The sequence below is a fragment of the Maylandia zebra genome, linkage group LG23 (assembly GCF_041146795.1).
Source record: "Maylandia zebra isolate NMK-2024a linkage group LG23, Mzebra_GT3a, whole genome shotgun sequence".
Taxonomy (NCBI): Eukaryota; Metazoa; Chordata; class Actinopteri; order Cichliformes; family Cichlidae; genus Maylandia; species Maylandia zebra.
In genome coordinates this window covers 11,456,074-11,577,969 of record NC_135188.1, presented here as the reverse complement: position 1 = coordinate 11,577,969, position 121,896 = coordinate 11,456,074, and the positions used below count along the sequence as shown (strand labels likewise).

At 41.9% G+C, this 121,896-nt stretch overlaps 10 protein-coding genes across 13 annotated transcripts; 7 read left to right on the top strand and 3 right to left on the bottom strand.

Moving 5' to 3' along the window:
- The first annotated feature begins 3,008 nt into the window (after window positions 1–3,008).
- rorca (RAR-related orphan receptor C a) lies at window positions 3,009–14,743 on the top strand. Of its 2 annotated transcripts, none has more exons than XM_004552700.3 (10): window positions 3,009–3,305; window positions 8,084–8,169; window positions 8,277–8,418; window positions 8,536–8,976; window positions 9,083–9,204; window positions 9,869–10,001; window positions 10,330–10,437; window positions 10,608–10,718; window positions 11,458–11,570; window positions 11,693–14,743. In XM_004552700.3, the coding sequence occupies exons 1-10, from the start codon at window positions 3,299–3,301 to the stop codon at window positions 11,852–11,854; spliced, it is 1,425 nt and encodes a 474-aa protein (XP_004552757.2). In that variant the 5' UTR covers window positions 3,009–3,298; the 3' UTR covers window positions 11,855–14,743. The 2 variants fall into 2 exon arrangements, with proteins under 2 accessions (XP_004552757.2, XP_076736042.1); XM_076879927.1 differs by lacking the exon at window positions 3,009–3,305 and adding an exon at window positions 4,103–4,288.
- A 1,725-nt stretch (window positions 14,744–16,468) lies between these two features.
- Window positions 16,469–32,879, top strand: sh3gl1b (SH3-domain GRB2-like 1b). Of its 2 annotated transcripts, none has more exons than XM_004552699.5 (9): window positions 16,469–16,854; window positions 22,849–22,917; window positions 26,543–26,615; window positions 26,700–26,843; window positions 27,040–27,173; window positions 27,369–27,527; window positions 28,156–28,259; window positions 28,360–28,493; window positions 29,031–30,449. In XM_004552699.5, exons 1-9 carry the CDS (start codon window positions 16,810–16,812, stop codon window positions 29,147–29,149), a joined length of 981 nt encoding a protein of 326 aa, XP_004552756.1. In that variant the 5' UTR covers window positions 16,469–16,809; the 3' UTR covers window positions 29,150–30,449. The 2 variants fall into 2 exon arrangements, with proteins under 2 accessions (XP_004552756.1, XP_004552755.2); XM_004552698.5 differs by lacking the exon at window positions 29,031–30,449 and adding an exon at window positions 30,469–32,879 and having other exon boundaries at window positions 16,474–16,854.
- A 977-nt stretch (window positions 32,880–33,856) lies between these two features.
- On the bottom strand, window positions 33,857–43,219 carry mpnd (MPN domain containing). Its single transcript, XM_004552697.3, has 13 exons — window positions 42,790–43,219; window positions 42,235–42,437; window positions 41,914–42,135; window positions 38,898–38,997; window positions 38,742–38,820; window positions 38,564–38,660; window positions 38,407–38,479; window positions 38,238–38,314; window positions 35,988–36,156; window positions 35,455–35,525; window positions 35,023–35,112; window positions 34,839–34,931; window positions 33,857–34,768 (listed from the first exon to the last, which is right to left on the bottom strand). Exons 1-13 carry the CDS (start codon window positions 42,791–42,793, stop codon window positions 34,682–34,684), a joined length of 1,365 nt encoding a protein of 454 aa, XP_004552754.1. The 5' UTR covers window positions 42,794–43,219; the 3' UTR covers window positions 33,857–34,681.
- An 885-nt stretch (window positions 43,220–44,104) lies between these two features.
- LOC101465271 (galectin-3-binding protein B) lies at window positions 44,105–48,394 on the bottom strand. 2 transcript variants are annotated; one of them, XM_076880449.1, is made up of 6 exons: window positions 48,309–48,394; window positions 47,940–48,012; window positions 46,804–46,995; window positions 46,587–46,718; window positions 46,204–46,474; window positions 44,105–46,131 (listed from the first exon to the last, which is right to left on the bottom strand). In XM_076880449.1, exons 2-6 carry the CDS (start codon window positions 47,995–47,997, stop codon window positions 45,108–45,110), a joined length of 1,677 nt encoding a protein of 558 aa, XP_076736564.1. In that variant the 5' UTR covers window positions 47,998–48,012; window positions 48,309–48,394; the 3' UTR covers window positions 44,105–45,107. The 2 variants fall into 2 exon arrangements, with proteins under 2 accessions (XP_076736564.1, XP_004552753.2); XM_004552696.4 differs by lacking the exon at window positions 48,309–48,394 and having other exon boundaries at window positions 47,940–48,298.
- Window positions 48,395–56,388: 7,994 nt separating this feature from the next.
- LOC101482818 (granzyme B(G,H)-like) lies at window positions 56,389–57,967 on the top strand. Its single transcript, XM_024798632.2, has 4 exons — window positions 56,389–56,880; window positions 56,981–57,110; window positions 57,306–57,560; window positions 57,662–57,967. The coding sequence occupies exons 1-4, from the start codon at window positions 56,777–56,779 to the stop codon at window positions 57,827–57,829; spliced, it is 657 nt and encodes a 218-aa protein (XP_024654400.2). The 5' UTR covers window positions 56,389–56,776; the 3' UTR covers window positions 57,830–57,967.
- Window positions 57,968–66,015: 8,048 nt separating this feature from the next.
- LOC101482529 (uncharacterized) lies at window positions 66,016–82,457 on the top strand. Its single transcript, XM_004552953.5, has 10 exons — window positions 66,016–66,160; window positions 66,249–66,399; window positions 66,491–66,623; window positions 66,782–67,036; window positions 67,143–67,263; window positions 80,980–81,105; window positions 81,193–81,343; window positions 81,439–81,571; window positions 81,730–81,984; window positions 82,091–82,457. The coding sequence occupies exons 1-10, from the start codon at window positions 66,103–66,105 to the stop codon at window positions 82,283–82,285; spliced, it is 1,578 nt and encodes a 525-aa protein (XP_004553010.5). The 5' UTR covers window positions 66,016–66,102; the 3' UTR covers window positions 82,286–82,457.
- A 2,873-nt stretch (window positions 82,458–85,330) lies between these two features.
- On the top strand, window positions 85,331–86,623 carry LOC101464412 (trypsin). Its single transcript, XM_004552693.3, has 5 exons — window positions 85,331–85,419; window positions 85,504–85,654; window positions 85,750–85,882; window positions 86,011–86,268; window positions 86,365–86,623. Exons 1-5 carry the CDS (start codon window positions 85,362–85,364, stop codon window positions 86,530–86,532), a joined length of 768 nt encoding a protein of 255 aa, XP_004552750.3. The 5' UTR covers window positions 85,331–85,361; the 3' UTR covers window positions 86,533–86,623.
- Window positions 86,624–102,431: 15,808 nt separating this feature from the next.
- On the bottom strand, window positions 102,432–104,806 carry LOC101464703 (granzyme A). Its single transcript, XM_004552694.4, has 5 exons — window positions 104,717–104,806; window positions 104,442–104,583; window positions 103,688–103,826; window positions 103,164–103,433; window positions 102,432–103,051 (listed from the first exon to the last, which is right to left on the bottom strand). Exons 1-5 carry the CDS (start codon window positions 104,778–104,780, stop codon window positions 102,902–102,904), a joined length of 765 nt encoding a protein of 254 aa, XP_004552751.2. The 5' UTR covers window positions 104,781–104,806; the 3' UTR covers window positions 102,432–102,901.
- Window positions 104,807–107,722: 2,916 nt separating this feature from the next.
- Window positions 107,723–109,088, top strand: LOC143415079 (mast cell protease 1A-like). The gene is made up of 5 exons (XM_076880463.1): window positions 107,723–107,780; window positions 107,869–108,019; window positions 108,119–108,251; window positions 108,376–108,633; window positions 108,740–109,088. Exons 1-5 carry the CDS (start codon window positions 107,723–107,725, stop codon window positions 108,902–108,904), a joined length of 765 nt encoding a protein of 254 aa, XP_076736578.1. The 3' UTR covers window positions 108,905–109,088.
- An 8,619-nt stretch (window positions 109,089–117,707) lies between these two features.
- LOC143415211 (mast cell protease 2-like) lies at window positions 117,708–119,041 on the top strand. Its single transcript, XM_076880788.1, has 4 exons — window positions 117,708–117,850; window positions 117,944–118,076; window positions 118,193–118,447; window positions 118,544–119,041. The coding sequence occupies exons 1-4, from the start codon at window positions 117,759–117,761 to the stop codon at window positions 118,718–118,720; spliced, it is 657 nt and encodes a 218-aa protein (XP_076736903.1). The 5' UTR covers window positions 117,708–117,758; the 3' UTR covers window positions 118,721–119,041.
- Window positions 119,042–121,896: the final 2,855 nt, after the last annotated feature.

The following is a 121,896-nucleotide window of genomic DNA, read 5'->3' as shown; positions in this document are numbered from 1 at the left end:
AAGCGCCCCCTTCTTTCCATGGGCAGTGTTCTAATTTGGGTATTGCCATGGTTATATAAGATTCAGGGTCAGGAGGTCGGTGACGTTGGCGGCGAACACCAGATAGATGTGTGACTACTTCATGGCGACATGATATAATCCGAAAAAGATAGCAGATGAGGATGAGGAAGGAAACATACTGAATGCTGGGGAAGAAGAGGAAGTTTACATTTGCAGAACAAAATAAAGCTGAACGTTCCTCCAGCGTTTCCCAGCACTGTATTCTTAAACAAGGACAATCAATACACTGTGGCTCTGCATTTAAGTTTAAATGTTTTGCTTTCCTTTTTGTTTCAAAGATGTGTGGGAGAAGTCGTACAACGAGAATAGCAAAGGCGCGCAGTGTACACAAACCTCCGACAAACAATGAGCACAAATATAAAGCATGCATAGGTGGAGATGAGAGACTGATATGATTCAGGAGAAAAGTATTCACTGTGGAAAAAGACAAGAGGAGACTCACCACGCATGCACAGCAGAAAAACCAGAGAAGGAGGGGCGTAAAAGCTCTGCGTTGCTCCACTAACCTACTTACCATAATCCCTCTCTTCTCCCTATTTCATAACTGTGCCTACGTTACATGATACACTCGTCATCTCGCCCACGCCTGCAAATCAGTTATTTACATCAGAGCTGTTATTAATCGTTTTGGTGTGCTGTACGGTGCCGGGGTGTTTCTGCTGCGCTGTACACACACCTACTTCAACAAACACAAAAGGGAATCACAACAGGAATGAAAATGCATGTCATGCACAGAAGCACAGCTAAGCACACCCTACATCCCTCGCTTTCCCTCCTGATGTCTTTCTTTCTTTTATAACTACACTACACAAACACTGTGGTCAGTTCATTAGTCTGTATTTTATGGTTAAAAGATTTGCTCTCAGCTGCTTCCCAAGTCCAACATTTAGCCCGGATTTCCCCATATCAGGAAACGGAAAACAAAACAAAATGCAGCACAACAACCTGTGCTCACACTTAATTCCTCTAGCCAGATTAGTGTTTGTTAATCCTGTGATGTAATTAAGCTCTCTTGCAATGTATCCAAGTAAAAGGTAAGCTGAGCACAATCTTCATGTATATAAACATATCTATATATCTATATCTATATATATATATGGGTGTTTAGTTTGCAAATGGAGTACCACATTCTTTCAGCTAGAACATACTAAAGTAAATGGAGTGTTGTTTGTGTGACTATTCTTACTGACTTCTGTATTTACACAAGAAGTGTTTACCATTTAACACATTTTCATTCATAGAATTTATAACTATGCTAAAAACAGTTTTAACATGCATGCAGATGTCACAGCGCTGCAGTATATTTAAAGACAAAATGTTTTTCAGCCTATTATGGGTCACTTTAACAGCCATGAAGAATAAATAGATTTTCAATGTCACATGTCATCATCTCTGCTGTCAGGATCTTTACATCTCGCCTGTATGTAAGGTTTTTATGGAGGTCTAGCTTGTAGGTACAATTTTAGGCTGGACAGACTTTGCCAGTTTGTTCTTAATGATGTGATGTGTGATCATTATTTTGTATTTTGGCTTTCATTAGTGGTTTTTAAAAATACAAATGATTTGGGGACACCAGCCTGGAGCAAAAGCAAAAACTTCTGTGAAAAAATAGTCCAATTTGGACTATTTTTTCACTTAATGCTTTCCATTGATGCTGAATTAAAGTAACACACAGTATGTGGGGGTTGGGGCTGAGGCTGCTCTGTCAGCCAGCGCTGCCTTCTTCATCAGGATGGGGAACTTCACAGACTGGAATATCATAAAGGAGACTTCACTACTAGCTGACTAGAAGACCAGCATTCCCCAAGCATCACATGAGGCAAACTGGCTTCTGTGTGTCCAGCCTGGGCATTTCTGGTCCCTGTACATCTGTAGAGAGGCCTTGGTTTGCAATGCCAGCAGTACGTAAGAATGAGCTTCTTCTGAAGGGTATCTGCCCTCTCCCATAGAGGCAGGGTGAGGAGCTTGGTGGTCTGAGGTACCAGAGTAGAGCTGCTACTCCTCCACATCCAGAGGAGCCAGCTGAGGTCATATGGGAATTTAAATGGAAAGGGACTGGTTCTTATCTAGTGCTTTCCTCAGAGCCCTATGCAACATGCCTCCTTCATAAAGGCACTTCCCATATGGAAAAGAAATAGTAAAAACATATATGATTTACTCATGAAAGTGGCCAATTTCTCATTACTTTCATATATCTTTTTAGTATGTATACAAAACATACAAGTTTCATTATATAATTTGTATAGTTTTCACTCTTGTATGCTTTTCATACAAGTTTCATACAAGACAGATAAAAACTTTATAAGATTTATATATATCTTTTCCATATGGGTTGGACTGGAACAAACGACCAACCTTCCAATTAGTGGATGACTGACTCTGCCTCCTGGGTTACAGCCATCTGACCAGGATCACCCCTGAACACCTCCCAGGAGAAGTGTTTGGGTCATGTCCTTCCAGGAAGAGGCCCCAGGACAGACCCAGGATTACATCGCTCCAGCATATCCTGCATGGATGGCTGGTTATGCTGCTTTACTTTAAATTACGACTGAAAACTATATTAAAAAATAAATATATGTATATGTGTATATATATATATATGTGTGTGTGTGTGTGTGTGTGTGTGTGTGTGTGTGTGTGTGTGTGTGTGTGTGTGTGTCATTATTTATATACCTAATAAAGCTGTGATAGTTTGAGTTTTTGTGTTTGCTGCTCTCTGAGTGTTCTCACACTCAATGATGGGGGGGTCTTGGGGGTCTCGGGGCCTCCCTGGCAGTCTGCGCGTGCCGCAGGTCTGCAGGAGGAGAGTAAACAGTTCCCACGCTGGTCTGCTGCCGGTCTGAAGTGACACACTGCCACACTTTCCCACGCACGCGAGAGCCTCCTTAAAGCGCGAGGGGGAGGGGGAGCGCGCGTCAGCTCTCTGGGCACGAGGCGGGCGGGCCGCGGGATGAGGATCATGTGTAGTCCACGCGCCGAAACTAGGTTAGAGCGAACCGCGCAGCAGAGAGGAGCAGAGCGCAGAGCAGGCCTGGAGTTTCCCGCAAACAGAACGCACATAGCGGAGGCGTGCTGTCACACACTTGCGGGTTACGGATCCATATGAGGAGTCGTTGTTGTGACGGTTTCCAGCGGCTCCGGTGTGGAGCGAGTAAGTGCGCGTTGCTGTCACAGTTCCTTGGCTTCATTTCCACGCGGACATTTATGACCCCAACAGTCGGTTAGACCCACGGCAGACATGAGAGGTGAGGTTTCTTTTCTTACTGTGGAAAACGTGACTTTTGGGTGTATTTGCGTGTTTGTTCGTGCGCTAGCGGCCGCAGAAAGTTTCCGACTACGCGCAGCTGATCGGACGTGAAGTTACCAGCTGTCACTTCAAAGACTGCCAGGCTCGTTTGCACACTTTTGACACAAAGAGTGAAAAATATAATTTTAAAAAGAGGGTCGTGTTAAACATAGATTATGGCCGTGAGCGCGGATCCGAGCAGGGATTCGTGATTAGAGGAAATCTAATCGGCGAGCGGCTCCGGTTATGTAAGAGGCAGGGAGGAGGAGGAGAGCGGAGTGATTCGTGGCTGCACAAAAACCTGCAGCCAGGATTGTTTACGTTATTTCCAGCATCAGCTCTCAGTGATTATTAACCTTCCTACTGTTTATACTTACAGACACGCTTTAGAAGTAGTTTTACTGTTAACATGTTAGAGCTGCCTGCTGTGTGATACAGTTTACTACTACTACTAATAATAATAATGATAATAATATGGAGGTTGTTTGAGTTTCTCTTTTGTCCCAGTGTTTCCTATAATTCATAAATCAGAGAGTTTTGTGTTTTCAGACTCGGTTTTTCTGTGAAAGAGAGAGAGGAGGTGCTCCATTGACCTAGTTCTGTCATTGAGGATTACGGCGCGTGCGTGAGTGCGCGTGCATGTACACCGATACTGTTGTCAGACTAATAAAACACAGTCGATCATTTCCTTCAGGGATGTTTTCATCGGATGGGAGCTGAGCTGGGACAGCCTGCTGTCTTTAAAGATTCAGTTTTCTTCAAAGTTGCAGATAAAATAATGGGACACAAACGCGTCTCCTCCTCTCATGTGCGTGTTGTGTTTGGAGTTGACTTTGCCCGTTTCAAATGGCTTTTGCGATGCTGGACCATCATGCACACCGCTGTGACAGGCAGGATATGGACACAGCAGGGTTACAAGACACAGCCACTCACAACACAAATGTAAGCTAGATCTTAAAGTGCACTTGAATTTGGCCTTTTCCAGAGTCATGAGTGTAACTGAGTTTGAGGCGGGTGGGTGCAGAGAGTTTCATACTCGGTGCCGCTGCATTTGAGCTCAGTTACCCGCCCCCCAATCAAAGGCACGGTGGCAGTAAAGAGGGACGCCGTCTCTGCTGTCCAAGGACACTGCTGTGCTGAGCTCAGCATCAAAGCCACTATCTGTGGGCTGTGCAGCCTTGGGGAAGTTCACAGCAAGTTACTGTATGTGTCAAGGTGCCCTTTGTGTCTGACAACTGCATGCTAAGATTCCAGTCCTCTTATCTAAAGCTTTAACTCTTCGTGTAACCTGCAGGCTGCTGTGTGAGCACAGTGTGACAGCTCTGTGTGTGTTATGACTGCACTTCATTCTGCAGTCACTGTGTTAAAAATATCATTTTGTTCTCTTTAACATTTGTTTAGAGTAAAAAGTATCATAATCCATTATCATTTGATAGGTGTGCTAATACACGATAAGCATTTCTGTGAAAGCAGATAACAGACATGCGAACAGACGTAAAGAGATTTTAATTCAAGGTGACTGTGATTGTTTCTGCACAGTCCTGAATTTGTTCCTGCTGTTTGCAGCAGCGAGCGCGATTACATGCTGGGAAGCGAATTCCTCAGTCCGTCTTTGCTTGTGTTGCACAGGCCCACTTGGGTTTGAGCTTGGAGTAGCGCGCACACACACACACACACAGCCAGCTGAATGCACTTTATCTTTTCTGATCAATGGTGCGGGATTACAGAGACCCGCTTTCTCGGCAGACGCAGCACTGTGCTCAGCATATAATTATTTAATACAAGGCAAACAAAAAAGTAGAATGAAGGCGTGCAAATATTTATATTAAGGCAATCACTTTAAATGTTTAATTGTTAGCAGTGTAATACAGCCAGTGTAAAAACGTGAAGAGAAACACCCTTTTAATCTGGCGAGGCTGACGTGTGCAGACAGGCTTGTGTACGGCACATTGTGTATATGCACTGACGTGGCTGGCTTCCAGTGATAGGCTGGTTATACTTCTCATTACATTTGTCTGAAAATCTGAGATAATTAGAAGAAAAAGTGTACTGTGGGAGTGTGACATCCTCTGTGTGCAATAAAATGTTTCATTTCACCGCAGATCAATCTATTACGCTTGCAGCACATTTTTAAAATGTTCGGGGTTAGTGTCAGGCCACACTGTGCTCCATAGGTAGGTCAGTGGGAGGAGAAGAAGAGAAAAGGCAATCATTACTCCTCATCTACCGGAGCTGTACAGAAAACAGGTGGCCACTGGGGCCCTCAATGGGAAACCTGTAGAAAGTGGGTAATTGAATAACCTGGCTGCAGCAAGCTCTTCAATGGCAACCAGTCCTCATGCTATGTTGCACAAAACCATATGCCGTGCTATACCACGCATGCCCCGGATACCCGTTCGATTATGGGTTAAGTGTACAATATGTCAGGTAAATGTAAAGTCTAGGGCAAATAGGACCTTGGACGGTATTTGATTAGCTGGGATAAGAGGGCAAAGTCTGCCTCGCTCACTGTTTACAGCGCTGACAAAGAAAGAAGTGTTGAGTAACTGGCACAAAAGAGACTTTTACATGAAAACCTCTTTGAATTGGAAGGTTTCAAAGGCCGTAAACCTGATGGAAGAATAATTCTTTTTGAATTGGAGGTTCCAACAGGTAGCACAGCCACAGGTAGCACAGCCTGTGAGGTAAAAGTTTACATATTTGAGCTCGATCAAGCTTCACTTATACAGCTGGTGTCAGTTAGTACTGAAGCCACTGATCACTGAGCTAATATTAGGTTCTAATGTGACTGTGTCTAAAAACACACAGATTTCTGGGCTTAAACATACAATCTGGCATTGAAACAAAGAGGAGTTTCTTTGTTTGGTCCTGGAACAAAAATGAATGCTGAGAAATAAACAGGGCGAGAATAAAGACGCTCTTGTTCAGACCCGTCCTGCACAGCAACATGTTTACGAATCACAGCAGCGTGTGTTAGCCTTTAGGGCTCGGCATGATTAATCTACAGGCTGGTATTTACACAAAATCAAGTGTACTTATGTGCAGCATTTTAGTTTATGCAACATTTATTGGTTTATTTGGCAAAGAGCCCCTGAGAGCAGGGGAAATCTCTGCACAGCCACTCTGCACCAGGGTAAAAATAGATTTATGGCGGAGCTCAAAGTCAGATGCGATTTCACTCAAACACCTGACATGCTGTAACAAGTTAAGACCTACTATTTGCTGCGTCTGCCTGCGTTTTACTGTACGACATGCTGCTGGAAATAAGTTGGATATTTGTGTCTTCAGTCTAGTCTCCTTCTATAATCAAATGTTACACCCTTGTCTTTCTAAACCAGAAGCAGGAATCCACCCCGCCTGTACTTAAAGACCGAGTCAGATCTGATTCCACCTTAAAACCTGCCAGAAGCAGGATTGTGTTCCTTGCAGGCTGCCAGCGCAGGCGCCTCCCCTCCACTGAATGGGAAACTGTGTCAGTGGAGCAGCTCTTGTTTGCTGAGCTTGGCTGTGCCGCTCAGCTGACTGGCAGGTGAGGCTGCGACTCACAGGCCTGACTTCTCCCTCGAAAGCCAATAGGAGCGCAGGAGGGTGTGGGACTTTCGTCACACTGTTGCCGGGACAACCACCTTTGAATGAGTTCGTTCGTGGAATGCAGCCAGATGCAGTTATATAACAGGCTGAAGGGCGGGGTAAGGCTCTGAGGGGGGAGCGATAAAGGGAGCAGTGGAGAATGGGACTTTTTTTTTTCCATTGCCTTTTATTTATTTATATCCCACACTTACGTTTCAGTGTCTAGCTCGTTCTAGATAAACCAGATCCTTAAAGATATGTCACCTGTGCTGCACACAAAACTTCTCTATAAGGCAAAAATAAGGGGAAATTAATGAGGCAATAAGTCAAGATTTGCAGGATGTCAGTCACCGATCCGTCTAATTTAGCCTCAGTGTGTGACGCAGGTCTCTCCCCACGCAGAGTGACTCATGAAATTTATTGGTTGTGAGTGGTTTAAATCAGCCCCTTCAGAAAACAGCAATTTTCTCAAAAGCTCTGAAGACCAGTTAAATCCTTTTGTGTGATTTACCGGTTACCTAATGCCCCTTGTGACCCAGCAAAGGTGGTTTAGTGGAGTTTTTGGTGCGGCTGAGAGCCCTAGAAAAATGGGATTTTGCACACAGCATACACGGCGACAGTCAGCGTGGCAGTAATAGCTGCTGTTTACCCGCTAACATTGTGTTCAACCTGGAGGAAAAGCTACAGAGCAAGAAAGAGCTGTGAAACTTTATAACCCAGGGCCTCAGCTAATGCAATTGACCTGCTATTCTGGGCTCGAAGGAGGCCCGGCTACTTAGATAAACAACATAATGAAAAGAACAGCCTGTTCCTCGGTAAGAAGGCTCAGGCTTTCAGTGAACTCCACGGGTGTACTGTGTACGTTTCTTTTGTGTTCCTTCTCCTCCTAACATAATCACAAATGTGTCTCATCTTCATCCGCTGCATTTCAAATATCGTGCCGCAAAGATGATGCAATGCCAGTTTCTGTGAGGAAAAGTGCGCCAAAAAGTCTCCTATGCACGGCCGCCACTCGATCTCAAAAAGCTGAGCGTTATGTCAGCCTGGAGTAAAGGCCTGACAATACCTGCATTCAGCATGACTGCCCTAAAAAGCAGACTCTGTTCTGGGTTTTCTGAATGTGGATTTCATAGTTTCTCGTTTTTCTGCACTTGTCTCTCTCTGCAGCTCAAATAGAAGTCATTCCCTGTAAAATCTGTGGGGACAAATCATCAGGGATTCACTATGGTGTCATCACCTGTGAAGGCTGCAAGGTGAGCAACATTCATCAGCAGTTGGTTTAAAAACAGGAAGAGCTGATCTTTAGAAAGTGTCGATGCGTTTTGTCAGATGCGCCCCTCACGTCTGCTTTTGTTTGCAGGGTTTCTTTCGGCGCAGCCAGCAGAACAATGCCATGTACTCGTGCTCGCGACAGAGGAACTGCCTAATCGACCGGACCAACCGTAACCGCTGTCAACACTGCAGGCTGCAGAAGTGTCTCGCTCTGGGCATGAGCCGCGATGGTGAGTTCGCTTACAAGATCTGTATTTAATTCACTCCAGTTTTCGCCCATCACAGTGGTGAGACGCTAACGCTTGTTTTACCAAGACCTTTAAATGTTTCGTTTTTCCCCACTGCAGCTGTAAAGTTTGGTCGAATGTCCAAAAAGCAGCGTGACAGCCTGTACGCAGAGGTCCAGAAGCACCAGCAGTCCCAGGAGTGCAGAGGGATTGGTTCCCGCGAGGAGAAGAGCGACACGGCTGACCATGGCCGTACCTACAGGAGAGGCTCCAGCGCCACGCTCAGCGATCTGGACGACATCACAACGCTGCCGGAGGGGCTGCTTTTTGACCTGCCGCTGACCCCGGACGATGGCGGAGGAGACTACTGTAACCTGGATATGATGGGAGGAAGTGCAGGCAGCGGCTCCTCCTCGCAGAGCTCCCCAGAGCAGACCAGCTTGGACTTTGGTGACGGAAACCACAGCATCAAGCATGAGTACCAGCTGCTGCATGACTCTGGACTCTTCTCACACGCCATCTTCAACCCGCTGCCTGACGGCTGCTCCCTGCTCGAGATAGGTCAGCATCAAACCCTCTAATAAGACGTTCATGAATATTAGAAACCTCTCGAATGCTCTTGCAAATCTAAAAACAGAAACTAAAGTAAGACTTTCTTTTGGTTCAGAGCGCGTTGCCCAGAATGTGGTCAAGTCCCACATCGAGACGAACCAGTACACCTCGGAGGAGCTCAAGAGAATGGCGTGGACCTTGTACAGCCCAGAAGAGACCCGCTCATACCAGACCAAGGTAAACTTTAGACAGATTATTGCTGACAAATTTGCTGCTGACCTAAACGAGTGCAGAGTCATTTTTGAGGGTTTTTTGTTGCTGCTGCGAGTCCAACTGTAAACTTGCAGAAGTTGGTGAAACTGTAAAACAGAGTAACACAACACAGCTGGTATCGTGCGCACCATTTCAGCCGCCGTTGTGCGTTTACATTGTTTTCCCTGGAAATCAGTCACACGGCCTCCGTGCAAATTGTGAAAGTCAGCGAGCGACTGTTTGTTGAGAAACAGTGAGACTTTATGACTTTATAATTAGCTAATCTGACACAGTGGGACAAAAATGATGTGCAGCGTGATTCCAGCTTGTTAATCCTACTCTGTAAACTCACACTGTCCTTTACAAGGTTATCAAAGGAATGCTTTCAGTTTTTACAAAGCGCAGAAATCAGAGGTACGACTTGTTGGAATGTTCCTTTCTTCGTTGTCGCTTTAATCTGAACATTCGTACAGGAAGGCCACAGATGGACACTGCAGATTCACACGAGATGCGTGAAATACTTTAAACCACACTGTACGACCGAAACCCCCCCCCCCCCAAAAAACTGTAACCATGCCAAACAACTTGTTTAATGTCTCATGTGTTGCTTTAATCCGATGGCCTTCCTGTGTTTGTCTTTCTCTTGCAGTCAGCTGAGGCGATTTGGCAACAGTGTGCCGTTCACATCACCAATGCAATCCAGTATGTGGTGGAGTTTGCTAAGCGCATCTCTGGCTTCATGGACCTCTGTCAGAATGATCAGATTATCCTCCTCAAAGCAGGTCAGTACATGACACACACAAACACAAACGCTTTATTTTAGCTCTCTCAGATCAGAACATCGCAGCTCAAAGTGGTCCCATTGCATTTTAAATCAATATAATTTATGTGTAGTTTTGTGTAAATCTAAATCTTCGCCTTTGTGTATTGTTGTAGTAGAGCATCTTTACTGGAAATGTTGTTGTTGTTATTAATGTGTCAGTCACATGTGGGATTATTTGAAAAATGAAATAAACCGAACATGTGACTGTGGTAACTGGTTTTATCGTGTTTGAGCTCTGCTCAGTATGAATGTGTTTATCCTGAATGGCTTTTTGTTTGTGTCAATAGGCTGCATGGACGTCCTGCTCATCCGCATGTGTCGGGCCTACAACCCCATCAATAATACAATGCTCTTTGATGGAAAATTCTCCACTCCTCAGCTTTTCAAAGCTCTTGGTGAGTCCACACGTTTACGGTCTCTTCCTGGCTTGCTAGTTTTCTCTCCAAACAACTTTTATGAAGGGAAGAGCGGAGGATTTTAGGTCATTTTTAAATTGTTTACCGTTCTCATCACAGCCACTAGATTTTTGTTCTGATGCCATTTTTTTCCCTCTCTGTCCCCGAAGGCTGTGACGACCTTGTGAATGCGGTGTTTGACTTGGCTAAAAGCCTGAGCCGTATACAGATGTCTGACGAGGAGATTGCTCTTTTCAGTGCTGCTGTGCTGCTCTCGCCAGGTGAGATGACAGGAAATCACCCACTCACACATGCTAAACTGGTGTAACTGATATTCGGTGCGTCCGAGTACCACCTTGATGCTCTGGTTTTGTTTTTCTAATGCACGTAGAAGGGTCAGTACAGGTTTTCTGCCTGGGATCTGTAAACTTATAAACCTTTTTGTTGGGGATTGATTGCTTGATTGATTGAAGCTTCCCTGTTTTGTTTTTTTTACCTTAAAAATGAATGAACCTGTCCGGATGTCCTACAAATGTAGCATAAGAACTGTGTCTGCATGCTGGGTTTGAACAGGTTTCAATGCAGTTCAAATTTACCTCACAGTACTAGCGCTCACAAGATATTTATAAACCCCATAATTTGCTAAATGTTCTGGCACAAGCTGAAAACTACTGTTGGCCTTTTACCAAAGCATACTATTGATGAATGAATGATTCATCTTCACCCCTACCTTGCAGCCCGCCTACATCATCATTGTATCATAGTATAAAAGTGAAACTGAAACCATGGCGACTGTGGTTAAATTGTGGATGTTTAACAGTCAATAAAAGCTCACGTTTTGGAAAAAGGTGTGCAGTCCTGTAAAACACAGACAGTTATATATATACTTTTTTTTTTATAGCAAAACAATATAAAACTACTTGTAAAAAGCTTCATGTTTTGTTTATATGTAGTTACACATTTAAAACTTACTGGGTTCAGATCCAAACAATGACCCGATGTGACTGCCTTCTCTTTCAGACCGACCCTGGCTGACGGATGTTCAGAAGATCCAGAAGTTGCAGGAGAAGGTTTACGTGGCTCTGCAGCGCTGCTTACAGCGACAGGGAACATCAGAGGAGAAACTGGCTAAGGTACAAAGCCTGCTGCAGCTCCTGTACCACCATTATTTTGGCTAAAACACCCTAATATTTTAACATTTACTGGAAGTTGTGTCCACTTTAAATCCTTAATCTTTTCTACATTTCTCTTCTAGATGGTGTCTAAGCTTCCCACGATGAGGTCCATTTGCAACCTTCACATTGACAAACTGGAGTTTTTCCGTCTGGTTCACCCAGAGACGGCGTATACGTTCCCTCCTCTGTATAGGGAGGTTTTTGGCAGTGAACTCACGTTCCCAGACTCCACAGAGGGCTAGGGCTATTTAGCTAAGTGCTGTGAGTCATATAGTGACACTGAGGTGCAGGGAGAGGAAGATTCAAATGTGGCAACCAGCTGAAGGAACACCAGCCAGCAGCTCAATGACAATCCTGCATGCTACGCTTTAGCGCACACTCCTCTCACCTCTGGCTCTCACTGCTCTGCGAGCCAGTCCTTTAAACCTAACACGACAGGAAGTGCTGCTGGGTAATCCATGCACTTTACCTCCTTTTAGGGAGTTAAAGGAACTATTCAAAAGTAGCCTACGCTCTTTGTATTCTCAAAATTATTTTTCTATAAGACCTTAAACCTCTCGTTAGGTTGAGTTCTTTTCTAATAAATTGGACTCTCGCCGCTCTCACAGTTCCTGTAAGCTATTGTTGAATGTACCCCCCGTTCCCTGAACCATTCAGCACAGCCCTGCGCTTGATATAGAATGTACATACCTAAAATCCTCACCTACTTTGTGGAGATTTGCAGTAACGATGCCTGTTTCCATCGTCAGTCTAGTAACTGTTAATTGTTTCTTTAAGTATTTTTGGTAGCACCCATATTTTTTCAGTTTTCTAACATATGAACAAACTGTTTAAAGGGACCATGATCAAACTCTCGAGCAGACAGAGTTTTTAAACTGTGTGGGTCATGGGCGAACATTTAGCGTCTCTGTTGCCAAGCACTTGGAAAGTCTTGCACACGGAGTACAAAACTTAGCGTTTACGCTGAAAATGTCGTAGGTATTTTTATGAGCACACCCTCAGACACTGACGTAAGTGATCTCTCTATTTTTTTTTTAATCTAATCAGTGACCTCAGTCCTATTACCTTTTCCCTTTGCGAATGCCACTTAGAGAGACGCACACAGAGCTATTGTGGGTCTTTCGGAGAGAGACAGGCTGTTGCTGAGATGTAAAAATGTAAACTAGCACTTACGAGTCCTCCTTAGAATCAAAAAATGACCTCTGGGCACGAGATGTTACGGGTTCGCGCTCATGCTAAACCAGTGAGAAACACTAAATAAACCCTCCCGCTGCCCAGAGTCCAGCCCCCGAGAGGTTATCGTGCCCCCCGGAGGATCCCCTCCTTACCGTCGCCACCCACAGGTTCAAAAGACTCGGGATTAAAGAAAGCTCTTGAATGTGACAGTTAGTGTATCACCACCAGTATGGTTGGAGGTAGGTGGATGGTGGTGTTAGAAGATTTCCTTTCTGCTCAGGTCCTCGCCGCTGTGGGGTCAGGCAGGCGTTCTGATCAGAGAATTCACCCTTCTGTTTCTTGTTCTCCACTCCTTTACTACCTCACCCTTTTCAAACACTACATGGCACAGCAAAGGGTTGACAGAGCCATCAGCTACCCCCCTGAGTTATTATTTCTGCTTCGTATTAGAAATCAGCAATTAGTGCTAAAATCTGAACACCAGTGCTAACTGTTTCAAAATGTACTGTGTTTTTGCTTAAAACTGGACAGGAAATGAGTGCAAATGACCTGCTGGATGTGCTTGCCCTGAGGACATCCTCTCCGATTGTCAGAGCAACTCATGCCCTTAGGTCCAGGAAGCCCGGGATAGATACAGATCTATCTTGAATCCTGGAGACGCACTCTGCAGACAGAGGGTGCGTCTTCATAGCTGGGGAATGTATTGGACTTGTGTAGAAACAAAGGAGCATCCATTCTGCCAATATCCTAAAAAGGCTGTGAAGAAATTGTAATTCTAAGTTCTATTTCGAGCATTTTTTAAGACAATCACGCGACAGATGTTGGATGTCTGCTTTTGTGTAAAAATGTAAGCCAGGTTTGCTCTGCACTGCTGGGACAGTGCTCTTCACCATACACTATATTTTGTCAGCTAGTATGAAGGGGGTGTTACTGTTGTCTTGGTACTTAAGACAGAGGCATTGTGGGATTGTGCAATGTTGTCTTTCCCATCGTTCTCAGTACATTGAGCTGTTTTTTTGCCGTGTACTATAGCTAATATTTTCATAAGCACTTTGACTAAGTTGACCTTGCGGCACAGCAAGTAACGCTATTTATAATGTAATGTACCAAATACACAGCCACCTTCTTTTCAGATCGGCTGAAAATGGCCGAACGGCATTTAGAGATTGTAACAAAGTGCAATACTTTGTGCGTCGAGCCTGAAAACGCTAGACGCGCTAACTTCATAAGATTGAGTATATTTTGTGAGGTTGCAGGCCTAAAGTCTGTCCGGGGGGCAGTAGTTACGCTCTGCACTCGCATTTCTGTTTAGAGTCACTCAGGGAGATAGCTGGGCTCTCTGTCCTACAGTGTCTGCAGTCAGTCTAGCTAGCAAGACACCTTGCACCAACATAGAAGACCTTTAAACCTTGATCACTGTGTACAGTACATGTTCTTGTGAATGTTTGATTACAGAAGTATCAAAGATTTTACCCCTGTCTAATATCATTATTGCAAAATGGTTTTTTTTGAGTTGTAGATTAAATAGGATATATATAAATATATATATCTACATATAAATATAAAAGATGGATTATAATCTCGGATTCTTGTGTTGGTTTTGTTGTGATCTTTCATTTCTAAATTTTTATCCTTTTATGTGCTTGTTTCTCATCGGTTTAGTGTCCTTTTGTCTTGGAGAGATGTAATTCTATTTTTTTTAAAGAGCGTTTTTAAACATGTCGCCCTAAACTTTCTCTTTGTCATGATCCTTCTGTTTATATTTTCACTCTATTTTAAGATTATAACTATGAAATCAATATAGATTTTAATATGGAATAATTTATGACATGTCATGAATATAAAGCCCTTTAGGGTTTAACACAGTGAAGTGTTATTGCACAATGGTGATACTATATGTGGATTTAAGAATGTAATAAAAGTGTTTTTGCAATTAAAAAGAAAGTTTGTTGTGATTTTGTGTTTTGGTGACAAGCTGCTGGTAAGAAAATTGCTTCTTTGTTAAGTTTTTGGTTGGGTTGGTTGTTGGGTGGCTTAACAAACTAAACATTCTTCTGAAAATGCTCAGGTCCAAGGACTGGGCTCAAAGTAGCTGATGTGGAAAGAGAAGCTTTGAAAGCCGTGCAGGGGGCTGGAGAACTACAGCTGAAGACCAGTTTAAAAACTTTTAAAAAAGAAAGTCAACCTCCTTAGAAGCAAAATAGAAAGCAAAGTGCAATAATGTTTAAGAGGCATCTCCTCAGCTGTGTTTCATGAGCTGGAAGATGTTTACACTGTTCTGTATTTTGTAGAGTAGGTGATGGAAAAATGTGCACCACAAACAAAGAACTGATATAATACAGAGCTTTACATAATGACCCAGGGTTTAATGTAGGCTGTAGGTCAAAGGGCACGACCAACGCACCAAACGTGCAGCAGAGAAATCATTAACAATTCCAACTTCCCAGTTATCCATGTTTAGATTTTGGCACGTCTTAATTCCTGTAACTCTCTGTCAGTCAACCCTGCCCATATGGAAAAGATATATATAAATCTTATAGAGTTTGTATCTGTCTTGTGTGAAACTTGTATGAAAAGCATATAAGTGTGAAAACAGATATAAGACCCCTTGAAAAATTATATAATGAAACTTGTGTCCCACCTGCAACTTGTCCGAAATTCAGCTATAAGGCTCCTGACGGTTACCAGAGAGAGTATTACTCGGATACTTGCATCTTTACATTGGCTGCCAGTTAAGTACAGAGTCGATTTCAAGGTTCTGTTATTTGTTTTTAAAGCTCTCCAACGCTTGGCTCCGGGTTACATTTCAGATCTCTTAGCCCGCATTAACCACTCGAACTCTGCGGCCTTCCGGTCAGATGATTTTACTGGTCCCACGCTCCCAAATAAAATCTAAAGGTGACAGTTTCTTCGCCGCCGCTCCCCCGAGACTCTGGAACAGACTTGCCTCCTATTTGGAAATCTTTAAATCAAACCTCCTTGTTTTCACAGGCTTCAGATCACTTTGAAATCGGCTGCTGGTCTATTCTGTCTTTGATGGATGATGGATGCATGTGTATATGTATATATGTATTCATGTCCATGTGTGGTCCTGTGTGTGTGTATATGTATGTGCACATATATGCATGTATAGATGTAAAAAAAATAATAATTTTTTATCTCATTTATTTTAATTCTTTCTTTTATTTTGACTACATTGTCCCTCTGTTCAGCACTTTGGACAAGTAAAGCTGACTTGACTTGAATAGAATGCATCCCAGTACAAGCATGGAAATGTACAGCAAATCAGAAATACTTGTGTTTGAATCATAAACAAGTGCACTGTCTAAATTTAATATAATAATAAATGTTTTTGAGATTTGGTAGTAGCGTTGTAAACTTACTGCTTATCAGACACATTATTTTTTCCTCATTTGGTTTTATAAATATTTTATATCCCACTGAATGTAAAATTCTTCAGAGCGTCTTTAGTACATTTTGAAACTCCTGGTTTATTTCCTAATCTCAGGTTCTACCACGAGGAAATTGTAGTTTTTAGACATAAATATATAGAATTTACTTAAAATTGTGTGTATGTGATCAAATTACACCCGACCAGAGCACTAGCAGCCTGCGTTTTCCTGTTCCATCCAGCAGGGGGCAGTGTTCGCCAACAAAACATCCGCACTCTCGGAAACTGATTATTTCTTTGAAAAAGAGCCGTGCGGCTTTGGCGTTCTGTGTAAGGCGGGCTGGCAGTATTGAGTCACAACGTTTGTGGGTTTTCTCAGCTCGGAGAGTGCTGATCCCGCTGTCTGTGGCTCCGTGGGCCCCGTTATCTGCCGTGACAGCGCGAAGAGTCTCTCGACGTGGACGTGGTCAGTTGGCGTGTCCCGACTTGGAGTGACGGCTGTGCGGTCCTATGATTTTCCCGACACGCTCTTCGCATTGGCCCATTTTCTGAAAAACTATATCGCCAACTTCACGTATACCGCAACCTTTTTCACCTCGGTTGGAAGCTGAAGACAAGACGGGCTTCAAGATGTCTGTAGCGGGCTTGAAGAAGCAGTTTTACAAAGCCAGCCAGGTTTGCAAAACTTTTCTTGCCGTTAGCGGCTAGCCTCGTTAGCATGTGCTAACGGTTTGCGGTGAGCTAATGTTTGTAAGAGTTTGTTGTGTTAGTTTGTGGTGACAGCAGCAGACTGTCCGTGTCAGCGTGAACTGTTTCTGTGGGTTTAACACTTAGCTTGTGTCTGTCTACTTTTATTAAACCATCCTAACTAACTAACTTTGGCCGATGTGAGGTTAACTGTAAGACCGCTTGCATGGTCCGCAGGTATCACAGACTCTCAGGGAGTCTGTCTTCTGTAGCTTCTGACTCGGTATCCTGTGGTAAACATTAGCTGTGCCGCAGGGACTCTCCGGGTGAGTCAGAGCTCTCACTTAAAACAAAAGTGTTGGAACTCAGTCCGAGTTTGCAGAATGCACTGAAACCACTTCATCTCCATCGGTGTAACCTGCAGAACGTCTGCTTTCAGCACAGCTGTCTCTTTTCCAGCGGTGATTTTTAGGCTGGGCTCGGATCGGTATTTAGGGCAGCTGAGAGGAGTAAAAAACACAGCACTACATACCACTGTGATAAAAATGCCCCTACTCGCACTAGAAATGTAAAAGTCATGATTCTGGCGTCTGAGCCTCGGTGTGAATGTTTTTAATTTAGGCCATCTCTCAGTGATGGGAGGGGACGGTTTGAGAGGGTTTTTTGGAGGCGCTTTTCTTCCTACCCTGCTGATCTAAGCAGGAAAGACATTTGGGTTCTGCCCCAGCTTCCTGTCAGGAACAGACACAGATCCCTGTTGGTTTGCGTTTAACGGGGAAAATAAGATGATTTAGAAGCTTCGTGTCGAGGTTAGCAGCTCTTACTCTACTGAAAATCATCAGGAGAAGAGATTAAGTGGATTGGTGCGTTAGCAAGTGACCCCAGAAATGAGGTGGAAAGAGTGCGCTTTCCCTTTATTTGACTGCATTGCAGCTGCTCCTGTTGCCAAAACTCCATGAGAGTCAATAACAGTCACATAGCTCAGATTTTCTACACTGGAGGCATGCAGGAAGTTGGCTGTGGAAATGATATCTGTGCCTCGCTCCTCTCATCTGCTTGTTTTTCTCTTTTAACGTCTCTCTTTCACTTGTACTTGTTTTACGAGATAAAATCTTCAAGCCTGGGATGTTCTCGTACAAATTCTGGGTGGGACGAGTTTTTAGTACTGAATGAATACTTAGATACTTAGAAAGCAAAGTACTTTCATGTGAGAGTAACTCTGAATACATCAGCCTTCACGTGATTTAATGGTTGACAAGAGGCAAATATCAGACACCTTTTGCATCGTTTATTTTGTTAGTTTAATAAAACAAAACTTGGCTGATTCTAGTGTGCAGTTAGGAGGAATTATGAGTGAGTAGTCATAGGAGAAAGTCTTGATATGCAGTGTTTATTATTATCTGTCATCTTAAAAATGTTTCTATAAAAACATTTTGTTGGACCACAGCGCAGGCTTAGAAACATCAGCCAACGTTATTCTTTTTAGCTCATGATACTGGGTATTAATAATAATAATAATAATAATAATAGATACTTTATTGATCCCCATGGGGAAATTACTTGTTTTTCTCTGCATTTGACCCATTCACTCAGTGAAGCAGTGGGCAGCCCACTAAGCAGGCGCCCGGGGAGCAGTGTGTAGGGACGGTACCTTGCTCAGGGGTACCTCAGGTAGCCGTTAAGTGGATTCGAACCGCCTAACGGCTACCCTGAGGTATTAAGACGCTGCATTCAGAAAAGGATTAGATTACTGGTGAAAGGAGATTACATTTTGATGCAGACTTCATCTGGGATTAAAACCATTTATAGGAGCGATATTTCATCTGCCGTATAATCCCAGAGCTGCTTTTTATCACTCAGAGTCAATTTTTGGTAAAGTGTGCCGGTGAAAGGATGCTGGCATTGGTGTTTAAATAAATAGACAGCGTCCTTTATTTTTGCCTGTGTGTGCATGATGTTCTTACTGCTGAAAGGCACAGAAAAGACTCCCTTCTACAGCTAGTCCATCTAAGAATTATTATCATTAGATAAACCATTGTTTTAATAGCGAATGTCTGTGACGTGAAGTAACAGAAACAACCATTCGCATCCTTTGTATTTGCTGGAGAAAACTTGAAAATGTGGGATAGCTGGTGGCTACTCGGGACAAGTCATAGTATATGACAAGGCCTCCCTTATACCTTCACTTTGATAGCAGGCTCATCTCTTAGCCATCATTTCATTCTGTGCCAAAATAAATTTCAAGTATAGTCGTACTTTAATGCTTACAAATAAAAAGAAACCGGAGTGTTCTTGGATGATTGGTTGGGATTTTTCCCACATTTGACTTGTTTTGTACAAAATTACATAAATGTGATTTGGATAAACGTGACTCGTGATGATGATATTATGAAATCATATTTTTGATAAGAGTTGAGCATTAAGTTGGGAATCACTGAGTAAGACTACTTTTAGCAGCTTCTGATTTTTGTACAAGTTTGACACCAGTGTGATAAAGTACTCTGATTCATCATCGGCTTAATTTGCTGCTTTAGTCGGCAGTACAGTCTTTGGAACAATAGATCGGGGGGTTTGAATCCTGACCAGGGCCAAAGGAGGAGAGAAGCCACTGACATCAAGCGTATTATCATGCATGAAGGGTTTCACCCTGAGACTGTACGCTAAGCAAAAGGCAGGAGGCCGAGGACAGAGTGTCAGAATGATTATCCAGGACAAGACAAAGATCCATGAGTACGTGAAACTTCAGGAAGATAGCCTCAAACGATCATGTGCTCAGCAGCCACATAAAGCTGGTTCAGACGGCCTGATGGCTTCAGGGCAGCTGCTGCAGAGTCTGGCTGCTACTGTCTCACATAAGCGACTTCTAAGTCAGAAGACGTTTGTTGGATGATTGAAGGCGGTCACTGCTTAAATAGGCCTCAGTAAGATCGGTAACCTGGCCGTGCAGAGCTTCATATACAGCTGATACATAAGAAAGCGGCTCCCTCTTTCACAGCAAGTAGATCTGTTTGTATTTGATTTGGCAGTTTTACGCCGGATGCCCTTCGTGATGCTGGCCTCGAGAGATTTGTCTCCGTCTGAACTTGAACCTGGATTCTTTCTGCTTGCAGTTAGCCAATATGCAGCTGATTGTGATAAAGGTTTAAAATCTGAAATTCACTGGAAGCTAATTTAAGGAAGGAAGAGTGCCGTGCATCTGCCAGCTAGCTTCTGTTAGAGGACGTAAAGGCTCCTGATCAAGCCTGTTACCATGAGTATTATATCCGTGTTACCCACCAGCAGAGCCAGCAGGCTGTTGTATGCATTAGGTGTGAAATTATTAACCAGGTATAACCTGGAGGGAGCTGGAGTTTAAATTTTAAATAGAGAAGGATGTAAAAATAATTAAAAGCACAAACCTTAGAAGTTTTTTACTTAGAGTAAAAATGACGTAAGACATCATCCGACTTCTGACTTTTAACTCCATAACAGTTCGTTGTGTCTGAGTTTCAACTACCTGAGAATCATAACTTTTTTCCACCAACTGTCTCTTTAACTGCAAACCAGACTTTTGGGATTTGCCATCTTGATGTAATCTTAAGCCAAACAAGAGCTTGAACCTTGTGATAATGTGCAGGTATATAACTAACACCGAGTCATTGTGAAGAACATGATACGTTGCACAGGCTGATCCCTCTGTGTAGCACTGTGAGCTGTTTATACCAAAACCTAGCTGTGATAGGGTTTTTCTGTGGATGCTGTTTAGCTTCTTCTCTTTATGTTTGTGTGCATGTAAATAATGATGTTACACTCACAGTAAAGACAATGCTTGGATCAGGAGAAGAGCTGAGGTGTTGTTTAGTGGCCAATCAATGTTGCCAACAGAGCTGCAAAGGAATAAGATTTGGCGACGTAATAAAAATAGCCGAGTTCCCCATTATGAATTTAATTCTTTACTAAAGTAGGGCCGTGCAGTGCTGTGTAGGTCCTGAGTTGAGGCTGTATCTATACTTGTGACCTCAGAGTCCCTGGTCATGTGATCTCTGCATACAGAAGTAAAGCCTGAGGATACCAGACTGCTGTTAGAGCTACAGCTGAGATGCGGACGTGTTGCAGTGGTTATTCTGTGTGTGTTGAAACCTGATAACCTCAGTGAAACAGATGAAAGACAAAGTTTGTCATGGACACGAGGAAGTTTCTGTGATTCCAGTTATCACATAAAGATTACAAACAGCAGTTTTGAGTCATGTAGGAAATGACTTCAAACAGCTGCTGATGGTTTCATGACCAGCTTAGGGAAGAGCAGGTTGCTGTGTGCAGTGTTTTTCATCTATCCCCGGGGTGATCGTGGCTCAAGAGTTGGGAGTTCGCCTTGTAATCGGAAGGTTGCCGGTTCGAGCCCCAGCTTGGACAGTCTCGGTCGTTGTGTCCTTGGGCAAGACACTTCACCTGGTGGCGCCAGTGTCCGGCAGCCTCGCCTCTGTCAGTGCGCCCCAGGGTGGCTGTGGCTACAATGTAGCTTACCATCACCAGTGTGTGAATGTGTGTGTGAATGGGTGGATGACTGGATATGTAAAGCGCTTTGGGGTCCTTAGGGACTAGAAAAGCGCTACATAAATACAGGCCATTTACCATTTACCATTTATCCCCGCTAAAACCAGCCAGAGTGTTTCCAGCTGAGGCAGACTGTCTCCCGCTGGGTGCTACATGTGGGAGGGTCACTGTGGACAGTGTCCCGACCAGAGTTCATGTGCCAAAGAGGCTTAAGGTCAGGAACACTGTATGTCTCTGAGTAGATCACCGTGGGAAAGGGTTGACTGATCAGCCTTTAATGGAGTGAGGGCTGTTTTAATAATATACATGGATACATAGCATAGACTGGATCCACTGTGTGCATATGGGTCTTTAGCGTTATCATCTACTGTACCTTATCAAAAAGGTTTAAAAGATATTTCTGAAATGTCAGCAGACTGCACGGACGCCGGCTATGAAGGCCTCATGACTCATTAACTCATTACCTTAATTATCCTGCTGACCTTTTGTACTTAATCCACTCCCTAAAAGGGTGCTCTGAGTTGGGGGGTGGCTGAAAATGAGATCCAGGTCATACATGTGTACCGGTAGCTAAAATCACGTATTCTTTGCTTGTGATGTTTCCTGTGTTTCATTAACTGTGCAGACGGTATAAATGTCTCCCTCTGTTATTACTGCATGGTGAAATATTTAACAATTAACAGAGAGCTTGTTGCAGCTTTCCTCAGAACTTCAGCAAACAAGAGCAAAGCAGATTCTTCACATCCAGGTTTTATTGCTCTCACAGTTTTATTGCTGTTGACTGGAATCATAGCAGAACCACAAACAGAGCACAAATTAGTCATTGTGGCTGGCTTTCGTCTTTGCACAACAGGGCTTCCGGGTGATATTAGGCCTCGTTTTGCTCCCTGTTCGTTTGAAAAGCTTCAATATGGTATCATGTAGCCTGTGGGTTATTATCTTGAAGTCGCTCCAGCGCAGACTCATTAAAGAGACAGAATTAGCACTTTCGTTGAATTCAGCCTCCTCAGAAATGTAGATTATTAGAAAACAGAATGTACAGCAGTACTTGCACAGTAACGTTGTTCCTTCATTTCTTAGCATGATCAGAGGCCACAGGCAAAAATCCAAGTGAGCTCTCTAAGATAGTTGCATGCTGTCAACATCAACAAGATCTACTTTGAAATAGCATAACATTGCATTTTTCATGCATTTGTGAGATTTCTGTGGTATTACTGCAAGCTTCTCTGTTGTTCTGAGTCACCCGAGGTTAAGGTTAGGACCGGGCATATAGCACGCCATGCTAGCGGGCACCGACCCGTCTTCCTGGGTGTATGATCACAGAGCAGGCAGTGATAAATTAAAGATGTGCTTCAGCTTGTTTATCTTCTCAAATGAAAACCTTATGAGCAACATTAATGAATTTGCGCTCTTGTTTTCTCAATCCTCTCCCTCCCTTCCTCCCTCTAGATGGTGAGTGAGAAAGTTGGAGGTGCAGAAGGAACCAAACTAGATGATGACTTCAGAGACTTGGAACGGGTAAGAGAGCCATCCTTGTGTAGTCTAACAGAGAAACATGCTGAAGCTGAAGGCCTGTGTGGTTTCACCGAGTACACAGGCAGCATTATTGTGTTATTTTTGTTTGACTTGAATTTACATCCCATGGAAAGCGTTATGTGATCCTATCATACAGGGTCAACAGTTTATCTGCTATATGTTGCACACATCTCAGAAAAAAGAAAAAGTAAAAGTAAATCCTTATAAACGGATCCTGATTGAGAACCGGCGCTGAAAAATACCATTTGGACCCACTTTAGGCACAAATGGCAAAGAAATGTCACTGGTGGAAGCTTCCCAGGTTTACTGATGTCCTTGGGTTTCAAACTGTTGTGCAGACAAAACAAGTGAAAGACGTCTCTTTGGGAATGTTTTTTAACCTTTATCTGAAATGTTTCAGGGCAAAACTTTCATCATGAATAAATCCAGTGGAAAGTGCATAGAGCAGCATGTGTAGATGCATCTCAGTACAATATAATATACCGATCAAACTTTTTCCAGGTCTGAGATACCTTTACTTGCAGTATCTGACAAACCCATCTCATACCAGTGCTAAATTAATAAAGTGTAACTGTGGAAGAGCCTGGGAGTCATTCTTTTATGCATGACCTTTAAACACAGTTTTCCTGTGAGTGTTTTAAACTAGCGTGACATAGAGCTGGGCGATAGAACGATAACGATATGTATCGCGATATAACTTTTACTCGATAGAGAAATTAAGCTATCGCGATAGACCTCGCCGCTCTTGTCCTCTTAAAATAAAAATAAAAAAATTAAAAAAAAGGTCAGCCAATCCAAACTAAGTAGCGCAGAGCCGAACCAATCACAGCCGCAGCGTCACGTCGCGTGACTTGTTACGTACAGCACAAGTGCCAAGCCGCACGTGTGCTTGTTTGGGAAGCAGCCAGCGGGTAATGGAGCCAGCGGGTAATGGAGGAAATGAGTGTGCCGACTAGAAAAATCAACCGAGCGTGACCGAAGAGAAAACCGATGATGGTTCCAATGCCGGAGAGATTGTCGAACGGAAGAGCCATAGAAGTTCCGTAGTGTGAAGGTATTTCGGCTATTTCAAGTCTGACAAAAAACAGAGTAGCGTGCACTGTAAATTGTGCCGAAAGCAAGTCTGGAAATACAATAAACTGCTGCATGCGTCACACTGTGCGCCACGTTATTGTTTCGGTGAAATGAATTTCTACAATACTGTTAATTCTACTCTCTGCAGTGTTTAAATGCTTACATATACACACAGTTACTGTCCGTCCACACATACGACTCGGTTCTGCTTCTATGCCCCAGCTTTGTTTACTTTTTCCCACCGAGGCTTCTAGACTTCTGATTGGCCAACATTTCTGCACGGTTAGGAATCTAGCGCCACCTGCTGCTTTGGCATGTTCATAGCAGCATTTTCCTTCATTTCTGCCTTTATGTGTGGACGGGATTATTTTTTAAAACGAAAACGGAAAATCTCCGTTTTCAAAAATACCCGTGTACGTGTGGACGTAGCCTCAGTCTCTGACTGGAAGCGCTAATTCGTCATTCGGCTTTTGTCAGACTAAAGTAACTGTTACAACTGTTTGAAAAGCTCAGCTATACAACAAGGAGAGATTGAGAATTTCCTTTTAGTTCTCAGTTTATTTGATATTGACAAAAGTTAGTCAGTTTTGTCTGTTCTTCTGTAACACAAACTAAGATTTATTTTTAGAATTAATATTTTGTTTCTAAGTGGAATTGACAATTTAGTCGTCTGTTTCGTTTGTTCTATTTTGAAACTTAAACGCTTTAGCGGCTGCCTTTTGTGTAGTTTGCAATATTTGCCTTTATTTATCTGAAAAAGTCTCATGTTCCTTAAGTACATCTACCCTGTTGAACTTATTATGGGAAATAAATATTTAAATAAAAACAAGCTGCTGATTATTTCACATTTTACTTGTGAGCAACGGCACATTTAAATCTTACAAATATAGTTATTTGGCTTATATCGTGATAGATATCGTTATCGCCTGAAATGAAAAAAACATATCGTGATATGAAAAAATCTCATATCGCCCAGCTCTAGCGTGACATGAACACACAGTGAAGGTTGTTGCTGTAGCTGGAGTGAATTTCTTTCTTTCTCTTTTTTGCATATTTATCCCACTGACATGTTTCAGATCATCAAACAAATTTTAATATTAGACAAAAATAACTTGAGTAAATACAAAATGCAGTTTTTAGATGATTATTTCCCTTTCTCATACAGGTCGCCTGGACTTATTCAGTAATTTTGGCTGTAAAATTACAAAATAATTCAATTTTTTCTGAAACTGTTTGAATTTTGTCTGGAGCACAAACTGTAACTGAGTTACGTTATTTAAGGTTATCTAAAGAGGGCTTATAAAATGGGCCTGTTGCAGGGCTAGTAATGTTTTTAAATGGTTAAGGGGAAAAAAACATCCAGAACACGTGGGAATAAAAATCATAAATTAACTTTGTTAACCACATTTCTCAATTCTAAATTTAATTTCACTGCCACACCCAGGCCTGATCACTGTCGGACCTGTTGAATCACTTAAATAGAAGCTGTCTAACAAAGTGAAGTCAGGCTAAAGGATCTAAAGAAACAGCCGAGAAACAAAGTCACTGACATCCATCAGTCTGAAAAAGTTTAGAGACATTTCTGAGGCTCTGGGACTCCAGTGAACCAGAGAGATCCATTATTCACACATGGAGAAACTGGGAAAGGTGCTGAACCTTCACAGGAGTGACCGGCCTACCAAAATTCACCCAGGAGGTCACAGAAGAACTAGAACAACTCGGGCAGCAGGACCATGACAAGTCCACCTCTGATTGGCTCAGAAAGGCTAAATAAATGTTTTGGAGTGTCCGAGTCAAAGTCTGGACTTAAATCAGACTGTACTGCTTCAGCGGGACCTTAAACAGGCGTTCATGCTGGAAAACCCTCCAATGTGTCTGAATTAAAGCATTTCTGCAAAGAAGAGTGGGCTAAAGTTCCTCCACAGTGACGTGAAAGACGCACTGAAGGCATCACAAATGCCTGGTGGTGGAATAGCCAGTTATCAGGTTTAGGGGCTGTTACTTTTGCACAAAGGACAGGTAGGTTTACATAACCTTTTTCTCTTAATAAATGAAATTATCCTTTAAAAACTGCATTTTATATTTGCTTGAGTTATCTTTGTCTAATATCAAAATTTGTTTGATCTGAAACATGTAAGTGTGACAAACGTGGAAAAACCAAGGTAATAAAGGAAGGGCCAAATACATTTCCACGGTACTGTACTTCCAAAGTTGTTTGGCTTTAATGTTAGCTTCCTGCGTGCTACGTTAGGTGTCACAGTGAACTGATAGATGCGTGCTGGATGGACTACACACGGCTGAGCGGTTTGGATCTGCCCTGGGCAGCTTGGTGTCTTATCCAGGCTTTCCAGTCGGGATTCATTGGCCGTATATTGGATTTATGCAAACTTATAATATTTATCTTGTTACTGTGACAAAAGTCTGTTTGAAAACACGAACAAATTAGCACACCTACTCTTTCTCTCTGTGCTGTTTAAGTTCTCTGACCTGGGGCTCTGATGCAAATGTATGACGAGAGTGTGTGTTTCTGCAGAAAGTGGACGTGACCAGTAAAGCAGTGGTAGAGGTGATCTCCAAAACATCAGAGTACCTTCAGCCCAACCCAGGTGAGGAGAAGACCGGTTTCCCTGCAGCTGCTTAGATTATTTAAACTCTGGTTAGTTTCACCTCCATTTCCTTTATTTTCACAGCATCGCGAGCCAAACTGTCCATGCTGAACACCATGTCCAAGATTCGCGGTCAGGTGAACAACCCGGGCTATCCTCAGGCTGAAGGGCTGCTGGGAGAGTGCATGGCCAAGTACGGGCGGGAGCTTGGAGAGGACACTAACTTTGGTAAGATGTGTGTCTGTATTCTGGTTTACTGTCATATTTTCATGTCAGAGTAGCACTTCTGTGAGTCATTAGGGGTTTTGATGTGTGTGGTTGTGGTGCTTTTGGGTGTGATAAATTTAAGCTTACCCAGAGTGTGCTGAAACGCTTCGGCTCTAAAGTCACATCTCCGCTTTCAATGTCTCTGTGTGTGGTTAAGGTGGCGCTCTGGTCGATGTAGGAGAGGCCATGAAGAGGCTGGCTGAAGTCAAAGACTCTCTAGACATTGATGTCAAACAGAACTTTATTGATCCACTGCAAGGGCTTTGTGACAAGGACCTGAGAGAAATCCAGGTATCATACACTGGAAATGTCTTTTATTAAATATCTTCTTCAAGTTTGAAGAAGCAGCACGATTGCTGTTTCTGTAAAATATTCAATGAAATACCTAAAGCGTCCATCTGAAACTCCCTGACTGCTAACGTTAGCATTTTAAATGACAAAAGTCAGTGGGGCCAGTTTCATAACTAAACAGTACATTTTCTGCAGCACTATCTGAAGAAACTGGAAGGGCGTCGCCTGGACTACGACTACAAGAAAAAGCGTCAGGGAAAGATCCCAGACGAAGAGGTTCGACAGGCTCTGGAGAAGTTTCACGAGTCAAAGGAAGTGGCTGAGATGAGCATGTACAACCTGCTGGAGACTGACGTAAGGATTTATTAAACGTGTTTGGCACGTGAGCTTAAGCCTGATCCTTAATCCTGTTCCTGAATCCACTTATTTCTGTCTCTAATAGAGACATGTTTCAAAAATATAACTGTGGACATTTTCAGCCTGGTGGTTCTTTAGATCTGATGCTGATATTACTGTATTATACAAAACTGTAGTGCTCCGTGACCTGGTCAAATGCAACCCACCCACAGAACAAACACGCGTTCCAGTAGCTGGACCTGTAAAAACTGATAAAGCACAGCCATTCAGCGCAACACTGAAGACAGCCTGCTAACGCCTGCAGTTTATCAGTCACGACCTTTGATCCCTTTATGGTTCAGTACTTCTTATTCATAATAATCAAACTAATAATGCATCACTGCAAGATAAGGATTCATTTTAGTAATGAAGGCTGGTCGACGGGGATGAGTAGGCTACTTGGGATGAAGTCTGCCAGTTTCATATTTCCTTGTTATTTCTCTGGTGTCCTCCGATCTGTGGCGTGCGTCTGTAATTTTGGACGTTGGAAACTAGCAGTTGGTGGAAAGTTGAATTGTTTCACAGTAAAAATCAGTTCATAATAAACAAAAGAGGTGAAACTCAAAGATGAACTCTGTGTGTGTAGATCGAGCAGGTGAGCCAGCTGTCGTCTCTGGTGGAGTCCCAGCTGCAGTACCACAGACAGGCCGTGCAGGTGTTGGAGGAGCTTTCAGGCAAACTCGGAGACAGGTGCAGTAATGAAACCCGATGATTTAGCGCAGCTGTGCAGGTTTCTGCGTATGTCTTTCAACGTGCTGTGGAAGATGCATTTGTTCATGTTTTTGAACAGGATGAATGAAGCTCAGTCTCGAACAAGACGTGAATACACACCCAAACCCAAACCCGTGTTTGACTTTGGAGACAACAACCATTCAAATGGAGGCTACTCGACCCCCATGGCTCCTCCCCCGTCACGCATCTCGGGTAAGAAACCTTTTAAGAGGACTTAAAAAAAGGTTCAGTGTGAACAAGTTGCCATGTTACAGTGAACAGAGTAACAAAAGATGGCATCTTGGCAAAAGAAAAAGCAGTACTGTCTATTGTTTTGTGTTCATGCTTCCAGCTACAAAGCTGCATTAAAGCACCAAAAATGAGCCGCCCCGGCAGAATTTTAACAGCTAACCCTGCATCTGTTTGTGCCGACACAGCAGATGGGCTAAACCGAAGCAGTGTGCCCGAATAAATTTCAGTCCTTACAAATCTGACACAAAGTCAACTGAAAGTTCTTGGCATTGCCAACAGGATTGCTCAACAAACAAGCGCCACTGAGTCCAGTGAGCATCTCCGTTTGTCTGCTGTGTGAGTGAGGTTTTTTAAAAAATGATGGCACTGAGTTGGTGATCGTGTGTGTGTGTGTGTGTGTGTGTGTGTGTGTGTGTGTGTGTGTGTGTGTGTGTGTGTGTGTCATCTTTCCGGCCTTTCTCCAACCGACCTTGTTCCTCTTCCTTGTGACATCATCAGAGGCGACTTTTCACTTGACCAGGCCACAAGGATTGTGTGAGTCACCGGTTATGTGTGTGGTGCTGTTTCTCAATTGTTTTAAACTGGTGTGTGTGCGTTTGCGCTCACTTCTGGGGTGAAATGTAGGAAGTGGACCAAAAGCTGCTTTTCATTGGTTTAACAGATAGTGGTTTATGCATAAAACTGCAGCGAGTATGTGGTTTTGTTTAAAATGACTGACTTCCTGAACCTGCAAATGTTTTGTTTTTTTTTGCTGTATCTGTATTGTAATGACATTTCAGTTAGGTTTTAGAGGTGAACACAGAAGCACGAGTACACGTAAACCTTCAAACATGTAACCCAGATACAGACACTTTGGTCTCTGCATGGAAAAACTACATCATAACTGGTTTGTAAAACTATAGTTATGTTGGCCCTCGTTCGTTGTATGTGATATTTAATTTGTGCACAGCGAAGCGTCCTGTTTCCATGTTTTAATTTGCATGTCATGGAAGCATAAAACACAAATAACTGACAGGGTTTGTTGTGGCCCTGAAAAGGCCTGTGGGTGTGGCTTTGACTGTTTATGTGTGACCTTTTTAATAAATAATAATGTCTGTCCCCATGTAACTTAACCAGTTAACATTACAGGACAACACATCTGATTGAATGAAGGATTGTTTTTATTTGTGAATCGGTACTAAATCAGCCGTGTTCGGCACAGTTTTAGAGTCTCAGCAGTGTGTTCAGTGTTAGATATTTTTTTTTTTGCAACTTTTTTTTTGACATTTGTCTTCATTTACTCTTGTTTTTTTTTCCATTCATCATTGTTTTTGCACAGTGCAGCGAGCATCATTTATCATCTGTGTGTCCGTGTGTGAACGCTTTACTGTAAACACGTGAGCTCAGATAGTTGTGAAAGAATTTCATGCTTGAATCACAAAAAGAAAAAAGTATGACGGTGAAGGAGAGTTCATCTGATCTGATTCTCTAGATATCAGCACCTTTTTTTTGGGTTGTAAATATAAGAAGCAGTTGGTCCTTTTCCATTTATAGTTTGTGTTGCTGCTCTTGTAAACAGATGAAGACCAGAGAATGGCTGACCAAATCTTTTCCCATCTCTAGCCGTCCCAGCAGTCTGCGGGTTGAGCCAGATACAATGAGAAAATTGTGTGGCAGAGAAAAAGCCCAGTTTGTCTGTGCATGGAGCCTCCTCGCTGCTGCTGATCTCAGTGAGGTCACAGAGAGCGAGAGGGAGGATCTGGTCTTGGAAAGCTGCTGTCAGAGGAAGTTCTTTATGCTTTAGTCTGTTCAGAACGTCTCGTGAGCACCGTTTCCTAATGTTATACTGATGTTTGATGTGACTTGCTTTTCCTGGAACTGACAGTCTGTGACCTTTAACCTTTTCAAATATCCTGCCATCTTCCTCATCTCTGCTCTGTTTACTGGTCGTTTTCAGCCCCGGAACAGCCGAGCTGCAAGGCGCTGTATGACTTTGAGCCCGAGAACGACGGAGAGCTGGGCTTCCGCGAGGGCGACGTCATCACCCTGACCAATCAGATCGACGAGAACTGGTACGAGGGCACGCTGAACGGCCAGTCGGGATTCTTCCCCCTGAACTACGTCGAGGTCCTCGTGCCGTTGCCACACTAATGCAAAGAGAGGGAGCTAGGAGGAGACTGATGTAAAGGAGGAGGGGAGAGAAGGTAGAATGAGAAGAGAGCGAAGTGGAGGGATGGTCCGCAGAGGTTTCATTTTTCACCTTCGGCTCCAACGTCATCATCACAGAGCACTTTTTGGTCACCTGGAGTCCCGAAGAACTACCCGACCAGAATATCAGCGTTTCACATGGAGTTGTCCAACAGCAAGAAGCGTATCGAGGACTAACTGATGAAACAATTTGTAAGGATTTCTAACAACAAATTAATAATGTAGAAAAAATTAATGTGGGTAATTGGAGCGGTCGGGGTGACTCTTTCATATCGTTTTCTTGTATTTTCAGTCTGTTTAAAACTCAGGTTGGTCACCAGATTAAGAGGGATGGGGTGGGGGTCATGCGTAACTTGGCTGAACATTTTCCTCATTTCAAAGTGAAAACTGCTGGTTTTCACTTCAGCTGTGGACTGGTTTGTGCCTGGTGATGCCACCTGCTGGCATGACTGAGAATTAGTAAACTGAGATGGAACCACACACAACTAGCTGTATTAAAAAAAAATACTGCTTTGATATTTTAATGATAAACTTGAGCCAAATTCTTCTCAGATTTTGAACATTTTCAGGTTTCCCCTGTTGCGTAACGACCTGTTTGTTTTATCCCTGTCAGGCTGTGCAGCAGCACTCACGCTTACTCCGTTCTAGTCTTTGATCGGTGTCCACTCAGCTGACTTTGGTATCTTAGTAAAGTTCAGCTGGTAACGTGTGAGAGGATGTTGCAACTGCACCTTTGTCCTCAAATGAGATTGATGTGTGTGACGGACATCTCCGGCGTCACACAGACCCGAAGGTTGCGCGTGTCCGATGTGTGGAAGAGCAGAGCGGTGTGTTCTGCTGAGGAGATGATGCAGGAGACTTTATAAAATGCAATAGAAACATATCGCTCGGCGTGCCTGTTTGTTTAATGATTCTGTACAACAGCCATACTTTATAACATTTCTGGCCTGTTTGTTAAGTATGTTAACCTTTTCTCAGCCTTTCGGCCCACTTTAGACACCCGTCGGCTACACGCAGAGACAACGCTGCTGGCAGCGTCCATCTCTCTGTCACGCCAACGTCGTCTTAGCTCAGAAACGTCCTCGTGCCCGTCTTTCTGACGCCTCACGGGCTCTGATTCACGTGATTGGTTAGTGTGTTTAGGGCGGATGGAGGCAGACTGTGTAGACAAGGCTGGCTTCTTGTTCTGGATTTGGCCTCGGTGCACACCTGTGGGTGGAGTCTAATCCAATACACCCTGTACAGTCTGAGGGAACAACGTGGAAGTAAAAGGGAACTATTGAGGGAAATGTGCATGTAAGCGGTTGTCCGTTTGGATTATTTTGGAGAACCTTTGTTAGCAAACCTTTCTCTTCAGTGCGTCTGATTTCAGATGCTGAATGTTGAATACACTGTGCAGTTTCTTCTTTTTGGTCCATCACTCCATGCTGCCAAACACCAACTCCTGTCTAACCTGTTTACATCTTTGACCCTTCTGCACTTGGACGCTCACATGAGGTTCGGGGTGAATGTGAGCAGAGGTGTGCTGTCTGGGTCTCACTGTTATCAGAGCCAAGTCTTTGTTTTAGTGCCTTTGGAAAAGAGAGGGGGAGTATCCCAGCTTACACAGCAACCAAAACCTAACGACTTACGATGGTCACAATGTCTTACTGCGTTTTCTCATCGTCGTCACCTTCCCGTGTAAAGGGGACATGCACTTGTGCATATTTCTGCACATTTTGATGACACTACATGCAGTTTCCTGGATATCTTGATGTGACATTTGTCAGCAGGCCACCAAAGGAAACTGTCTCTCTTTCTCAGAGATTTTAATCCCGTTTCAACATTTCTCACCGATCACTCATCGTAAAGGGTTGCATCTTTGTTTCATCGGTCTTAAATGCTCTTTTCACTGTTAAATCCTTCTGACTCTCTATAGTATTATTTTTTTTTTTTATATATACAAGACCTAAAAACCTTTAAATTAATCTCTGCATGTAGTCCTATATTACACCTAGTACGTGTATATCTTAGATTTAAGTTGCTTTTTACTTTTGGTATGAATACAGAATTTAACGACAATATTGTGTCTTGTATTATCACAGTATTTGTACATGCTTCTGTCCTGTCCCCTCATTTCCCTGTTCTTAAAATAAATAAATAAATACAGTTTTAAATGAAGCCGTTGTTTGTAGTGAGGTGTCAAATTATGGCTTTAATGTTGGATTTTATATGGAAAACGCACACAAAAGGGTGCATCACTCGAGAGTGTGTGTGTGTGTGTGTGTGTTCACACTGCTCAAAAAGAATTATGAGAACTTTGAATCATCAGAGTAAAGCACTGAACCTACTCCGGTGCAGGTGTGGCCACAGACCCTTGTTTATCCCTCCTGACTCATTTTTCCGTAGTTTCACTTTTCCTTAGTGACCTCGTCTCCTCTGGTAGGAGCCTATAGTACCTGCGCAACCATCCAGCTCTACCAGGATGAAGCATTCATGGTTGGAGATATCAGGAGATGGGCAGTCTAAGGAGCTCGGAAAGAAAAGCGACTGAACTTCTTTAAGTTTCCTTGAAAACGTTTCATCCGAGAAGCTTCTTCAGTTCTAAAAGCAACTGGTGGAGAGTCTCAGATTTTAAGCCCTATGGGAGTGTCTATTGATCTTCTACCTAATCACATGACCCAAGGTGTGAAAACAGGTGTGGGTCACAATCAGCCAAAGTTTTGGGTGAGCCCATTGTGAGACCTAGCCCCACCCTATCATCTTTCCTTGGCTAATTGTGACCCACACCCGCTTTTCTTTCCGAGCTCCTTAGACTACGATGAGCTAGATGACTGAGGACAGCTGGACAGGACTATAGAGGGGTATAAAGGGTTCACGCTGAGCCCATGTGACAAGCGTGAAAGAACCTGGAGATGCTGCGGCGAGCGTCACTCTGTCGTGACAGACCTGCCCGGTCTATTGTTGGGACAGCACAGAGGAGCTGGACTACCTGTGCAGCCTGAATAGGCTGCACGTACCATCTCCTGTTACCGACAACAAGGACACTAACAAAAGCAGGTCAGAATCCGTTGTTGGTGTTGGCCCTGCTGTTCTCCGGTCCCTTCATTTCTTTGGAGCAGTGTGTTTTAGACTGAAGGGGAAAAAATAACCCACACTTGTGTTTAAATAGTTCCAGTGTGTATATTTTAATGCTTTGTGGATCATCAATCAGCAGGCTTAAGGCATTGCTCTGTCCTCAAAGATGTACCTCTACAATCCACAGGCAGTAATAAATACAGTACAGGTAGAGAGGAAGCAAATGTGTGTTCCTAACAAACAGGACTCAAGTTTCACACAACCTGACAGGAAGACAGTAGACGGGCACGTTCACAACACGCTGGCACAAACACAGACACACACCTGTTCACTTCACTAGTGGAACTGAAAAATTAACTTGTGTGGCACAGCGGACTTGATGCACTCACAAATCCGGCTGCAGAGCACACTTCAGGTCGCTGTCGTAGATTCTGCACTGCTTTTCACTTTTCCCCAAACGCCGATCCATTGGCTTTTGTCAATAAAAGGCAATTATAACACAAATTTTCACATTGTATATATCTGTCAATATTTGCTCATTGCCACAGGTTACTGGCACAGACAGGCACATACTGTAGGTCCATGTGTAGAAGGTAGAAAGGCCGATTTGTCTTCTGCAACGTGGTTCTGAGTAGCGTCCTGAGGCAGAAGAGCATGGTCTCGTGTTTTCTAACATGCTGCTTTTTGGGTCTCCTCTAATGAAAACAACCTTCTGGGGCAGCTAATATCACAGCCACTGTAATGTATTTGTCTGATAATGCTGTATAACAGGTAAATATCACTCTAACGTACGAGCAATCGAGGCATCTATATGTTTGTAAAGCAGGGTTTACATTGTATTTCACACCAATCCTGCAAGCTCTGCAAAAAAAAAAAGGTGTTTGAAGTGAACAACGGTGATCCGCTCAGTTCATGCTCCCCAGCTGACTGTAGACGTGCTCCAGGATCTGAGAGTAGGCCTGGTCTTTGGGAGCGTGGCAACTGAGAGAGCCCTGAGAAGGAGGACGAGCTCAGTCAGCCTGCCTGCAATCTGATCAGGTAAACAGTGAGACTTTAACTCACCTTAATTTTGTCCATCATGGTCGTATCAGGACACCAGTACTGGTTGAACTGGACGAGGTCAGGAGCTGCCCTGTAGTAGTCGACCAGCAGCATCTATGCAGAGGTTTTTTTTGTTTTTGTTTAGTTACAGCATCACAGAAGCTTTTTCCAGTCTTTTCATACGATGCATCATGCAGTATCATACCATCTCATTAAGAACATCACTGGTGAGGAAGTTGTCCTGTACGTAGGTGACCTCGACAGCGACTGGGATGCCGTAGTCATTAGGTCTTTGCTGCAGAAAGAGACCACATGTGTCAGAAAAACTCAAACCCATTTCATCTGACACTGCAACCTAACCTGCTGACCTCTTAAAAACTTTCCCATTCCCTCTTAAGAAGCTTGAGTCTATTCCGAAAACGGTCACACTTTAATACAAACTGATGAGAAGCAGCCTCATGAGAAGGTCAACGACAGCGCATCTGAAATTTCCACATTACAAAGAAAGACTGAGTCTCTGTGAGCAGGGAGGCTTCGAAACTGAACAACTCATTATGAGACCCTTTGATGGGCCAGTTCTGGCTCCAGGCTGTACGTTTAGGTGAAGGGGACCAGTTCAAACACTTGCAGCACTCACCTCAGGTGGCGGTACGACCCAAAATGGAGTTATTGTTGATGCCACGCCTTGATTTCCGTGATAATACGGACCTGAAAGAGAAAAGAGATGAAAGCTCAGCCACCAATGCGATGACACAGAGCCAGTGTCAGAGAGTTCTTATATTTTTCTGTTTGCAAACACAAACCTATATCAACATGTAGATTTGACCATCAATAGGCTTCACTGTGAGGTGTGGTATAAATAGATGTCAGGTGAGCTCCGGCTGTTTACGGCTCGTTTTTCATTTATTTTCTCGACAAATTCCCACATTACCCTTGAATGCAACACTGCTTGAAAGGCTGATATTGACACCTGTTATCTTGCAACATCTGCTGAAACCTGAACTCTATAAAGCTGTTATGCTGTAGAACTCTGAAATGTGCGTATAATCCTGCAATCTGCTAACATCTTTCTTAAAATAGTTTAAATACATCATCCCGTCTGAAGTGCAGTGCACCGAGTAATACTCAGTGAACCCGATCGTTTCTGCAGCACCGTTATGAAGGACGTACCACAGATGATGCCCAGGCAGGGCTGGAAGCCGTTGTTTGAGCCCTGCAGCCTCAGCTGATGGTCCATCTGTGAGTCGATGTCCTGCAGCGACGGCAGGGCCGGACCTCGCGGGTGACTGTGGTACCAGCCCACCAACGACAGCCCACGCATGAACAGGTTCTGACAAATCTGAGACGGCAAGCACGACAAAGAAACAATGATGGACGGCTCGTTTAATTTTCATTTTTATCAGATCAAATCAAAGAAATCACAGAAAAACTTTTTTGGCTGTATTTTGTAAGCAACTGTGTGATTTCACAGGACGAATTTGCAGATTTTTTTTTTTTTGGATCAAGCTACATTTTATTTCCCAGTTTTTCACACGTGAATAAACAGACCTGACCAATCGGATCACTGCATGTGGTAACAAGTGTGGTCAGGGCTAAAACGCGCACCAGTACTGAATATCCAATGATATTTAAACAGTGACCTCAGACTCGCAGCTAGCTGAAACGATTCCTCCCAACTCTGCCAACAGGAGCACAAACCGATCAAACCAGGGAATCATCTTTGCTGCTGTCTGCTCCTCAGAGTCGGACGAATCTCTGTTTCTTCCTTCTCTTGTTCGAAAAAAAAAAAAAAAAAAAAAAAAGGACCGTCGCTTCATGTACGCTTTTTTTTTTTTTTTTTTTTAAACCCACAGTGTGCTTTTTGGAGGATGAATTCTCTTTATACACACGTTTTCAAATTCAGATACACTCGTTGTGTAAAGGCCTTTGGATTGTAATTTTCATGCACAGCCATGATTAGAATTTGGATATTTAGTCAAGCCAAAGTTTATTTCTACAGCACATTTTAAAGAACCTGAGGTGACCACAGTGCTGTACAAGCTATACAAAATACACACTACATACAACAGTCAGTAAATCAACACTAATAAAGTGGAATGGCACGGGATCAGGGGGGTTATACTGCACTGGGGGGAAGAATTACTTAAGTGACAGGAAACAATTCGTGAAGTCCAGTGAATATTCCTCATCATGCTTGGACATTGTGTGTGGTGTTCCACAAGGCTCTATACGAGGTCCAAAATGAGTTATTATTTACATAAATTATATTTGCAAGGTCTCTGATATAAAATTAGTATAATTTGCAGACGGCACAAATATTTTTTGTTCTGGGGGAATCTAAAGGAGCTGCTCGATACGACAGGAACAAACTATCACTAAATCCAAGTAAAATTAAAATCGTCTTATTTGGGAAGTGCAGATTCATATAGATGGTGTGGCAATTGAAAGAGTTCTTGAACATAAGTTTCTTTGTGTGATAATAGAATAGCTAGAAGTCTCATATAAAATCATATATATAACAACATTTCAAGAAGTATTTCAATTTTGAGTAAAGTAAAACACATTCTGGACAACAAATCACTCCACATTCTCTACTATGGTTGCTACTGGTGTTTGTAAAGTACAGGGAGAAAGTAAGGCTCTGATCGGGTGTATCACCCACTATTTTCACAATAGGGATGTTTAAATATATATATATATGTACATATGTGTGTGTGGGTGCACAGTATGTTCATATACGTAGATTTGCAAATTTGACGTGTTACTGGGGTTATAAAAAATAAATACGTGAAGCAAATTATAATGAAGAATTTCTGATGGACAGGGCATAAACAGGAAGAAGAAGTTTAGACTATGAGTTAATAAACAGTGGAAAGGGGATGGGATTAAATAAGCTCATGCTTCTTCCTGCTCCTTTTTGAACATGTAAGTTATTTATTATTGTTATTGCTTTGTTTTCCTTTGTTTGTCTCTTTTTTCCTCTTTCATTGTTCTTATACTATTTAAACATGTTTAAAATAAAGACTCAATACAATCCAAAAATACACTAAAACTCAAGTAAATAATATAATAATAAAATGTGTATTTGCAAAATAAAAGCTAAGATAGTCTCAGCTAGACGTCAAAGCCAAAAACAACTTGATGCAGAGTCTTTGGATTCCTGTAGCTTCTGCTCAACTTCAGATTCGAAGACTCGCATCTCAGATGCAGGAAACTACTAAACACTTGTGTTGTTGTACATCATTTTAAAGGCAGACACATCAACAGCAACAACCTTCAGCTCGCAGGCGAACAGCTCGCAGGCGAAGATTCAAGCGCAATTTTTTGGTTGGTGTGAAAATGCGTGCTGCCAGGCTGCAAACTGCAGCTTGCAAGTGTTTGAAGTGGGTTTTTCCACCTCTGTGTTTCTGCGTGCGTTACCTCCTCCTCAACAGCGGAAGCCGAGTCTCTGTCTGCCAGCCTTGTCCGACACGGGAAAGCCCTCAAGACCGTCAGCACTGAAATACAGAGCGAGAGGAGGACAGCTTTAGCCCGGCGTTCTGCGGATTTGATCACTATGCTCTCTTTTGTTGGATAAAGTTGCACTCACGCTGCGTGTTGGTATCCCATCGTCCCCCGAGGTATCCCACCACCTCACTGGTGGTCAGGTGACAATGGAAGTCCTACAGCGGGAGAAGTGGGCAAGTTAGTCTCTTTACCTGTGATCAGTGTGGAGCTGGTCTGCTTGAAAGCGTGTTAATGCTTACCATTAGCAGCAGCACATTACTGGACACGGCTACATTGAAAGGCTGGAACCTGTTGATGGCTGAGAAGGCTGACAGCTCCACTAGTGTGTGTGGATCTCTGAGGACACAAGCACACCTTTCATCGTACTCTGATTCGCTTCATGCACAGAGCTGTGAAAGAAGTCAGGTAAAGTGGTACCTGGCAGCATCTCGGGTGCCCAAAGTGCAATATCTGACGGGAATTCTCTCTCTGTCAGTCCTCCGTGAAACCATCACATCTGTAACATCGAACAGATGAGGATGAGAGGAGGGGAGCGGGGAAGGAGAGGAGGAGGAGGAGAGGAGGAAATGATACCATGTAGTCCAGGTTTGGTGTTTTTGTTCTTGTCGTCTGCCTGCACAGCTGCCTTTCCTTCCTCTTCATCCTCGTCATCATCTTCCTCACTCACCAAGCTCTGACATCACAGGAAGTAAAACAAATGTCAAAATAAAGTTCTGGTTACACTGGATTTACCTTACTGTAATGAATGTTTCATCGTTTCCTGTTTCCAGAGACTCCAAATCGATTTCACCATCACATTTTTCTTCTTCTTTACATTTCCTTTTTTCCCATCAGCATGTGAGTCAGCACTAGCTAATTGTCGTGTCAAACCACAACCTTTATTCTATTTTCACGGCCTGGCCAGTTTTAATACTTTTAAAGGCTCGATCGCCCTTTGACAAAACCTTGGAACCACTCCTTATTTTTAACACCACATCTGTTTAAAAGGGTCTTTCCGAGTACTTATACCATCACTCCACATTTCTGCAAACTGGGGATTTTAAACTGTGAGAAAAATATATACTGGTCCAGCTCACGATGTGACACTGGTCAAGTGTTCCTCCTGTTACAGGAAGTTAATAAATGTTTTGAATGTGGGCTCGCTTTCACATTTACATTTTCTAAGAGACAAAGTGTCCCCGATGTCACCCTGCAGACTTGGTTCAGAGGCTGTTAATAAATAAGTGTCTGAAAAAAGGACACAATGTATTTCAAAGTGTGATTAAAAGGATTTTCCATCCATCCATCCTCTGCCGCTTATCCTTGTCAGCGTCACGGGTGGGCTGGAGCCTATCACAGCTGTCTTTAGGGTGAGAGGCGGGGTTCACCCTGGACAGGTTGCCAGTCTGTCACAGGGCTAACACACACACACAGACAATCATTCAAACTTCCAATCCACTCCCAGTGTCACAGTGGACCAGGTCAGGAGACAACTGAGGAAGCTTCGCCCCAGGAAGGCAGCAGGCCCAGACAAGGTGTGTCCTAGGATGCTAAAGGCGTGTGCTGCTGAACTTGAGGAGCCGCTACAAAGAGTCTTCAACCTCAGTCTGCTACTGAGGAGAGTGCCCGCCCTCTGGAAGACGTCCTGCATCATCCCCAAAAAGAACCGGCCCAACGAGCTGAATAACTTCCAACCGGTGGCACTGACGTCACATCTTATAAAGACTCTAGAGCGGCTCTTCCTCAACCTCCTCCGACCACAGGTACAACATGCCCAGGATCCACTACAGTTCACATACAAGGTGGATGTCGGAGTGAAGGACACCATCCTGTACCTCCTACACAGAGCCCACTCAAACCTGGACAAGGGAAAAGGCACGGTCAGGATCCTTTCTTGACTTGTCAAGTGCCTTGAATAAAATCTGGCACTGTCTGCTCCAGGAGAAACTGGACAGGATGCAGGTGGAGACCCCTGCCTGGTCACTTGAATCTCCAACTACCTCACTGACAGACAACAGTATGTCACTGAAGGACATCACGTCTGACACTGTGGTCAGCAGCGCAGGAGAACCACAGGGAACTGTGCTGTCCCCTCTTCTCTTCACCCTGTACACCTCTGACTTCTGCTATAACTCTGAATTATGCCATATTCAGAGGTTTGCTGACGACAGGGCCATCATGGGGTGTATCTGGGATGATCAGGAAGAGGAGTACAGAAGTCTGGTGAGGAACTTTGTCACATGGAGTCACACAAACCACATGCAACTCAACACCTCAAAGACCAAGGAACTGGTTGTGGACTTTGGGAGGTCCAGACCAGGTCCACTGCCAGTTCAGATAGAGGGAGAGGAGGTGGTCAACACGTACAAGTACCTCGGGCTTTGGTTGAACAACAAACTGGACTGGTCATGCAGCACCTGTATAAAAAAGGCCAAGGCAGACTGTACTTCCTCAGGAGACTGAGGTCTTTTAACATCTGCAGGAAGCTCCTGAGGATGTTTTACCAGTCGGTGGTTGCCAGAGTGCTGTTCTATGCTGTGGTGTGCTGGGGGAGCAGCACAGCAAAGGAGGACATGCCCAGCCTGGAAAAACTAATCAGGAAGGCTGGCTCTGTGGTCGGCATGAAGCTGGACACTCTGGTTTATATATATATATATATGTATATATTTCTTTCTCTTTTTAAATATCCAACAGTACAATAGACTCACAACATCCCCACTAACTTTATGTCTTTGGACTGTGGGGGGAAGTCGGAGTACCCGGAAACATGGGGAGAACATGCAAACTCCACACAGGAACACCCTGACCTGGTGGAATTGAACGAGGACTTTTTCGCTATGGGGCAACAATGCTAACCACCATTTTTTTATTTTTACATTCTGAAATCGTTTCAGTGTCTTATTTCATTTGCAGGCGACAGGCTGGACAGGACATAACGATGCTTATGTCACAATGGATGCTGGCTCTGTGTTACACCACGATGACATGCAGTTTTTACGTGGTTTCACTGCCAGAGCTGAAATTTCATGTATTAGATAAGAAAAGAAAAACTAACCTCTTCACACGGTTAAGAAATTATAATCCTGTAAAGGTTTAAATGTTTATAACGTCTACTAAGTAATCATTTCAGAAATGTCTAAACCTTCACGCTTTAAATAATACTGTTCATTTCTTATGCCTGTTCTGAGTTTTACTTTGACATCTGTGTTTACAATAATTTTTTCTTGTATTCATCACAGTCACTAAAAATAAGAGTTGTTTATACTGTAAACAAGTGTCACAAGGTGGATGTGTTGTGCTTTACCTCATCAGTGAAACATGGAAAAAGAGCTTTGTGAAACAGTGATACTCTCACAGATATTACTTCCTGTAAGTCACGTGACCAGAGGAGCAGCAAGGGGACGTGTTCATGAGTAACACAGGTGAGAGGAAACTCAAGGTCGTGACTTAATTATTAGACTTTGAACATTAAAAACTCAGTTTGAAGTCTAAAAGCAAGGATAATAAAATAGGCTTAGAAATCTGTACTAACCCATTTTTACACAAAATACATTTTGTAATGGAAGCACCAAATATTAGGAATGCTCCCCTTCAGTCATGCTCCTCTCACCATGTCGGCACTGGGCTGGTACTTGTGCAGCCAGGTGGTTTTGTACTGGACCAGCTTCTGTCCCCGGTACCGCACCGACGCCCAGCCGCAGCCAGACTTTTTGGCCGGGTTCACCAGGCGTTTGCAGTGAGTCGCCCAGGCGCTGGGGGAGTTGAAGATCTGGCCCGTCTCCACCCATCGGATTTTCCCATCAGTCAGCAGGTCTCCCACAAAGTTCTTACCCTGCAGGAGGAGAGAAAGCAAGAGTTTATGACCTCCTGTCAAGTCACGCATACTGTGGTGAGTCAGAATCATGTTCACATAACTGCTACGTGTTATTACCAAATAGTGTATGGCTAGCACGCCGTCCCCGGGCTCCACCAGGCCATCCTTGAGGAGCACTCTGAGGGTGATGCCCCTGCGGGTGAGCAGGGAGCCCCGGCCTGAGCTGGACCGCAAGTCTGCCTCCTCCCCTCCGCTCAGCTCCTCCTCATCCTCCTCTCCTCCATCCTCCACCACCTGTGGAGAGCTGGGAGGCTCTGACCCTAGGGAAGCACAAAGCAAAACTGGGATGTTGGCTTGGTACAATGCATGAACCGTGTTCTCATGCAGCAGGCTGTGAATGGCACATTGCTGCGTTTACGTGTGTGTATGTGTAGACTGACTGTGTTTCAGAGGCAGAACAAACAAACGCGCATTACTGACAGCGTCATGGCAGCCTGCATCCTCCATAACCGCAGGAGCTCAATGATAATAAGCGCGTGCACACGTGACGAAGAGGAAACCGAAACTGGCCCTTCGTGGATTCACGAGATCGGCGGGCCTTTGTTTCCTGCTACTTGACAACGGGTCTGCCGCTCACCCCCTCACCCTCACCAAGAGCTCCGTTATCCTCACCCATGTCTCAGGGAGCGAGCCTGTGCGCGGCCCGGTGTGCGCAGCTCGTTCCCGGTCCGTGTCCGGTGGTTGTTGAGAACGAGCTGAAGGCGTCCGCGGCTGCGCGGCTGGTTTCCTCGTTGTGCTGCTTTACCGTCCCCCCCACCGCCCTCTGCTTTCCCCCCGCTCTCTCTCTCTTATGTTCCACAGCGTGCCGTGCCGTTATCCGCGCTTTGTGTCACCGTGGAGCAGGAACCCTGTCAGACCAGCTCACAGAAACACGAACCGTGACGCTTTTCTCCGCCAACACCACGAAGCGCTGCCGCGTGCGCGTGCACGTGCAGCGGGTGCCGTTCGGTGAGTTGTGCGTCGGCGGGATCGTGCAGAAACCGCGGAGCTCTCAGTCACCGGAAGCGACCGAACGGTTCCTCCTTTATCTCCGACACCGAGCACATTTACCGGGAAGCTGCCGGCGGAGGGCAGCAAACCTCCAGCAGCCTGTCCTCCTCACCGGGCCAACCGTATGCCGCCCCCTGCTGGCAGCTCCGAGCGCAGCTGGCCGTTCTCTGGTGTTCAGTGGAGAGGGGCTCTGATCTCAAGCATTTAGACCAGGGGTTTTAAACTTGCGGCCACGTCACCCCTATTTGCGGCCCGTACATTGACGTGAGAAATGTAACACAATTTGGCCCTTGAAGGGACTTTTTTTGTTAGGGAGGATTTGTTTGTTGTTGAGTGCAATGTTAAAATAAGTTCTTTAAAAAGGCAAAAATTCATATGAAGGAACTATGAGCAGAGAGTACAGACATGCGGAGGGATTTGGCTGTGTTAGTTAGGTGAGAGAACAAAAACTAATGTGTACACTTATATCTGCATTTTTATTTTGTTAAATACAAACAAAAGTATAGCAGAAGTGCTGCCGCATGTCTGACTAGAACGAGAGAACCAATGTGTTTTTTTGGTAGTTCAATGAAAGGCTTCAGTTAGTTAAGAGTGAGAAAAAAAATAAGCCCATGTTTGCAGTTTTGAATTGTTATACAATATCTGATTTTTTAAAAGTGTTTTGTTGTTTGTTTGGCTGGGTTTTTTGTACTACTTGAACACTAAAGTGGCCCTCCAATGAGACGACAGTGCCACCCGTGGCCCACAGCTCATTTGAGTTTGAGACCGCTGATTTAGACCCTTTACTTTAGTCACAGTATTCAAAACATTAAAGTGAGGAAATGAGAAGCGTTGTTTATCAGAAAGGTTTCTGCCTGTTTTTGTTGAATTAAGCTCGGCAGGATCTAAAAACCAGCTCCATAAAATAAAAGTGTTTATGATTTTGACACCAGTCCCATTTAAAGAAGTGCAAGAAGAATTTATTTCACTTAAAAACCAACAGAAACTAACAGCAGCAGAGTTGATGTGAATGCTCCCGGCCTCTGTACCGTGTTAAAATTAGCTGAAATAATTTGATGACATAAAACACGTCTCCTAAATGATTTAGCAATCATACATTTGTACTTACATAACTTTACTTGTAACTTCATTTCAAAAGAGTTTTTTTTTTTTTCTTAAATCTTTATTTTCAATCCATCAGCCTTTGGTATCATTATCACCCCACCGTGGGGCAGGTGGGCCGCAGTTGTATCTACACAAAATCTTGGATGAATTCAAATCTCAGTGACCTTGACCTCAAAAAAGTCTTGTGAATGCGATAATTTGAGACATGGGTGATGAAGGATTTTCAAACTGACACCATAGGAGGAGGCAGCCTGCAGTATGTTTAAACGTTCTGTTACTTACAGCGGATTTTAACAGGTATTATTAATAACTGTCTCTATTCTATCATTCTACTGTATTTGTATAAGGACAGACAGATTGTGCTAAGACTGCTGGACTGTTGTCATGGCAGTGACAGTAAATATTTTCAGTGAATCAAATACATTACAGAAGTGTATACACTGTAATCTGATTACACATACATTGCATAATAAAAGAAATGCACGACCTTCTGCAGACAGAGTGATTATAACAGTAGACCAGACCTTTTTTTATTATTTTTTCACTTATCATCAGATAGAAATGCGGTGATACTGCTCTCTGCCCAGGTTTACAGTAGCGCCATGTGCCCAAACAAGCCACAGCGATGCATTCCACAGCAACTACAGGACAAGCTGGCTCATGTTTAGAAAACTTGCATGAAGTCAATTCTACCTGCTCCAGGATCCACCTTAATTGTCACTGTGAGGTTTCCACTTGCAGCCGCTGCACATAAGGAGGAGAGAGCCGAAAGCATTATGTGCGTGCAGTTCTTGCGCTGACGCACACCCTCCTTCTCTTAAGTTCTCTAGTCAGTTCTAATCTGTTGAGTACTGAGGACGTACCACCACCTGGTAGGAGAACAGGTTTGAGTGGCACGGGTAGACTTGTTCTGAGATGCTGGGAACAGCTATGGGGCTGTCGCTGTCAACAGCATTAAATTCATTCACGTGGAACACGTGCCTTCCTGCGCACATGAGAATGAGCCTGTTGCTGTAACGGATGCGGCCCTCCATCTCACTGGGTAAATTCTTTTGTTCAATCTTCAAGCTGATCGCTGGTAAAGAAGCACAAGTGACACTTTGCTTCGTGCAGTCTTCCTCTCTGACGTAGGTCGTGACTTTCCAGCGCATGGTGTGAAAAGCGAAATAGGCGCTGTTATGAACCGGGGTTTGGAAATCAGACGTCAAGCTGCTGACTCGCTGGCCTCGAAGGATGTAGACCCCGGAGTGCTGGTAAGCTCGGATCTCCTGACTGCTGAAGGTGAAGCTCCACGGTCTGCCAGTGTAAATCCTGGGTGTGTAGATGGTTCCTGTCAGGTCGCTGAGGAGCATTTTTACAGGAAGAGCATTAAACTGAAACCCCTCCAGCTTGCTAGCGTGGTACTCTGAGCTGTCAAGACTGTATAAGTCCTCAGCTGGTATCATCGGGAAGCGGACGAGATTTAGAAGTATCTCACGCATGGTTGCGTTTCCTCGAGCTTCTGCCCATCTCTCCAGTCCGCTCAGGACGACTGTTTCGTTACGCACCACGAGGTCTGAGCGAGAAAGGAGTGCTTTGACCAGATTAAAAGGAAGGCTTGTCCAGGCCGGGGAGTTGATCAGCGCCTCGCAGTTCCACGCCAGGTAGCGAAGACATAGTTGCTGCAGCGTGTCGTCACTTCTGCGAACTGCGTACTCATAAAGAGAGTTCTGACTTTGGAAGGTGGGGTCCTCGGGGAGAAACAGTCTGAAGAGATTCGCAGCCTCATTGTGATATTCAGTCAGGCCCCAGTCAGAAGCCATTTTCAGGATGCAGTGGGAGGAGGCTAATGTGACCGTAATCTTCCTCGTGTAGAAGTATCTGAAATTCAAAAATTTGATTGACAGATCACAGGTTTACATAGAAATATGTGCAAGTGTGAACTTTTTATACCTGACAAATATGTCGGCATGTTGGCTGCAATCAGAAGACACATTAATGAGCAAGCTGCTGAGGTCTGGATGCAAAGACTTGAGGTTTGAATTGAGAGAAAGGATGACCCTGTGAGCACAGATGGTCTCCACTATGTTGTTATCCACTGCCACTGCAATGTCCACGTCACAGTCCTGTCTGCTGTCAAACAGCTCGCCTAGCTGCTGAGAGAGGCTCGCATTGTGGTCCAACGTGTACTCGTGGTTGAGGTCCCTGCTCTGAGGCTCCGCCCCTGATAGAGATCACAGACACGGTGAATACACCTGTTTCTAAGACAAATGTCTTTCTGACCTTTATTTCTCAGAGGAGGTTGGAGACTTCTGTCCTTATGCTAACATCCTCACCTTTCTCACATCTAACTCCGGCATCTTCGCCGTGACCGCAGTTATGGACCCCCCAGCCAGGAAACGTACACTGGAGTAGGTTAATCTCCGACCCACCGCAGGTTAAATCGTCCATCCAGATGTTACCGACCCCTAAAACCAAAACAGCCACACAATTACAGTCTAGCCATTAACCACTGAAATGCAGCGCGTAAGAGGAGCGTCGTGGTTTCGTTACCGGCGCCAAATGCAGCTGATCCAGGAGCCTCGGCTGCACCAGGGAAACGCAGCTGTCGACACACTACATGAGCGTCATTTATGTCCCAGCCATCGTCGCAAATCGTCCCCCAAACTCCATCGTGAAAGATCTCCACACGGCCCTCGGAGTATTCCTGGCCACCAGCCAGCCTGATGTAACCTTCTTCATAGGCTAAAGGAACAACAATGCAGTGTAATCGATTTATTTGGGATTTATGGAGAAAGATGAAGGATCATGTAGATTTCACAGCACAACAGATATATAGCTATTTTCCCACTTTTATTTAAAAATACTGATATCAGATCAGCGGTGGTTTGTTCTAGAGACTGTAACAGGCTGCAGAAATTCACAGCAATATGAGCAAACGTCTCGACAGCGTTAGTACTGTACACAGCGTTACAACATCAGCTGTTCTTTACAGTGACCAGGGTTAAGACCATGCAGTTATTAAACAAACAAACATGTTTTTAAAAAATGAACATCACTTTTAATTCAATTCAGTTGTATTTATACAGGGCCAAATCACAACAACAGTTGCCTCAAGGTACTTTATATTGTAAGGTAGACCCTGGAATTTCCTCCCAGGACAGGAAAAGTAATTAAGTGAGCTGTGACCATAAATGTTTTCCTTATAAATTTTTGATTCATTATTGCACATATATAAAGCATTAAATAAAACTAAAGTGCATCATTATTAGCACTTGCATTATACTATCGCGGCTATGTTAGGTGCAAACATCTGAAACCTTTCTTTGTATCTGCACACCTCATACCGTGATAGCCAGTTGGTGTTGGGTTGTGATTGGCTGCCATGTTAGTAAACGAACTCATAACAACATACTGAGAATGATCATAATCCTCTGTGCTGGTAATAATTATTTATTTATTTGTTGTGACACGATAACTTTATAAAGTAACCCTTAAACTGTCGACTGACGGTTTCTTGCGGTTATGAAACCTTGGAAACAAGCGACAACCTCATCAAGAACATGTATGCACATGCACATGTGTTTTAGGTGTGTTCTGATACTAAACAAACAACACTACACTTGTGTTCAGCTTAGATTGTAACATTAATAGAGAATTGAGTTTAATGGGAAATCAGTTTTACTCACCACTGGATAAGGTGACGCTCAGCAGAAGAATACAGAATAAAAAAGCATTTCCATTCATTTTAATGGCGCTAAACTGGAGACAAAAGGCAAAAGTGCAACACGTTTCTGTATTAAAAATGCGTTCTTTTCTTTTCATCAGCAATCATCCTGCTTCTTTCACACGAGAGCATAATAATGATGTTTCTGCTTTAAAAAAAATACATCAGAGTTTTAAGAGTTGGAGAAGTTTTGTGTGCACATCATCACATTCAAATGCAGCTTTGCAGAGCAGCGACTGAAATCATAAAAGAAAAACTAAATGTCCTTTTCTTTGTTGCCAGCAAATCATCAATCATACGCATTCCTGACCAAAGCTAGGAAAGGACTTACTAGAGTTCCAGGTTAAGAAAAGCTGCTCTGTGATGAGGTCCGTCAGTCCGTGAACTGAAGGAGCCACTTTACTTACTTTATTTGTAGGCGGTGGTTTTCCAGGAATTACCACACCCAACGTGCTTTTCAAACAACTTGGGATGATGCCACATTTAGTTCCAAAACATATGACTTTGTCACAAAAGATTCATAACGAGGCTTTATATTTTAATGGCCAATAATATTTTCATGAGATTATGGATAGATCATACTCAATACAATGAGAAGTGAAAATAGTAAAAACAGAAAACAGGACAAAATGTAGACTTTAAACTTAAATATTGCATTTCTAAGCTATGTTGGATCATGTATAGCAGTTGGTCATGCATACTTTTGGGGTCCCCAGACTGCCCCACCCCATGCTGCCCGTACATGAGCCAGAGATAAAGTTATTTCAAAGCCAGAAGTTGATGTTTGTTTAGAGGCCTGAGTCCATCACCAGCAGATGGCGACATCATGAAGCCCAAAGAGCTCAGACAGACGACGACTTCAGTCCGGTTCCTCACCAATGCTCAAGCATCCAGGCTCACTGTCACATTGTTAGCATGAGCTGTGCTCGCCCTGCTGTGACTAAAAGCTTTTAAACCATCACCAGGCTCGATGAACGCAGCTGCAGAAATAAAAACAGCTGTGCTTCCATCATCTCACCTCCACATCCTTCCTGCTTCACCTTCAAGTGATCGAGCAGCTGTGAATTTCTGGAATGTTTTCAATCATTAACATGTCTCCCAGCACGAATTTCTCGATGTGTGTTTCCAAATAAACACAGTTTTTAGTCTGTATCCAGTGTGAATGCATCATCCCATAACTGTGAAATTCAGCTACAGTTTATCACAGGCATCAAATGTTTTTCACTATCCTTGATCTTACGGAGCCCCGCACGGGACATGGGAGAAAAAAAAATTACGATGAACTTTTGCGAGAAAACAAATTCAGGATCTCGCAAAACTTTTGCGAGATCTCGCAAAACAAACTCGGGATCTCGCAAAACTTATGCGAGATCTCGCAAAACGTCGGAGCACTTTTGCAAATATGTGATGTCTTGTAAACCGAGCAGATATCTGACGTTTACACAACTACATTCACGCCTCAAAATATCTTAAAAGTGTATTTTGTGACCCAGAAAGAGTAATATTACAACTAAGTAGCTGCCGCCATTGTTGGAATTCAACTTTTGCAAGATCTCGCAAAAGTTTTGTGAGATCCCGAGTTTGTTTTGCGAGATGTCGCAAAAGTTTTGCGAGATCTCGAGTTACTTTTGCAACGAGATCTCGCAAACAAACTCGGGATCTCGCAAAAGTTGAATTCCAACAATGGCGGCAGCTACTTAGTTGTAATATTACGGAGCCCCGCAGGGGACATGGGAGGGGAAAAAAATAAAGACGGACTTTTGCGAGTTTGTTTTGCGAGATCTCACAAAACTTTTGGGAGATCCCGAGTTTGTTTTGTTGCCATTGTTGGAATTCAACAAACTCGGGATCTCGCAAAAGTTCATCGTAATTTTTTTTCTCCCATGTCCCTTGCGGGGCTCCGTATGATCTACACCAAAGAGTAATTAATAATTAATAATAGTTGTTTAACAATGTTAAAATTGTATGTGATGACAGAAACCAATAGCAGCTTGTGCTGATTTAACTTGGTGAAAATCAGGTCACGCCCAAGGTCACACCAAATATAAAAGCAAACAGAGCAAACCTCTGCAGCTTCTTCAAAACCAGCCGTGGGCAACCAGCCATCACAGACTGATACAGCTACTAAAGATTTAAATGAAGAATATTTAAAACTTTCTGATTAACACTGCAGACACTAAATAAGCAATATTTATTTACCTGTGTAGGTACACCTGTAGGTAAATATGCGTATAGAGCAGTGTGGTAAAGTAGCAGAAGCAGAAGCTTCAGATTTTATAAAAGGATGACATGTAGCTCTCATGCTTTCCATCTTCAGCAGCTAATTTTTCAGTGTTTCAGCTCTATGAGGATCAACGGGTGGGAACTTCTTATTATAAGAGCTTAAAATAATGACGACTAAACATGATGAGTGTGTTTCACACCGATAAGCTGATGAACATGATGATAACACCAGTTTCAGTCTTACACTGGGTAAAGGATGCAGCTGAAAGCCACATTTACCACATATGATAATCGTACTTTCCACTGAAGCAAACTGCTCAATAAAAGTTCACCTCAACACTCCTACAAACACATGCTGGCATCATGCTCGGTCTGCAAAAATTTCTACTCATCTGTGTCCTGGCATGCTTCGTACAACTTGGTAAGAACTGCAACTGCAAGATGATTGGATCATATCACTCATCAGACCTCACTGTTAAATATAAGCTCTCCTCTTTCTCTCCTGTCCGTCTTTCTCTATATTTATTTTAAATCCCTCTTTAATACTCTTGCACCTGTTTACTTGTCCAATCTGCTGAAGCCCTATGCCCCCCCTCTTTCACTCCAGTCAGCTAAGCAGCTGTTTCTCTCAGTCCCTAAATCGCGGCTGAAACTTAGAGGAGACTGAGTGTGACTGTTGTGGCCCCGAAGCTTTGGGGTGAGCTTCCTCTTCACATTAGGCAATCTACTTCAGTGGTGGTCTATAAATTCAGGTTAAAAACTCAATGTTAGACACTGGCTTTCAACTCAGTGGGTAACTGACACTTGTTTTACTGTAATCTATTCATTCTATTTATTATACTTATATGGTACTTATATGGTATATTTCTGCTGCACAGCACTTTGGTCACCCATGTGTTGCTTTTAAAGTGCTACATAGGGGATGACAATGTAGCCGGTGTATCAGAAAAACTCAGGAGAGTTTTCTCCAAGCATGACATCCCGGTGCATTTCAGACCCAGCAACACGCTCAGACAAAAACTGGTTCACCCGAAAGACAAAACTCCAAAACACAGACTTAACAATGTGGTGTATGCTGTACAGTGCAGCGAGGAATGCCCAGACCTCTACATTGGAGAGACCAAACAGCCACTTCACAAGCGCATGGCACAACACAGAAGAGCCACCTCCACAGGACAAGACTCAGCAGTCCATCTGCATCTTAAGGATAAAGGACACTCTTTCGAGGATGCCAATGTTCACATTTTGGACAGAGAGGACAGATGGTTTGAAAGAGGGGTGAAAGAAGCCATCTATATCCACTGTAAGCAACCATCTTTGAACAGAGGCGGTGGTTTACGACACCAACTGTCTGCCATCTATAATCCAGTTTTGAGTTCCCTCCCCAGACGCCTTAACGCCCACTCACATCCTGGGCCATCTGACCTCAGGAATTCGCATGATAAGGTGGGGCCAGGTTTCACAATGAGCTCACCCGAAACCCTGGCTGATTGGGACCCACACCCAGTTTCACACCTTGGCTCAGGCGATTAGAGGATCATCAGGGGGTCCTTTTGTCCCTCTGTGGGGGGTCACTCCCACTAGGTTTATATCTGGGACTCTCCACCATTTGACCTTAGAACTGAAGAAGCTTCTCGGATGAGAGGTGAAACGTCTTCAAGCAACTTAAAGAAGTCCAGACGCTTTTCTTTGCAAGCTCCTTTGACTACGATGACCTGGATGACTGAGAACATTTTAAAGTGCTATATATATATATATATATATATATATATATATATATATATATATATATATATATATATATATATACATACATACATACACAACTGTACAGAAAAAAGATAAACTACAAATAAGTACAACTGTGTTGTACTTGAATAGAAATAGAAACAAATGAGAATAAATAAATACAATAGTACACTGACAGAGTGGAACAGTGCAATACACAATAGTGTAAGTATTGGGAGTGAGGGGAGAGTGTTATGTAGTCTAAGAAGTATGTGGAGAAGAGAGAAGAGAGTCCAGTGTTGTGTTCAGGAGTCGGACCGCTTGGGGGAAAAAACGATTTCACAATCTCGCCGACCTGCTCCTGATACTGCAGACTGGGAGGGATGATGCAGGTCAGCCATGATGTTAGTGGCTTTAAGAACGCAGCATGAGGTGTAAATATCCTGTAGACTGGGTAGGGAGCTGCCAATAACGTGTTCAGCGGTACACACAGTTCTCTGGAGGGGCTCTGCGGTTGGACGTGTGGGAGTTTCCATACCAGACTGTGATGCAGCTGGTTAGGACGCTCTCTGTGGTGCCTCTGTGTTAAGGACGGCTTCTGGGAGGCACACCTTCAATCGTCTCAGGAAGTGTAGTTTCTGCTGGGCTTTTTTCACTGATTTGGTGTTGCTGGTCCAGGACAGGTCCTCTGTGATGTGAACACCGAGGACTTTGGTGCTCTTCACTCTACTTGTGATGAGCACCGACGATGACACACCAGCAGGAGAGTCTTCTATGGGTCGATGTTTGATGTTCGGCGGCGTGCAGTGACGCCAAATAATGTCTCACCTCAATTGCGTTCAAACTGCTTTAGAAACATAAGAAAGTCCAGATATTTGTATTAAAAGTAGAGAGTACGAGTTTAAAGTTGTCATAAATATAAATACACAAGTATAGTACTTCCCACCTCTGGAGATTACTCCATTACTTCATTTTCAATAAACACATTACTAACAAAGTTTACTAAGACCTCAGAGTCATGATGAGTCATGATGCTCCTTTAAAATGTGCTAGGGTCATGTTGTGTAGCTCTGCCAGCTCAGCTTGAGACACTTTACTGTGTTCTGGCTCATTCAGAGAGCGTTTGTGTTTCACAGTCGGAGACTCACTGTGTTTATCTGTCAGCTCAGTCTGAATATCTGAATCCAGAATCAGCGAATCTAGAACCAGCGGTGTCTGTGGTTCAGATACAGTTTTCTGAGAATTTAAACAGACCGTGAGAGTGAGCATGTTGGTATTTCACATCTATCTATATATGATGTGAAGTACCATCATATGTGTGTTTAACATAAGCTTTTCTCTACATAATCAGACACTTCTTTTTAATGATTGTGTGTGTGTGTGTGTGTGTGTGTGTGTGTGTGTGTGTGTGTGTGTGTGTGTGTGTGTGTGTGACCTTGTTTACATATCTTTATGGGGAAAACTGGAAAGTTTACTATACTTGTGTGGACCAACAGCCCTTATAGAGACAAAATCCTGGTCCCCACGAGTTTGAAGGCATTTTTGGCACTCAAAATGTGGTTTTAGTGTCAGAGTTACAATTAGGTTACAGTTATAGGGTAAGGGTGTGTCTGTGTGTGTGTGAAATAGCTTCATAGTCCCAGAAATGTGTATCTTGTGTCTTTCCAAAAGTAATTAAGACAAGTGTCTGGTGATATAGAAAAAAATCTTATGTTACAAACATACACAGACTCACACACACACACACAGCATTATTGTACTTGTACATCTGCTTCTGTAGGTTTAAACGTTAAGCTTCGTGTTTTTTGTGTTTAGCTGTTGTTACAAAAGCTTCAGCCACATCATTCGCTGGACTGCTGCAATTCATTATTATCAGGATGTCCAAAAAACTCGCTGAAAAGCCTTCAGCTAATCCAAAATGCTGCAGCAAGAGTACTGACAGGGACTAGAAAGAGAGAGCATATTTCTCCTGTTTTGGCTTCCCTTCATTGGCTTCCTGTTAAATCCAGAATTGAATTCAAAATCCTGCAGACTGCGGTCTGGGGTGTGGGGCCTCCCTGCTGCTGCGGAGTCGGGGCGGTCTGCCTCTCCCCACCGCAGGGAAAAGGGAAACACCACCTGGGTCTGGGTGCAGTTCCCCCCTCCAGGGGAAAGGGTACCTAGACCCGGTTTGTAGAGTACGCTTGGGGAGTGTGATCGTGTGTACAGCGTCTCTTCATGTCTGTCTCCACGTTGGTTGAGTGTGGAGTAAGTGCATATGAGAGCATGAGGGTGGGAATGGATGTTTGTGTCTGTGTGTGCCTGTATGTCTGTGTCTATATGTCAGGTTGGGTATCAGACGCCACCTCTCTGGGGACATCTCAGGCCCTCCAAGGTTTGGAGGTCTATCTCCCCCCACCACCACTTCCCCTTCCAGTGGCGGACTCCCTCAGACATCGGTGCGTTGGTGGTTCTTTGTGTCTGGGGATGGGCGTCCAGGTACACACCGGCTCACTCCTTGGTGGCCGCTTATCGGGGCCTGGAGCATGGGGCTCGCTCGGGCCACTTCGGAGGTGGGGTGCCCCCGGCCTCTCGGCCTGGGGCTCGGTCACTCAGGCACGGCTGGCTGCCGGCGGAGCTCACGGGCGAGTCACTGCAACTCCCCCTGGCTTCTGCTCCGCGGCTGCTGAGTGAGCCCTCATCTGGGACTCTCCTCAGCTCTTTCTGGGACAGTGGCGCGGCTGCCCCTCTGTTGGTCTTCCTTGGTCTCTTGTGTTCTGGGGGCCTCTGGATGTCTGGAGTTTTGATCTCCTCCATACCTGCTTTATGCCCTGGAGGACGGGGCTGTGGCCCCCCCACACCCTCTAGCAGATCATTACATGAAGGAACCTTTTTAAAAAAAACAAGCGCGTCCATGCTCACAGGTGTACACACGGGTGATCACACCCACAAACTACACCCTTTTTGGCTCCTACCTCATAGCACACTGTGTTCTGTTGATCTTATGTGCTGCACAATAATGTTTAATATTTAGTATTTACTGTCATATTCCCATATATCATTGTGATGTTGTTTATTCTATTACTCTTGTTCTCTTCTGCTTGTTTTCTTTTTTCTTTCTCAACAGGTGATCCAGGTGATCGATAGATGCATTTTTTTTTCTGCCCATTCTGTTGGTTTTTGTTTTTTGCCCTTCTCCCCCGTCCCTCTTCTCAGCTATTTCTCTTTCCCTCTTTCTTTCTCCCCTTCTTTCCTCCAGTCAAGTCTGTCCCGTATTCAGCAAGTGAAAATAAAATAAACAATAAAAGGTGAATCAAATGGACCATTATGGCAAGGCTGGGATGGTCAATTTGGTAAAGTAAATCCGTTGGGCATCTTTCTTTGCCTTTAGACAATAATTCTGATGGCAAAAGAGCCAAACGGGACAGGCGCAAAAAAAAAAAAAAAAAAAAAAAAAGAATTCAAAATCCTGCTCCTCACATACAAGGTCTTAAATAATCAGGCCCCATCTTATCTTAATGACCTTGTAGTACCATATCAGCCTATTAGAGCACTTTGCTCTTGCTCTGCAGGCCTACTTGTTGTTCCTAGAGTATTTAAAAGTAGAATGGGAGGCAGCGCCTTCAGTTTTCAGGCCCCTCTTCTGTGGAACCAGCTTCCAGTTTGGATTCGGGAGACAGACACTATCTCTACTTTCAAGATTAGGTTTAAAACTTTCCTTTTTGCTAAAGCATATATTTAGGGCTGGACCAGGTGACCCTGGATCCTCCCTTAGTTATGCTGCAATAGACGTAGGCTGCTGGGGATTCCCATGATGCATTGAGTTTTTCCTTTCCAGTCACCTTTCTCACTCACAATGTGTTATTAGACCTCTCTGCATTGAATCATGTCTGTTATTAACCTCTGTCTCTCTTCCACAGCATGTCTTTTATCCTGTCTTCCTTCTCTCACTCCAACCGGTCGCAGCAGATGGCCCCGCCCCTCCCTGAGCCTGGTTCTGCTGGAGGTTTCTTCCTGTTAAAAGGGAGTTTTTCCTTCCCACTGTCGCCAAAGTGCTTGCTCATAGTGGGTCATATGATTGTTGGGTTTTTCTCTGTATCTACTGTAGAATATAAAGGGCCTTGAGGTGACTTTTGGTGTGATTTGGCGCTATATAAATAAAATTGAATTGAATTGAATCATTTCACTCACATCTAAATTAGCATTTGCTCTTTAGCTGAACATGAAGATAAAAGCCAGTTTTATCTGTCAGGGTTCCTTTTTGTTCTGTAACGATCTCATTACGAGTCACAAAATGATATTTACAAAAGTTCTCAAAGTGATTAAACGTTATATTTTCTGCGTTGCTCTCTTCTACGAGCAAATGCCGACAAAGAAGAAAACTAAACCAGACGACCAGCAGCCTTCTGAAACCCAAATCCACTCTTACATGTGTTTTTGTACTGATAACCGTGATCAAGTTTGTGGTTTGTACACTCGGCTCTGTGACACGTTTTCTATATAGTCTCTCATGTTTAAGACTGCTCCAGTTAACGGTGGCTGCTCTGAAAACTCTCAGTGCTGAGCGTCTCACCCGTGTGTGTCTGTCTCTGGACCTCAACTTCTGTAAAAGAAGATGGTAACACTCTCCTCAGCTGGTGCTGCTCCACAATCCACCAACACACTGCGCACATCTGGAAAAGAATCACTTTAGCGGCCACAGTGCAGTTCATCTATAGTTTGCTGTGAACTGTGCTCATAATATGTGAGACAACATGGCCCACCAAACCTGGAATATCCCTAGACTTTTTTCATTTTTGTTGATTTCATTTGACCTTTTCAGCACATGGAAGTGAAATCATACATGGTACAAAAGCCCCAGAGAACTCGATGCAGTACATGGCCTCTGTGCAGAACAACAAGGGTGAACGTGTTTGTGGAGGATTTCTCATGACTGAGGACTTTGTAGTGTCGGCTGCACACTGTGATGGCTCGTGAGTAATCAAACATCTTCTGCTGTAATCTCTGACTCATGTCACTGAAACACATTTAGAAAATGTATTGATTTCCTTTAACTGATTACTCCTTCATCAGCCTCACACACGTCGTTCTCGGCAACCACAATCTCAAGAATGGCAGTCATCAAAAAATAAAGATTAAAAACAAAACCATCCATGAAAATTATAAAGATGCTGGACAGGGTGATGACATCATGCTGATTAAAGTAAGGACATATTCACAGTTTAACATGATACATATTTGTGGTCTTATTATTCTAATTGTATTTTTTGTATTATTTTAGGGTCTTTACCTCACAATTTAAAGCACGTTGAGAGAACTGTTGTTGTGATTGGGCGCTGTATAAATAAAATTGATTTGGACTGAAACAGACATTTCTATTTTTACTTTGTGTCTCCAGCTGTCTGAGAAAGTTAAACTGGGCCATGGCGTAGAAAAAATTAAGCTTCCACAGGCTGAAATAAACCTAAAAGAAAACCAAGTGTGTCAGGTGGCTGGATGGGGAACAACTAAAACTCACGGTAAACCTGTTGATGAGCTGAGGGTGGTGGACGTGTCTGTCATTCAACGAAAGGTCTGTGAGCCCCAGTGGCCTGGTCTTCCTGCCAATGTTATCTGTGCAGGTGGATATGAGACAGACAAAGGATTCTGTCAGGTATGTTTTCTGTCCTTTCCGTGTAAACTGGCTCCTTCATCACAAATATATAAAAATAAATGGAATAAAAGCTGGTAAATTAACATTCTTCCTCTTCACAGGGAGATTCTGGTGGTCCTCTGGTGTGCGACGGGTTGGCTGTTGGCATTGTTTCTTTCAACTATAAAGAAAACTGCAGTTACCCCAATAAACCCAACATCTATACAGACATCTCAAAATACCTTCAGTGGATCAACAGGATTGTGAAATCCAGAAAATATGAGGAGTAAAAACTTCACTGAAAATTTGGCTTGTATATTAATGAAATGTCAGCATTTCTGATTCTCTGTCAGTGTAGTCAAAAATGAAAAGAATTAAATATGTGATTTCCTTTTTTTAAATGATTGTTTTGTTTGAACATTATAAATAATAAAAATAACAATAAAACACAGTAAACAGTAAAAAAAAAACCCTACCCATATAAATGTGATAAAGACTGTTCTCATTTACCAACTTACATTAAAAAATAAATACCATCAAAAATTTGTAGAATGTGTCCTTTCCTGTTAAATACCTGGAAGTTCAGTGAGGTTGATCCACTTGATCATATGACCCATGTCCTGAAAATACACTGTACTTATGATTTAAGGTTTCTACAAGTAATAAATTACATATGAATTAAAATGACCTACAGTACTAGCAATTACTTACAGTATTTGTGTATTTCCTTTCAAGTACTCAAAATTTAGGTACAACCTAAAATTACTTACACACTACTTAAATGCAACTATTATTATTTTTTAAGTAACTGGCGTTGCAATACTTAAAACATCACGTTGCAATGAATAATTATATACCACACAATCTACACACTTGAAAATGAGCAGTTATTTAATCATATCCTCATTAATGCTGTTTAATCATTTACAAATCACTGTTTTTCCCCTTCAGCCAGTGGACCAATTACCCACTCAGTGTAAATACACTCTACTCTGCTTTATTGTCATCTTCAGATAACAACAGATGATTATTACCAACCACAGTCTTCTCAAAGTTTGCAGAGTCATCTACGCTTAAATATAAATGAAACACATATAAATGTACATCTGTAGTGTTCTGTGTGCAGCATATGTATATTCCAACACATGCACAGTATTTTAAAGTGAGCGGGGAGTGTATTGTGCAAATGATGCTCCTCATTTCTGTTAAACACTGTTGGTGGTGATTCTTTCAACTACAAAAACAACTGCAAACACCCCGATAAGCCCAACATCTATATGACATCTCAAAATACCGTCAGTCCACTGACAAGCTAATTAAGTTTTACTTTTGCATTATTGAAATGTAATTTCTGATCGCACTGTAAGTGTGACCAGAAATAAAAAAATAAAAATATCATTAGACATTTCATATCCTTTTGTAACAATTGTGATCTTTTTTATTATCAGCTCGATTTCAACAAGAGTGAAACATTTGTTGATTCAGTCATTTCAATTAAACTGTTCAATAAAGGGTCATTGGGACAAAAGGAAGATTAAAAGAGTACATACTGATGAGGAAATAAAGTCACCAGAGATCACTGGTCTATTGCAAGACTATCACATAGAGAAAGACAACCTTTCACACTCCTGTGTGAATTTAGAATCACCCACTAACTTCACTGCATGGGGATAGATCCCATGCGGGCGTGAGCATCACTTAACACTGTGGTCACATCAGGCCTCACACGTGCAGGGCAAGACTTAGGCACTGTTCTTGCTGGCCTTGTTGAGAGCAGCCACCCAGTCTCTCATGTCGGTCACATCATTGGCTTGCAGGAAGTACCGTCACGAAAGTGCATTGATGACAAAGCAGAACTCTGTCTTGGGCTTTTGCTTCGTTGTAGCTCCACTCACCTTATGTAGGTTAATTTCAGGCTGCCAGTCTCCACTGGGCAGGTTCTGAGGGTTGTCCAGTTCAAATAGGCTGCACAAACAATTCAGCTTCCGTGTGCTTAAATACACCTGCAACAAAAGGATGTGCATGGGCAGGTGGGCGAATGACTGAAATGAGAGTGGTGTACGTGTCTGTCATTAACCCACAAGCCTGAGGAACAATGGTGTTTCCTGCCAGTGTTATCTGTGCAGGTGGACATAATACAACACAGTTAAACCCCACAGTTAAATAGGGCAATGGCACCACCTACTGTCTCAAAGGCCCCTCTGCATGGACTTATAATGCCAAAGGATTATGGGTAATCCTCAGAGTAGGAAGATTCACAACCAGGTAATGATGTATATAAGCCTTTCCTAAAGCTGAGACTGCTCAGACTCTCTTCAAAAGCAGAAAATCGCACGAGGCCTACCCAATCTTATTTTTTTTTCTAATCAAAAAATAAGAGAAAGTGATGTCTTTCCTTAAATGTGTTTTTTTTAAACAGCATTACCAACACAGACTGTTAGTAATAAATCGTTAATGCTACGCAGTCATATGCAAGGTGGCTACCACTGCAGAGTGAATATTAGAAGCTAATGTGCAGTAAGTTTAGGTCAGAGTAATGAACAACAATTAAATTAACCACCTCCTATAACCAATTTTGATTCACTTTTTATATAAATAAATACATTTATATAAATATGTAACTCTACACACTTCTAAAAATCTCAGACGGAATTTGGTTATTACTGCGGTTCGCCTGCAATACCTTTGTGACCCACCAGGGGGCCCCCAGCCCCCAGCTTAAAAACAAATAGTTATGTCTATAACTTCTGTTCCCTGAACGAGAGGAATGAGGTACAACATTAAGTATGGGATATCACGCCCTCGCGTGTTCTGGCTGAAGAAACCTTTATTCACGTGATGAAACGCGCACGGCCCAACCTGCACATATAGCCGCTGTCATCACAGTAGGAAACCGGCCCTTGAAGCCTGGAGTTTTACACCCCTGTTTTAAAGTCTCTTTGTGCTGGCTTTCATCTTCTCTTTGTGATGTGGGTGTTGTCTTCATACCTAAATACTAAAAGAAAGATCATACGTGTCCTCATCAGGATAGGGATTTGTGTTGGTGTGTGGGGCTGTAGACTCGGGTTAATTTTGTTACATGATGGTTATGAGACAGTGTGTTTCAGGTCATTTTACAGATTAACATGAAAGTAATGAAACTATTGAATTACTTTTTCTTACTAGTAATTCATTAATGCTAATACTTCTGTAAAAAGTGCTTTGTGTAATATGTGTAATACATTCATTCTTTTAAATATTGACTGACAACAAAGAGGGTACATATCTCCAACATGCACAAACATGTGACCAACAACATGTAATTAATTTGCATGAACGTAATATGATGTTTGGCGATAGTGGTGACTTTCAAAGAGGAACCATTGAGAATCGATAATGAAATCAGAATTGCTAAATTCTTATCCGTTCCCATCCCTACAAGGAACATGACTCAAACACTGTCTCCTCCACACAGTCCTCATTCATAAAACGCATTCTTAAAATGCCTGAACATTACGGCCAACAGGTGGATTCATATGAGCTAACAAACAGTGAAGAACCAACCAACCAACCCAGTGACTTCACATTCTGTACTGCCACAAGATGGTGCTACACTCTTTAAACGGAAACTTTAAACTCTTATTTTGAAAATCCAGCTTCACAGACAGAGTTCACGCATGACAGTTTTGGGTTGTTGTTTTTTTAAAGTAGGGCTCCATGGTGTAAATTAGACTTAATACTTGTAGTGGTTTATGTCCACTTTAAGCATCTTGGTACCAAAAATACCCCAAAAATTCTGTAAAAATACAAATAAAACAGCATCATCTAGCTTATTATAATATATTATAGCTGGTTTGGCTTAACATAATAGCTTCATAACTTGATTTAAGTTATGAATGAATTTGGGATGAGTAGTAAGAGTAAAAAACGAATTATCATGCAAAATACCAACTGATATTTCTGTAATAAAATTACATCTGTGTTTAAAACATCCGAGAGAAGTCACCTGATTTAAAAATATGGAGGAACACGAGGAGCAAAGTGTAAACATTACAAAAGTCAAATGATATTAAGAGCAGAAAACTGAAGAATGAGTTTGTTTAAGATATTGTGTAAAAATCACCACATAATAAAGGTTTCGGACTCACACTGTAATACAGCATTTATAAAGATATTTATGAGGCCGTCTACAGGTTCAGATCAGAAATGAAGTCAGATTAATAGTGCAAACACACAGTCACTGAGACATCAGCATAAGTGAAAGTGTTCTGAATGTGAACACAGATGTGAAAGATGAGTATGTGCGTAAATGTTTTTCAAGTAACTATAATGACAGCTCATCTGAATGCTGTGGTTTCTGTGTTTTATCTAGTTTGCTGCACTGAGCTGCACTTTGATAATATCACTTAAATGTGTTAAGTCTTCAGTTTGACTTCTTTACTGTGCTGTGTGAAAGATCAGAGAAAACAAGCCTGGAATGAACAAATCCCAAACTGAGTGAACAAAAATAGAAATGACGGCGAGAAGGATATTTTTGGCCACAATCTGTTGCTTATTGATTATATGCTGTGTACTGATTTTACTTTCTGTTGTAAGATTGGATGTTGCTTAAGAATGCATGCAACACACTGTAAAACTAAAGCACATTAGGTCATCTTTTTATATGGAAACCTCCAAAACCTCCAAACCTCCAAAAGTTAATCCACCAGCTATATTAGTATGAAACTCTCGGGTGCACTGGGCCTGATTACATATAAGGAAGCTTGCAATAATATGAAATAAGTCCCAATTATCAACTTGGTGTCATCTGCTGGAAGAAAGTGAGAAGTAAAATTATATATATTGCATTACTGGCTGAAAACCATATTCTGGTATTAGCAGTTATTAGCAGAAAGCAAACCAGACTTAATTTCTGTGAAGATAGAAGTTTGACGTGACTGTTCAATGAGCAACAACTGGAGAAGAAACACTGACACAACAAAGCTTTAATCTGCTAATGATCTTACTTCTGTTTTGATAGGGCTGGATAACATTTGCTGAAGTACTTACTAAATAATTGATGGTTAATTAGTAAGCAGTTAACTGATATTCCACAAATATGTGTCAGATGTGTCAATATGGTCTGCAGAAAAACCTGCTCCTCCATCTTCTGGCATGCCTTGGAAAAGCTCGGTAAGAAAGTTTTGTTATTATTCTCTGATCATTTAATATGGCGTTAACTAGATTTTCTTTAGTTTGTTCTTTTGGAAGTAACATCATACATGGTGAAAAAGCACCCAAAAACCTGATGCAGTACATGGCCTCTGTGCAGAACAACAAGGGTGAACATGTTTGTGGAGGATTTCTCATCAAGGAGGACTTTGCAGTCTCTGCTGCACACTGTGATAAATAGTGAGTAATCAAACATCTTCTGCTGTAATCTCTGACTCATGTCACTGAAACACATTTAGAAAATGTATTGATTTCCTTTCATTGATTACTCCTTCAGCAACCTCACATACGTCGTTCTCGGGAACTACAATCTCAAGAATAGCAGTCATCAAAAAATAAGGATTGAAAACAAAACCATCCATGAAAATTATAAAGATGTTGGACATCATGATGATTAAAGTAACTACATGTTGGTGTTCACAACAGCTTCACATGACATATTTGCGGTCTTATTATTCTAATTACATTGCAACAAAAGAGCAATCATATGAAAACTGGTATTTTTACTTTATGTTGTTTGTCTCCAGTTGTCCAAGAAGGCTCATCTAGGCCATGGGGTACAAACAATTAAGTTTCAACCTGCTGAAATAAACCTAAAAGAAAACCAAGTGTGTCAGGTGGCTGGATGGGGAAAAACTGAAACTGATGATGATAAACCTGCTGATGAGCTGATGGTGGTGGATGTGGATGTGTCTGTCAGTGGGGTGACTTCTAAATGGCCACCATGGTCACCACCCATCTGGAGGAGTTTGCCCCCTCACGTATACTAATGTGCCACAAACAGGACTTTAACATCACCAACCATTCCCATGTTATTACGGTGTATCCATATAAATGGCCCACCCTGTAGATTACTGTAATCCTCTGGTTAAAATGAGGAGACAATAGTTTACAATTTAGAAATTTTCCTTAAATGAAGAGAGGAGTCAAATCTTACAATAAGATAATGAACAGTGGATGGACAAAACAAAGTAATCACTTGACTGATTCTTGAATGTATATCGGGAGCAGCTATTATCACGACCTTGGTGTTATTGGAGTTTAAAACAAAGCAATTATTGGAGAGCCAGCCGCAAATCTCGGATAAACAATCAACTAAGGTGTATCCAGCTGACAAGGCTTAAAAGACATAAACAGCAGAATATCATCGGCATGGAAATAAGAAACAAAAGAATGGAATAATGCTGAAGGTAGCATGTAAAAGAAAAATAACAATAGACCAAGGACTGAACTTTGTGGAACCCCACAGGTTAGAGAAGCAGTGCTAGAGAACTTGTTCACCCTGACAGAGAAATATCCTTTCAGAAAAATAGGAAGAAAACCAGACTAGCGCTTAAACAGTGATTCCAGACAAAACCTTGCAAAATATTTTGGTGTAACGGTATTAATGGTAACATTTTCTCATTGAGGCACCTGTTAATTGTATTAACACCAAAGCAGCAATTAACAACCCCCTCTTTTACTTAACTGACCAAATCAGTATCTGACTGACTTGATACAATACTTGTTTATAATTCTGAGCACATACGTGTGTGTATTTACTTATATATTCGTATTTGTAAATGCAAGTATGTGTACTTGTGTATATATTGTTTTTTTCTGTATATGTCTGAAATAAAGATACAATACAATACAATAAATATGTATCTGTGAAATGTTCAATCACATTAATTGTGTGGTGTTTTTTATGATCACAATTTAAAAAGACACACAATCACACAATGTATTACCTATCAGACAGTGTGATAAAAAAAAAACAAAAACCACTGCTATATTCTATTTGAAAATGTAAGAGAAGCAAAGTGATTTTTACCTCGTCAAATATGTAAATAAATAAGCCACAAAGGGCTCGTTTGACAAAGAACAAATCAAGAATGTGGCCTGACTGCCTTTTTAGGCTTAAAAGACATTTAATTTGGTTAAAAATGAAGGACTGATTACCAATTTTTGATCAAGATTTTTTAAATTAAGATTAAGATTTAGTGATGTGAGATTTAGAAGTTACTGTAAAAACATGACACTTTGAGAGAATTACAGTACAAACAATAAGAGACAGACAGAAGGAAAGATATCTTTACTTCAGCTTTATTAGAAAGTAGGAAAGGTAGAAAGTAAAAGTAAAGTAAAATATTGTTTTGTATCAATTTTGTTTTTTGTGGGGTCTTTGGTGGTGTCAAGTACAAATACTGAACAAAACTAAACAAGAAAACATATTTTAAAAATTTATCTTTGTGAAAAAATCTGTTCAAAATCCTCATATTCATTTACTGGACATAGTGAATGTGTCTGGGGGACAGACTGGACAGTCTCACTGTTGTTTTACTTTTGTGTGTGCATAAACATACTAACCACAGGCTGCTATGTGCACAGTCTGTAACAATTAGAGCAAGCCAGCAGTAACAAAGATTCCATAAAATATAACATAATCAATGAGATAATAAAATGATGCTGGTCAAGTGAAAGGTATGAAGTGATAGCTCAGCCGATTAAATAGCATAAAAGCATAAAACATTGTCATCTAGCTTAGCTTATGTGGACTGATGCCTGATGACTTTTAAGACTTCATAGTTTCTTTGATCCACTTGAGTTGCCTCTTTGAGAGAAACGAGTAGACTCCAGGCTTGTAAATGTCCCCACAACCGGCTCCAAAAGAAGTAACTCCAACCAGCTGAAAGCCGCACAGCAGTGGGCCCCCGGAATCCCCCTGCAGCAAGTACATATGCACTGTAGACCTTTTTTTCTCACTTACAGGTGTCAAAACGTCAAAAGGGTGCTGAGCTCAATGATTACTTGCTCATATACATTCTTCATACTTACTTGACAGGTATCCGCTGCTTTTTTGCCATTTGAACCAGCACATACCATTTTACTGACTTTGTTGTATTTACTGATTCCTTAAGCTGAGAAAGAGTTAAAAAGAAATGTTACATTTTGACAGTGACTATCTATATGTTACAGACTTGCCACTGTGATAAAGTCTGGGTCACTACTTAATAATTTATATATTTTTTTTGGAAAATGGGAAATAGGTGAGGCGAATTATTGAAACATGTATAAACATACACAGAAATGGACTTTATAAAGTGGAAACAAACGTATTTTTTTAGGCAGGTTTGTGTGCATGTGCTGATGGTGTACTAAAGTTGTGGTGTGAGAGAGAAACTCGCAACCATTAAACAGCCCATGTGTTTCAGGAAGACAGTGTAGTGTAATACTGATAAACAAGATAATGTAAAGATAATACAGGTGCCCAAAAAAAAACAGGATGCGGTTAGAAGTCAAAATGTGATCATCAGGTTTGACAGAGCAACTGCTGTGTAAAACCTTCACTTCACACTCATGCCAACACAACTTCACCTTTTTTGCTGGCATCATGCGCAGTCTTCAAAAAATCCTGCTCCTCCATGTTCTGGCATGTCTCGAACGACTCAGTAAGAACTGCAAGTCTTTCTTATTGTCCTCCGACCGTTTAATGGAACGTTTACTTCATTTTGGTTTGCTTTATTTGACTTTTTCCAGCACATGTTATTGCCATCATACATGGAAAAAAAGCCCCAGAGAACTCGATGCAGTACATGGCCTCTGTGCAGGACAACAACGGTCACCATGTTTGTGGAGGATTTCTCATCACTGAGGAATTTGTAGTCTCGGCTGCACAATGTGATGACTCGTGAGTAATCAAACATCTTCTGCTTCTGCTTCTCTGACTCATGTCATTAAAACCCATTGTATTGATTACCTCTCATTGATTACTCTTTCAGGAGCCTCACATACGTTGTTCTTGGGAACCACAATCTCAAGAACGGCAATCATCAAAAAATAAAGATTGAAAACAAACTCATCCATGAAAATTACCAACAGGTTGGACTGGGTAATGACATCATGCTGATTAAAGTAAGTACATGCTCATGTTCACAACAGTTTACATGTTGTGTAATTTCCCCTTGTGGGACAATTAAAGGATTATTCTATGTGGTTTTATTATTCAGATTATATCTAAAGAACTATCGTATGAACATAGATATATTTTTTACTTCATGTTGTGTCTCCAGCTGTCTGAGAAAGTTAAACTGGGCCACGGAGTAGAAATAATTCAAATTCCACATGCTGAAATAAACCTAAAAGAAAACCAAGTGTGTCAGGTGGCTGGATGGGGAACAACTAAAACTCATGGTAAACCTGTTGATGAGCTGATGGTGGTGGACGTGTCTGTCATTGACAAACAAGTCTGTAAAGAACAATGGCCTGATCTTCCTGCCAATGTAACCTGTGCAGGTGGATATAAGACAAACAAAGGATTCTGTCAGGTATGTTTTCTGTCCTTTCAGTTTAAACAGGTTTCATGTTCACATATCTTAAAAACATAAACATAATGAACATAAACTGATAAATTAAAATTCTTCCTCCTCACAGGGAGATTCTGGTGGTCCTCTGGTGTGTCATGGGTTTGCTGTTGGGGTTGTTTCTTTCAACTATTATAAGAACTGCAATTACCCCAATAAACCCAACGTCTATACGGACATCTCAAAATACCGTCAGTGTTTCTGAAAACATTTTTTGTGTAAAACACTTAAAATAAAAAGGTTTTTCTTTTCACTATTGAAATGTGAGAATTTCTGATTCTTTCATCTGTTTAACCAAAAACAAAAATACAAACGTATCCCACACTCAATCTGTCATTTCTTTCTGTAACAGCCAAAAGGCTGAATTTTTAATATTATTTCTGCCTTTGTAGTGGACCACGCTTCAGTTTGCCTGTGATGAAAGACATATTTGCATCCTTGTATGTTTTTTTGCTTCTCAAAATTTTAATTCAGTTTTTTCCAATTAAACTGAAGTTCAGTGTCAAATGAAGTAATCAAATTCAGACTTGAACAGCTCTTCTGGTACAGCTTTATCATTTTTACTTTTTTTTTAAATTGGTAAATTATATTCATAATATAATTTTAAGTCTGCAGGTGTTACCATGGATACAGGTCAATGACTGCAGAGCCACATTCTTCTACCAGAAAATGAGAAAATATGTTTCATAACATTTCATTTTTTATATTCCTTGTTTGTTGCTCTATGAATGATGAACAGAAGCGTACTACAGTAAAGCTCAAAAACATGCTGGGTTCAGGGAATGACTACTTTTTGGTATTTAAGTAATATGAGGATTTTGTCGGCTTACTGTCAGATCCAACATGTGCTCGGTGGAGATGCTGTTTGTTTTTACTATAAATGCATTACACAATGCTTGTCCTCGCTCTCACAAGTCACCACCTGATGTTTGTGGAGAGAGGTGATTATTGGCAAAAAGACATAAGATTTGAGGGTAATAGTAGAATGACCTGGTTTGCAGTGGCTTGAATTTTTTTAATACTGCACACACCTGTGCTGGAAGATTTTATCAAACATTATAACAACTTCATCTACTGAAACAGCATGTTCTAGTGGTTCAACAGAGACCCATACAAATCTTCCTCTGAGGGAAATGAGGCTCAAACAACAACACACTAGATTTCATTTATGTGCACTATATCTTACTACAGCTGGAGTACAGATTTATGAGGATGAGGATAATGAATAATAAATTCACATTAATGCTGGAGACGCTGAATGAATGATAATTCAACAGATGAAAAGCTCTGTGAGTGTAGTTCCACTAACCACAGTAATAGTTTCATAACTGTGAGTGTAGAGCATCGACTCTTAATCTAAAACACAAAGGCAAATAAGTATATAAAATTACACATTATACTTATAAAAAAAGAGTCCAAACCTCCAAATTCTACCAACTACATTAGAATGAAATTGTGTTGATATAATTATATAGATATGAGAAGCTCCATTCAACCCAAAAGAGTCATAAACTGGCTGTTAAGCCGGCAGGAGTCAACCCAAATGCAGACTCACAGGCAGGACTTTAACTCTTTAACACTAGCTCTTATTGCTGGATATGAACAGAGGTTGAAAGAGTACTAAAATATTCTACTCAAGTAAAAGTAATATTACTTTGATGAAATTTTACTCAAGTACAAGTAAAATTACCTGTCTAAAAATGTACTCAAGTAAAAGTAAAAAGTAACTAATTTAAAATGTACTCAGAGTAAAAGTTAAATAGTTTTTTTTTGACAACAGGAGAACAATGGGATACAAATCTCAAAGTAGTTGTTTTTTAATTAAAAGAAAAACAAATTAAAGTGCAATGGCAGTTAAACTGGGTAATGGTCACAAGCATTGTTGGTCAAGTTACTTGAAAAAAGTAATCAGTAAGTAATTACTGATTACGGTGGGATCACTCTGATACACGGCATACGATACGGCATCGTGGTGGGGGGCGGCATCACGGGCATCGGCAAAAAAGAAATAAAATTGCTCGTACTCATGCTGCCCCGACATCAGCCAGCGCATATTCGGAATGGCATAGGCACCGATTGTTTTTACATCGCCCATTAGGATCGCCAATGCAGTGATTATATACTGCACGTGCTCCAACTCCAACTATAATATCATAATTATGACTGCAGAGTGTTCGAGCTTATATCTAAATCTAAATCTGTTATTTCCTTGTTACTTCTCTGACATTTCAGGTTGTGTCTCTGCTTTCTTCACTTGTTAGACAAACATTTTTTTTGCATAACACAAAAAGGAAAATAAATATGTAATGTCACAGATTATAGATTTGTATATAGATGATATTTATATAGAGTGTTCTTCCTGATAAGGAAGAGCTAAGAGAGACATATGTGGAACAAAAGTGATTATAGTGATATATATAAGAAGAGTTATTTATGAAAAGCACAGACAGACTGCACAGTAATGAATAAAGTTCATGATTCCCAGCTAAACAATTGTAATTTCATTGACTTCCCAGGCGTAGAACATGCTGTTCCAAACTCTGATTTGTGTTTTTCAAAATATTACAAATGTACAGAAAACTACACAAGAGGCTGAAGGTCTTGGGGGAAATCAGCGCTGTTATTGGCAGTATTGTAAGAAAACAGTGAAGAAACAATAGTTTCTCATTCATTATTCTTCCAGGAATATTCATCCAGTGTTATTTGGGGTGCCCGAGATTTTAAGAAGGCTGATGATCACACAGAGTGCAAGTATTTGCAAACATACTTATTATAATTTAATCTCTGGCTCTCTTCCACAGCGTGTCTTTGGCTGCCTTTCCCTCAGCCTTGTTCTGTTGGAGGTTTCTTCCTGTTAAAATGGAGTTTTTCCTTCCCACTGTTGCCAAAGCGCTTGCTCATCATAGGGGGTCATCTGATTTGGAGGGTTTTCTCTGTATTACTATAGAGTCTTTACCTTACAATAAAATCACAGTGTAATTTACCCCCAGGGTTAAATATTAATTATACTTTAATACTACCTAAAATACTTAGTTGCATCTTGTGAACATCTGCTCTGCCAGCTGATTGAGTGGCTAGTTTTGTACACCTGACCAAGGAACTAGGGATGGGAATCGAGAACCAGTGTTCCAGTTCCTTGTCATTGTTAGTCTGCTTGTCTATCGATCCGATTTATTGGTTCTTGTACTTAAACTGCAATCAACTGGTTTCAGTTTGTGTCTTGAAATGTGAGCGTATGCAGACTCCAGACCAGCAGCCAGAGCCTGAACTTCAACAGGTAACAAACTGATGAGCAGTCAGGCTGCAGCTTCCATTTCTACCTGTTCATGTTTCTAAAGCAGAATCACGTTGATGATCGCTTTAAAACAGGGGTGTCCAACTCCAGGCCTCAACCTGCAGGTTTTAGATGTGTCCTTGATCCAACACAGGCAAATAAATGGCTAAATTACCTCCTCAACATGTCTTGAAGTTCTCCAGAGGGCGGGTAATGAACTAACTATTTGATTCAAGTGTGTTGAACCAGGATTATATCTAAAACCTGCATGAAACCGGCCCTTGAGGCCTGGAGTTTTACACCCCTGCTTTAAAGTCTCTTTGTGCTGGCTTTCATCTTCTCTTTGTGATGTGGGCTTTGTGTTCATACCTAAATACTAAAAGAATGATCATACGTGTCCTCATCAGGATAGGGATTTGTGTTGGTGTGTGGGGCTGTAGCCTCGGGTTAATTTTGTGACATGATGATTGTGAGATAGTGTGTTTCCGGTCATTTTACAGACTAACGTGAAAGTAATGTAACTATTGAATTACTTTTTCTTACTACTAATTCATTAATGCTAATACTTCTGTAAAAAGTGCTTTGTGTAATATGTGTAATACATTAATTCTTTTAAGTAACTACTCACAACAAAGAGGGCACATATCTCCAACATGTACAAACATGTGACCAACAACATGTAATTAATTTGCATGAACGTAATATGATGTTTGGCGATAGTGGTGACTTTCAAAGAGGAACCATTGAGAATTGATAATGAAATCAGAATTGCTAAATTCTTATCAGTTCCCATCCCTACAAGGAACATGACTCAAACACTGTCTCCTCCACACAGTCCTCATTCATAAAACGCTTTCTTAAAATGCCTGAACATTACGGCCAACAGGTGGATTCATATGAGCTAACAAACAGTGAAGAACCAACCAACCAACCCTGTGACGTCATATTCTGTACTGCCACAAGATGGTGCTGCACTCTTTAAACGGAAACTTTAAACTCTTATTTTGAAAATCCAGCTTCACAGACAGAGTTCATGGATGACAGTTTTGGGGGGTTTTTTGTAGTAGGGCTCCATGGTGTAAATTAGACTTAATACGTGTAGTGGTTTATGTCCACTTTAAGCATCTTGGTACCACAAATACCCCAAAATTCTGTAAAAATACAAATAAAACAGCATTATCTAGCTTATTATAATATATTATAGCTGGTTTGGCTTAACATAATAGCTTCATAACTTGATTTAAGTTATGAATGAATTTGGGATGAGTAGTAAGAGTAAAAAATGAGTTATCATGCAAAATACCAACTGATATTTCTGTAATAAAACTACATCTGTGTTTAAAGCATCCGAGAGAAGTCACCTGATTTAAAAACATGGAGGAACACGAGGAGCAAAGTGTAAACATTACAAAAGTCAAATGATATTAAGAGCAGAAAACTGAAGAATGAGTTTGTTTAAGATATTGTGTGAAAATCACCACATAATAAAGGTTTCGGACTCACACTGTAATACAGCATTTATAAAGATATTTATGAGGCCGTCTACAGGTTCAGATCAGAAATGAAGTCAGATTAATAGTGCAAACACACAGTCACTGAGACATCAGCATAAGTGAAAGTGTTCTGAATGTGAACACAGATGTGAAAGATGAGTATGTGCGTAAATGTTTTTCAAGTAACTATAACAACAGCTCATCTGAATGCTGTGGTTTCTGTGTTTTATCTAGTTTGCTGCACTGAGCTGCACTTTGATAATGTCATTTAAATGTGTTAAGTCTTCAGTTTGCCTTCTTTACTTTGCTGTGTGAAAGATCAGAGTGTCAGGGTCCCCGAGCAGCTATGAATTATATTATTATTGTATGTATATTTGGTGTTGCTGTCCTTCTCCTTGTTTGCACGTGTGTGTGTGTGTGTGTGTGTGTGTGTGTGTGTGTGTGTGTGTGTGTGTGTGTGTGTGTGTATCTGTTTCTGCGGGCGCCTTCAGACCTGGTGGGTGTGGCCCTGCTGGCGGACTGGCCACACCCGAAGCCACACACCTGCTGATCAGGCCTCGTCGGGGGAGCTACTTAGGAGAGTCTTGGAGCTCCCACCGACGCGGGATCGTTCCGTGAGACTCCACGTTAGTCACCCAGTTTAGGGTTAGTCGTTTAGTGCATGCCTGCTATTGTTAAGTATCCTGACAGCTGCCGCTATTGTTTCCCGCAGGAGGAGCGTGGGAGGTTCAAAGGGCAGGGAGCACCCGGAGTGCAGACACGGAGCAGAGAGCACAAGGAGGACACGACACGGTAGTCTTGGGAAACACGGGGATTTATTGTTGTTTTGCACCATACACTGTAAATAAACGCACTGTTCGCACACAGAGCACCGCGCCTGGGTCCTCCTTCCCTACACCCCCACGGTCTGCCTGTCAAACCGTGACACAGAGAAAACAAGCCTGGAATGAACAAATCCCAAACTGAGTGAGCAAAAATAGAAATGACGGGGAGAAGGATATTTTTGGCTACAATCTGTTGCTTATTGATTATATGCTGTGTACTGATTTTACTTTCTGTTGTAAGATTGGATGTTGCTTAAGAATGCATGCAACACACTGTAAAACTAAAGCACATTAGGTCATCTTTTTATATGGAAACTACAAAACCTCCAAAAGGGCGGCCGTGGCTTAGGGGGTTGGGAAGCGTATCTGTAACCGGTCGCCGGTTCGATCCCCGTGCTCTCTGTCCTGGTCGTTGTGTCCTTGGGCAAGACACTTTACCCTACCGCCTACTGGTGTTGGCCAGAGGGGCTGATGGTGCGATATGGCAGCCTCGCTTCTGTCAGTCTGCCCCAAGGCAGCTGTGGCTACAACCGTAGCTTGCCTCCACCAGTGTGTGAATGCGAGAGTGAATGAATAGTGGCATTGTAAAGCGCTTTGGGTGCCTTGAAAAAGCGCTATATAAATCCAATCCATTGTTATTATTAAAAGTCAATCCACCAGCTATATTAGTATGAAACTCTCGGGTGCACTGGGCCTGATTACATATAAGGAAGCTTGCAATAATATGAAATAAGTCCCAATTATCAACTTGGTGTCATCTGCTGGAAGAAAGTGAGAAGTAAAATTATATATATTGCATTACTGGCTCAAAACCATATTCTGGTATTAGCAGAAAGCAAACCAGACTTAATTTCTGTGAAGACAGAAGTTTGACGTGACTGTTCAATGAGCAACAACTGGAGAGGAAACACTGACACAACAAAGCTTTAATCTGCTAATGATCTTACTTCTGTTTTCATAGGGCTGGATAACATTTGCTGAAGTACTTACTAAATAATTGATGGTTAAATAGTAAGAAGTTAACTGATATTACACAGATATGTATCAGAAATGCAAATTTAGCAACTGGTTGATTCACACGAGAGAAAGCCAACTAATATATGTAGGTGTGCACGTCTCTCTATGCTGGCACTAGCTTTATTCGCATGTCATCTAGCTTTGAAAATTCGCCTTGTAATCGGAAGGTTGCCGGTTCGAGCCCCGGCTCCGACAGTCTCGGTTGTTGTGTCCTTGGGCAAGACACTTCACCTGTAGCCTACTGGTGGTGGTCAGAGGGCCCGGTGGCGCCTGTGTCCGGCAGCCTCGCCTCTGTCAGTGCGCCCCTGGGCGGCTGTGGCTACAATGTAGCTTGCCATCACCTGTGTGTGAATGGGTGGATGACTGAATGTGTAAAGCGCTTTGGGGTCCTTAGGGACTAGTAAAGTGCTATACAAATACGGGCCATTTACCAAAATGCTGTCAGCAGCATTTTATAATTTATAAATTTGGAAGAAAACAGCAAGTCCAAAAAGAGAGTCTTAAATTACCAAAAAGTCAAAGCAAGTAGCAAATGGTGCTAATATGATGATGATTGAGCCACACAAATGTGTTTCAGACTCATGAGGGACTTTAAACATGATAAAATTCCAAACATAAAAACTTGAGTTGCATAAATAATGTGGTTAGAGGGTAAATTAAGATTGATTGTAATCATACTTGTCAGTGAAGCAAACTGCTGTATAAAAGGTTCACCTCGCACTCCTACAAACACATGGTAACCCTGGCAACTGGTTGATTCACACGAGAGAAAGGTGCTCATTTGACAAAGAACAAATCAAGAATGTGGCCTTGCTGCCTTTTTAGGCAGGTTTCTTAGAATTAAAAGACATTTAATTTGGTTAAAAATGAAGGACTAATTACCAATTTTTGATCAAGATTTTTTAAATTAAGATTAAGATTTAGTGATGTGAGATTTAGAAGTTACTGTAAAAACATGACACTTTGAGAGAATTGCAGTACAAACAATAAGAGACAGAGAGAAGGAAAGATATCTTTACTTCACCTTTATTAGAAAGTAGGAAAAGTAGAAAGTAAAAATAAAGTAAAAAATATTGTTTTGTATCAGTTTTGTTTTTTGTGGGGTCTTTTGGCAGGGAGGGGATGTGTCAAGTACAAATACTGAACAAAACTAAACAAGAAAACATATTTAAAAATTTATCTTTGTGAAAAAATCTGTTCAAAATCCTCATATTCATTTACTGGACATAGTGAATGTCTCTGGGCGACAGACTGGACAGTCTCACTGTTGTTTTACTTTTGTGTGTGCATAAACGGACTAACCACAGGCTGCTATGTGCACAGTCTGTAACAATTAGAGCAAGCCAGCAGTGACAAAGATTCCATAAAATATAACATAATCAATGAGATAATAAAATGATGCTGGTCAAGTGAAAGGTATGAAGTGATAGCTCAGCCGATTAAATAGCATAAAAGCATAAAACATTGTCATCTAGCTTAGCTTATGTGGACTGATGCCTGATGACTTTTAAGACTTCATAGTTTCTTTGATCCACTTGAGTTGCCTCTTTGAGAGAAACGAGTAGACTCCAGGCTTGTAAATGTCCCCACAACCGGCTCCAAAAGAAGTAACTCCAACCAGCTGAAAGCCGCACAGCAGTGGGCCTCCGGAATCCCCCTGCAGCAAGTACATATGCACTGTAGACCTTTTTTTCTCACTTACAGGTGTCAAAACGTCAAAATGGTGCTGAGCTCAATGATTACGTGCTCATATACATTCTTCATACTTACTTGACAGGTATCCGCTGCTTTTTTGCCATTTGAACCAGCACATACCATGTCACTGGTGATTAAAGGTGCGTAGTTGTAATATTCACAAGAGTTACACTTATGTCTGCCGATCACAGTCACGCGGACAGACTTGAGAACATCCGAGGTGTGGTTCTCTTCAGTTATTCCCCATCCAGCAACCAGACACGTGGTGCCATCTGCAGGGTCTTTGACAATTTTGCCCAACTGGAGCCATTTTACTGACTTGGTTGCATATACTGGTTCCTTAAGCTGAGAAATGGTTAAAAAGAAATGTTACATTTTGACAGTGACTATCTATATGCTACAGACTTGCCACTGTGATAAAGTCTGGGTCACTACTTAATAATTCATATATTTTGTTTGGAAAATGGGAAAAAGGTGCAGCGAATTATTGAAACATGTATAAACATACACAGAAATGGACTTTATAAGGTGGAAACAAACTTATTTACATTGTTGTATCTTTGCTTGACCGGCTACTGGACACTGAATTTTATGCTTACCTGGTGTGAGCATGAGGTCATTGCCCACAATATGATTGAAATAGTTAGGATGAGCAAAATGTTTCTCAACCTCTCGGACCTGCCTCCACTCTTCTTCCTCTTTGGCGATGGAGTGCGCTCCCAGGATCGCCTTGCTCATTCTGCAAAAGAAAAACTCAGTGTAGTGATGACACTTCACTTACATCAAAAGGTCAGGAGTGTGTAAAACTGTTCAAATCATAGTTGTGTATTATTACATACGCCTGGGCTATGGCTGTTACTGAGCCTCAGATGGATCTGCATGACACTTTCCTCCAACTGAGTGACAAACTTCAACATTATTAAATGTTATAGATTAAAAAAAAAAGGGATTTTTCTCCACTTGAAGGAGGGCAGGATGTAATCGGTTCTTTGTGTTTGTTTGTCTGTTTGCTAGTTTTCAAGCGTTGTGTGATGTCAGACACAAGTAACAACTCAAGCTGATTTCATGTTGGTGAAAATCAGGTCAAAGCCACATCAAACTTGAAATTGCCCACAATTGTTTATGGATCATCTTCAAACTGTACAACACACTTATTATTTTTTCAATACAAAGCCCTTTGACATCACAATGAGTAAAGATAATAAAATACACAATTTTAGTATGTAATTTTCAAGGTCAAAAGTTTAAAGGTCGTGTTCTTATAAAAGCATAACATTTTAGTGCAACCCCTGCCTGTCAGGAGGAGTTACGCTCTGGGTAAGAAAACACATCAGTTACCTTTATAAAGCTTTATATTGATCATATTTATTTTTGCATTGTATGAAAATCCAGCAATAACATTTATATTGTACTCACTCTAAATCGAGATATTATTGGAGCAGTTTGTGGGTGTGTTAATTATCTCCATCTGCATTACACTTCACATCTTCTGTTGAAAATAAATACTGCAATATTTTGATTTGGAAATTTAGGAAAAGTGAACCTTGGGTTCTTACCCAGTGCAGTGAGCAGCTGTCAGGACCCATTGTGGGTGGATTAATGTCCCCCCCCCCCCCCCCCCCCCCCCCCCCCCCCCCCCCACACACACACACACATAGATTTCTTGCTTGTCAAATAAACCATGAAGGGCAGCAAGTGTGGCTTAACTTCCTTCCTTCCATCTCAGAACCATGACCCAAAACAACAAAAAAAATCCAGTCACATAAGAAAATCAGCAGATTTTTAAGTCAGTAATGTAAACTAAAGTACAAAACATCATTCACCTGACTGGATGATGGAAAGAAGCATGAACAAGATGAAAACACTGAAATTCCTCAGGCACAACATGTCGTCGTACTTCTCGCTGAGCGGATGTTGAATTCACTGAAGTCCACTGTGATCCACAGCTTTACACGCTGAGCAGACACACACACACACACACACACACACACACACACACACACACACACACACACACACACACACAGCCAGTAGTGTTCTTAATGTGTTATAACAATCATCAGTAGTTTTGAAAATAAAAAATATAATTTGCCAATTTGCTCACATGTTAATCATATGTGCTTTTTAATAATCATCATTCATTTTCTAGTTTTACCAGTATTACTGTGAACTGGGTTGAAGCCACACAGTGCCCACAAAATACACTCAACAAAAATATAAACGCAACACCTTTGTTACTGCTCCCATTCCCCATGGGATGGACGTAGAGACCTAAAATTCATTCCAGATACACAATATAACCATCCCTCCCAAACAGTGGTCACAAATCAGTCCAAATGTGTGGTAGTGGGCACATCTGCTATATTGAGATAATCCATCCCACCTCACAGGTGTGCCACATCAGGATGCTGATCTGACATCATGAGTAGTGCACAGGTGTACCTCAGACTGCCCACAACAAAAGGCCACACTGGAATGTGCAGTTTTTTGCGCTATTGGGGGTCTGGGGACCCAGAACCAGTCAGTATCTGGTGTGACCACCATTTGCCTCATGCAGTGCAACACATCGTCGCATGGAGTCTATCAGATTGTCAATTGTGGCCTGTGGAATGTTGGTCCACTCCACTTCAATGGCTGTGCGAGGTTGTTGGATATTCGTGGGAACTGGTACACGCTGTCGTATACGCCGGTCAAGCACATCCCGAACATGCTCAATGGGTGACATGTCCGGTGAGTATGCTGGCCATGCAAGAACTGGGACATTCTCAGCTGCCATCTGCCCTGAACAATGTGAACCATGATTCATCCGTGAAGCGCACACCTCTCCAACGTGCCAGACGCCATCGAATGTGAGCATTTGCCCACACAAGTCTGTTACGGCGACGAGCTGGAGTCAGCTCAAGACCCCGATGAGGACGACGGGCATGCAGTTGAGCGTCCCTGAGACGGTTTCTGACAGTTTGTGCAGAAATTGTTTGGTTGTGCAAACCAATTGTTCCAGCAGCTGTCTGGGTGGCTGGTCTCAGACGATCTTGGAGGTGAACCTTCTGGATGTGGAGGTCCTGGGCTGGTGTGGTTACACGAGGTCTGCGGTTGTGAGGCCGGTTGGATGTGCTGCCATATTCTCTGAAACGCCTGTGGAGACGGCTTATGGTTGAGAAATGAACATTCAATGCACGGGCGACAGATCTGGTTGACATTCCTGCTGTCAGCATGCCAATTGCACGCTCCCTCATTGCTTGTGGCATCTGTGGCATTTTGCTGTGAGACAAAACTGCACATTCCAGGGTGGCCTTTTGTTGTGGGCAGTCCGAGGTACACCTGTGCACTACTCATGATGTCAGATCAGCATCCTGATGTGGCACACCTGTGAGGTGGGATGGATTATCTCAATATAGCAGATGTGCCCACTACCACACATTTGGACTGATTTGTGACCACTGTTTGGGAGGGATGTTTATATTGTGTATCTGGAATGAATTTTAGGTCTCTACGTCCATCCCATGGGGAATGGGAGCAGTAACAAAGGTGTTGTGTTTATATTTTTGTTGAGTGTATATCAGAGATCACCACCTAGTGGTTTAATGTGAATATTGAGTGTCAGTGACACAATGAGGTTAGGATCATAAAAGCAAAGATATTTGATTGATTGTTAAATATCTGATTCTGATTTACAGTGATTTTGATTTTTCAGGTGGAGAATATTTAAATGAGTGAGGCAAATGTGAATTGAAAAGTCTATGACACAAAGTTTCTTGCAAGTTGCACAAAATTTACCATGGAAAAACAAATCCTGTATTCAGCCTGCGGTGGCTGTAATAGCTGCTAATAGAAGAGTTTATTTTTCGGAGGCGAGATGTTATCAGAACGAGAGAGAACTCTCTGTATTGAAACTCTTCACTCAGTCTTCATGCCAAGTGTGTCGGTGAGCCCACTCTTTGCTCCTCACTAACACAGTTTTCATGAAACAGAGCAGAAATAAATCGAGCTCAGCTTCTTTTTCTCAGCAGTGCGCACACAGCGAGCGGCTTCTCTCTGCAGAATCTGTAATTAATACTGTTACTGTGTTAGATGAATGCCTGAATGTTGGCACACGCATGTGGCACGGTAACATTATATCAAAACATACTGATTTTCCTTCAGCCTCCTCTCACTTATCAGAACTGCCTATTTTCAGAGATTACCACTGGACTGAAACCTGAGCTTACACTGGATTATTTTGGTCAGAAGGCCTGCAAACTGCAGCACTTTATTCCTACCTCTGTGCTTACGTTGAGTGTTTGGAACGAGCAAAAGCATCTGGTCTGCTGACCTGAGAGAATGAGGCAGGACATAAGGGTGCAGCAGCTCAGACAGATAACATGAGGCACAGCCATTAATAGGAGATAGGAGGCGATTTTGGAACACGGCCATTGTCTCAGTCTCCTTTTTCACGTTCTTCCTCTGTCCTCCCCTGTGTGGTTTCCAGAAAAATCCTTAAATCTTTATGCAGTCCTTTCAATATGTCGACAATACACACCACACTTTTAATCTTAAAAGGCTTCTTTTTCAGTTTTCCACCAATAAATCTTGAAGTTGCCCTTGAAGTCGGTCAAAGGTGGATGTGAGCCAAATTTAAATGGCTTGTTAACATGACCCCGCTTCACACACAATGTTTTAACAGAATTCATTCGACACTTTTTGAGCTATCATGTTTACAGATGGTATAGCATGTTTCCCTTAGCACTTCAGCTAGACTTTTACAGTCATCTGATAACTCTGCCCTGCCACAAGGAGCCTGTCTTAGTAGTCTACTATCTTTTGTTTCTTCTGCAAAGATGCACTCCACATGTTTACACTTTGCTCCACTCTTATACATGTTCCTCGTTTTTCACGAGGTTCACCACACAGTCATTTCCATCCTTTTGGCAAAATCCAACACCATCAGCATTTCTCTCCTTAACACCATACCTAATCAACACCTGATCAACACTTCCTCATTGCCTCTGCTCCCTTCACCTGCACGGATGTTTACTGCTTCATCCAACTGACTTCAGCATCACATCTTCAATTTCCAGCTTCAAACTCATGAATCTTTCTGACACTCTCTTTACCGCCACAGCACTATTTACATATTCTTCCTTCAAAAGACCATGCTCCATAATAATGCCTTCTACAGAAGAGTCGTAGTGCCCTACTACAGGACAAATCCTGCAACCCTCGCTCCATAAACAGTTCACACAGTGGAAGAAATGGCCCCAAGGAGGCGCTAAATGAAAAGGCATCTCCTTCCTGTTTTTACATTGCTGGTGGACAGATTATGAGCCAAGTACCATGATGTTATTAGTTTTGGTTCAAATATGAAATCAGCAACTCAGTGAGAATTGTTGTTTTGAGCTTTAACAGTGGTGCAAAATGCTTCAACAACCCAGCTTTTTGAAGGTTTAGGCAGGTTTGTGTGCATGTGCTGATGGTGTACTAAAGTTGTGGTGTGAGAGAGAAACTCGCAACCATTAAACAGCCCATGTGTTTCAGGAAGACAACAAGATAATGTAAAGATGACACAAGTCCCCAAAAAAACCAGGATGCGGTTAGAAGTCAAAATGTGATAATCAAATTTGACAGAGCAACTGCTGTGTAAAACCTCCACTTCACACTCGTGCCAACACAACTTCACCTTTTTTGCTGGCATCATGCTCAGTCTGCAAAAAATCCTGCTCCTCCATGTTCTGGCATGTCTCGGACGACTCAGTAAGAACTGCAAGTCTTTCTTATTGTCCTGCGACCGTTTAATGGAACGTTAACTTCATTTTGGTTTGCTTTATTTGACTTTTTCAGCACATGTTATTGCCATCATAGATGGTGAAAAAGCCCCAGAGAACTCGATGCAGTACATGGCCTCTGTGCAGAACAACAAGGGTGAACATGTTTGTGGAGGATTTCTCATCACTGAAGACTTTGTAGTCTCGACTGCACACTGTGATGAACAGTGAGTAATCAAACATCTTCTGCTGTAATCTCTGACTCATGTCACTGAAATGCATTTAAAAAATGTGTTGATTTATTCATTGATCACTCCTTCAGCAACCCCACATACGTTGTTCTCGGCAACCACAATCTCAAGAACGGCAATCATCAAAAAATAAAGATTGAAAACAAAACCATCCATGAAAATTATCAACAGGTTGGACAGGGTAATGACATCATGCTGATTAAAGTAAGTACATGCTCATGTTCACAACAGTTTACATGTTGTGTAATTTCCCCTTGTGGGACAATTAAAGGATTATTCTATGTGGTTTTATTATTCAGATTATATCTAAAGAACTATCGTAAGAACGTAGATATATTTTTTACTTCATCTTGTGTCTCCAGCTGTCTGAGAAAGTTAAACTGTGCCACAGAGTAGAAATAATTCAAATTCCACATGCTGAAATAAACCTAAAAGAAAACCAAGTGTGTCAGGTGGCTGGATGGGGAACAACTAAAACTCATGGTAAACCTGTTGATGAGCTGAGGGTGGTGGACGTGTCTGTCATTAACCCAAGGGTCTGTAAGGAACAATGGCCTGATCTTCCTGCCAATGTAACCTGTGCAGGTGGATATGGAACAAACAAAGGATTCTGTCAGGTATGTTTTCTGTCCTTTCAGTTTAAACAGGTTTCATGTTTACATATCTTAAAAACATAAACACAATGAACATAAACTGATAAATTAAAATTCTTCCTCCTCACAGGGAGATTCTGGTGGTCCTCTGGTGTGTCATGGGTTTGCTGTTGGTTTTGCTTCTTTCAACTATAATGTGAACTGCAATTACCCCAATAAACCCAACGTCTATACGGACATCTCAAAATACCGTCGGTGGATCGACGAGGTTCTGGAAAAAAAAAAGTTTCCGAAAACATTTTTTTGTGTAAAACACTTAAAATAAAAAGGTTTTTCTTTTCACTATTGAAATGTGAGAATTTCTGATTCTTTCATCGGTTTAACCAAAAACAAAAATACAAACGTATCCCACACTCAATCTGTCATTTCTTTCTGTAACAGCCAAAAGGCTGAATTTTTTATATTATTTCTGCCTTTGTAGTGGACCACGCTTCAGTTTGCCTGTGACGAAAGACATATTTGCATCCTTGTATGGTTTTTTTGCTTCTCAAAATTTTAATTCAGTTTTCTCCAATTAAACTGAAGTTCAGTGTCAAATGAAGTAATCAAATTCAGACTTGAACAGCTCTTCTGGTACAGCTTTATCATTTTTACTTTTTTTTTTAATTGGTAAATTATATTCATAATATAATTTTAAGTCTGCAGGTTTTACCATGGATACAGGTCAATGACTGCAGAGCCAAATTCTTCTACCAGAAAATGAGAAAATATGTTTCATAACATTTCATTTTTTATATTCCTTGTTTGTTGCTCTATGAATGATGAACAGAAACATACTACAGTAAAGCTCAAAAACATGCTGGGTTCAGGGAATGACTACTTTTTGGTATTTAAGTAATATGAGGATTTTGTCGGCTTACTGTCAGATCCAACATGTGCTCGGTGGAGATTCTGTTTGTTTTTACTATAAATGCATTACACAATCCTTGTCCTCGCTCTCACAAGTCACCACCTGATGTTTGTGGAGAGGGGTGATTATTGGCAAAAAGACAAGATTTGAGGGTAATAGTAGAATGACCTGGTTTGCAGTGGCTTGAATTTTTTTTAATACTGCACACACCTGTGCTGGAAGATTTTATCAAACATTTTAATAACTTCATCTACTGAAACAGCATGCTCTAGTGGTTCAACAGAGACCCATACAAGTCTTCCTCTGAGCTTCAGTGCAGGGCAATGAGGCTCAAACAGCAACACAAAAGGTTTAATTTATGTGCACTATATCTTACTACAGCTGGAGTACAGATTTATGAGGATGAGGATAATGAATAATAAATTCACATTAATGCTGCAGATGCTGTATGAATGATAATTCAACAGATGAAAAGCTCTGAGTGTACGTGCAGTTCTGCTAACCACAGTAATAGTTTCATAACTGTGAGTGTAGAGCATCGACTCTTAATCTAAAACACAAAGGCAAATAAGTATATAAAATTACACATTATACTTATAAAAAAGAGTCCAAACCTCCAAATTCTACCAACTACATTAGAATGAAATTGTGTTGATATAATCGTATAGATATGAGAAGCTCTATTCAACCCAAAAGAGTCATAAACTGGCTGTTAAGCCAGCAGGAGTCAACCCAAATGCAGACTCACAGGCAGGACTTTAACTCAAAAAACACAGCTCTTATTGCTGGATATGAACAGAGGTTGAAAGAGTACTAAAATATTCTACTCAAGTAAAAGTAATATTACTTTGATTAAATTTTACTCAAGTACAAGTAAAATTACCTATCTAAAAATGTACTCAAGTAAAAGTAAAAAGTAGCTAATTTAAAATGTACTCAGAGTAAAAGTTAAATAGTTTTTTTTTTTTGACAGCAGAAGAACAATGGGATGCAAATCTCAAAGTAGTTGTTTTTTAATTAAAAGAAAAACAAATTAAAGTGCAATGGCAGTTAAACTGGGTAATGGTCACAAGCATTGTTGGTCAAGTTACTTGAAAAAAGTAATCAGTAAGTAATTACTGATTACTTTCCCCAAAAAAGTAATCCCGTTACTTTACTGATTACTTATTTTCAAAAGTAATTAGTTACTTAGTTACTTTTTAAAAACATGATTTACAACCTGAATAGGTAATAAAGCGATAGATCTTTCAGCCCAATTCTACTTTTTCTGCATAATCCATCATATAAAATGTAATTAAATTACATGCCTGCCTGTCTGCTGAATAGATATGTCTCAAAGGCATGACCAGGTGATTGAGAACAGCTGTGGGAGTCAGTTTCCGCCTACACCACACCCCAAAACCCACTGCTCCACCCTTCCCCTGCAGCTGAGCCACAAACCACTCCCACTGCACCGTCTCCTTCACTGACAATGTCAACCTCTGCTGAGAACTCACACAGTCATTCAGATACGATGGTATACATCCACATAGACTTGGAGCAAAACTTCTTTCCCCAAACATCTCATACTCTATTATCCACTTAGGTACCATCACAGCAGGTGAAGTCAATTCATCACAGTCATCACTCACTCAGTCTGACCAACCCGGGTACTACTGACATCATTTGGGTCCTAAATGGTGGAGATAGGACCCCAAGTAAACATTATGAATCCCATATTGAGAGCGTTTCCTTTATAATAAGGAACCACATATTTTTTGATCCCTTGAACTTCTCACTGTCTACACAAACATCACTATATAACTTTCCCAAATCATAATAATTAACAACATCATTATAAATATCAACAGACCAAAAACAGAGAGTGATCAAAATCTGCTGATGCTACCATCACTCCCAACACTTCTTAATGTCAGACCATTAGCAAATAACAACAGGGCTCATAACACAGGGCTTGTTAAATATCGCCCGCTAACCATAGTTTTGGATATTACACAAAAACAGGAGGGACGGTGGGATCGCTCTGATCTTATTATCACATTCTCACACATCACAAACTTACGTTGCTCATTAACACACACTTCTCACGGAATGACCACTTCTCTGCTGGTAATCTGGAGCAGAAAAGCTCAGGTGCCTTGCCCACGTTTCTCCCTGCCCATAGTCTCTCTCATACAAAACGGCGGGGTGGCCACTCTAAAAAACTACAGGTGAACTAACAACTGAACAGAATAAAACCGTAACTATGGGGCCTTTTGTACAAAAAAGATCATGTAAATTGCCAAACATGAAAACTTGCGTCGCATAAATAATGTGGTTAGAAGGTGTTACTTCCTTTTTTAACTCTTATGCTACATTCCTGTACCCCTAGACTGGGGCGTAACAGAAAGTAAATTAAGATTGATTGTAATCATACTTGTCAGTGAGACAAACTGCTGTATAAAAGGTTCACCTAGACACTCAAACACATGGTAACTATTTCGCTGGCATCATGCTCGGTCTGCAGAAAAGCCTGCTCCTTCATCTTCTGGCATGCCTCGGAAAGCTCGGTAAGAAAGCTTTGTTATTATTCTCTGATCATTTAATATGGCATTAACTACATTTTCTTTAGTTTGTTCTTTTACTTGTTTCAGCACATGGAAGTCACATCATAGATGGTAAAAAAGCCCCAGAGAACTCGATGCAGTACATGGCCTCTGTGCAGAACAACAACGGTCACCATGTTTGTGGAGGATTTCTCATCACTGAAGACTTTGTAGTCTCGGCTGCACACTGTAATAAATAGTGAGTAATCAGACATCTTTTCCTGTAATCTCTGACTCATGTCACTGAAATGCATTTAAAAAATGTGTTGATTTATTCATTGATCACTCCTTCAGCAACCCCACATACGTTGTTCTCGGCAACCACAATCTCAAGAACGGCAATCATCAAAAAATAAAGATTGAAAACAAAACCATCCATGAAAATTATCAACAGGTTGGACAGGGTAATGACATCATGCTGATTAAAGTAAGTACATGTTCATGTTCACAACAGTTTTAGATGACATATTTGCGGTCTTATTATTCTAATTACATTGCAACAAAAGAGCAATCATAAGAAAAATGGCATTTTTACTTTATTGTGTTTGTCTCCAGTTGTCTGAGAAGGCTCATCTAGGCCACATGGTACGAACAATTCAGCTTCCACCTGAAGAAATACACCTTCAAGAAAACCAAGTGTGTCAGGTGGCTGGATGGGGAAAAACTAAAACTGATGCTAATAAACCTGTTGATGAGCTGATGGTGGTGGACGTGTCTGTCATTGAGAAACAAGTCTGTGAGGACCAGTGGGGTCATCTTCCTGCCAACGTTGTCTGTGCAGGTGGATATGGCACAGACAAAGGATTCTGTCAGGTATGTGTTCTGTTTTCACTGAAAGTTAAACTTGTATTCCATCAACAAAAGAATCATTTTTTTAAATAGAAAAATTAAAATCTTTGCTCCTCACAGGGTGATTCTGGGGGACCTCTGGTGTGTCAAGGGTTAGCTGTTGGCATTGTTTCTTATAACCACAATGGTATCTGCAATTACCCAGAGGAGCCCAACGTCTACACCGACATCACAAAATACGTTCAATGGATCAACAAAACTGTGACTGGCAGAAACAGTTTGGTGTAAAAGTTCGTCTTTTGCATACTGAAACTTAAACATTTAAGTGGTTTTCTCTGCTTGCTTTGTCATCGTGACCAAAGAATGGAAATAAAAATGCTTCTGACAAGCCACAGTCTCATTTCCTTTATTTCAGTGTCATTGCAAACATATGAGTTAACAAAACAAACAAGAAACTCAGATACTATGTGAAATGACTTTTTGTCAAGTGAATGTTAGATAAGCTAATATCAAGGCTATCACCATTATCCCTTCAACTTCCTGTTTTCACAAAACTACAGTGATGCTGTTAGTGCCAGCTGACCAGAGTCTCTTCAGGTTGTTTTGTTGCTTTAATTAATTTATTATCAACAACAATATAAAATTATGCACAAAATGAACTACTAATGTAAAAAAAATATGTGTTTTTATTTATATATATTTTTATTATATAAATATTCTTTTATTTATTCACTCCACATAAAATGTAAAAACAAATTACAAAAATACAAAAACAACTATTTACAATTCAACTTTTAACTATTTAAATTTTCAGATTTTTCCTTATAAACAAATTTAAAAGGAAACAACACAAGATACTGCAAACCACAACACAATAAAATATTGATTAAAATATGCAAAACAAAAAGAAAAAAAAATGAATGCCCAGATCTTTAATTAAGGGAAAGGTTGGCATTTAGAAATATTAATATCACACTCAACTGACTGTGTTTTTTCTTCCCATTCCACTGATGGGTGGACAGTTCTCAGGTGCCTGTGCAGCTTGTGTGTGGAGCAGGCTCTATATGATAGTCTTTTCTGGAGAGATTATATCTCTCGGCTGGCCTGGGAATGCCTTTGTGTTCCCCCGGATAAGCTGGAGGAGGTGGCTGGGGAGAGGGAGGTCTGGGCTTCTCTGCTTGGGCTGCTGCCCCCGTGACCCAGCCCCGGATAAAGCGGAAGAAGATGCATTGGATGGTGAAAAGCAAAAGTGAGGTCAGAGGTCAAATGTGATAGCCCATACACCAGTATCTTCTCCTAAACGTTTCCAGTACAAACAAAGGGAGCAGAATTATAAGCAGAGTTTTAAAGATAAAAGTCATTTTATAAAAGTTTGACCTTTTTTGACCTTAAAGAAGAGGCCAGCTTTCTCAGGAATTTCTATATATCATTCCATATATGCCTACATGTTCTCAATACAAACAGTGACAGTAATGATCATATATAACATCATTATCACTTCAACCTTCAGAGAGTTTCTAGTTACCTTGAAGGAGAGGTCAGAAGTCACCAAGATGACGGCTGAGATGCAGGTTTCATTACTGAGATGATTCACGAGTGTATCGTATCACTGAGTGTGTATGTGAAAGCTGCTTCATCTGCTTTGTTAAGAAACTCATTTTAGTTCATTACACATTATCCAAAAGTGTCAGTACAAGTTAGCATTTTTCTGTTTTGGGGGTTTTTCTTTTTCTTTGCCTGTCCCGTTCGGCACTGTGGCAATCAGAATTATTGTGTGAAGGCCAAGAGAAATGCCCAACGGATTTATTTTTCCAAGTGGATCATTATGGCTTATCCATACCGGTTCACTTGATTGATCTTTATTATTATTATTATTTATGTATTTATTTATTTGTTTATTTTAAAATTTAAGTAATTACAAATGGAAAAGACATGACTGGGGGACTGGAAAGGGAAAAACGCAGAGAAGAGAATTTCAAGAAAAGGAGAGGGAAAGAAAAATAGAGGGCAAGAGGGACAGTGAGAAAGGAGACTAAAAATCCGCTGGATCACCTGCTGGAAGAAAAAGAAGAAACCAAGAAAAAAGAGAACAACACAGTAGGGAGACCACAGCATCAACCTGGATAAGTTGATGCTCACGCACCTGTGCACATGAATGTGCTTGTATTCAAAAGGTTCCTATGAGAGTGATAACTTAAGATTATTATTTGTACTTAGAAAAATATAATCATTTATGCTTAGAGATATATAATCGTTTGTATGTTGATAAAATATGTCATCCTTATTTAGGTCTGCTAAGGTTCTGTGTGCACTGTGTGCACCATGAGAGGGGAGGACGTTCCCCTCCCTTCTGCTGTTTCGGCATACCTCATACACATGTTAAGTTCATGGGAAGGTCGCATCTTGTTTGGTGATATATGGTATGGCAGAGCACACACTCTATATCTTTTCAGTTACAACAGTCTTTTGTCTTAGTTGGGCTGCTGCAAGGAGGACTCCCACTATTCTCCCGGGAGGCTCCTGGCACCGGTCATCATGGGAGTTTCATCTCTTTGCAGATAACATAGTAAAACATTGTTAGGCCTGACTGAGCAGTTTTCACAGGCTCATATTTTGACACACACACACACAAACTATGCATATTCATGTAATCACTGTTGTCAGTAAAAGTAGCTGTACGAGGAGTCCGTCCGAGGTTGACGGGGTTCATGTGGAAGGAACAGCGCTTGACCTTGGTCGGCTTTCCTCGCGAGTGAGCTCACAAAGAGCTCTGTCTTGTGTCTTGTTTTGCTGCTGCGGTTGGTTGTCTTACGTTCCAGCAGGGTTTGTACTTAGATAAACCCAACAGTTCCTCCATCTAACTATCTAATAGTGTGGGGAGCCATAGCCCTGCCCCCCAAGACATGAAGCAGGCATGGATGAGATCCAGCCCCCAGACATCTAGAGGCCCCCAGAGCATGAGAGCCCTGGGAGGACCAGGAGGGGCAGCTGTGCCACCCACCCAGAAAAGAGCTGAGGAGCGCCCCCACCGTTCCCGCAGGCTCTGCCGGCAGCCAGCTGTGCTAGCAACGAGGAGCAACGAGGCTGTGGAGGAGCTTCGCACGTGTTTGGAGTCTACAGACTGGGACACAATGAAGGCTGCTTCTAACAGCTTGGACGAGTTTACGGACACTGTCACCTCCTATATCCATTTCTGTGAGGACAGCATTGTGCCATCACGCACCAGGGTGAGTTATAACAATGACAAACCCTGGTTTACTCCTAAACTCAAAAAGCTGTGGCTGGAAAAGAGAAAGGCGTTCAGAAGCGGAGACAGGGACTGCTACAGAGAGGCCAAGTACAGGTTCACTAAAGAAGTGGACATTGCTAAACATCAGCACTCTGAGAAGATGCAGCAGCAGATCTCAGAGAATGACTCGGCCTCTGTGTGGAAAGGTTTTAGGAATATCACAAACTACAAGCCTAAAACCCCCCACTCCACTGATGACTTGCTCTTGGCCAACACCCTTAACGACTTCTACTGTCGTTTTGACGAGCCATCAGGCAGCCTTCACACCTCCAACGGCCCCAACAATAGAGACACTTTGGACACTAATTCCCCCACCTCTCCCCCCTCCATAGAGCCATCACCACCTTCAAACCGTTCACCTACAACACCCCCCTCCTCACCCCACACAAAAGAGGATTTCACACCACCTCCTCCCACCACAACTCTTCATATTCATGAAGCAGATGTGAGGAAGCAGTTTAAGAACCTGAATGCTCGGAAAGCTCCCGGCCCAGACGGCGTGTCTCCTGCCACCCTCAGACACTGTGCAAACGAGCTGGCCCCAGTGTTTTCTGGCATTTTCAACTCCTCACTGCAGGCATGTCATGTGCCTGCCTGCTTCAAGTCCTCCACCATAATCCCTGTCCCCAAGAAACCTAGGATCACTGGACTAAATGACTACAGACCCGTGGCTCTGACATCTGTGGTCATGAAGTCCTTTGAGCGCCTAGTTCTCTCCCATCTCAGGACCCTCACGGCCCCCCTCCTGGACCCCCTGCAGTTTGCATACAGAGCCAACAGGTCTGTAGACGACGCCATCAACATGGCCCTACACTTCATCCTGCAGCATCTGGACTCCCCAGGAACCTACGCCAGGATCCTGTTTGTGGACTTCAGCTCTGCCTTCAACACCATCCTTCCAGACCATCTCCGAGACAAGCTTTCCCAGATGAATGTGCCTGATCCCATCTGCCGGTGGATCACTGACTTCCTGACGGACAGGAAGCAGCATGTGAGGCTGGGAAAGAATGTCTCGGACTCCCGGACCATCAGCACCGGCTCCCCTCAGGGCTGTGTTCTTTCTCCTCTGCTCTTCTCCCTGTACACCAACTGCTGCACCTCCACCCACCAGTCTGTCAAGCTAATCAAGTTTGCAGATGACACCACCGTTATTGGACTCATCTCGGACGGGGACGAGTCTGCCTACAGGAGGGAGGTTGAACGTCTGGTGTCCTGGTGCAGCCACAACAACCTGGTGCTGAATGCCCAGAAGACAGTGGAGATTATTGTGGACTTCAGGAAGCACACAGCCCCACTCCCCCCCATCATCCTGACTGACACCCCCATCACCTCTGTGGACTCATTCCGCTTCCTGGGTACCACCATCACCCAGGACCTGAAGTGGGAGCCCACCATCACCTCCGTCATCAAGAAAGCCCAGCAGAGGATGTACTTCCTGAGGCAGCTGAAGAAATTCAACCTGCCAACACGGACGATGATGCAATTCTACACTGCAATCATCGAGTCCATCCTCACCTCCTCCATCACCGTGTGGTACGCTGGAGCCACTATCAGGGACAAACAGAGACTGCAGCGTGTTGTGCGCTCTGCTGAGAAGGTGATTGGCTGCAGACTCCCATCTCTGCAGGACCTGTACACCTCCAGGACATTGCGGCGTGCAGCTCGGATCTCAGCTGACCCTTCTCACCCTGGACACAGTCTGTTTGACCTGCTCCCCTCAGGCAGGAGGCTCCGGTCCATTCGCACCAGAACCTCTCGCCATAAGAACAGTTTCTTCCCCTCTGCTGTTGGACACATGAACAATAACCATATGGCTGTCCCCGCCACTAACACATGACCCTACGCTGTGTCACTGCATCATTCCATGTTTGGCACTGATCACCACCTGCACTCATGTATATATCTTTCAACGTAGCACTCTTAATTCTTACTCTCATGTATATATCTCATGTATATCTCATGCACATATCTTTCCACGTAGCACTTTTAATTCTTATCCCTATTTTTATTTTTTCATGTCTATTTAAGTGTTATTTATGACACTATGTTTGCACTGAAGCACCGCAGCAATTTCCTAATGTTGTAAACCTGCTCAACATTTGGCAATAAACCCCATTCTGATTCTGATTCTGATTCTGATTCTAGAGTGGACTGAGCTGCGAGCCTAATTTTCAAATATTAATATTCATGTAAACTCTGAAGTGATATTAAGGTGTTTTACAATCACAGTTTAAGGTATATTTGGTGTTTGAACTATTTAAATAGGCAGCTATAAGCGTTTGTAGAGGGAGTATTATGGTTCCTAACCACCGTGAACAAGTTTAACAGATGGTTTCTCCTAAAAGCTTGGGTATTAATTAATGAATTAACTAATAGGCACAGACGTTTATTCTGTTGTGTAAAAATAATAACATTTTTAAGTTATCAAAGTGGCCTATATATCACGTTTAACCTGAGTAGCGAAAGACCACGGGGGGTTTGAAAACGATGTGCCAGGAGTTCGCTGTTCTCGCCAGCTCTAGTGAGCCTTGACCTCCCGGTCGCCGAGCTGGTGGGTAACAGACGTCTCCGAAAACTCCGTAGCACTTTTGCAAATATGTAATGTTTTGATAAATTGAGCAGATATTTGAAGTTTACACAGCTACATCCTCACCTGAGAAAATCTTAAAAGTTTATTTTGTGACACAGACAGAGTTATAGGTGTCATATATAACTCCAGTTTCCATTGTTGGAAACTGGAATTGGCTGCGTCGCGCTATGAATTCTGGGATAGGTTGGGCCATGAAGAATACACCCGACCCATCTCTGGGTCTCTGGGGAAACGGAGGACGTATTTGTCAGAGTCTTCAAATTTGAACGGTCTTCGTTGCGTCACTGTAACGTAATCGGCCTACAAATGTGGCCGCCAGCTACGATACCGGAGACTGCTTCTTTTTCTTCTTCTGCGTTTAACGGCAGCTGGCATCCTTGTAGATGCATTGCTGCCATCTTCTGTTTCAATCCATTGTTACTCTTTTAAATTCTACTACTTATCCCTGCGTCTTTCAGGATTTTACAAAGCTTCAAACGACACGTTGACTGTTTAAATAAGTCGTCGACAATTTTGATAGTCAACGTAAACTTGACTAGTCAACTAATTGTGGCAGCCCTACTCATTATTTTTTTTTTTTTTGGGGGGGGGGGGGGGGTGATGGGTTTGGAGAGATGATGAAAGAAGAGAAGAGAAGCTGCAGAGAGACTTACAAGGTTCCGACTCAGTATGATCAGATTACATTTGGCCACCACTTCAAGTTGATGAGAAATACTACACACTGTCATTCTGACCCCCCCCCCCCCCCCGGCTTATCAAGATGGATCCTATCCCAGCTGTCTTAGGGTGAGAAGCAGGGTACACCCTGGACAAGTCACCAGACTGTCGCAGGTCTCTCTCTATTCTCTATTTCTGCTATCCATTGATGGCAATCAGCGAGGCTGTACTGAAGACCAGTGTTGTCATCTATTCTCCTCCAGTTGATCAGCTACCTGATGGTGGTAACCAGGCCTCACTGTTTCATGTTTCCATGTCTATGCTTCGTACTTACCTTTTCCTCTTTGTTTCTTTGTGCCTCCAGTAACCTTGTCAAGTCACTGCTCAACTCACCTGCAGCTCAGTAATCTGGACGCCGGCCTCCACGGCAAGATTCACTTTATTCACTTTGTGTCTCAATTGTGGAAACCTAAACAACCCACTGTTCTCACTTGCCTGTCCTTTTGCCTGCCATCTTCTCAGGATCATTCATTCATTCATTCACTCACCAAAAGTTGATCATATAAAACCCAGATTTATTTTCATTTTTTATAAAATGTAAAATGATGAAATGAAGGACGAAATGTAGATTAATGTGACAGACTGTGTTGCAATGCAGTCAGTGAAAAGGTTCCAGAGCAACCAAAGATAGCGTGATTGACTAAGCTACATCTTTGCTCCAATTAAGGATGTGGTAAAAGAAGTCAAGATAAGTGTTGACATGTTTAGCATGTAGTGATAAGATTGCCTACTGTTGTTATTATCTTCCTTTAACATTAACTAGTAATGACTTTCTGAACCTCTTCACAAATAAAATTTTAATCATTGGAGAAAGAATTACACATAACCATCTCACAGACAAAACATTATGCACAGCTACTTTCAGTACCATTGATATTCATTTAGAGTATTTTTCTCCAATTGATCTTTCTGAGTTAACTTTAGTAATTACTTCCTCCAACCATCAGCATGCCTTTTAGACCCCATTCCTACAAGGCTGCTCAAAGAAGTCCTGCCATTAATTAATGCTTCAGTTTTTTTTAATTAAAAAAAAATGTTATGGATAAGTCTAAAAATTAAAAAAAACAAAACAAACAAACAAAAAACCCCACAATGGTGGTCTAGTACTACCAAGTATTCTTACTCTGGATGGCATTACTTTGGCCTCTAGTAACACTGTGAGGAACCTTGGAGTCATTTTGACCAGGATATTAAATATATTAAACACATATGTTGGACTGCTTTCTTCCATTTGTGCAATATTTCTAAAATTAGAAATATCCTGCCTCTTAGTGATGCTGAAAAACTAGTTCATGCATTTATTACTTCTAGGCTAGAAGACTGTAATTCATTATTATCAGGAAGTCCTAAAAACTCCCTGAATAGCCTTCAGCTAATCCAGAAGTTTTGAAAGTTTTTCCTTCCCACTGTTGCCAAAGCGCTTGCTCATAGGGAGTTATATTTTTATACATATATTATCTTTACCTTACATTATAAAGCACCTTGACACAACTGCTGTTCTGATTTGGTGCTATATAAATAAAACTGAAGCTAACTGAGTTACATAAAGCTGGTGGTCACCAAACACTGACTTTATTTAACTGTTAAAAAATCTTAATGCTCATTAAAAAATTTTAGGACATTTTTACCACAATGTAATAAGGCTGTACATGTATAAGCCTCTATCTGTCGAGGCATCTTAGCACTTATATGAAAACACCAAGATTAAAGAGTTCCCATGATGGCATGAAAGTCCCACCCATGTTATCTGAGTGTATCGGGCTGCATTGCAGCTGATTCAAACAAAAGTTTAAATAACAAACTATTTTTACTTTTCTATTAAACCCCAGTTTCATTTTGTTGCTTCAAGGTACGAGCTAAACAAGCTGTCATTTTTGTCCACCCAGAGAAAACAGAAATAAGGACTCTCAGTAAGCAGAAGAGTAGAAGTAGCTCAATTATCGTCTAAATTCAAGTCTTTTGGTAAGAAAGGGGCGTATATAATATTCCGTGTTTATTCTAACACTTGAAGTCTGTGTTTTGGAAAGTTGCAAAACCACATTCATCAAAGGATGTTACTGCAAGCTGTGATAAAATCATGTTCTTGTGAGGCGCATACTCTGCATTAGTTTGTACTTATTTGTGTTCTGATATGCCTCAGATGATAATAAGTAGCAGCACATCAGCACTTTTTGTCTGGCCCACCAATGTGTAAATATGAACGTTGTAACTTGAGCTTTTCTCTAATTACATTTGCACTTGGAACACCGCTCTATATGACCCAAGTGCAGAACTGAAGCTACATTTGTGTTAAGTAGTCAGATATAAAAATCACTTTTCACTGCTCCACACTGAAAATAATTTGAGTTATATATTTCTCCTTTTTTCACTTTTTAAAACTTTCAAATTACATGCATATTTATTATTTTTGTTTTATTGTTGATACCACGTCATATAATCTACTGATGATCTTGGATTTTAACGTATTCAGCTATCCTACACGAGCAGGTTTTAACATAAAGAAGTTTGAGCTGTGAAGAAGAAATGCAGATAGAGAAAGCAAGAGCAAGAGATGCAGCATGGCTGATGCAAAGTGCTGTACATGTTCCAGTGTACAGCACTTTGTGTCAGCTGTGGTTGTTTTAAAGCGCTTTATAAAGAAAATGACGATGATGGCCCGTCATGGTAGATTTGAACCCAAGCTTCTGCAGCTGTCAGGGTTCCTGGCCCAGCATTTTCAGTTTACACTCTCTCACAGTTTAGTTTTCCACGTGTTTCCGGTTTGTTTAGTTCTACTTCCTGTGTTATTAGTCAGATTTAGTTCAGCTGTGTACTTACCTGTTTCTAATCATCATCATCCTATGTATTTAAGTCCTTAGATTCCTCCAGTTTGTTGTCTTGTCATCCTCAATCCCACATGTGATTCCAGTTCAGCCATTCATTAGTCTCATGTTCTGTTCATCCTGTCATCACAATAAACACCATCCAAGTGCTTCACCAGCCTGCGGGTCCTGCGTTTGGGTCCTCTCTTCTCCACATCCACACACCAACGTGACACCTGCTGAACTCAGTGAGCTACGCTACCTCATGTCTTCTACTTTGTGTGCTATTTGCATTTACACTTAGCTAAATAACAGTAGTTTAGGCCATTTAAAACAACAAAGTATTATTTCTGGTGCTGGTACACAGTACTTACTATTTACTTAAAACACCTAGTCAAGAAACTCTATATACATGGATTTAAATGATTCATGTGTCTGGAGAGATTTAATTGTTTTGTTTTTTTTGTTTGTTTGTTTGGGTTTTTTTGTTCATTTAAGCTCTGTCTGTCTACAAATCTCAAAGGAAGTCCAGGCAAACAAAATCATACAAATGCTTTGCATTTTCTGAAAAAAAAATATTAAAATTAAGTGTCATGTGGCTTATTGGCTGAAAACTAGAATTGATGACAGAAGTGTTGACCAACTGAGGGCGGCTGAAATGTCTGTAAGAAGAAATTGCCTGGTCTCCTATTATAAGTATTATTTGTACTTTTGGATAAACAAATAAAGGAAACCTTTAAATATACATATTTTTAGTTATCAGTTAACTTGTTTGTACTTGAAAGATAGTAACACCTTTTTTCTTTTCACAAAATAAATTATTGGCCTACAGCCTTTGAGTGTTCCTAATTTTTTGCTGCCTGGTTCCATACAAGACTTACAATTTGATTTTTGTCTGATGACCTTTGAAAGCACCTTGAGGCAACTGTTGTTGTGATTTGGTGCTGTATAAATAAAATTGAATTAAATTGAATTGAAATAACAATAATAAATAATAATAATAATGACCTATGTTCATATCCATCATGGGATGATTCTTTTCCTGGATTACAACAAGAGACCTGTACAGTAAGAAGACTCAATAAGCAGCTCTCCTCAGACCGATGCACACCTGGCTCCCTCTGATGGTCAAAGAACAAAACAAATACTTCTGTGACAAGGCATAAAAAAAGAAAAATGCACGATAGTCTAAATGACTGAAAGCAGCAAAAACTCAAAAATCTAACAGAAACAAAATTATGAATACTGGAAAAAATGAAAAAATGGAAACATATGAAGCTCATGTGTAAGTATTTGTACTTTGTTACTTCCCACCTCTGTTGTCAGCACATAGAAAGTAGCGTAGGGAGCGGCAGAGAGAGGGCGACACAGTCTTTAATCTTTAAATAAAGATTTAAAATATCATCTCATATTTGACCTCTGACCTCTCTTTCAAGGTAAATAGACATTTAAATGTTGAAGTGATAATAATGCTGTACAGAGCCATTTAAAACTATGGGAATTCTAAATGTCACATTATAGTTTACATCCAAATGTCACATTTGACCTCTGACCTCACTTTTACTTTTCATATTTGCCTTTCTTTCAAGTCGACCCTAAAATGTGTTAGATAGTTAAAGGAAATAGTTTTCTAAAGATCAGTACCTGTTATCCATTATCCGCTCCTACATAATGTCTGTGTAATCACATTGAACATCTGTCATGCTACATGACACATCAATAAATAACAATAATAATACAATAATCAGTAATAATACTAACATCACCTCTACTGTTGTACTACTATGAATAGTAACAATAATACTGATAACATATGTTTCAAGAAGGCTGCTAAAAGATTTGTGAAAAAGAATGACTCTGGTAAATGGACTGGTTCTTATATGGTGCTTTACACAGTTAGCCTCACCCATTCACAAATGTTTAATATGCTTTTTCTATGTAAGTGTCTATCCAACATTTACAACAATCATACTCTATGTTCTTCGTCGGAGAGCAACTTGGAGTTAGTATTTTGCCCAACGATATTTGGCATGTGGACTGGAGCACCCAGGGATTGAACCACCAACCTTCGCAGATGACTTGCTCTAACCCCTGAGCTTCAGCCACCAAGGAGGTGTCATTATTGGGCAGGTCAACAGTGCTTTTGTTCTTTATTACACCTCAGCTGCAAAAAACTGGTCATACACAGACAGAGAGCTGGAAGAAATGTGTATGGAGGTGTGGACCCACTCCTGAGATTCTGATATTTTAGCTCCAGTTTCATCTTTTATATGATTTTTTAAATGGTGTGAAATTATCTAGACTATTCAGAACCCCTTTAGGGCTAACACACAAGGACAGACAACCATTCACACTCACATTCACTCCTAGTGACAATTTGGATTATCCAATTAACCTATCCCCACAAGCTGCATGTCTTTGGACGGTGGGAGGGAGCCGGAGTACCCGGAGAGAACCCACGCAAACACGGGGAGAACATGCAAACTCCACACAGAAAGACGCCGGCCTGATGGTAGAATTGAACTCAGGACCTTCTTACTGTGCGGCAACAGTGCTAACCACCGTGCCACCGTGCTGCCTCACCATCCAAATGAAAATGGTCCACAAATAATTAAAAAGGGAGAGAAGTCAACAACTTTTGTTTTTATACAGTACACATGCTGTACCACTAGAGCTACAAGAGTTTTGCTTATTATTGCACATTTAAACTTTTCTAAATCAAGTCATTTATTTACAAAAGTTTAAATGTGCAAATGTGCTGGAAATGAGTGAGAACTCAAATGACACCAAGTGTTAATTGGATTAAAAACTGTGTTTTTGTCATTAGCTTAGCAGTTTATTTAAAAATAAATAAATAAATGTATTTAATTAATTCATTATGTCAGTCCTGGTGTTCCATAAATAATGAATGGAAATAAAATTATTTAATATATCTAAACTAACCTCTGACTTATTAAAGCAGGAATTACATGTGCCAATTAAAGATTCATTTTCTATTTTCTCAAGATTCAGTCACCAATTTTCATATCGGCCATCAACCACCGCCTGCAAAGTAAAGACCAGGTGATGACCAGTGGTACACCAAGAGCAAGCAAGACATCGACTCGTCACTGATCCACCTCACCACGATCTACAGTGAGGATATCAGGATGTAATTCAAGCGTGGCCAAATGATAGCAATGAGAGGGGAGGTGATCCAGACTGTAGGAGTGGAGCTACCAGAATGCAGATCAGCAGATATACAGGACAGGTGCAAGTACCTTGTTACATCCTGTGAGGCTGTGGGAGTGTGTGGGCGTGGTGTTGTCTTCTCCCTCTCCTCCTCCTTCTTTCTTGCCCCTCCCCTTGTCTCTCTCTGCCCCTGCCTTCTCCTTTAGGACACACCTGCTGCTCATCTGCCCTCGTTTACCACCAATTACCCTCAGAGGTGATATAAGCTGGAGAAGAGCAGTGTGGATGTGGGAGAGGCTTCTGGTGGAGTTCTTCTGTGATGGGCAGTGTGTGATACTGGTCTAGGTATGGAAAAGGCCTGCTGTGTGTGACCAGCCCCACCGTGCGTGGCTCTTTGTGAGTAGTTCTTAACTGAGCGGTGGTTTCCCTTAAGTGACGGCGGCCTCCATTAGTTTGTTTGGCCTGCCTGGGTATTGGCAGCGTTGCTGTCTTTTTCTGTTGAAGCCTTATAGTTGTTTTCTTTGTTGAAGTGGTCACTATCTCTTTGGGTTGACCTGTCTGATTTATCATTAAAGCAGAGGTGCTGTCTCTTTTTGTTGTTACTATTTATATGATTATTGAGTTAATTGATTATAATAAAGATTTCTTTTGTGTTAAATGGGGGAACCATGACAAAGATGCTCGAAGGTCCATCACAGCCAAACACAGTAGGTAAGGCAAGTGCTTTGATGCCAGTTAAACAGTAGAAGTAAGATCCAAGCCACTAATGCATGCATCACCACAGCTGTCATATACCCAACTGGAATAATAATCCACAGTAGGAGATAGATGATCATGATGTCACGACATGAAAACCATGATCCAAAGTCCAGCACCTACAAGTCTATTAACAAAGGAAAGAGACGTGGCGAGGATAAGAGAGTTTCAAAGCCCAGTCTAAGATGCAAATGCATCAGGAAGACATGCACCTGAGATGAGCTGCTCCAAGAATTCCTCAGGTAGTTAAAGAGGAAAAGGAACTTTCATGGACAATAAAGCCTCTACATGTGGAGTCTACCACAGCCGAGAGATTCCAAGTTACACACTGTACAAATTTGCGCCAAAGACAATAATCAACATACAGTAGCAGGATGTCAGAGCAACCTGGGACAGCGTCCCTGATAAGGATGGATGAATGGATATGTAATAATTATTTACAATCATAAAGTAAATAATTGATCTTCAGTAATAAATAACTGATTAGTAAATAATGTATTACTTCTGTACTTGCTAAATCCTCAATATTAGCAGCGACTTAAAGCCTAAAAAATGTAAAAGCTCTACATGATCACATTTTATTCATGTACCTACAGACACAAGTGAGAACAGTGTTTATTCATTGCTTTAATATTTAAATAGAAACTGTAATACATTTTCAATGAATTGATTTGGTCAAGCTGCTGTCACAGTGTGGTGCTGTGGACTCAAAGCAGGACTCAAGCACGAGGGAATAAATTCAAAAAGGCAGCTTTTACTACTAGGAATACTCTTACACTAATACAGAAAATAAAACCAAAAACAAGAAACTAGGGACTCAAACCAAAAAACTAAGAAACTAGGGAACTAAACTGGGAACAGAAGTAGGAAATACAGGGAGCACTGAGGAAATACACAGAACATTGGGGTGGAGATGGTACAATGCAGATATTTCAAAACAACTTTACTGGATCAACACGATTCTCAGGAAAAAAGACTTGTTAAATCTTACTTAATTAAAGATTTGCTTTGACACCCTGGGATTGTACTTGTGCTGTTAAATCGCTGTCAATACATTTTTTTTTTTTAAATATTGCTTTCTTTGGTAAAACACAAGTGCAGTTCTATAATGACTGAAATATACTTACGACTGAAGGGACAATGTTTTTACACATAATCAGAACCTAGCAAAAACCTTTTAACTATTCCATCTATTAGCATCGTACTCCACCATTATGCTATGAAACTGAGAATATAAAGTCAATATTAAGCAATGTGTTAATTATTGGACCAGTGGGGCAATAAATAAATATCAGACAAAGTTTTACAATTAACAGCTATTCAGTTTCCATCTTGTCTACAGTTTCATGAGCCTTATTAATATGGATGACATTTCATTTTTAATCAGGTTTAATCAATAAACTTCTGAGGATGGTGAAATGGGGTAACTGTCTAAATACAGCTAAGTTTCATAACCGTGAGTCTGAGGAAGTGCTCTGAAGTTTAAATCTTATCTGGAAATTGTGGTTTCTGTGGTTCATTCAATTTGCTACAGGATCTGAAGATAGTGACAACTGGCCAAATCAAACAGTTCCTAAGAACAGTATCATGGACTTGCATCTGACTTCTTCAATTGTAGATAATTAAATAATCAAAAGCTCTAATTTCTGAAATGTATTTATTAAGTGTGAGACAAGAAAAATGGTTAAAATAAAGAAATGAAGGAGAGAAGGAAACATATTTAGTGCACGTGCTGTTGCACCAGATCTAAAAATCAATATTTTTTTTACATTACTTACTGATAAAAAAGCGTAAACCAGCCAGATCCAATCTACCAACTTCTCACCAACAAGTGAGAAGTCAAATGAGCATTTATTAGATAAAAAAACTGGATGATTGGTTGGATGCTGCTAATAGACTTAAATTAGTTTATGTATTATTTTATGACAACGCACAGACGTCCAAGCTCCAAACAAAGTAATCACTTGACTGATTCTTGAATGTATATCGGGAGCAGCTATTATCACGACCTTGGTGTTATTGGAGTTTAAAACAAAGCAGTTATTGGAGAGCCAGCCACAAATCTCGAATAAACAATCAACTAAGGTCTATCCAGCTGACAAGGCTTAAAAGACATAAGCAGCAGAATATCATTGGCATGGAAATAAGAAACAAAAGAATGGAATAATGCTGAAGGTAGCATGTAAAAAACAAAAACAATAGACCAAGGACTGAACTTTGTGGAACCCCACAGGTTAGAGAAGCAGTGCTAGAGAACTTGTTTACCCTAACAGAAAATCTTCTTTCAGAAAAATAGGAGGAAAACCAGACTAGCGCTTAAACAGTGATGCCAGACAAAACCTTGAGGCTATAAAGCAAAATATTTTGGTGTAACGGTATTAATGGTAACATTATATCATTGATGCACCTGTTAATTCTGTGAAATGTTAAATCAAATTAATTATGTGGGGTTTTTTTATGATCGCAATTTAAAAAAACACACAATCACACAATGTATTACCTATCAGACGGTGTGATAAAAAAAAACAAAAAACACTGCTATATTTTATTTGAAAATGTAAGAGAAGCAAAATGATTTTTACCTCATCAAATATGTAAATAAATAAGCCACAAAGGGCTCGTTTGACAAAGAACAAATCAAGAATGTGGCCTGACTGCCTTTTTAGGCTTAAAAGACATTTAATTTGGTTAAAAATGAAGGACTGATTACCAATTTTTGATAAAGATTTCTTAAATTAAGATTAAGATTTAGTGATGTGAGAATTAGAAGTTACTGTAAAAACATGACACTTTGAGAGAATTACAGTACAAACAATAAGAGACAGACAGAAGGAAAGATATCTTTACTTCAGCTTTATTAGAAAGTAGGAAAAGCAGAAAGTAAAAGTAAAGTAAAATATTGTTTTGTATCAATTTTGTTTTTTGTTTTGTCTTTTGGCAGGGAGGGGATGTGTCAAGTACAAATACTGAACAAAACTAAACAAGAAAACATATTTAAAAATTTATCTTTGTGAAAAAATCTGTTCAAAATCCTCATATTCATTTACTGGACATAGTGAATGTCTCTGGGCGACAGACTGGACAGTCTCACTGTTGTTTTACTTTTGTGTGTGCATAAACGGACTAACCACAGGCTGCTATGTGCACAGTCTGTAACAATTAGAGCAAGCCAGCAGTGACAAAGATTCCATAAAATATAACATAATCAATGAGATAATAAAATGATGCTGGTCAAGTGAAAGGTATGAAGTGATAGCTCAGCCGATTAAACATCATAAAAGCATAAAATATTGTCATCTAGCTTAGCTTATGTGGACTGATGCCTGATGACTTTTAAGACTTCATAGTTTCTTTGATCCACTTGAGTTGCCTCTTTGAGAGAAACGAGTAGACTCCAGGCTTGTAAATGTCCCCACAACCAGCTCCAAAAGAAGTAACTCCAACCAGCTGAAAGCCGCACAGCAGTGGGCCTCCGGAATCCCCCTGCAGCAAGTACATATGCACTGTAGACCTTTTTTCTCACTTACAGGTGTCAAAACGTCAAAATGGTGCTGAGCTCAATGATTACATGCTCATATACATTCTTCATACTTACTTGACAGGTATCCGCTGCTTTTTTGCCATTTGAACCAGCACATACCATGTCACTGGTGATTAAAGGTGCGTAGTTGTAATATTCACAAGAGTTACACTTATGTCTGCCAATCACAGTCACGCGGACAGACTTGAGAACATCCGAGGTGTGGTTCTCTTCAGTTATTCCCCATCCAGCAACCAGACACGTGGTGCCATCTGCAGGGTCTTTGACAATTTTGCCCAACTGGAGCCATTTTACTGACTTGGTTGTATTTACTGGTTCCTTAAGCTGAGAAAGAGTTGAAAAGAAATGTTACATTTTGACAGTGACTATCTATATGTTACCGACTTGCCACTGTGATAAAGTCTGGGTCACTACTTAATAATTCATATATTTTGTTTGGAAAATGGGAAATAGTTGGAGCGAATTATTGAAACATGTATAAACATACCCAGAAATGCACTTTATCAGGTAGAAACAAACTTATTTTCATTGTTGTATATTTGCTTGACCGGCTACTGGACACTGAATTTTCAGCTTACCTTGAGCAGCATGAGGTCATTGCCCACAATATGATTGAAATAGTTAGGATGAGCAAAACGTTTCTCAACCTCTCGGACCTGCCTCCACTCTTCTTCCTCTTTGGCGATGGAGTGCGCTCCCAGGATCGCCTTGCTCATTCTGCAAAAGAAAAACTCAGTGTAGTGATGACACTTCACTTACATCAAAAGGTCAGGAGTGTATTTTTCTCTACTTGAAGGAGGGCAGGATGTAATCGGTTCTTTGTGTTTGTTTGTCTGTTTGCTAGTTTTCAAGCATTGTGTGATGTCAGACACAAATAACAACTAAAGCTGATTTCATGTTGGTGAAAATCAGGTCAAAGCCACATCAAACTTGAAATTGCCCACAATTGTTTATGGATCATCTTCAAACATCTTAGGGGACATGAGTACCTAGTTTGGCTATGCATTTGACCTTGACCTTCACTGTTAGCACCCAAGGTCAAAGCATGGAGAGAGAGCTGTACAACACACTTACTATTTTTTCACTACAAGATCCTTTGACATCACAATGAGTAAAGACAACTGTAGTATGTCATTTTCAAGGTGAAAGGTTTAAAAGTTGTGTTCTTATAAAAGCATGAAACATTTTAGTGCAGCCCCTGCCTGTCAGGAGGAGTTACGCTCTGGGTAAGAAAAAATATCAGTTAGCATTACACTTCACATCTTCTGTTAAAAATAAATACTGCAATATTTTGATTTGGAAATTTAGGAAAAGTGAACCTCGGGTTCTTACCCAGTGCAGTGAGCAGCTGTCAGGACCCATTGTGGGTGGATTAATGTCCCCCCACACATAGATTTCTTACTTGTCAAATAAGCCATGAAGGGCAGTGAGTGTGGCTTAACTTCCTTCCCTCCAATAATCTCAGAACCATGACCTAAAACAAAAAAAAAATCCAGTCACATAAGAAAATCAGCAGATTTTTAAGTCAAGAACAGATGAGTGAGCACACATCCTACACCAACTGAGAGATATCAGTAATGTAAATTAAAGTACAAAACATCATTCACCTGACTGGATGATGGAAAGAAGCATGAACAAGATGAAAACACTGAAATTCCTCCGGCAGAGCATGTTGTCTCAACTCTCGCTGAGCGAATGTTGAATTCACTGAAGTCCACTGTTATGCACAGCTTTATACACTGTGCACACACACACACACACACACACACACACACACACACACACACACACACACACACACACACAGCCAGTAGTGTTCTTAATGTGTTATAACAATCATCAGTAGTTTTGAAACTAAAAAATATAATTTGCCAATTTGCTCACATGTTAATCATATGTGCTTTTTAATAATCATCATTAATTTTGTAGTTTTACCAGTATTACTGTGAACTGGGTTGAAGCCACACAGTGCCCACAAAATATATCAGAGATCACCACCTAGTGGTTTAATGTGAATATTGAGTGTCAGTGACACAATGAGGTTAGGATCATAAAAGCAAAGATATTTGATTGATTATTAGCTCTAAAATATCTGTGACGGCTGTGTCTGATTTACAGTGATTTTGAGAGGTTGAGATTTTGAGCCTTAAAAGATTTTGAGACATTAATAACCTGTTGGATTCACTGAAAAGGCTGAAGAGTCGGTGACTGAAAGCTGCGAGCAGAAGTATTTATAAGAGTTTTACTTTCAGGTGGAGAATATTTAAATGAGTCAGGCAAATGTGAATTGAAAAGTCTATGACACAAAGTTTCTTGCAAGTTGCACAAAATTTAACATGGAAAAAAAATCCTGTATTCAGCCTGCGATGGCTGTAATAGCTGCTAATAGAAGAGTTTATTTTTCGGAGGCGAGATGTTATCAGAACGAGAGAGAACTCTCTGTATTGAAACTCTTCACTCAGTCTTCATGCCGAGTGTGTCGGTGAGCCCACTCTTTGCTCCTCACTAACACAGTTTTCATGAAACAGAGCAGAAATAAACCGAGCTCAGCTTCTTTTTCTCAGCAGTGCGCACACAGTGAGCAGCTTCTCTCTGCTGAATCTGTAATTAATACTGTTACTGTGTTAGATTAATGCCTGAATGTTGCCACACGCATGTGGCACGGTAACATTATATCAAAATATACTGATTTTCCTTCAGCCTCCTCTCACTTATCAGAACTGCCTATTTTCAGAGATTACCACTGGACTGAAACCCGAGTTTACACTGGATTATTTTGGTAAGAAGCACTGCAAACTGCAGCACTTTATTCCTACCTCTGTGCTTACGTTGAGTGTTTGGAACGAGCAAAAGCATCTGGTCTGCTGACCTGAGAGAATGAGGCAGGACATAAGGGTGTAGCAGCTCAGACAGATAACATGAGGCACAGCCATTAATAGGAGATAGGAGGCGATTTTGGAACACGGCCATTGTCTCAGTCTCCTTTGTCACGATCTTCCTCTGTCACAGGGGAGCTGTGTGGTTTCCAGAAAAATCCTTAAGTCTTTATGTGTTCCTTTCTATATGTCGACAATACACACCACACTTTTACTTTTAAGCACTTTTAATTTTAAAAGGCTTCTTTTTCAGTTTTCCACCAATAAATCTTGAAGTTGACCTTGAAGACGGTCAACGGTGGATGTGAGCCAGATTTTAATGCTTTGTTAAGATGACCCCGCTCTACACCCCTACAACATTTTAACAGAATTCATTCGACACTTTTTGAGCTATATGTTTGCAGAGAGTATGGCATTGCATACGCTACCACAATTTCTTGGTAAAACTATACGTGGCAAAAAAGCCCATGAGAATTCAGTGCAGCACATGGCCTCTGTGCAGAACACCAGAGGTGATGTATATCAATGATTTCTAATCACCAAATACTCTGTGGTCTATGATGCATGTCGTATAGCCTCATTAGTAATCAGACATCTTCTGTGGTGATGCACACCACCTCTCAGTGATTAATTCTTCAGTTAATGAGAAAAACCACTTTGCTCTCAGTAAACATAAAGTTCCATGTGAGTTTATCATTCTTAACATGTTTGCTGTGTGCTCACCACTACTGTTAGCATCAGTAGGTCCTAAAGATAAAATGGCCATTCGTTGTGTTTAAACCCTCCTAACGACGCTCCTTTCCCTCATCGTTTATCTTCTATCTGTATCGTATCATGCTTGTTGGTGTCCATCTTTGTTTTGGTATTGCATGGACAACAACATGGTAGCGACTACCCAGAATGTATTGCTATTAAAGAATTCCGTTTCATATCATTTGTGTCTTCCTACACTTCCTGATTCATTATATTCACCATCCTCCATCCATTCTCCTCCCTCTCTCTCGTTTTCTCACATCCATCAGCTCCTCACAGTGCTCCTCCCATCTTCTCCACACACTCTCTTCACTTGTTGGAACATTTCAGTTTCGATCCTGAATCTTCCTGCACATCCTTTCCAGTCTCCAATTTCCAGCTTCAAACTCATGATTCTTTCCAAAACTCTCTTTACGGCCAAAGCACTATTTACATATTATTCATTCAAGAGACCAAGCTCCATACAGGAGGGCACTACCACTTTTCCGTAGGAGAACCTCGCTCCATAAACAGTTCACACAGTGGAAGAAATGGTCCCAAGGAGGCGCTAAATGAAAAGGCATCTCCTTCCTGTTTTTACATTGCTGGTGGACAGATTATGAGCCAAGTACCATAATGTTATTAGTCTTGGTTCAAGTATAAAATCAGTAACTCAGTGGGATATTGTTGTTTTGAGCTTTAACAGTGGTGTAAAAATGTTTCAACAACCCAGCTTTATGAAGGTTTAGACATGCCTGCTTGTGTACAAAAGTTGTGGTGTGAGAGACTGTGAGAAACTTGCAACCATTAAACAGCCCGTGTGTTTCAGGATGATGAGGTAGTGTAATACTGATGAACAAGATAATGTAAAGATAATACAAGTGCCCAAAAAAACAGGATGTGGTTAGAAGTCAAATTGTGATCATCAGATTTGACAGAGCAACTGCTGTATAAAAGGTCAATTTCACACTTGTGCCAACACAACTTCACCTTTTTGCTGGCATCATGCTCAGTCTGCAAAAAATCCTGCTCCTCCATGTTCTGGCATGTCTCGGACGACTCGGTAAGATCTGCAAAACTTTGTTATTGTCCTCTGATCGTTCAATGGAACGTTAACTTCATTTTGGTTTCCTTTACTCTGCTTTTTTCAGCACATGGAAGTGACATCATACATGGTACAAAAGCCCCAGAGAACTCCATGCACTACATGGCCTCTGTGCAGAACAAAAAGGGTGAACATGTTTGTGGAGGATTTCTCATCAATGAAGACTTTGTAGTCTCGGCTGCACACTGTAATGACTCGTGAGTAATCAAACATCTTCTGCTTCTGCTTCTCTGACTCATGTCATTAAAACACATTTAGAAAATGTATTGATTACCTCTCATTGATCACTCTTTCAGGAGCCCCACACACGTTGTTCTCGGCAACCACAATCTGAAGAGCTGCAATCATCAAAAAATAAAGATTGAAAACAAAAGCATCCATGAAAATTATAAAAGTGTTGGACTGGGTGATGATATCATGCTGATTGAAGTAAGTACATGTTCATGTTCACAACAGTTTCACATGATGTGTTTGTGGTTTCATTATTCAGATTATATCTAAAGAACTATCGTATGAACATAGATATATTTTTTACTTCATGTTGTGTCTCCAGCTGTCTGAGAAAGTTAAACTGGGCCATGGAGTAGAAATAATTCAAATTCCACATGCTGAAATAAACCTAAAAGAAAACCAAGTGTGTCAGGTGGCTGGATGGGGAAAAACTGAAACTGTTGATGATAAACCTGCTGATGAGCTGATGGTGGTGAACGTGTCTGTCATTACATCAAAGAACTGTGAGGAACAATGGCCTGGTCTTCCTGCCAATGTAATCTGTGCAGGTGGATACAATACAACCAAAGGATTCTGTCAGGTATGTTTTCTGTCCTTTCAGTTTAAAACGGTTTCATGTTCACAAATCTTAAAAACATAAACATAATGAACATAAACTGATAAATTAAAATTCTTCCTCCTCACAGGGAGATTCTGGTGGTCCTCTGGTGTGTCATGGGTTTGCTGTTGGGGTTGTTTCTTTCAACTATTATAAGAACTGCAATTACCCCAATTACCCCAACGTCTATACGGACATCTCAAAATACCGTAAATGGATCGACGAGGTTCTGGAAAAAAAAGAGATTGAGTAAAGTAATTTAAGTAAAAAATTTACTTCAAGTTTTTCTTTTCACTATTGAAATGTGAGAATTTCTGATTCTTTCATCAGTTTAACCAAAAACAAAAATACAAACGTATCCCACACTCAATCTGTCATTTCTTTCTGTAACAGCCAAAAGGCTGAATTTTTAATATTATTTCTGCCTTTGTAGTGGACCACGCTTCAGTTTGCCTGTGACGAAAGACATATTTGCATCCTTGTATGTTTTTTTGCTTCTCAAAATTTTAATTCAGTTTTTTCCAATTAAACTGAAGTTCAATATCAAAAGAAGTAATCAAATTCAGACTTGATATTTTTCTTAAGCCTCCAGGTGTTACCATGGATACAGGCTAATGACTGTAGAGCCAAATTCTTCTAGCAGAAAATGAGAAAATACTTTTCATAACATTTCATTTTTTATATTCCTTGTACAGTAAAGCTCAAAAACATGCTGGGTTCAGGGAATGACTACTTTTTGGTATTTAAGTAATATGAGGATTTTGTCGGCTTACTGTCGGCTCCAACATGTGCTCGGTGGAGATTCTGTTTGTTTTTACCTTAAATGCATTACACAATACTTGTCCTCACTCTCACAAGTCACCTGATGTTTGTGGAGAAGGGTGATTATTGGCAAAAAGACATAAGATTTGAGGGTAATAGTAGAATGACCTGGTTTGCAGTGGCTTGGATTTTTTTATACTGCACACACCTGTGCTGGAAGATTTTATCAAACATTATAACAACTTCATCTACTGAAACAGCATGTTCTAGTGGTTCAACAGAGACCCATACAAATCTTCCTCTGAGCTTCAGTGCAGGGAAATGAGGCTCAAACAGCAACACACTAGATTTCATTTATGTGCACTATATCTTACTACAGCTGGAGTACAGATTTATGAGGATGAGGATAATGAATAATAAATTCACATTAATGCTGCAGACGCTGAATGAATGATAATTCAACAGATGAAAAGCTCTGTGAGTGCAGTTCCACTAACCACAGTAATATCTTCTTAACTGTGAGTGTAGAGCATCGACTCTTAATCTAAAACACAAAGGCAAATACAGTGGGGCAAAAAAGTATTTAGTCAGCCACCGATTGTGCAAGTTCCCCCACTTAAAATGATGACAGAGGTCAGTAATTTGCACCAGAGGTACACTTCAACTGTGAGAGACAGAATGTGAAAAAAAAATCCATGAATCCACATGGTAGGATTTGTAAAGAATTTATTCGTAAATCAGGGTGGAAAATAAGTATTTGGTCACCTCAAACAAGGAAAATCTCTGGCTCTCACAGACCTGTAACGTCTTCTGTAAGAAGCTTTTCTGTCCCCCACTCGTTACCTGTATGAATGGCACCTGTTTGAACTCATCATCTGTATAAAAGACACCTGTCCACAGCCTCAAACAGTCAGACTCCAAACTCCGCAATGGCCAAGACCAAAGAGCTTTCGAAGGACACCAGGAAAAGTATTGTAGACCTGCACCAGACTGGGAAGAGTGAATCTACTATAGGCAAGCAGCTTGGTGTGAAAAAATCAACTGTGGGAGCAATCATCAGAAAATGGAAGACATACAAGACCACTGATAATCTCCCTCGATCTGGGGCTCCACGCAAGATCTCATCCCGTGGGGTCAAAATGATCATGAGAACGGTGAGCAAAGATCCCAGAACCACACGGGGGGACCTGGCGAATGACCTGCAGAGAGCTGGGACCAAAGTAACAAAGGTCACCATCAGTAACACACTACAACGGCAGGGAATCAAATCCCGCAGTGCCAGACGTGTTCCGCTGCTGAAGCCAGTGCATGTCCAGGCCCGTCTGAAGTTTGCCAGAGAGCACATGGATGATACAGCAGAGGATTGGGAGAATGTCATGTGGTCAGATGAAACCAAAGTAGAACTTTTTGGTATAAACTCAACTCGTCGTGTTTGGAGGAAGAAGAATACTGAGTTGCATCCCAAGAACACCATACCTACTGTGAAGCATGGGGGTGGAAACATCATGCTATGGGGCTGTTTTTCTGCCAAGGGGACAGGACGACTGATCCGTGTTAAGGACAGAATGAATGGGGCCATGTATCGTGAAAGTTTGAGCCAAAACCTCCTTCCATCAGTGAGAACTTTGAAGATGAAACGAGGCTGGGTCTTCCAACATGACAATGATCCAAAACACACCGCCCGGGCAACAAAGGAGTGGCTCCGTAAGAAGCATTTGAAAGTCCTGGAGTGGCCTAGCCAGTCTCCAGACCTCAACCCCATAGAAAATCTGTGGCGGGAGTTGAAAGTCCGTGTTGCTCGGCGACAGCCCCAAAACATCACTGCTCTCGAGAAGATCTGCATGGAGGAATGGGCCAAAATACCAGCTACTGTGTGTGCAAACCTGGTAAAGACCTATAGTAAACGTTTGACCTCTGTTATTGCCAACAAAGGTTATGTTACAAAGTATTGAGTTGTATTTTTCTTATTGACCAAATACTTATTTTCCACCCTGATTTACGAATAAATTCTTTACAAATCCTACCATGTGGATTCATGGATTTTTTTTTCACATTCTGTCTCTCACAGTTGAAGTCTACCTCTGGTGCAAATTACTGACCTCTGTCATCATTTTAAGTGGGGGAACTTGCACAATCGGTGGCTGACTAAATACTTTTTTGCCCCACTGTAAGTATATAAAATTACACAGTATACGTATCCGAAACATAGACACACCTACTGGCAGCAGGTAACTGATTTAACAAAAGAAGATAAATAATGTCAGAAGAACACTTTAATCATAAGTGGGATAATAAGTGATCCCCTTTAATTGATTTTTAGTTTTAGTTTTTCCTCTGATTTATCACTCCGATAATTAAATTAAAAACAATCCTTATTTATTTATTAAAGTGATTTTGTTTATTTGTACTAATTCGATCATGTTTCACCCCTGGTAGTAGTTAAACAGATATGTTTAATATGTCTGTGTAGCTAGACACTGTGGTTTCAGCGACCCAGTTCATGGTGTCAAGCCAATGTGTCAATTTTCAGACATTTAGATGCAAACACAGGAAATGTGGAACAAAACTGAGAGAGGCGGTTGGAAACCACAGACAGACACTTAAAGTGTTTTATTACTTGTTTCTCTTTTTCCATATCAGTCTCATCACTCCTCTTACATCAATGAAAAAAGAAAAGTCAGCTTATTTACTGTAACTGGATCAGTATCCGAAATTTAACAAACTTATTCTGGAAAAAAAAAGTGTTTGTTTGTTTTTTCAATTAGTGTAGTTTCTCCTTATAGTCACTGTTAAATATCCTAATTCTTTGATCTTTGGGCTGAAGGAAGAACAACACTCGGTGTATAAATGCTCAATCAGCGATCTCTTTATTCCATACAATTCTCATTCTTCCATACAACACTTTGAGCATAATCGTCCGGACGGGAGTTGTGGACAGGAGGGTGTCCACCAGATCTCGAAGTGTCTGAACGTTTCTCACATTCTTATAGCTTCAGCCCCCTCCAAGGTCATAAAACCTAAACATCCACATTCTTTCTCTTTCAGTGAGTCTGAGTTATGACCTTGGCTTCCTGTGCAGTATGTTCTGTTCTTTCTAATCAGACAAATAAGGCCATGATTCTCTGAAAACAGTATTTCTTATAAATCAGCAGCATCATAAAACAGTGTAATGATTTCACAATCTTTAATCCAAGGCATAATGTGGCCTATAGCCGTATAATGACTCAACAATTCTTTGATTAGAAGTATAAGGTGGCATAAGATAGTATAATAATCTCACATCACAAACAAGGAAATGAAAACCCTAACGAATGTTTTTGTCACGGTCCTGGGTCTCCTGACCCAGCGTTTTTAGTTCTTTGTGATTTTTGTATTATTGTACTTGTGTGTGTGATTTATTCTATGGCTTCTAGTTTTGATCCCTTGCCCTTCATGTCTCCCTGTGTGCCCCTCTGTATATCTGTGAGCCCTCGTCTCTCCTTATGTTTTATCCCATGCTTCCCCTGCCCATTATGTCTAAGTTCTCCCCGTGCTCTCTCTTCCCCCTGTGTGCCCTCTATGTATTTATGAGCCCTCGTCCCCTTTCGTGTTTATTCCGTGTCTCCCCTGCCTGTTACGTTGGTGTTCTACTCGTGCTCTCTCTCCTCCTGTACTTCCTGTTTCACCTCTCCCGTCGGTGTTCAGTTCACCCCGCCCTGTCTCGTTATGATTATCAGTGTCACCTGTGTTCCCCGTGTGTTCCCACTTCCCTCGTTAACCCTCTGTGTATTTCTGTCTGCGTCTCCCTCTGTTCAGTGTGACGTCGTCCCTCATGCCGTGTGTGGATCTCCCTGTGAGTTCTTAGTTTGTAGTTTTCCCAGTTTAGTTTTGTATTTCCTATGTTCTGCCTCTTCAGCAATAAAGCTGCCTTTTGAGTTTATTCCCTCGTGCCTGTGAGTCCTGCATTTTGGGTCCTACTCCTGCCTGCCGCACGGCGATTCATGACAGTACGACGTCACCAGTAATGGATCCAGCGGACTCACCGTGGAAGCGCAGCTCCCGTTTTGACGGGACTCGGCTAGCGCTTGGAGGGCCTCCGTGCTGCCGCTCCTCACTAGCTGCTTACCCTTCGGTCCACTCACCTGCTTCCTCTCCGCGGACGCCCAGGTCTCGCAGAAAACGCTCCAGCCGGTCCCGGGAGGATTACTACGAGCCTGCAAGCAATCAGCTCACGCCTGCACAAGCCTTCTACAAGATGTTAGGGATTATTATCGTGCCGCCCGACTCACCCAGCGTTTCCACTTCACAGCAGGAGCCTGGGACTCTTCTCGACCAACCGCCTAGGGTGAGTGACAAAGTCCCCCTACATTCGCCTTCTGTGTCGAGGGATAAACGTACCGTTTCCCCCAAGGCCGCTAACATCGGCTTCATGAACTCTAGATCTTCTGTTCCTCCTGTTCCAGAAAATGACAGTATTTATTTTGAGAACGATCGTTTCCACTTTGGTTCAAAAGACTGTGCTTCTGATGCTCCTTCGGACCCAGGAGTTAAGACTGTTTCATCTGGAACTGTTTATTCTGGAGCTATGTTTATTCAGTCAGCTGCCCGTCCGCTTTCAGCTCAGTCCCCTGCTCAGCAGCCGTCTGTAGCTCAGTCTCCAGTGTCACCTGCTCAGCAGCCACCTGTAGCTCAGTGTCCTGTGTTTCCTGCTCAGAAGCCGTCTGTAGCCCAGACACCGACTCCACCACCACCATTTTCGCCCCAAGCTCTGTTAGCCGCCCGGCCCGAAGCTCTGTTAGCCGCCCGGCCCGAAGCTCTGTTAGCCGCCCGGCCCGAAGCTCTGTTAGCCGCCCGGCCCGAAGCTCTGTTAGCCGCCCGGCCCGAAGCTCTGTTAGCCGCCCGGCCCGAAGCTCAGTCGCCACCTCCACCACATTCAGCCTCGCTTCCCATAGCACAGTCACATCCACAGCCTGACTTACTACAAACCTTATTTCAATCCTTAGCCCAATCAATAGCTCAGTTGGTAGAGGAATCATCAGCCTTATCGACAGCTCAGTTAGCTCCCTCGCAGCCCTTCACAGCTCAGTTAGCTCCCTCGCAGCCCTTCACAGCTCAGTTAGCTCCCTCGCAGCCCTTCACAGCTCAGTTAGCTCCCTCGCAGCCCTTCACAGCTCAGTTAGCTCCCTCGCAGCCCTTCACAGCTCAGTTAGCTCCCTCGCAGCCCTTCACAGCTCAGTTAGCTCCCTCGCAGCCACCCTCAGTTCAGTTAGCTCCCTCGCAGCCACCCTCAGTTCAGTTAGCTCCCTCGCAGCCACCCTCAGTTCAGTTAGCTCCCTCGCAGCCACCCTCAGTTCAGTTAGCTCCCTCGCAGCCACCCTCAGTTCAGTTAGCTCCCTCGCAGCCACCCTCAGTTCAGTCTCCTGTGTCCCCGCTAGCTCAGCCATTAACTCCACCACAAGCTCCATTTTCACCTCTACCATCGCTTCAGTCATCAGTTCGGTCTGCCACTCAGTCGCCCTTAGCTCCATCATCCACACTACCACCTGTTTCTCTTCCACCACAACCGTCACTACACCCAGCCACTCAGGCTGCTACTCAGTCAGTCATTCAACCCATAGCCCTGCCGTTACCATACCCCGTAGCTGAGCCACTAGCCGTCCGACCCACAGCCACTTCAGCCACTCCTTCACCCGTTACACCTCCACTACAACCATCACTGCAGTCTCCAGTGTCCCCAGTGCAGTCTCCAGTGTCCCCAGTGCAGTCTCCAGTGTCCCCAGTGCAGCATCCCTTAGCACAGTCATCCACTCAATCACCAGCTCCACTTTCCCCTCAACTGTCACTACCACCTCTAGCTCAATCTCCTGTGCACTCACCTCTGGTTCATTCTCCTGTGAAGTCATCTACTCCACTGCCTACTCCACTCTCACCACCTCCGTTACAACAGACATCAGTTCAGTCCCCTGTGCCAGTGCAGACGCCCTCAGTTCAGTCCCCCGTGCAGTTATCTACTTCACCACCATCAGTAGCTCAGCTCCCACTCTCATCCGCCTCTCCAGTAGCTCAGCTCGCACCTGAACCATTGGCCCAGTCCCCGATAGCGATACGGTCTTCTGTTCGGCTTAACATTCAGCCAGGGGTCCCAAACCTCTCTGGCTCTACATCAGCTCCTGCTGGAAGCTCGGATGAGCTCATCCAGGACTCCGTGGCTCCCACGCCGCCATCTACCTCGTCCGCTGGGGGTTCCAGTGAGCCCGGCCAGCACCTCCTCGTCTCCGCTGGAGGGTCCGAGGGGCCCGTTCAGCCTCCCGTCTCCGCTGGAGGGTCCGAGGGGCCCGTTCAGCCTCCCGTCTCCGCTGGAGGGTCCGAGGGGCCCGTTCAGCCTCCCGTCTCCGCTGGAGGGTCCGAGGGGCCCGTTCAGCCTCCCGTCTCCGCTGGAGGGTCCGAGGAGCCTGTCCAGCCGCCATCTGCGACCGCTTCGTCATCGCCTGGGCCAGCCTCAGAGCCTTCGTCTGCTGCAGCCTCCTCAGAGCCTTCGTCTGCTGCAGCCTCCTCAGAGCCTTCGTCTGCTGCAGCCTCCTCAGAGCCTTCGTCTGCTGCAGCCTCGTCTGGCCCTGCCTCGTCTGGTCCTGTGCCCACCAGGCCATGGCCAGCACGCCTGAGACTGGAGGGCCGCCGCTGCCTTCCGCGCGGTCGGCCCCCTGAACTGCTCCGTCGTCTCCTTCGCCGCCGCCGCTGCCTTCCGCGCGGTCGGCCCCCTGAACTGCTCCGTCGTCTCCTTCGCCGCCGCCGCTGCCTTCCGCGCGGTCGGCCCCCTGAACTGCTCCGTCGTCTCCTTCGTCGCCGCCGTTGCCTTCCGCGCGGTCGGCCCCCTGAACTGCTCCGTCGTCTCCTTCGTCGCCGCCGTTGCCTTGCGCGCGGCCGGCCTCCTGAACTGTTTCCGCGTCGCCGCCGTTGCCTTCCGCATGGTCGGCCCCCTGAACTGCTTTGTGTTTGGGTTGTTTTCTTGGGCTCCGGTGTTTGCTGTGCTCTTCTTTTGTTTTCTGTTCCGAGCCCTCCGTCCTGGGCCCCCGCCGCCCGCCCTGGGTTGTTTTCTGTTTGGTTTTGTTTTTCTGTGTTTGGGCTGTCTGGAGCCAGCCCTTGAGGGGGGGGTACTGTCACGGTCCTGGGTCTCCTGACCCAGCGTTTTTAGTTCTTTGTGATTTTTGTATTATTGTACTTGTGTGTGTGATTTATTCTATGGCTTCTAGTTTTGATCCCTTGCCCTTCATGTCTCCCTGTGTGCCCCTCTGTATATCTGTGAGCCCTCGTCTCTCCTTATGTTTTATCCCATGCTTCCCCTGCCCATTATGTCTAAGTTCTCCCCGTGCTCTCTCTTCCCCCTGTGTGCCCTCTATGTATTTATGAGCCCTCGTCCCCTTTCGTGTTTATTCCGTGTCTCCCCTGCCTGTTACGTTGGTGTTCTACTCGTGCTCTCTCTCCTCCTGTACTTCCTGTTTCACCTCTCCCGTCGGTGTTCAGTTCACCCCGCCCTGTCTCGTTATGATTATCAGTGTCACCTGTGTTCCCCGTGTGTTCCCACTTCCCTCGTTAACCCTCTGTGTATTTCTGTCTGCGTCTCCCTCTGTTCAGTGTGACGTCGTCCCTCATGCCGTGTGTGGATCTCCCTGTGAGTTCTTAGTTTGTAGTTTTCCCAGTTTAGTTTTGTATTTCCTATGTTCTGCCTCTTCAGCAATAAAGCTGCCTTTTGAGTTTATTCCCTCGTGCCTGTGAGTCCTGCATTTTGGGTCCTACTCCTGCCTGCCGCACGGCGATTCATGACAGTTTTTAAATTGACTTAAAGATGTTTAAGTCAATTTATTTCTATTTCAGAAAAAAAGGAGGCCCAAAAAGGTGCCCAATGAACCGAATCAGGAAGCTGAAAAGTCTTAAATCACAAAAGTTGATCTGAAATTGAGCCTCAAATGGTGATAACGAAAGAAAAATAATGTGAATATATGTGTTGGACACTAAAATAAATATATACACACACACGCAAAATTATAAATGTGTTTCATATTGATAATGAAAGATTATCTATGTATGTGTAGCTTACCTTACAGGATGTGGTTAGTCATTGAAGCAAGCTGCAGCATAAAAAGGGTCAACATGACACATGTGGTGGTTTGATGGCATCATGCACGCTCTGCAGAAACTTCTGTTCTTCCATGTCTTCACATGTCTCACACAAGCTGGTAAGAATTAATCATCGATTATCATTCTGTGACTATCTGACGGGAGCATCAACTTGTTTTATTTTCCTCTTTGGAGGACATGGAAGTGACATCATAAAGGGTAAAAAGGCTCCAGAGAACTCATTGCTGTACATGGCCTCAGTGCAGAGCAGCACCGGTCATGTATGTGGAGGATTTCTCATCACTGCAGACTTTGTGCTCACTGCTGCACACTGTGCCAAAGAGTAAGTCATTATTCTTTTTCAGTGGCAGAATGTGACTGACAGCATTTAAAACTGATTTAGAAAGTGTATTGATTACAAAGATTACTGTTCCAGAAATCCCACGCACGTTGTTCTCGCCACTCACAATCTCGAGAAGTCCCATCAAGAAAAAATAACAATTAAAAAGAAATTCAAGCCCAACTTTTATCAAACGGCTTGGCACGGTGATGACATCATGCTCCTTAAAGTAAGTATGAACTAAACTAATACTGAAACATTAAAGGTTTAAGGTGATATCATTTTGTGATCTAATTATTTACACTGCATAACAGTGCGAGCATTTCTAATGCTAACTGTCTCCAGCTTTCCAGGAAAGTTCAACTAAACAAGAGAGTAAAAATAATTCCACTGCCATCTGCTAAAGTACAACTGAGAAAAAATGAAGTGTGTCAGGTGTCTGGATGGGGGAAAACTATAACTGCTGGTGAAACTGTTAATGAGCTGAGAGTGGTGGATGTGCCTGTCATCAACAAAAAGGTGTGTAAGGAACTGTGGCCTGGTCTTCCTGCTAATGTAATCTGCGCAGGTGGTTATGGCACAGACAAAGGGTTCTGTCAGGTATGTTTCCCGTCCAATCACTGACGTTGTAATTTGGCCTGTTATCGAAAACTGAAACTTAAAAAGACAACTCAAAAGTCTTCCTCCTCCTCACAGGGTGATTCAGGCGGCCCGCTGATATGCAAAGGAATTGCTGTTGGTGTCGTTTCCTTCAACAAAAAAAGAAACTGTGACTATCCTGATGTACCCAACGTTTTTACAGACATCTCAAAATACCGCCTGTGGATCAACTCAATTCTAAAAAACCCAAATAGTGATAAACAAAACCCATAAAGTTTTGGTTTTGTATTATTACTTTATTACATTTCATTACATTTATTACATTTATTACATTACATTATTACATTTCTTACTTGAAATGTGCAATTCACTTGTATTTTTATTTTTTATTCCTATTTATTCTATTTATCCCCTTCGTATATTTTATTTATATTGTCTCTGTATTTGTGTGTGTGTGTGTGTGTGTGTGTATATATATATAATATTCTGCAACTCTGTAACTTCTGTCGGTGCTGTGCTTTTTTGGAAATCGAATTTCCCAGAGGAACCCACCCGAGGGATTAATAAAGTTCTATCTAATCTAATCTAATCTAATCTATTAAAATGTAAACACGGTGCTGGCGATTGCTTCATCGGAGGAACCAAAAACAGAAATAAAAATATCTCGCAGTCCAAATTTCATCTGTAATATTGTCGTGAGAAGGTAAAAAATTTGCCCTAAAATATAACAACTAAAATTCTAAAGAGAATAATTCTGTCATATGATCACTGCTACAGTTTGCTGTTCCCACATGACTAAAGTAACACAATCGGTGTGAGTCGGTGAGAGTGGGAGTGACCACATTCAGTGTTACCCCAGGAGGGCATGCAGCAACAATCATGTGGGTCTAAATCCAATCCAATCCAATCCAACTTTATTTATATAGCACTTTAAAAACAACAAAGTTGACCAAAGTGCTTTCCAATAATAAAACAGAGATAGCAGTTAAAAACCATACATTAAGCATACAATGAAATCAATAAACAAAATAAATATATAATTGAAAAAGAAGATAAAAATAAATCAGTAAATAAAAGTAATAAAAGTATCAAAGGTGTTTCCCACCCCATGTGACCAATATCAACAGTACAACATAGTAGCTGACAGGCAAAATTTTTAAATTGTTTCACAGAATCAGGTTATATACCACTGTAGTCTAAGTATAGCGACAATAAAGGAAACTTTATCTTTTGTCTTTTTGTCTGTTTATTTACTCATTTCATTAGTGTTATTTCCTTTATTGCAGTCTGTGTGATGTGTATAAGCTGACAGGCAGGAGGAAAAAGAAAGAAAAAGAAATGGGAAGGAACCATGCCACCCAGGGTGACACGGTTCCCCCTCTTTTGGTGGTCCTCCTCGGGTCCTCGTACTCTGGGGCCTCTGGATATCTGGGGCCTGGATCTCCTCCATACCTGCTTCATGCCCTGGGGGACGGGGCTATGGCTCCCCACACTCCCTAGCAGATCGTTACATGGAGAAACCTTTGGAATACAAGCATGTTGATCCACACAGGTGTGCACACGGGTGTTCACAGACACGGACTACAGCTTTCTTGGCTGCTGCCTCAAAGCACATTGTGCGCTGTCTATCTTGCGTGCTGCACAATATCGTTTAATATTTAGTATCTACTGTTATCTACTGCTAGCTAGTTTATTGTGATGGTGCTGTATTTATTATGTTGCTCTTTTTTTTGTTGGCTTTCTCTTCTGTTTTTTTTTTCTCCATACAGGTGATCCAGGTGTTTTGTTTGTTTTTCTTTCTTTCTTCCCCCCCTTCTCACCGTCTCTTCTCCCCTCTGGTTTTCTTTCTCTCCCTCTCTTTCTTTCATTCTTTCTCCCTGTCCTATCCCCCAGTCATGTCTGTCCCATTTGTAAAATAAATACATAATTATAATAAAGGTCAATCAAATGGACCAATATGGCAAGGCCATGATGATCCACTTGGTAAAATAAATCCGTTTGGCATCTTTCTTGGCCTTAAGACAACAATTCTGATAGCTAAAGATCCAAACGGGACACACAAAAAAAGAAAGAAAAAAAAAGAAATGGGAAGAAAAAAAGAGAAAACATAATAAAGGGATAGCGCACAGATAGAAAAGTGCAAAGGATCTGCACCTGTAAGAAAAAACACAAAAACAGACAGAACCTGGGACAAAAGAAATCACCTCATCATGAGCCGAGCACCCGGCACTGCAACTGTCTGCTATCAGATGGGTCTCAAAGACAGTATTTTAGCTTCAGCAGCATGAAATGTTGAAATGGCGCCTTCTAGTGGTAGAAAAGCAGACAACAACTAAACATCTTGCTCTGGCCGTGTCTGCATGATAATGAGACTTATGCCAGACCTCTGGGTGCTCTGGTTTTTCTCCCACAGTCCAAATTCAATTCAATTACATTTTTTATAGCAACAAATCATAACAATAAACACCTCATGGTGAAGACTGTACAATAATTGAGACAATCAGATGACCCTCGATGGGCAAGCACTTAGTGACAGTGAGAAGGAAAACTCTCTTTTAACAGGAAGAAACCTCCAACAGAACCAGGCTCAGGGAGGAGGGGGGCTGTCTGGTTGGGGGTGAATGGAGGAAGACAGGACAGAGACACGCTGTAGAAGAGAGCGAGATTAATACTAAGTACTGATTGAATGCAGAGAGGTGTGTAAACACAAAGTGATAAGACACAAACCTAAAACTAACTGGGCGTGGCTCCTCAATGAGCAGCAGCTGTGCCTGTAAAGGAAAAACTGATATAGACAAACTGTAATCTGCTGTCACTAAATGAGTCAGTGTAGCTGCACAGATATTACTCAAACATCAGCACTGCGTCAGCATTCAAATTATAGCACTTCACTGCTACAAGGCCAACTAACGTTGTGGAGTACATGGTAATAAATTCCATTTTTTTATGAGAGAGCCACAGATATTTTTGATTACATATCTTTAGTTTCTACACTTCCCAGTTTTCCAATATTTTTCCACTGTGTCTGCTAAAAGAGTTCCAGCAGGCAGTGCATCATTACAGCTCAAAAACGCTGTTACATCCTGTTATTTGGGCTGTTAGTCCTTTTTAGTGTTCATCTCTAACCACCTTGTAAACTCAGAGGGAAAGGGCATGCTAAAGATTTTAAGATTGCTACAAAATATCTTTCTTCTTTACTTAGAACTTTTAGTCAGACAAAAGGATTTAAAAAAAATGTTTTAGTATGAACTGTCTCTACTACATATTTGTATTTCTTGCCATTCATGGTTGTGGTTGTCACGGTCCGGGGCAGCGGCCGTGTGGAGAGTGGAAGGAGGACTCAAAACGCAGCACTTATTCAGGTGTGAGGGTGATTTATTGATAATATCAAATATAAAGTGGGGATGGTAAAACAGAACTAAGGATGAACTAACTGGGAGAAACTACAC

Bases quoted from the DNA above. Each gene is read 5' to 3' on its own strand.
- LOC101464412 (XM_004552693.3), top strand. From the start codon at position 85,362: ATGCTCGGTCTGCAGAAAAGCCTGCTCCTTCATCTTCTGGCATGCCTC. The intron at 85,420-85,503 runs GTAAGAAAGCTT...TACTTGTTTCAG, and splicing joins GGCATGCCTCGGAAAGCTCG to CACATGGAAGTCACATCATA. The intron at 85,883-86,010 runs GTAAGTACATGT...GTTTGTCTCCAG, and splicing joins ATGACATCATGCTGATTAAA to TTGTCTGAGAAGGCTCATCT.
- mpnd (XM_004552697.3), bottom strand. The intron at 38,315-38,406 runs GTGAGTGCAACT...TCTGTATTTCAG, and splicing joins ATGGGATACCAACACGCAGC to TGCTGACGGTCTTGAGGGCT. The intron at 35,526-35,987 runs GTACGTCCTTCA...TTTCTCTTTCAG, and splicing joins CTGCCTGGGCATCATCTGTG to GTCCGTATTATCACGGAAAT.
- sh3gl1b (XM_004552698.5), top strand. From the start codon at position 16,810: ATGTCTGTAGCGGGCTTGAAGAAGCAGTTTTACAAAGCCAGCCAG. The intron at 26,844-27,039 runs GTAAGATGTGTG...TGTGTGGTTAAG, and splicing joins TGGAGAGGACACTAACTTTG to GTGGCGCTCTGGTCGATGTA. The intron at 27,528-28,155 runs GTAAGGATTTAT...CTGTGTGTGTAG, and splicing joins ACAACCTGCTGGAGACTGAC to ATCGAGCAGGTGAGCCAGCT.
- LOC101464703 (XM_004552694.4), bottom strand. From the start codon at position 104,780: ATGCTCTGCCGGAGGAATTTCAGTGTTTTCATCTTGTTCATGCTTCTT. The intron at 103,434-103,687 runs GTAAGCTGAAAA...ACTCTTTCTCAG, and splicing joins ATGACCTCATGCTGCTCAAG to CTTAAGGAACCAGTAAATAC. The intron at 103,052-103,163 runs GTAAGTATGAAG...TACTTGCTGCAG, and splicing joins AAGCAGCGGATACCTGTCAA to GGGGATTCCGGAGGCCCACT.
- rorca (XM_004552700.3), top strand. The intron at 9,205-9,868 runs GTAAACTTTAGA...TTTCTCTTGCAG, and splicing joins CCCGCTCATACCAGACCAAG to TCAGCTGAGGCGATTTGGCA. The intron at 10,002-10,329 runs GTCAGTACATGA...TTGTGTCAATAG, and splicing joins GATTATCCTCCTCAAAGCAG to GCTGCATGGACGTCCTGCTC.
- LOC101482529 (XM_004552953.5), top strand. From the start codon at position 66,103: ATGCGCAGTCTTCAAAAAATCCTGCTCCTCCATGTTCTGGCATGTCTC. The intron at 66,624-66,781 runs GTAAGTACATGC...TTGTGTCTCCAG, and splicing joins ATGACATCATGCTGATTAAA to CTGTCTGAGAAAGTTAAACT. The intron at 81,985-82,090 runs GTATGTTTTCTG...TCCTCCTCACAG, and splicing joins CAAACAAAGGATTCTGTCAG to GGAGATTCTGGTGGTCCTCT.
- LOC101465271 (XM_004552696.4), bottom strand. From the start codon at position 48,075: ATGAAAAGAAAAGAACGCATTTTTAATACAGAAACGTGTTGCACTTTT. The intron at 46,475-46,586 runs GTGAGGATGTTA...GATCTCTATCAG, and splicing joins CGGAGTTAGATGTGAGAAAG to GGGCGGAGCCTCAGAGCAGG. The intron at 46,132-46,203 runs GTATAAAAAGTT...TTTGAATTTCAG, and splicing joins CATGCCGACATATTTGTCAG to ATACTTCTACACGAGGAAGA.
- LOC101482818 (XM_024798632.2), top strand. From the start codon at position 56,777: ATGCAGTACATGGCCTCTGTGCAGAACAACAAGGGTGAACGTGTTTGT. The intron at 56,881-56,980 runs GTGAGTAATCAA...CTCCTTCATCAG, and splicing joins GCTGCACACTGTGATGGCTC to CCTCACACACGTCGTTCTCG. The intron at 57,111-57,305 runs GTAAGGACATAT...TTGTGTCTCCAG, and splicing joins ATGACATCATGCTGATTAAA to CTGTCTGAGAAAGTTAAACT.
- LOC143415211 (XM_076880788.1), top strand. From the start codon at position 117,759: ATGGCCTCAGTGCAGAGCAGCACCGGTCATGTATGTGGAGGATTTCTC. The intron at 117,851-117,943 runs GTAAGTCATTAT...TTACTGTTCCAG, and splicing joins GCTGCACACTGTGCCAAAGA to AAATCCCACGCACGTTGTTC. The intron at 118,077-118,192 runs GTAAGTATGAAC...AACTGTCTCCAG, and splicing joins ATGACATCATGCTCCTTAAA to CTTTCCAGGAAAGTTCAACT.
- LOC143415079 (XM_076880463.1), top strand. From the start codon at position 107,723: ATGCTCAGTCTGCAAAAAATCCTGCTCCTCCATGTTCTGGCATGTCTC. The intron at 108,020-108,118 runs GTGAGTAATCAA...TCACTCTTTCAG, and splicing joins GCTGCACACTGTAATGACTC to GAGCCCCACACACGTTGTTC. The intron at 108,252-108,375 runs GTAAGTACATGT...TTGTGTCTCCAG, and splicing joins ATGATATCATGCTGATTGAA to CTGTCTGAGAAAGTTAAACT.